This window comes from Salvia splendens, chromosome 4, assembly GCF_004379255.2.
Source record: "Salvia splendens isolate huo1 chromosome 4, SspV2, whole genome shotgun sequence".
In the NCBI taxonomy this organism is placed as follows: Eukaryota; Viridiplantae; Streptophyta; class Magnoliopsida; order Lamiales; family Lamiaceae; genus Salvia; species Salvia splendens.
Window position 1 is genome coordinate 12,471,779 of NC_056035.1, and position 142,875 is coordinate 12,614,653.

At 38.3% G+C, this 142,875-nt stretch overlaps 14 protein-coding genes, 2 long non-coding RNA genes and 1 pseudogene across 16 annotated transcripts; 7 read left to right on the forward strand and 10 right to left on the reverse strand.

The window, feature by feature from the left end:
* Positions 1-8,490: 8,490 nt before the first annotated feature.
* LOC121800670 lies at positions 8,491-9,156 on the forward strand. The gene is made up of 2 exons (XM_042200191.1): positions 8,491-8,593; positions 8,705-9,156. Exons 1-2 carry the CDS (start codon positions 8,491-8,493, stop codon positions 9,154-9,156), a joined length of 555 nt encoding a protein of 184 aa, XP_042056125.1.
* Positions 9,157-26,602: 17,446 nt separating this feature from the next.
* On the forward strand, positions 26,603-27,772 carry LOC121798372 (transcription factor MYB14-like). The gene is made up of 3 exons (XM_042197337.1): positions 26,603-26,870; positions 26,960-27,089; positions 27,217-27,772. The coding sequence occupies exons 1-3, from the start codon at positions 26,738-26,740 to the stop codon at positions 27,638-27,640; spliced, it is 687 nt and encodes a 228-aa protein (XP_042053271.1). The 5' UTR covers positions 26,603-26,737; the 3' UTR covers positions 27,641-27,772.
* A 734-nt stretch (positions 27,773-28,506) lies between these two features.
* Positions 28,507-33,129, forward strand: LOC121798625 (pre-mRNA-splicing factor SLU7-like). The gene is made up of 10 exons (XM_042197714.1): positions 28,507-28,667; positions 28,983-29,146; positions 29,255-29,367; positions 29,683-30,096; positions 30,279-30,414; positions 30,508-30,807; positions 31,367-31,583; positions 32,160-32,263; positions 32,388-32,456; positions 32,809-33,129. The coding sequence occupies exons 1-10, from the start codon at positions 28,652-28,654 to the stop codon at positions 32,884-32,886; spliced, it is 1,611 nt and encodes a 536-aa protein (XP_042053648.1). The 5' UTR covers positions 28,507-28,651; the 3' UTR covers positions 32,887-33,129.
* Positions 33,130-37,911: 4,782 nt separating this feature from the next.
* LOC121799524 lies at positions 37,912-38,902 on the reverse strand. The gene is made up of 2 exons (XM_042198920.1): positions 38,531-38,902; positions 37,912-38,457 (listed from the first exon to the last, which is right to left on the reverse strand). The coding sequence occupies exons 1-2, from the start codon at positions 38,659-38,661 to the stop codon at positions 38,127-38,129; spliced, it is 462 nt and encodes a 153-aa protein (XP_042054854.1). The 5' UTR covers positions 38,662-38,902; the 3' UTR covers positions 37,912-38,126.
* Positions 38,903-43,306: 4,404 nt separating this feature from the next.
* LOC121800671 lies at positions 43,307-44,890 on the reverse strand (annotated as a pseudogene).
* A 304-nt stretch (positions 44,891-45,194) lies between these two features.
* Positions 45,195-46,673, forward strand: LOC121800672. The gene has a single exon (XM_042200192.1). The coding sequence runs from the start codon at positions 45,195-45,197 to the stop codon at positions 46,671-46,673; it is 1,479 nt and encodes a 492-aa protein (XP_042056126.1).
* Positions 46,674-48,915: 2,242 nt separating this feature from the next.
* Positions 48,916-50,649, reverse strand: LOC121800673 (11S globulin seed storage protein 1-like). Its single transcript, XM_042200193.1, has 4 exons — positions 50,358-50,649; positions 50,030-50,286; positions 49,389-49,832; positions 48,916-49,314 (listed from the first exon to the last, which is right to left on the reverse strand). Exons 1-4 carry the CDS (start codon positions 50,647-50,649, stop codon positions 48,916-48,918), a joined length of 1,392 nt encoding a protein of 463 aa, XP_042056127.1.
* A 1,382-nt stretch (positions 50,650-52,031) lies between these two features.
* On the reverse strand, positions 52,032-53,667 carry LOC121800674 (11S globulin seed storage protein 1-like). Its single transcript, XM_042200194.1, has 4 exons — positions 53,370-53,667; positions 53,041-53,297; positions 52,537-52,962; positions 52,032-52,418 (listed from the first exon to the last, which is right to left on the reverse strand). The coding sequence occupies exons 1-4, from the start codon at positions 53,665-53,667 to the stop codon at positions 52,032-52,034; spliced, it is 1,368 nt and encodes a 455-aa protein (XP_042056128.1).
* Positions 53,668-54,248: 581 nt separating this feature from the next.
* Positions 54,249-65,170, reverse strand: LOC121798628 (structural maintenance of chromosomes protein 1-like). Its single transcript, XM_042197717.1, has 18 exons — positions 64,490-65,170; positions 63,556-63,792; positions 63,017-63,247; positions 61,651-61,889; positions 61,276-61,542; positions 60,913-61,183; positions 60,444-60,568; positions 59,851-59,960; positions 59,625-59,732; positions 59,396-59,535; positions 58,630-58,719; positions 58,325-58,533; positions 57,371-57,540; positions 56,937-57,046; positions 56,374-56,753; positions 55,470-55,748; positions 54,695-54,922; positions 54,249-54,608 (listed from the first exon to the last, which is right to left on the reverse strand). Exons 1-18 carry the CDS (start codon positions 64,925-64,927, stop codon positions 54,560-54,562), a joined length of 3,681 nt encoding a protein of 1,226 aa, XP_042053651.1. The 5' UTR covers positions 64,928-65,170; the 3' UTR covers positions 54,249-54,559.
* A 901-nt stretch (positions 65,171-66,071) lies between these two features.
* On the reverse strand, positions 66,072-68,558 carry LOC121798629 (pentatricopeptide repeat-containing protein At1g62260, mitochondrial). Its single transcript, XM_042197719.1, has one exon. The coding sequence runs from the start codon at positions 68,348-68,350 to the stop codon at positions 66,413-66,415; it is 1,938 nt and encodes a 645-aa protein (XP_042053653.1). The 5' UTR covers positions 68,351-68,558; the 3' UTR covers positions 66,072-66,412.
* Positions 68,559-77,190: 8,632 nt separating this feature from the next.
* LOC121801550 (protein LIGHT-DEPENDENT SHORT HYPOCOTYLS 3-like) lies at positions 77,191-78,401 on the forward strand. The gene has a single exon (XM_042201061.1). It carries the CDS (start codon positions 77,573-77,575, stop codon positions 78,074-78,076), a length of 504 nt encoding a protein of 167 aa, XP_042056995.1. The 5' UTR covers positions 77,191-77,572; the 3' UTR covers positions 78,077-78,401.
* A 3,051-nt stretch (positions 78,402-81,452) lies between these two features.
* On the forward strand, positions 81,453-82,307 carry LOC121801551. Its single transcript, XR_006050598.1, has 3 exons — positions 81,453-81,507; positions 81,704-81,855; positions 81,971-82,307. It is a non-coding gene; the product is annotated as an uncharacterized LOC121801551 (long non-coding RNA).
* Positions 82,308-89,939: 7,632 nt separating this feature from the next.
* Positions 89,940-91,724, reverse strand: LOC121797702 (glucan endo-1,3-beta-glucosidase 8-like). The gene is made up of 2 exons (XM_042196378.1): positions 91,293-91,724; positions 89,940-91,224 (listed from the first exon to the last, which is right to left on the reverse strand). Exons 1-2 carry the CDS (start codon positions 91,610-91,612, stop codon positions 90,084-90,086), a joined length of 1,461 nt encoding a protein of 486 aa, XP_042052312.1. The 5' UTR covers positions 91,613-91,724; the 3' UTR covers positions 89,940-90,083.
* Positions 91,725-93,458: 1,734 nt separating this feature from the next.
* Positions 93,459-96,432, reverse strand: LOC121797703 (NAC domain-containing protein 21/22-like). The gene is made up of 3 exons (XM_042196379.1): positions 96,080-96,432; positions 94,846-95,111; positions 93,459-94,170 (listed from the first exon to the last, which is right to left on the reverse strand). Exons 1-3 carry the CDS (start codon positions 96,246-96,248, stop codon positions 93,730-93,732), a joined length of 876 nt encoding a protein of 291 aa, XP_042052313.1. The 5' UTR covers positions 96,249-96,432; the 3' UTR covers positions 93,459-93,729.
* A 4,187-nt stretch (positions 96,433-100,619) lies between these two features.
* Positions 100,620-101,107, forward strand: LOC121800539. The gene is made up of 3 exons (XR_006050533.1): positions 100,620-100,645; positions 100,742-100,885; positions 101,036-101,107. It is a non-coding gene; the product is annotated as an uncharacterized LOC121800539 (long non-coding RNA).
* A 618-nt stretch (positions 101,108-101,725) lies between these two features.
* LOC121800675 (protein FAR1-RELATED SEQUENCE 5-like) lies at positions 101,726-104,605 on the reverse strand. Its single transcript, XM_042200195.1, has 4 exons — positions 104,581-104,605; positions 103,378-104,122; positions 102,396-103,249; positions 101,726-102,138 (listed from the first exon to the last, which is right to left on the reverse strand). Exons 1-4 carry the CDS (start codon positions 104,603-104,605, stop codon positions 101,726-101,728), a joined length of 2,037 nt encoding a protein of 678 aa, XP_042056129.1.
* A 36,405-nt stretch (positions 104,606-141,010) lies between these two features.
* On the reverse strand, positions 141,011-142,537 carry LOC121798507 (H/ACA ribonucleoprotein complex subunit 3-like protein). The gene is made up of 3 exons (XM_042197548.1): positions 142,373-142,537; positions 142,243-142,285; positions 141,011-141,299 (listed from the first exon to the last, which is right to left on the reverse strand). Exons 1-3 carry the CDS (start codon positions 142,424-142,426, stop codon positions 141,202-141,204), a joined length of 195 nt encoding a protein of 64 aa, XP_042053482.1. The 5' UTR covers positions 142,427-142,537; the 3' UTR covers positions 141,011-141,201.
* Positions 142,538-142,875: the final 338 nt, after the last annotated feature.

Sequence of the window (142,875 nt, forward strand, 5' to 3'; positions counted from 1 at the left end):
ACCTGGAGGCTATCTTTGCCTCCGTGGGACCCGTTTCACCCGCTTCGACTTACAACGGAGAGGGTGAGGCCGAGCCGCTGGAGCTGGAGGCCGAAGTCGAGCGGGCCGGGTATCCGGAGAAGGAAGCCGATCAGGAGGCGGAGGCGAGGCCGGCAGGATGCGAGGCCGAGGCTGAGGTAGCTCAGGAGAAAGAAGCTGAACCAGACCGAGGATCCGGAGACGAAGCTGGCGGAGTATGATTTCGTCTCCCTTCTCTTAGTCTAGTTTCTTCCTTGTGAAATGGCCTTGAAGCCCTCCTAGTGTAAAAAATTTTCCTTGTGAATGAAAAATTCTCTACACTTGTCTTCGTATAGCTTTTCGTACTCGCCTTTATTCCTGTTGTATTTTACTATCCGCTCGGTACAGCTGCCGAACTAATATAGCTGCTTTGTACTCAAAGGAGATGGAGATACTTCACTGGAAACGGCTGTACTCTTCGGCTTTAGACGAAGCTGAGAAAAGAGCTATAGCCGATCAGACGAAGAATGACGAGCTTCTGGCTCGTTTAGTGAAGCTGGAGGCCGATAATAAGGACTTAGAGTCCGATAAGAATGATCTGGAGGCCGAGCTGAATACGACCATTGCTGAGAGGACTGCGTACGAGGATTACATCCGTGTGCGCGGGGGAATGACCATATCAGATGTTCAGAGTCGAGTTGACGAACTGTGGGAGGAATATCATGTACTCCGGAGGAACAATGCGCTGGAGAGCTCGGCTTGCCAACAAGTCGTGAAATCATTGCGGCGCTGGGCTTCTCGGTACGACGTAGTTCTTTCCCGGCGTCCCTCAATTGAGAGATTCCTCAGGCATTTCCCGCCAACAGATGCTAGTACTCCAGATCAAGCCTCTGGTTCCCTTGTTCAAAATCCTACTCCCCGTCAACAACGAACTCCGGAACAGCCGGAAACGTCAAGACGAGAACGGGCTCAGGAGCAACCGGAATCGTCAAGACAGGGACGGACTGAAATTCGCCGAGGAGTTGTGACTATGAGCGAGCAAGATCAGCAGATGCTTATTGCAGAGACTCTTCATCGCCGAGGTGTTAGGACTTCTCGGGCTCGGGGAAGAGGCGTTGGGTCGAGGATAGCATCTCGTCGACCTGCTTATTCTTCATCTGCTCGGAACAACCGAACTCGGCTTCCAGAGGATTTTGCAGATAGGTGGCTTAACTTCAGCAACCCTGGACAGTAGAATAGTCCTTTGTAATAGCGTAACGCCATTTTGTAGGGTAGCGGAGTTGTATGCCGAACAAGATTTGAAAAATGAAATTTTGTTTTCGCTTCTAACACTGTATTTACAGCTTAGCGAAAAAATTTCATCGTACTTGTTCTCGGTCTTATGAAGTAAACTTCTTTGACCGGACTTGGTCCTTGGTCTTATGAAGTAAACTTCTTTGACCGGACATGGTCCTTGGTCTGATGAAATAAACATCTTTGACCGGACTCGTCTTTGGTCTGATGAAATAAACATCTTTGACCGGACTCGTCTTTGGTCTGATGAAATAAACATCTTTGACCGGACTCGTCTTTGGTCTGATGAAATAAACATCTTTGACCGGACTCGTCTTTGGTCTGATGAAATAAACATCTTTGACCGGACTCGTCTTTGGTCTGATGAAATAAACATCTTTGACCGGACTCGTCTTTGGTCTGATGAAATAAACATCTTTGACCGGACTCGTCTTTGGTCTGATGAAATAAACATCTTTGACCGGACTTGGTTTGTGTTCTAATTTGGCGATTTTTGTCGCCGGGATCGAACTTTCCCTTGTCCTAATTCGGCGAGTTTTATCGCGTGGATCGGACTTTCCCAGTTAACCGAAGTGGTCTTATGCAGTAAACCTCTTTGACTAGACATGGTCGTCCTCGGTCTTGTGAGGTAAACTTCTTTGACCGAACTTGGTCGTCCTAATTCGGCGAGGTTTATCGCGTGGATCGGACTTTCCCTTATTGCAGTTCGTTTCAGACGAAGTGCTTATTTCTTAAGCCGAATTGTGGTCTTGTATCTTCCTTAGAAGCTTGGACTTCACAATCGTTGGCTTATTGCAGTTCGTTTCAGACGAACTGCTTGTTTAAGCTGAATTGTGGTCTTGTATCCTCTTCAGAAGCTTTGACTCACAATCGTGGGCTTGTTGCAGCTCGTTTCAGACGAACTGCTTGTTTAAGCTAAATTGCGGTCTTGTATCCTCTTCAGAAGCTTTGACTCACAATCGTGGGCTTGTTGCAGCTCGTTTCAGACGAACTGCTTGTTTAAGCTGAATTGTGGTCTTGTATCCTCTTCAGAAGCTTTGACTCACAATCGTTGGCTTGTATATGTTCTAAGAAGGGGATCAGCCTTCGAAGAACAAGATACCTCAGTAACATTTGTAAGAGACGACACGCACAGAGACAGACAAAACACACAGACAAAACGCACAGAGACAAACAAAGACCAAGCAAACCAAAGAAAGCACATTGACCGAACAGGACTCAAGACTGACTGACCGGACTGTCTCTTACAAATGGAACTTTTTGAGGTTGGAAACGTACCATGTTCGTGGTACTTGTGCTCCTGACACGTGAGTCAATTTGTAAGACCCTTTGCCGAGGACTTCTGACACCCGATATGGACCTTCCCATGTGGGTTCGAGTTCGCCCAGCTTTTCTGCTCGGCTTACTTCGTTGTTTCTCAAGACGAGATCTCCCACTTGAAATTGCAGCTTCTTCACCCTTTGGTTGTAATACCGGCCTACTTGCTCCTTGTACTTGGCTGCTTTTATGCAGGCAAATTCTCTTCTTTCTTCGGCAAGATCTAGTTCGGCTCTCAGTCCGTCACCATTCATTTCTGAGGAGAAATTGAGTTCGGGGACTGGGTATGCCGATCTCAACCGGAATTACGGCTTCAGTGCCGTACACCATCGAGTTCGGCTCCGGTGTGACTTCGGTCATTTCGCCTGCCTCTGACTCCGGCTGCTGTGATTGCTATGCTTGATGGTGCCGAACTGATTGCTCGGCACTTTTAAGCGCAATCTGCGAACACACTTGCTCTTTTTCGATCACCTCGGATGACCGCTATCCCTCCTTTGGTGGGGAAGGTGTTCGGCGAGGAAGCCTCTGATCGCTATGATCGGGCTCCCTTTTGTCTTCTCTAGATGAGCTGTCTAAAGACCGTTTTCGACGGTCTGCCTCATCGGCACGAGAAAACTTGTCCGCAATGTCCCACATCTCTTGAGCTGTTTGCGGACTGCATTCCACGAGCTTTCTGTAGAGAGCTCCGGGCAGGATTCCATTTTGGAATGCCGAAATGACAAGTAGATCATTGAGATTATCTACTTGTAGGCATTCCTTATGGAATCTCGTCAGGAAGTCGCTGATCTTTTCGTCGCGACCTTGACGTATAGAAAGCAGCTGAGCCGAAGTGATCCGGGCTTCCGCTTTCTGAAAGAACCTCCTGTGGAAAGCATCCATTAGATCTCGGTAAGATCTAATGCTGCCTTGGGGGAGGCTATCGAACCACCTTCGCGCGTTCCCGATAAGCAGCTCGGGGAACAGCTTGCACATGTGGACCTCATTGAGACCCTGGTTCGCCATATTATACTGATAGCGTCCCAGGAAGTCATGAGGATCCACCAACCCGTCATAAGTCATTGACGGAGTTCGGTAGTTCTGTGGCAAGGAAGTTCGGGTGATATCGGCCGAGAACGGAGTCTTCAATGCTCCGTACATGGCGAACCCGACACCTCTTCGGTATGGAGGAGATGGAGTTCTCCCGTGATTCCGGTACCGAGGAGGAACAGGAACATGTCGGGGTTGAGGATTCTTCTTCCTGGAAGACACGGTACTACTGCGGTAGTGACTTTCATGTCTGGACGAGGAAGGAGAATCTACCGTTTTCGTCTTCGGCTGTTGGCTCTTTTGCAGGAAGGCTAAGAACTCATCCTGCTTCTCAGCCAAGAACAGCTTGACAGCCTCATTCAAATCAGGCTGCTGGGAAGACTCGGTGTGTGGACCTTTTGAGCGGCTTGTTCCTTCATCGTGAAAACTGGAAGTAGATGTCTCCCGAGGCTGTTTTCCGAACCTGCGGGCTGGACTAGCTTCCTCATGGTTTTCACGAACGGTATTACGGGTAGTGTGTGATCTGGTATGCATTTTTTTGGGGTGGAAAAAGGGTCAAAAATTCGCTTATCACAAATTTGGTTCTCTGTTTCCCACAGACGGCGCCAGTGATGGATCCGCGAATTTCTGATGTTAGTAAATGCTGGTAGAGAATACAAATCACGACACAGAGAATTTACGTGGTTCGATTTACTGAGGTAAATCTACGTCCACGGGAAGAAAAGAGGGCAGAGTTGTATTGCTTGATCTGTTTTCTACAGCTTACAATACAGACTTGCTATTTGATATTTTATCTCTAGAGAGCGAGAGAGTCCAACCCTATCTATCTGATCTAGGTTCTATTTATACAAAAGACCAAGATCGTGGCATGCAGCACCATTTACTAGGTAGTGGATGTCGTGGAGATCGTGGCCTAAGATCGTGGATGTAGCGTAGGTCATGGCCTACGATCGTGGCCTGAGTTGACACCACGTGGTAGTGGGTGTGTTGGAAGTTGTGGAAATCCTGCATGGGTCCACTAACTCCTTGTTCGGTCGAATACTGAGACCGAACTGCTTTGGTTGCCGATCTGAGAGTAGAGCTTGATGCCGACCTGAGAGCAGAGCTTGATTGGTTGGCTTTTACCGAGCTGTAGGCTGAGGCCGAACTCTTTGGTAATGCCGAACTCATACTCTTCCTTGGGCTTTGGGCTGATGGGCCGTTGGTTGCCGATCTGAGAGTAGAGCTTGATGCCGACCTGAGAGCAGAGCTTGATTGGTTGGCTTTTACCGAGCTGTAGGCTGAGGCCGAACTCTTTGGTAATGCCGAACTCATACTCTTCCTTGGGCTTTGGGCTGATGGGCCGTCATTGCTGTTGGGCTTGTTTAGTACGCACCCCATCAATCAAGTTTAGACATTCTTACCTATGTCTAATGTCTTCAAATCTCTTGCCCACATTCTGATGCAACCAACTCATCAGGCGTTTCGCTCGGAGAGAACCGAAAATTGGGGCACCAACCTGAAATCCAAGCTCTTACGCACCAGAAAATAAGTTTCTTCTCCATTTCCAAATTGAATACAAAGCCCTAGTTTTATGTCTAATATCTAAATCAACTACGCAATCACATAGAAGAGGCTATCCATATCTTTTCAAATTTTAGAGCATCTCCAGTAAGACTGGACGTCAAATAGCCCTCACATAGCCTTCACACTGCCACATCATCAGCACTATAATTCTCCTGCCACATCAGCTTGCCACATCAACTGGACATCAAATAGCCCTCACATAGCCTTCACACTACTTATCCACATCACTAATAACAATTATATAATTTAATTTACACTCGTATCAACATACGGAATTTAATTTACGAGACAAATACGGAAAATTCGAATAATAATATTAAAACTTAAAATATACATTAATTTTAAAAAAAGTACAATAATTTTAAAAAAATTACAAAAATTAAAAAGTACATTAATTTAAAAAAGTAAAACAAAATCACTCCTCGCCGCCGTCCTCGTCTCCGTCGTCGCCCAGCGCTTCTTCACCGTCGTCGCCGCCGCCTCCGCCGCCACCTACGCCGCGGCTATTCCCGCCGGTGTCCCTCCTCATCGCCTCCAATTCTTCACGCTGGCTCTGGAGCAATACACGAAGAAAATCCTTCACCTCGGGGTCCACCGCCGCTTGGAAGTCGGCTAAGGTCTTCACCATTTGAGCGCGCGTTTGTTGGCGCGCGAAGAATTTGAGCTCCTCGGTAGACCTGCCGAGGGGGGATGTCGAATGGACCCCCTGGGAACTCGGGGTGCCCCCCCTCGCAACCTGTTGCGCCCGCCTTTGGCCAACCGGGCGAGGTCGGCGACCGAACGAACGAGGAGTCGGGACCTCCTGGGCCGTCTCGGGGAGGTTTGTCGAACCACCGCTGCTGCCGCTATAATCTCCGGTATAGTTCAGTTTCTGCCTCTTCGGCCAGCCAGCGTCGACGCCTGCCCGGAATTTCTCCGACTCGTTGAGCACAACGTAGCAGTTCCAGTAGGTGAACTCATAGTACTTCTTCTGCGGATCGGGGTAGGCTCTCTCCGCAATCCTCCTGCAGTCTTCCTCTGTTTGGCCACTGGTCTGCATGCGGAGGGCGTTGGTGTACAAACCCGAAATTTTTTTTTTTAAAATCTGACGCCGGTTTGACGCCGAATAGGGGTCCTACAATGGCGCCGTGAGGTTCGGCGTCGGAACCGGCGTCATCGCGCGAATCGGCATGGCCACGCCGATTTTGACGCCGATTTCGCCGACGCCGGTTCCAATGGTTCGGCGTTAGAACCGGCGTCGGCGAAAAATCGGCGTCGCGATTTTGACGCCGGCATTGGAGATGCTCTTAGAACGGGCCACCCGTCCTGATAGCACACTTCAAGTTGAGAATTACTTAAAAATTTATTTGTACTTTATACCCAGAGATATTTAACAACAGTACACCCATTTTTATTGAAATAGTATGGAATAACATTTGAACTAATAGAAAATGGAGCAGTATATATTGGTACTAGTATTTAACCCCCCTCCCCCACCCCCATCAATTAATTATTCTTATAGCACAAATAAGTACATAAATTTATAAATGAAACACTTCAAAATTTTAAAATGCAAGTATACTTTCATATGGAAGTATTCTCTTTCTTATTATGTTCCCATAGTAGTATAGTTTTTTTTATCATGAAACAAAATATATTAATATAAATTCAATCATGCTTGAGTTGAGACTCTACTCTTCGGAGTTGTCGATTCAGGGCCTGTTCAGTGTTTCAGATATAGTGAGAAATGGGCTATTTTCCATACAAATATGGCCGTTCAGTGTTTAAGTAATATATATGGACAGCCCGATCCGAAATGGAAGGCCTGCACTATTCTTGCAGTTTTTTAGAGAAATCAATTCTGTCGAGTGAGACAAGAATTGATACATCCCACCCAGAAATGAGAGCACTTTTTCTTATTTGCCCCTCACATTTTCATTTCCCTCATTCTCTCTCTTCATTTCCCCCCTTCTCTCTCTTGGGTGGTCTCTTCAATTTTCACAGCTTCCTCCTCTTGCATCGGAAGCACAAGGCCATCTACTTCAACACAATTTACCGCAGAGAACCGCTTCACCACCTTCGTCAACGTTTAATAAACGGTAATAATTTGCTCCCTCCAAGGTAATGGTGTACATAAGGTGTTGGGTAAAAAATGGGTTCTGAGATCCACGATCTCGGTTCGTTTTTGCAGGGAAGACCCAATTGCGGAAAGGGAGGCCGATCTTCACGTCTGCAGGGTTTGGTGCAAAAGGGAGGCCGATAAGTTTAAAATTAATCAGGTAAATTATGTAATTGACGACCTCAATTGATATATGTTTTGGTCAAATCTGCAAATCTGAGTTTTATGAATATACATGGCTAGTCTGTGTTATGAAGTTTTCCCGTATTTAATTTGTTTGTTTTACCCACCACGATCGGGATAGAGCAATGTACTATTGTGCCTCACTGGCTTCTAGATAACATATGAATTATTGTATTTGTTGGGTATCATTTAGCACAACTGGAGGCTTGGGATTTGTTTTCCTATACAGGGTTGTAATTTAATCGATCGTATATAGATATAATTACAAACAATGCCGACGTCCAGTGCTGCTAAGTATGCATTCTTGATGATGATGATGATGGAAGACATTATGGTCGTTTACCGAGCAGAGACCACTCTACTTATACATAGGTATATGACCGCGCGCAGCGGATCGACCAAAAGGAGAATTTTAGACCACGCCAGACGTTTCAGTTTGCTAAAAAAAATTCCAGATCAGCTGAAACACCTAGATCGTCTAGTTAAACTTTCGAATGTAGATTGTATTGCTAATCTTCGTATGGACGTGAATACCTTCGGTAGACTTTGTCAAATTCTGTCACAAAGGGGTGGGCTGATAACTGGGAAGTCCCTACCCGTTGAGGAACAAGTAGCAATATTCCTCGGGGTTCTGGCACACCACAACAAAAATCGGGTAGTCAAATTCAGGTTTAGGCGATCAAGTGCAACTGTGTCATATTACATGCAAAAGGTACTTTGTGCCATTTTGAGCTTACATGATGAGCTGCTAAAGAAACCCACACCAGTAACAGCCGACTGCACAGATAACAGATGGAGGTGGTTCGAGGTAATGGAAATTATTAGTGTATTAATCTTCTCTATTTTGAAATCTAAGTCTTTGTTTTAATCAACTACTTGTTTCTCAGGGTTGCCTTGGTGCATTGGACGGGACACATATCGATGTGTTGGTCAGTAATGAGGACAAACCAAGATATCGGACGCGAAAAGGGCATATTGCTACAAATACCCTAGCTGTTTGTGACCGCCAAATGCAATTTGTGTATTTGTTACCGGGATGGGAAGGTTCAGCAGGCGACTCACGTGTTCTCAAAGACGCTGTTTCAGCAGAGAAAGGCTTCAAGGTCCTTCAAGGTCATGATTATATTCTTTTATTGAGCCATTCTCCACAAACATTTGCTCTACACTCACGTTTATTATTTTTAGGAGGTATTTAACAAACATTGTTGGTTTGGATGTTGGCAGGTTGTTATTACTTGTGTGATAATGGGTATGCTAATAGCAATGGTTTTCTGACGCCGTATAGGGGTGTCCGGTATCATCTCAAGGAATGGGGACCGGGCACAGATACTCCTCAAAACCCCAAGGAATTATTTAACATGCGACACACTAAGGCTCGTAACATAATTGAGCGTGCTTTTGCTGTCTTGAAAATGCGGTGGGGTATTCTTCGAAGTGCATCATACTACCCGATCCGCACTCAAATTTGGCTGATAATGGCATGCTTTTTACTGCACAACTTCATTCGTGGGGAAATGAGAACTGACCCAATTGAGGTCGAACTAGACGGTCAGCCCACGGCGCCAACCACTGAAGAAGAACATGTTGCACGGGAATATATTTACTATGTTGAGCCATCGCCTGAATGGACTCAGATGCGGGATGCCATAGCAATGAATATGTGGAATAACCGATAGAGAGTGTTGTTTGTTTTTGAATGTATTCTGCATGTTTGTGATCCACTATGTTAAACGTACCGAATTTGAAATTCTGACTGACTCTGTATTTTCTGATATGTATAGTGATTGAACTCGTGACACTACTCTGTGTTTGTTTATGCATTATTATTACTTATTAGTCAACCCATTTTTCAGCATCATGTATCATGCCGGTGAAACCCCTGAATGCTGCTGCGGGGAGGGTAAGATGGAGCTACTGAAAGCGGGGAAGAACGCAATAATGCTGGGAGGTGGTACTTAAAATGCCCCGCCAATGGGAAGCATCCGATGTCTTTCAAGTGGTATGATGAATACCTCTCTGAAAATGTGTGGCATAACAGCCAGGAAACAAGAAATGAAGGCCGAGATATTCGTCCGGCTACATTCAGGGACCACTCCAACTCGAATGGGACATGTGCGCATTGTTGTGCATCAAACTCAACCACCGAAATGAAGATTAATTTGTTGCTAGGTCTGCTAGGACTGATGTTGGTCGCCTTGTGTATCTTGATCGGGAAGTTGTTGTAATATGATATTCAACTGTTTGTTGTGGCTGAATTATTGGCTCCCTTTTGCGAACATAGAACAATTATGTAATTGAGTCTGTATGAATTACAATGTGTGTTACTTTTGTATATCATAAAATGATAGTTTAAGGGGATAAAATGATGGTTTTTGGATGATAAAATGATACTTTTGCATCATAAAATGATAGTTTGAGGGGATAAAATGATACTTATGTTTAATAATGATAGTTTTAGATTTTTTGGATGATACAATGATACTTTTGCATCATAAAATGATAGTTTGAGGGGATAAAATGATAGTTTTTGGATGATAAAATGATACTTTTGCATCATACAATGATAGTTTGAGGGGATAAAATGATAGTTTCAAATGATAAAATGATACTTTTGTTTTAAAATGATAGTTTTAGATTTTTTGAATGATAAAATGATACTTTTGCATCATAAAATGATAGTTTGAGGGGATAAAATGATAGTTTTTGGATGATAAAATGATACTTTTGTTTTAAAATGATAGTTTTAGATTTTTTGGATGATAAAATGATACTTTTGCATCATAAAATGATAGTTTGAGGGGATAAAATGATAGTTTTTGGATGATAAAATGATACTTTTGTTTTAATACATAAAATGATAGTTTTTGGATTATAAAATGATACTTTTGTTCTAAAATGATACTTTTATTAAACAAAAATGTCATTTTATACACCAAAAATACCTATAATTTTATCGGCTGAAAGTATAATTCTACCCGACAAAACTATCATTCTATCGGCTGAAAGTATCATTCTAACCGGCAAAACTATCATTTTAACAGTTTAATCACGTTAAAGTATCATTTTATCAGCTTATATGCAATTTCTTCAGCTAAACTATCATTTTTATAAGCTAACTGTCATTTTATCCGCTTAGATTATCATTTTATCAGGTAAAAGTATCATTTTATTAAACAAAAATGTCATTTTATACACCAAAAATACCTATCATTCTATTCTACCCGGCAAAACTATCATTCTATCAGCTGAAAGTATCATTCTACCCGGCAAAACTATCATTTTATCAGTTTTATGTCATTTTGTCACGTTAAAGTATCATTTTATCAGCTTATATGCAGTTTTATATGCAATTTTATCAGGTAAAATGATAATCTAAGCGGATAAAATGACAGTTAGCTTATAAAAATGATAGTTTAGCTGAAGAAATTGCATATAAGCTGATAAAATGATACTTTAACGTGACAAAATGACATAAAACTGTTAAAATGATAGTTTTGCCAGATAGAATGATACTTTCAGCCGATAGAATGATAAGTATTTTTGGTGTATAAAATGACATTTTTGTTTAATAAAATGATACTTTTACCTGATAAAATGATAATCTAAGCGGATAAAATGACAGTTAGCTTATAAAAATGATAGTTTAGCTGGAGAAATTGCATACAAGCTAATAAAATGATACTTTAACGTGACAAAATGACATAAAAATGATAAAATGATAGTTTTGCCGGATAGCATGATATTTTTAGCCGATAGAATGATAGTTTTGCCGGTTAGAATGATACTTTTAGCCGATAGAATGATAGGTATTTTTTGTGTATAAAATGACATTTTTGTCTAATAAAATGATACTTTTACCTTATAAAATGATAATCTAAGCGGATAAAATGACAGTTAGCTTATAAAAATGATAGTTTAGCTGAAGAAATTACATATAATCTGATAAAATGATACTTTAACGTGACAAAATAACATAAAAATGATAAAATGATAGTTTTGCCGGATAGAATGATATTTTTAGCCGATAGAATGATAGTTTTGCCGGTTAGAATGATACTTTTAGCCGATAGAATGATAGGTATTTTTCGTGTATAAAATGACATTTTTATCTAATAAAATGATACTTTTACCTTATAAAATGATAATCTAAGCGGATAAAATGACAGTAACCTTATAAAAATAATAGTTTAGCTGGATAAATTGCATATAAGCTAATAAAATGATACTTTAACGTGACAAAATGACATAAAAATGATAAAATGATAGTTTTGCCGGATAGAATGATACTTTTAGCCGATAGAATGATAGTTTTGCCGGTTAGAATGATACTTTTAGCCGATAGACTGATAGGTATTTTTCGTGTATAAAATGACATTTTTATCTAATAAAATGATACTTTTACCTTATAAAATGATAATCTAAGCGGATAAATGACAGTAACCTTATAAAAATGATAGTTTAGCTGAAGAAATTGCATATAATCTGATAAAATGATACTTTAACGTGACAAAATAACATAAAACTGATAAAATGATAGTTTTGCCCGATAGAATGATACTTTCAGCCGATAGAATGATAGTTTTGACGGGTAGAATGATACTTTCAGCCGATAGAATGATAGGTATTTTTGGTGTATAAAATTACATTTTTTTTAATAAAATGATACTTTTACCTGATAAAATGATAATCTAAGCGGATAAAATGATATTAAGCTTATAAAAATGATAGTTTACCTGGAGAAATTGCATATAAGCTGATAAAATGATACTTTAACGTGACAAAATGACATAAAAATGATAAAATGATAGTTTTGCCCGATAGAATGATACTTTCAGCCGATAGGATGATAGTTTTGCCGGGTAGAATGATACTTTCAGCCGATAGAATGATAGGTATTTTTGGTGTATAAAATGACATTTTTGTTTAATAAAATGATACTTTTTTCTCCGAGAATGTTTTATTTTGACTCTTTGACTTTGAAATGTTTTATTTTTTTTTTTTACAAAAATTGCTTATTTATGGTGGACTAGGCTAGTAGTGGTATGGTGAGAGTTATTTACTCTGCAGGCTGCACTGTGTGAATCATCACAAAAATTTGACTTGGTGTGACAACAAATGCAGAGTTTGGTTGTGGAGGTCTTGTAATCACATTAATGTCCAGTTGGAAAAGCTAAGCGGGGTAAGTAGAAAGCTTTCACAATATTTATTCACCAACCTCACACCACTCTATAATACCAGCTCCATTGTATACAATAATCACCTAAGCAAAAATCCTCACTCAACTACTCCGAGATGGATCTAAACTTACCGGGGCCAGCTGCGTTTTTGTACAAGGGAAAGTGGTCAGCCGAATGCGACACCACGCTGGTGAACTGCCTCGTCAAGCTCAAGTCAGAAACACAGTGGACTCTCAAACACTTCCCAAGTTGGTTTGTACTCACAGCCCAACGACAAATCAAGCAGTTTGAGGGTGTGTTCTTCTCTGAGTCTGAGCTTCATCAGCGTGTGGACCTCCTACACACCCGGTACAAGACCTTCAAGGCTATTGTAAATGAGAAAGGTGCGCACTGGGACCAGAAGAATAAGTACGTCCGTGCTTCGAATGATTTATGGCATATGATGATAAAGGTATGATTCTTTACAATGAAACTTGCAATGTAATGACAGGTCTCAGTACCTATGGTTATGTTTAATCCAGCTGATAAATTTTGTGCTCCCATATAACAGAAAAACAAGTTCGCTGGAGCATACTACTACCAGGATGAACCTATCTACCCCTCGCTTGTGTGTTTATTCGGGATGGACGACATCAAGGTGGAGGGGGAAGTGGAGGTCATTGAAATATCAGATAACACCATCAAAATCATCTCTGATGACACTTTGGCCATTGATATGGATGCCAACGACGAAGAGGTGAACTCTCCAGCCGTGTTCCGAAGGCCAAATGTGAAGCGCAAACTCTTCAATGAAGAGGAGATGCCTACCAATATGGAGTCTTCAACGGATTCTGCGGCATACTTCATTGATCTTGTGAATGCAGGCCAGTTGCCGACTCGTGTTGGAATGAGTCAAGCCACCCCCAAACCGACCACGTTTGGGGATCCCGACGTTGGTCCGTCAACCAAGTCCCCGCATATTAGTTCTTGCGCCTCCAACTCCCCTATTGGTTGGTGGCCCCAGAATCGCATTTGAAGACGCTGTAGTGTGTTGAAGGACATGCAATTCCAGAAATACTGATATCCATAGTAAGTTAGGGTCATATTTTGAAGTTCCATGTTGTTGACTCAAGTAATTGCTGTTTTTGAGTGTTGCTTCCTTCAGCTAGTTAAGATTGTAGGTGTGTGATCTAATGGCAATAGCTATGGAAGTATGCCAAACTTATTTCTCAAAGGTGTTGTACAAAACTTTGAAAGCACATTTGAGATTGATGTAAATTACTGCCATATGAACTCAACTAATCATCATGAATTGTGGCTGATGAAGCCACTTTGTTAATCATTTTGAACTACATCAACAACAACTAGTCCTACATATTGAACTATATGAAAAAGACATATAAGCTATACTTAAAATGCTTCATATTAATAGTACACACGACATTCTCATCAACAAAAAGATCACAATACCATGGACATGCAACCAATGGAACTAAGTACAAAACAGAGAGGCTATTTATATGCAGCCCATTTCGTCCAATTGGTGCAACAAATCTAATGAAGTACTTTAGCATCCACATATGGAAATGTTTACAATTCATTGCACCCTACAAACCTATTTAGATAATCTAATTACCATAAGTAACATCCATTGTAAGAGTAGGAGGGAAATGGGAGACTAATTCTCCTCGATCAGCATGAGCAGATACCCAAGTCGCGCCGACTAGGGCATACCGTTGAACACCTCAAGACGTTGTGGCTTGTCTCCTAAGATGTTGCAAAGCACGTACCTCTGAGCCAGGTTGAGACCTTCGACAGTGCATAATTTGTCAAACACGTCCTCTCTTGCTTTCATGCAGTCAAACTCATAACCGATCCTTTTCGAAATCATCTCCAATCTTGCATTAGTTTCCGCATGTAGGTGGCCGAGGTACTCCATCAAAGGGGCATCGCCCATATCTCGTTTGCGCTTCACGCTAGTGGTTTTGACAGAGGACATCTCCTTATCACTTTGCCTAGAAGCGGTGTCATTAACATCGGGTGTCTGCTCAAGCGGTGGAGATGTGTCAAACTCTATATCATCAAGTGAGGGGTGGTAGTCGTTATCGTACACCTGGCTCCCACCGGCCATTTGGGCGCGCACACGCTTGGCTGCCTTATCAAGTGTTTCAGCTCCCAGCCTGGATGCTCTATCCTTGCCGAAGATACACTTCCATGTCTCCCAATATGGCCAAGACTTGGTTCGCATAAATTTTGCGTCTGTGTCAGCCTACAAGGATTAGGCAAAACTTGTATAGAATGATTAATAACTAAATAAATCAATTTTAACCCAATGAAGACGACAAGAGTAATATCCGAATATTTACCGCAACGATCTGCTCCCACTGTTCGTCGGTGCAATGAATCTTATAATCACCATCTGCATTGAACCCAATTCCAGTGTGCCCTAGGATCGCTCTTAGGATTCCGTAGCTTTTTTTCCATGCCGAAATCTTAGATGTTATATGAGGGGTTCCCTTCAAGTCAGTATTGGGGAACTCGGCACGAAGGCTGTCCTCGATTTTGGTTAGATACCCTGATCGAAATCCGTTATCGGATTTCCATCCATCAGCAACCAAACCCAGCAATGTTGTTGCCAAAATCTCTTCCTCTCTTGCAACCCACATTCTCCGAGTGCGCTCACCCTTGCGGAACTTCCGATGAGGTGTCTGTCCTACACCTGAATGAATCAAAAACTATCAAACCATAAATTTTTAATGTACGACCATTCATAACTCAACACCACAGTGGAGGAATAACAAATACCTTCGCTTGCAGTTGCCCTAGCTTGCATATTAGAAGGACGATTCGACTCAAATATCCCACCCTACAACCGAACAATATACGGAGAATTGAGTCCTGAGTTATCTAAGCAAAAAAGGGGACTAAAGCTTCGGCCACAGCTTGCATTTCGCACATAACAAACTCAAATTAGGTAAACAGAATAAATGCATTACATCAAACACATCATATACATTACATCATAAACAACAAATTAGATGGGTCTAGTCCCTTTAGCTACAACTGATATTATTCCAGTCTCAACGACAGATATTCACTTGAACGAAACAATGCCAAATGATCTGAAAATGCACAAATTGATAGTGCGGAGACGCGTAAATTGCATACCTGCATGTCGATTGAACCTTAGATTGGGTGCTGTGAGTGTGGACGAAATGGAAGACTCCTGCTTCAGTTTATGTAGGCTCCAAAAAAATTAAAACCATTCAAATTGCCGCCCTCTTTTCTTCACGCCGCGAAAAAAATGGTTTGAGGGGCATTTCTGTCTTTCAGCATATTACTCTAAATTAATGCACACCCATTTCTAAAACATTGAACGGTGGGAGGGGTGTGTCATTTAGTGGCTGCAAGTGGGCCCAACCATCTCAATTCTAATCCATACCCATATCTTGAGAACCCACATCTACAGCACTGAACAGGCCCTCAACTGCAGAGATTCTGTAGTGTGTGTGAGAGAGAATAGGTATGATAAAACTGCATTGTATATTCAATTCATGACTACCTGCTTTTGGTTACAACAGTTTACACGCTTTATATACATCCATTTATCTCCTACTTAACAACTCAGCTGGTTGTTAACTTCTGCTAACTGCTTTTGGTTACAACCGACTTCATCTTCAGAGAGATAATCCCCTTTGATGTCTTCTCTCCTTCAGTGCCTTCTTAATCCACGAACCAAATATTCCTCCCCAAATAAACCTTGATCTCAAGGTTTTAAATTAGATAGATTATATCCATAAGATGTTGAAAAAATTCAGACTTGACAACATGAGAAAAGCATCAACACCAATGCCCATATACTTCAAGCTGTGCAGTGACCAGAAGGCCAAAACTGAGGAGGAAAGGAAAGAAATGGAGTTAATTCCCTACTCTAACATTATTGGGAGCCTGATGTATCTCACGTATGCACAAGACCAGATATAGCTCATGCTATCAGTACAACAAGTCGATATATGGCAGGATATGGGATGCAGCACTGGAATGCTTTAAAGTGGACTCTAAGATACCTTGGAGGAGCAGATAAACTAGCCATACTGTTCTCTGGTGGAGGAGAGATGGAAGGAGAGCCATTAATAGGTTATTGTGACTCTGATTATGCTGCAAACATTGATACAAGAAAGTCACAGACAGGTTATGTCTTTACTCTTTTTTATTTGCCATATGTTGGAAGTCGAGCTTACAAAGTGTGGTGGCACTAAGCACCACTGAAGCTGAGTATATGTCCCTCACTTCAGCAGTAAAGGAAAGTAAATGGCTGCTGGGCCTTGTAGCAGAATTCGGTGTTGAACAGAAGGGAGTGACAGTATACTGTGACAACAGTGGAGCTTTGTGTCTTGCTAAGCACCAAATGTTTCATGAACGTAGCAAACACATTGATGTGAGGCTACACTTCATTAGGGACGAGGTGGAAAGTGGCAGGGTGAGAGTGCTCAAGATTGACACTGCTCATAACCCTGCTGACATGCTAACAAAGCCACTGAATAAAGAAAAATTTGAGTATTGTTGCAGGTTGATAAGTTTGCATCAAATGAAGTTCTAAACATTGATTTGAACTTTGAAGCCAAGGTGGGGATTGTTGCGAGGATTGGCTATCACAAGCAATGAGGGTGCATGGAATCTTTGGAGGAATGCACAACACTCAATCAAGGCATTCAAGATTTGAAAAGCGGTTGGAGCTAACGACTACTAACCGTTTGAGTTCTTGGTTGTTTGTAGAAGTTTCAACCGTTTCTTGAGTGATTTCTTGTTCACTCATTCTTGTTAGTTGATAGTATACGCAGTAGTGAAGATACACAGTTTGTATGACTTCAAGTTTGTGATAACTCAATAAGATTTTTGCGAAAGTTCCTCACAAAATACTCTCCAAATATTTCTCTCTTATTCTCAATTCAAACTTAGCTCTTAAAGCCGTGTTGTTCGATCAAGTGTTTTCTACAAAGACATCTTCAGCGCCATCGGGTGTATCCCCAAGGCCAAGGCCATGATGCCACCAGCGAGGTGTACACGATCGCCCACTGATAGACGTGATTGGGTGGTTCACCATCCAGCTAATCGGGTTCTTCTTCATGACGGTGTTCATGTTCGCCCTCGCTATCCCCTACGACCATTGGACTCAGCTTGAGCACAGGATAGGGTTTGTGGTGATGTACTCGCTTACTTTCTTCTTCACCAACTTTGGGTCTAATGCCACCACCTTTGTAGTCCCAGCCGAGATCTTTCCAGCCAGGTTCCGATCTACCTGCCATGGGATCTCGGCTGCAGCCGGGAATTTGGGGCGATCATTGGGGCGTTTGGGTTTCAATTGTTAGAACAGAACCAAGACCCCAAGAAGGTTGATCCTGGCTATCGTCCGGTGAAAATTGGTTGATTTGTTTTGGGCGTAGTCAATTTTTGTGGGATGTTGTTTACTTTCTTGGGGCCCGAGGCCAAAGGCAGATCTTTGGAGGATATAAGCGGGGAAAATGAGGAATAATTATGTGGATTGATTTCATACCCATAAATTTAATTGAATGAGTTTTTGCCCTTTTTTTCTGGTAGGAAATTTAGTTCTTTGAACTAGGTTAGTGATGAGTGAGTGATGCTAAACGATTATGTGTCTCTGCCGGAATGATGAGTATTTATGTTTGTTGAATCAATTTTTTGATTTGGAATAATGGAGAAACCATGTATATAGTTGTCATGAATGGGACTATACAAATTCAAGATTTTAATTGCTCGTATCCTTTGTGCATTTGGGATATGAATACAATGTCGCACGGTTTTGATTACATGGAGCTCCATTTCAGTGTCAGCAACACTCTTTTGGGAGTAGCATGCAACAACATCGATCTTTGAACAATTGTCGGAAAACCTGATCAGCGTATGTTATTATTTTAATTTTTTTAAAAATCAATTTCTCACACGTACACGTACACGCACACTATAACTAATTTGGCTTGCGCGTGCTACTACTGAGATAATGACTGATTCAAATCATAAGTGGAATGCTAGATCGATTGATATAGACAGGACAAATAAGTAACAAGTTTTTCATAACAAACCCAACATAGAATGGAATCATAGCGGAGCAGAAATAGATAAATGAGTAAAACTAACCCAGAAATCAAGAAAATATTGCTCTTTCGGCACGTGACAAAATCAAAAGGGAATACTAATAATTGATTTGTTAATTACATACACAATTTAGAAGCTCACACGGTAGATTTTTTTTATATAGATATGTTATTTGTGTCCATAGATTTCTCATTTACAATTTTCATAGAAGATTGAATGTAATTTTCTTGTGTCTCTAGAAGATTGAATGAGATTCGATAATAATCACTTGTGTTTTTGTGCTGATTATTCTGAGAAATTTGATGACTGTTGATCGCGATTAGATGAAATATACTATGCTAGCGTATACAAGTTCAAAAACTAACAAATCACAGCAAAACTTTAATTTGTCTTGCCATCCATACGCGTGAAATAGAAAAGTAAATACTCATATGTGTCGTTGTCATTGTCAACGCATGATGCATTTTTTATCAAATGTGTGAGCGACTGAGACATGTATAGTCTTGGTCTGGTCTTGGTTTGAGGGAGGTTTAATGGGATGCAAACTATATCTCACATGAGAGAATATGAGTAAGAGTTGCAAGCATACATATGAGCTATCATCTCAGTTAGTATAAACTTTTTGGAGACTACTCCAAAACCAAAAACCGTGAGAATTTTGCTTAAATCGGACAATATCATATTAATGCATCCAATAGAAAATTATCGAAATTTAATATTGAAAAACTTAAACTAATAAATATTACCCCATACTATTTAATTAATAACTTAATAAGCAATCATAAAGACTTTTTCTTGATTCAAATAGTGAATGCCAATGCATTTACATATAAAGCCTTTTATTTTAATAATATATAAATAACTTATTTTAAATTACGGAGTCCTCGTAGAGTTTTTAATACACCCTCCGTATTAAAAAAATAGATTTGAAATGGCACGAGTTTTAATGCACAATTGGTAGAGTAAGTGAGAAAAATTGGTAAAATAAGAGAGATGAAAAGAAAAATGAGTAAAATAAGACAGAGGACTAGAAAAAATAGTGAAAGTAGAATTAGTAGATTGTCGGGTTCATGTCCTAAAATAGAAAGATTCAAAAAAATTTATTTTTAAGGAGCGGCCCAAAATGGAAATAGTTGTTATTTTAAGAGCATCCGCAATGGGCGAATGATAGGCCGTCCGATGCCTCGGGCGCGCCATCGTCCGCCCACTGTGGGTGCGCGGACGATGCTCAATGCATCGTCCGCGCCCTATAGATCGTCCGCGGACGATAGGGCATCGTCCGCCCATTGTGGGCGACGCGAACGATGGCACGGACGCTGCAACGCGTTTTCGCTTTTTTTCTTTGAATTTTTGTCTATTTAAACCTCGTTTGTCATTCTATTTTTCATACGAACATTTCTCTCATCTCTCACATTCCATACGAATATTTCGATAATCTCTCACAAACAAAAATGAACCACGACGACGACTGGAGTACCTCGAAGGGCGTTAGTTTGGGCCCGTAATCGTCGTCGTTGAGAATGTGTATTTTTTTAATTCGTATTGTAATGTATTAATTTTAAATGAAATGGAGGGTTTTTTTCCAATTTTTGTAGTTATTTAAATATTCAAATAAAAAAATGCTTAGGACGACTTTTAGGGTGCCCCACTGCAGGTGGAATGGTAGGATGATAAAATGCTGACGCGGCAGTGCATAGGGCGGGCTTTAGAGCGTCCCTTAGGGCGCTCCATTGTAAATACTCTAAAAAACGGAGGGAGTATCAATTAAGCTCCTATCTAATCCATTTAAAATAAAACTTATTTACATAAATATTTTTAAAAGAACTCTGAAATAAGTACTACTCCCGAATTTCCTCGAAGCCTGAACAAACCCATGCACAAGTTGCGTTAGATGACATATTTTCAAATATTCGAAGTTGACATGATTGAATTACGCCTATTTTATTGACCTGTGTGATTGCTCAATATTCTAAAAAGCTTGAGTAGCAAGCTCAGAGTTGGCTGGCTAGTGTCTAGTCTTTTATCAATTCCATAAATCGTTGAATCAAATTGGGTGTTCATCATTTGATTTTTCCTTTATATATATCCATATATAGCTACACATTGATTTTCTACTTATTTACTGTCTTAACTAAATTGAATTAAAACATTTGAAAATGGAGATTAAAAAATTGTGTTAAAAAATAGGAAAGAGAAATAAAGTAGGATATATAGATTTACAAACTTTTCAAAATAACACGGATGTACTGAAAATAAGCAATAGCGTTTACAGTTTTTTTATTTGTATCAATTCACAAGTCGATAGTGAAACCTCAAAATAGTATACTTTTCATTTGATTAATAGTATATAATAAGTGTTAAAAAACCTATTATGTAATTGATTAATGGTTCAAAACACTCTAGATATCTATTGTATTAAAAAATAAACCATGCAGCTCATAAAATTATGCGGTGAATTCATCGTTTCTATGAATAAATTGGTGGGTCAAACCGTCAAAGTTCTAATCTTATAAATACAGAAAAACTCATCAACACATCAAACATGGAGTATAATATTTCATCGGAACCTATTTTATATGAAAAATTTTATTTGTATTTATTTACTTAACCATATATATATTGGATTATATTAAGATGACAATCATTTTTAAAATGACATTATACCAGCAACGAGACCCCTTAAATTTAGGAGCAGATTTAATGTTAGTCTGCCATTGTTTGTCTATTTATCATAGATTGCTTGAGTATTTTTTATTTTGTATCATATATTGCTTGGAACCATATGACGGGTTTCTTGCATATGTATCGCAGATTGCTTCCCTACGTAACACAAACTGTTTCCTATGCATAACATATTGTTTATATTTATGTATCGCAAATTACTTGTCTTGGTTGTCATTTTAACTATGATATCACCATAGTGCACCCCTATATACATATTCACACATACTGAAACCTTTTTTACTCTTTTGCTTTTATAATAACTAGTATCACACTCGTGCTATGCACGGCCCATTTTATTTATATTAAATTATGAAATACTTTTATGAAATAAGAAACATTATATGGTTCTAAAATTATAAATGTGGAGTATTTAATAATATAAATATATACAATAATACATTTTACAAAAGTAATTAATTCTATTAAAACAAAGTTGTAATACACAATTTATGATAGTATATAATGATTTTTTTAGGACTTCTGATAGTATATAATGATTGTATTTATAAATGTGCACGTATAAATCTACTAGCACTAATTTCACTAAACCCTAAAAATCCAAACCTTGAAACCTAAATCCTAAACCCTTAACTTTAAAATATACTCATCTCAATTATCCAAGCCCCTTGGCCTAGCGGTAAAGGGATGTTCAATTTTACTTTGTTGATCACTTATTCTAGTTTGGGGGTTTTGGATCTATATTCGATATCGTACACTGGGTCGGCCTACTTGATAATCCTTACTGATAGTAGAGGTTTTTTTACCTGAATCTAAGTTGTAAATTTGTTTATATGCTCATATCAAGAAAGTGTTTTACAATAGGGCTATGTGAACGGTAAAAAAAAATGTTTGCTTGCATTCATCCAAGCATCTATTCACCCAATGGTATTATTTATTGGAGCCGAAGTAGTGTTTTGTTGAAACTATACTTGTATTCTATCTAATCAAATAATTGTGTTTCACAAGTGCAAGGAATGTAATAGAAGGAATGAAATACATATACGGAGGCTCAAAGAATGAAATGTAAAGCTCTCCAAAATGTAACTTTAAAAGATCGTCTTTAATATTACAAAAAAAAAAGATATTAAGATCTCTTTGCAAAAGCATTTCATCTTCTCTTCTAAAATCGTTTCACTACTCTCCATAGTTACGTGAACCCAAAAAATCTTTTCACCTTCGAAAACCTTTTCATTTCTACTTCCCCATATTATTACAATAATAAAAAAACTTAATATTATAGAGGTTTTGTAGTACTACTATTTAACTTCAAAGTTTAAATAGGTAATCAATTTATCTTCAAAATAAATTCGCTTCCACTTCTCCATTCAATATATTTTCAAAAACCTATTCATTTTACTTCTCATAATTATCACAAAAATAAATAAAACCTTTTTGCCACCTTAATTTTAATTTTTTTAAAAAAATCATAATGACGTTCTTTTTATTTCCCCAAAACTCCACTTTTATAACTCATAAAATTTTATATGAATATCATTATAAATAATTGAAATTTATATGGACTAATAATTTAGGTAGTATAATTTATATTACATAGTATATTTGATTGAATTAAAAAAAATTAATTATCGTCATTATTATTGTGAATTAAATATTACACAACATTATTATCTAATATTTAAAACTTTTGATACAATGGAAAAGACTCGATCATGCAAAAGTATTGAGTATATTGAGTGTAATGATCCATGATTTTACAATATTAGTAACTAAGATTTCATTCATTTATACTAAGACCGTTCACATCCCATGCCATAAACCCCCTCTCACACGTAACTTTACTTCATTTTGAGTCGTGCAATACCCACAATAATTCATACCCCACATCAAACACCAAAATTGTATCACAATTTAATTTAATTTTCTCAAATATCTTTGATTCATCTTCCAAAAAAAATTTCCCCATTCAATTCAAAAACCTCTTAGAATTTATTTATATATTAAATATAATATATATTCAATAAAAATTACATAGCTTGACAATTAAAGTGTAATCCACTAAATATACTACAATAAAATATGAGCAGCGCCTTTCGAGTCTCTTCATCTTCTTCGACTTCTCTTCTCTTCCAGGTGAGTTTCAAAGCTTTTCTTCTTCCCTTCTACCCAACGTTTCAATATCCAAAAAAGAATTGATCTTGAAGGTATGTAAACAGTACCAATCCATCTATCTCGTCTCCGGTTTTCTCACGATGGAGGACTCTATCACAATGGCAAGGAGAACTGCGACGAACTTTGTGGAGAGTGGGCAAGAAGTTGGAAGAAGCAGAGAAAATTAATGCCCTAAATGTGTGGAATAAGAAATGATTGATAATTTAGTGAGTTTTGTAACTGATAATGTATGAAAGGGCTGGTATATTATTTGTTGTTTATAAACGTGTTTCAGTAAGAATATTTAGAGTTGCTTCTACATGTTGGGTTTCAGTTTTTAATTATGCACAATAATAATGAGAATTCATGTTTTGTATGTATGACAGAATCCATTAAACAATGTTGAATGCATTGATAAAAATAATTTTAATAAAATTATAAATTTTCAACTAAAATGACATTTTCATAAATACCTCCAAAACTTCCCTTTTATATATGTATAGATAACAACTATTTTCACATGTCTTAATTACATTCATTAATTAGATCTTTTAATCTAATAATTATAAAATACTTCAATATTAGGATTTGATTATTTTATAAATACACCCATGTGATGAGAATGACAAATGTAGGAATGTAAATCGAGAATCATGTTCAACTCTTTGCTCATAAAATTTATTATGAATGCAAAACTTTTTACTAGTTAAATGCAGTATGTACATGGTTTGAATCTTACTAAGAGCAAAATTTAAAAATTTATTCGTTTGTGCTTTATAATTCGTTGATTTTGTGTACTTGTTCGTTGGATCCATGTGCTTGTTGTTCCATCTCATTTCTCGTTAAAAATCTAATCAATCCATACCATGTACTACTATGTACATATTAATGATCCTAATTAAATTGCTTTAAATTTTTTCTTATGAAAATAAAGTGATTGAGTAACAATTTCATTGTCAAATAATAATCCTCGAAACCATATGACTTATCTTTATATATCCACCGGTTTGACTTCTCTATATTTTTAAGTCTGTGGTTTGACTTTTCATTTCTCCATAGCTGCATCAGCTTGAAACTATCTAATCTAGCTACATCAGATGTCCAAAATATATTTTCAGGAAATAGTGAGTTTGTCCTATTGCTAATTAGATAAAGAGAAATATAAGTTTCTTTTGGAGTTTGTTGGTGTTGCGCTATCCACATTGCTGTCTAATTATAATATATCTATAGTTATTACTACGCCGAATTGATATTATTTAGTCAAAACCAAATGTTAGTTGGAACGAGTCCAAGATCAAAAGGGCTCGTCGACCCTTGTCAGCCAACTCACATGGTCTGTGTGGGTTGCAAAGTGGAAAACGATGTGCGTAAGGGCGTCCTTGTGGCTCGACTCCATGCGTACGCGCAGAATGAATGCAGAAATCCTACTTTTTGTGTGTTTTTTCTCACTCGAGTAAATACCGTTTTCTGTTTATTTTGGAAGATAGACTTTTGCTGGATTTTAGAATCCGCCTTGAGGAGAAATTGAACTCCTTTGTAAGTTTATCATTAAATTCAATATCTATGGATATGGTTGCTTTTTAATCAATGTATATTTAAGTGAGCAAAACTAGCTTGATGCTGTTAGGCTGTGAGGCTTTAATTTGTAGGTGATTGCCTTATGCAAGTTGTCAAAGGTTTCCTCCATCGTTTGATTGAGGTTTTTTTTTTTTTTTTTTTTGTCTTGAGGAGGTATTCTATTCACAGCATCTTTTGCCTTCGACCTGATCTTGTCTTTCATTTATCATTGCTTGTAAAAAAAATTTCCTTAGAAATGACTAGAAATATAAACCACACACTTAATTAATCATTTTGGCTAGTATTTTTACATGGGAATACACGAACTTTTCACTCAGTATTTGGAAAATGTGCGATAGGACATTAATATAAGATTATTTTGTAAACCTTGTAGACTTAGTTTTTATAAGTACAATTTTACTGAGTCATTTGAAATGAAAGCAAGTTGGGGTTAGCTTAATTAAATCTAAATATCTAATTAGCAACTTCGACTCATTCTAAACGGATTTAGTCATCCAAACTCGATTATTACGAAGTCAATCTGACAAAACCTAATTTTATTATTCAAAATATGGATCTAAGTATAAATAATGTTTATGTGCGCGTATTTATGTAAGCTATATCCGAAGTGTGTGCGCGTGCAACTTATGATACTAAATGACATTATTGCTACAATCAATCATTTGATTGGAAGCTGAAATTCTCAGCTTAATTAGCTTTCCTTTTTTCCATACCTTGGACAACCATGTACTCCTTCTATTAGTAAAAATAATTTTACTTTTCATTTTAGTGTTTCTATCAAAATTAGTCTCGTTTATATATATGGAAACTTTTCCACTTTTTTTGTCATTTTCTTTCTTATTTTATCTATTTTTTTTCATGCACTACTCGTTGCATATTAAAACGTATGTTGTCCACAACTAAGACTATTTTTCATCGGTGGATGTAAAAAATATTTACAATATAATCTAGCTAGAAGCTGGACAATTCCAAACACGAGCAACATTATGGTTAATTGCAGTCGACAAACTACTACCCTCAAACTATACAATAACACTTGCACTTTCCTAAAAAAAGGGAAGAAACGAAATTCAATAGAAACCAAAAAACTGAGATCGTGTAACATTCAATTTTGTTCGTTACAATATGTAGTCTGCAAATTAGCACCCTGCATGGTGATTTTTTTTAAAAACCCACACACATGCAATAACAATAAAATTGCCCCCACCGCCACCTAATAATAATAATACTCCATATATAATCATAACAATAATAATAAATCTGCAAGTAGGAAGGCCCCACGTGTTGTTTGACCATTCAAATAACATATCCGATGCGTAAATAAGTTGTGTTTCGTGGAAAGTGTGGCCATCGACTATTTCACCCTTGTTAGTGTCGTTACTACTAACGGGTCCACCATTTTCCCATAGTCCAACTATATAAATATCCATTGCTTTGCATATTATTTCTCCACCTCCATCATTCATCATCAGAGCATAAGTTCAACCCAAAACAGTTCCTTGCTAAAGAATAAAGATTAAAGAAGAAGAAAAAAATCCCAAGAAAAAAGAAACTATATACTTGATTCATCTCATCAATGGTGAGAGCTCCATGCTGCGAAAAAACGGGCCTGAAGAAGGGCCCGTGGACTGCGGAAGAAGATCTGATTCTAATCAACTTCATCACCCAAAATGGCCATCCCAATTGGCGGGCTCTTCCCAAACGGGCCGGTACGTCTATGACCCAATATTTTGCATTATTTTTCTTCTATACCAACATACGGGCTTTACTTACGGGCTTCATCGCTGTCCCTTTTCAGGATTGCTGAGGTGTGGTAAGAGCTGCCGTCTCCGGTGGATGAACTACCTGCGGCCCGATATTAGGAGAGGGAATTTTAGTCGAGAAGAAGAGGATACCATCATTCAATTGCATGTACAATTGGGAAACAAGTATGTACTATGAATTAACCAATACTTTTCTTTCAATTACTTTTGCTATAGGAGTACTATTTTTTTTTTTTTTAAATTCGAATAATTGCTTGAATGATACTCCTTTTTAAACCCTTGTTTTATTAAGGTGGTCTGTGATTGCATCGAGATTGCCGGGGCGGACAGACAACGAAATCAAGAATGTTTGGCACACGCACTTGAAGAAGCGTGCTGCCGGAAAAACGGAAATCAAGAATGGAGAAACTGATTACTCATCTGATTATTCCCGGAAAGTGGAGCTCAGATCGCCGGGGGACTCCCTCAGTGAGGTCTCATCCGTCGTCACCTCCGACGACGCTTTGATGTCGGATTTGTTGGACAAGTGGCCAGAGATGGGCGATAATTTCTGGTCGGAGATTTTTACGGCGGAGGAATGGAGTGGCAGTAGTGATTTCTCATCTGGCAACAGCGATCCACAGCCGCAATTTGCTGACCCGGAATTACATATGGAAGACAGCAGTTTTTGGCGGGACGTGTTTAATAGAGCTGAAGAAAACGTTATGTACATATAGATATAGTAGTACATAGAATCACTATAATGAATGACTTATTTAATTATTTATTTACAACGATGTTACAAATTTCATGCTTTGTGCATGGAGAAATTTAGTTCATTTTCAGACAAATTGCATGATTATTTAACCTACGAAAATTATTGATGATAAATATTCAGAAACTATCATTTTCAAATTAGTTAATAGAACTATGAATAGACAATCCATTTTATAGCTCTGCAGTATTGAATATTGATGTGAGTCGCATAATATATGGAGAGTACTATTATAGAATAACTTTGAAGTTGATCTATAGAAAATGAGATTTGACACCGTCCCTGAATTAGGAAGGATCATATATAGTACTCCTAGTTTTATACCTTCATATAAAATTCAAGTATAATACTAGGAGATTAAATAAAAATCAAGTATAAAGCTAAAAAAGTGTAGTAGTATCATATAAAATCCTTATTGGGCTATCAATTGGCCCTCCATACCTTCACAACCCAGAGGTCCTGTTGAATGAACTGGAGTGGCCATTTGAATTTTGAAAATTGAATTTCATAGACATTTTCATATATTATTATTGAGTCTCAAAATAACAAAGTAATTTAAATATATAATACTAGAAGATTAAATAAAAATCAAGTATAAAGCTAAAAAAATGCCAAACTATGTTAATATTAAATCCATACTCGGGTTTGTGATTGATTAATAACGCCCAAAATTCATGTAGTATGAATTATGGATGAATATACTTTTAAGTCTGATTTTTGGCTTGATATTTAATAATAGTAATATTAGTTTTAAATATATTTAATTTTTTTTAAAAGGACAATTCTAATTATTAAGTCGGTGGATAATGTCACGAAAAACGGAATTAATAGAATTGAGATTTGAGACCCCTGCTGTATACCCGCCTTTACCCTTTCCTTCTCTAAATTCCACAAATTCTCATTCATCCCCTTCCAAGTTCCTGCTAGGGTTCCACAATTCAATTAAGTTCGTTCCCAATTTGCTCTCTAAATCATGGCGACTGCGTCAGGTACATCCTGCGCTTTTTAATTTTAATTCATCACCATGTCGTAATTTTTCTCTGTATTACATCGATCGATTGTTCCCCCATCTTTGCTATTCGATTGTTTGTTTAGCCGGAAATAATTGACACGAACTCCATCGATTTTCCATGAGTGACCTGTGATGACGATCAAGTTCATACCTTTTGTTCTTCGAATGCTTGTTCCTTAATTATTTGGGCATCTAGATTTAGCCCATCTTTCCAGGATTACTCATCATTTTTTTTTTCAAATTTTTCCTATTGGATTTGTTGTTAATGTTGTTTTTGTTTTGGGGATCACAGTGGCCTTTAAATCAAGGGAGGATCACCGAAAGCAACTTGAACTAGAAGAGGCCCGTAAGGCTGGGCTCGCACCGGCTGAAGTGGATGAAGATGGAAAGGAAATCAATCCTCACATTCCACAGTATATGTCTTCTGCGCCTTGGTACCTCAATGCTGAGAGACCGGTACGTCCTGTGATCATGTGAAGTTGTCCTATTTTGTTGTACTCGGCAGAGTGGTTTCCTAGACTAGAGATATGGAGTGCTCATTGTTTAGCTTCTTTTTTTCTTCAGAGTTTGAAGCATCAAAGGAAGTGGAAATCTGATCCAAATTATACCAAGTCGTGGTATGACAGAGGTGCCAAGACTTTTCAAGCTGAAAAATTCAGGAAGGGTGCTTGTGAAAAGTAAGTGAAACGTAGTGTCCATTTGTATGCTCCGAGATGGTTACTGAAAAGATTGTAATAGTCGAAAAACTGGAATTCCATGTTGAACCTGCATTGTGTGTTCTTAGGTTTTTGTATGTCCACTTTTTAGTTACAAATACCACAATGTCATTTTAGACTTTGCCACTATAGATAGGAACGGAAACCATGGATTGCTGTTTTTATGATTGAATGGCGAACACCAAATAAGCATGTACAAGTTTAATTTTACTGGTGACTGTATTTTTAGATAAAATTTTATGTTATGCTGGTTCTGAGCTTTCATGCTTGCTGCAGCTGTGGGGCTTTGACACACGACAAGAAGGCTTGTGTGGAAAGACCACGGAAATTAGGAGCCAAATGGACAGGCAAGCATATTGCCCCAGATGAGAAGATAGAGACCTTTGAGCTTGATTATGATGGGAAGAGAGATCGATGGAATGGATATGATGCTGCATCTTATAAACATGTCATTCAGAGATATGAAGCCAAGGATGAAGCAAGAAGCAAATATTTGAAGGACGAACAGCTCAAGAAGTTGGAGGAGAAAAATAATAATCAAAACAAAGAAGATGGTGTTAGTGATGATGAGGATAATGAAGACAATCTAAAAGTTGATGAGGCCAAGGTTGATGAGAGCAAGCAAATGGACTTCGCAAAGGTTGAGAAGCGTGTGCGTACTACGGGTGGTGGTAGCACAGGAACTGTCAGGTATATATGTGTATTCTTTCTGTCCACCACCACCACATATATGCATCTACTCCGCAGAAACATATTTACTCTCACATTATTCTTGATGAGATGAAACTAGAATGTTGTTGGAAATAACTGTTTTCAAGCACTTTGAAGCTGAAATTGAAAATTATACCCTATTATCATTCTCTTGTTATCAGGAATTTACGTATTAGAGAGGATACTGCAAAATATCTTCTCAATCTTGATGTTAACTCTGCCCACTATGACCCCAAGACCCGTTCTATGCGTGAGGACCCTCTTCCAGACATGGATCCGAATGAGAAGTTCTATGCTGTAAGTTTACTTACCCGTGCTAGTTGTTATGGCTGCTATTGCTCTTGCATGATGATTCTTGCTTATACAATTTGCAACCTATGGAAATTATAGGGAGACAACCAGAATAGAGTTAGTGGTCAAGCTTTGGAGTTCAAACAGCTGAATGTTCATGCTTGGGAGGCATTTGACAAGGGTCATGATGTTCATATGCAAGCTGCTCCTTCACAAGCCGAGTTGCTTTATAAAAATTTCAAGATCAACAAGGAGAAGTTGAAGTCCCATACTAAAGACAAAATCATGGAAAAGTATGGTAATGCTGCTACTGGCGAAGTACTTCCACGAGAACTTTTACTGGGCCAAAGCGAGCGGGAGGTTGAATATGATCGTGCGGGTAGGATCATAAAAGGCCAGGTATGGACCAACTGTGCCTCTGTCTCCTTGATAAGATGTTGTTGACTTGTTGACATCTCTTTTCTACCTTAAATGCTTCCATGTCTGTGTAGTTTTCTCTAACATTCAGAAGTTGTAACTGCTTATGTCATGTGATGTTTTAATGCATAGTTATTTTTCCAAAATGTTGTGTTAGTCTAACAGTGTAATTTGCATATGTCTCACCGCTCTCAAAATGCTGCTGTTTCATTATATTCTTGGAATTATTTGTGAAATCTTTTTTTTACAGCAATGATGAACCAATGTGTGTTTTTCCCTTCATATTTCCTCCATGTGCTTTCGACTTGAATTTCATCTGGTAGTCATTATATGTTTGCTGAGTTCCACTTGGATTTTTATTTCATAGACACTTCTTATTGTGACTGCATATCGAGGGAGATAAAAGTGAATTGGGTAGTAGTATGAAATTTCTGTGTTTCCCCCATGCTTAGCCTGTAGAAAATTTTATGTGCACGTTGTTTACCGTCTTGGTATACATTTTGTGAGTGGAAATGACACGTTGATTGCATGATATTTGCAGGAGATGGCTCTTCCAAAGAGCAAGTATGAAGAAGATGTTTACATAAACAACCACACAACTGTTTGGGGTTCATGGTGGAAAGATCATCAATGGGGCTACAAATGTTGCCACCAGACAGTAAGGAACAGTTACTGTACTGGTGCTGCTGGTATTGAGGCTGCTGAAGCTTCAGCAGACCTTATGAAAGCTAATATAGCTCGTAAGGAGGCTACTGAAGGTAATAACTTCGATGTTAATTACTGCATTAAGCTATTTGAAAGTTGTCATAATCTGAGATGGAGTTACATATTTCACAACCTTGTAGTAACTCTTTTGAAGAAAATTTGTAGTTTTTTTCTTTACCCAAAACAATTAATGACTTTTTCAATATTCAATGTGATAGCCGCCTAAAATTTGTGCAAGCAAAATTGTTCACGTGGATTAGTTCTTTTCAAGTGTTCAAATGCACCCCCTATGCAACAATACTCTATTTGGTTTCCTACAAAAGTATACCACTTCCCGTTTTAGAACATGGCCCCACACTCTTCTCTATATTTCAACCTTATGAACACCTCTTATTTACCAAAAACAACATATTTACTACATAGAGGGACCCTTGGTAATTACCCTGTTTTCACTCAAAACATATACCAGCCATTTTCTCAAAACTAGGGAGTATTTCTCATTAAATCTATCTAACATACAGGAGAAAATGAGTTTTTACGAAGAAGTTAGCTAGTACACATGCTACTTTGTACATCTAGAATCATGTATATGGATTGCAGCGTGTCTGATAATTTATTTTTGAAAGCAGAAGCACCTGCAGCAGCCGAGGAGAAAAGAATTGCTACATGGGGATCAGAGGTACCTGACGATCTGGTTCTAGACCAGAAAAGACTTAGTGAGGCACTTCAGAAGGTGAACTTCTTTAATTCAATAATGTTTTGTAACAGTCCAGTTCTTGAATCATTTTCTGTTGTGCTCTTCTCCTAGTAGTAGCTTGTTATTTAATCGGTGGTTGAAACTTTTTTTCTTATGATAGGAGGATGAACGGAAGAGAGAGGAGAGGGATGAAAGGAAACGGAAATACAACGTGAAGTGGAACGATGAGGTACTTTGACACACATGCAATCAACTTTCTGTCAACTATAATAGTACTCCCTCCGTCCCATAAAAATATGTGCATTTTCCATTTTCCATTTTCCATTTTCGTCCGTCCCACAGAAATATGTGCATTACATTTTTGGAAAGTTATATCATTTAAATAATGCAGGTCCCACTATCCACTAACTCTACTTTAACCACCATTTTCCTCCTCTCTCTTACTTTACCATACCATTCTCATCCATCTCTCTTACTCTACCAATTTTGTCTTAATTCTCGTGCCACACCCAATGCCATATTTTTATGGGACGGAGGGAGTAATATACTTCTTCCGGTTTTGACCTTTATTCACCGTTCAGGTTACACCTGAAGATATGGAAGCTTTCAGGATGAAGAGGGTCCATCACGACGATCCAATGAAGGATTTCTTGAATTAATTGGTGTTTGAAGAACACAAATCCAAACTTGGTTGCAAGCTGCAGTTTAAGTTTTAGAGAGTGCTAAAAGTGTCTTTAGTTCTTCGTTGTTGTACTTGCCTAATCTCTTGCTTTATGTAAATCAAAATATTAACAGAGAGCTGCTGTTGTTGATCTGGAATAACTTGATGCAATTATGATACACGATGATGAACTCTGTTGTAATGCTTGCTTCAAAATATCAATGTTTCATGGTTGGATACATATTGTGGAGAATGTTAGTTACTATCTTTACACAGAATGATCTCGAGAATTTGGGTAGTGCAATACATAATTCTACAGATTTGATGTCTCATTTCCTGATGAAGAAAAACTGGGAAGAATTTATTTGCATTTCCTAGTTGACCTAAGATACAATGGAGGCTACAACCGCCGTGCCTGAATCTCTTGCTGTCGCATCTCAGCCCGAAATCGAGCTATAAACTCGTCAGCCCTAGCATCTATCCCATCCATTTGTGGTGAATTAAGCACCATGGACTCCCATACATCATCACCATCAGTTGATGTTTCTTCCTTACTGGATTCTGGCCTGAGCACCAAGGACTCCCACACATCATTACCATTAGTAGTTGTTTCTTCCTTACCGGATTCTGACTCGCCACAGTCGTCGTTGCTGGTTGTCCGATTGGGGTTCTGGCTTTTGTTCAAGCTGCTGGAGGATGAAGGCTTGGTTGTTTGTCCAGGTGAAACAACATGCTCACTAACTAGAGAAACAGGTTGCACGAAGAGGTGGTCGACGAAGACGGGGGGCGGCCGCCTCTGGGAGTAGCAATGATGGTTCTTGTGGTGTATGGCAGTGTGTTTCTTGAACTTCTTGGGCTGAATGGAAAGGGGTGGCAAGGAAAGTTTCTTGGATGTTTTGTAGGATCTGTGTTTCTGCTTCTTGTTCACCTTTGATCTGATGAGTTTGAGGGGCAGTTTGTTAGTTAAGACCTTCCACAACCTTCTGTGGGGCAGCAGCCTCTTCAAATTCAGACAAGACATAGCAGAGTATTTTAGCAGAAAAGAAGAAGCGAAGGAGAAAGAGGGTGCTGATCATATGGTGAGGGGAGATCTTATATTTATAATGTGTGTGTGTGTGTGAGTGTGAGAGAGAGAGAGAGAGAGAGAGAGAGGGGAATCAGCATAACTTTGGACTTAAACCTTACGCTAAATAGCTGTGTGTGTTTCTACATGAATGGGTAGAAGCATATGGGAAAGTATTAATTTGTAAATTAACTAAGTGATCACTTTATTTAGTTATATAGGAGATTCGAATATCCTTTTTGGAGAGTGGAGTCCACAAGGGTGGTACCTTACCCTAGAAGAAAAATGCTTCTGGAAAATCGAATCTCTGGTTTCATTTTATTACTATTACTATTACTATTACTATTACTATTACTATTACTATTATTATTATTATGCCTTTTACAAAGTTGAATATGATTCTTTCTTAGCTTACAACTTACGTGCGTTCACTCCATGGCCACAACTCAATCTACTCGCTAACATATTAATTAGGAAGGGATAAACATAATATATTCACTTCATATTAATCTCTTCAGTTCCAACGCATGCATTATGTAACTAACTGTTTTAGTCATATTTTGAAAGTTCAAAAAGGCTGAAATAAAAAAAAGTTGAGTAGTTTAGATTTTCAACTCAAATAGTGTCTAGAACACGTATTTCTTTTATTACGCGAATTGTTGTTAGAAGACTCGTACGTGGTGTCTTAATACTCGGTTTTAAGTTTTAACTATTAAATCCGGATCCTCGCTGATTCTTGAGATTTCATTTTTTCACAAAATGATTATTAGATGTTCTTTGTTCTATTTTATCTAATGGTCGATCTGAGATATTCAGAATAAAATGATCTTCCAAGATTTTGTGCCGGATTGCGAGCTTGAGAAGAAAAAATTGATTTGGCAACTAAGATTGTGGACAAGATAGCCTAGTTTTAGCGCGATGGCCATGTTAGCTTTTGGGTGTCCGTTAGTTGTCTTTTGTCGTGTCACTGAGGGAGTTTGTTAGTTTGAATTACCTTTGTATATTGTTTTGTTGTCATTTTATCTTGGACGTAAGGAGTATTTACTTGCTCTATTATTTAATTAGAATTGGGCGGTGTTCGGTTTCCTAAGTAAAATAATACTAAGATATAATCTAAGATTCAGTTGTGAGATTATTTTAGTCATATGGGGTTAGCTAAGACTAATTATCCCATGATTATTCATTTAGGAGGGAGTCTGTGAGTTTGAATCACATGAACCAAACACATTACATATTTAGTCCCGGGATACAATCATTGCAAACCGAACACCCCCTTAGTAGACTGAAAGTAGTTGATCAATATTAATTTGCTTTGATATTCTTCCCTTCAACAAATTAGTGTTTCTTTTAGTTTATTTCCTTTAATTTAATTTTTTCTTATGTTTTAAGATTTCTTTTGCCAAAATAAACGCCTCATTGTTGGACTAAAAAGGCACATTTGAAGATTAATATATTATGTGTTTTTGAGTTCTCTCTTGAATTTTCGATTAATTGAAACTTTTATCAAACTGATCAAACATGACTTATTTCACAATCGTTTGTAGTATCATTCATCTCAACTGCACGACTTATCCACAATTCCTTTATACTCGTTGTAGCGTCATCCATCTACAATTACAAAACTTCCGCCGTGTTCCAAGTCGATATATTAACGAGGATCATATCAAGAATTAATTTCTCCCAAACCAAATGCATTTAATTAATGAAGTGACTAATCCTATTTAATTAAGTTGTGTTGGCACAACTAATTAAATTAATTTATCCAAAACCAAACACATTTCTATTTACCTAAAGTAATTAATTGGCCTAATTTTAGTTAGTTAAGTCGATCCTATTAAATTAAGATTAACTAAATCAATTCAAAATTAAAAGTGCCGCTTTGTAGTATTCTTTCTCCCAAATAGTAGTAATATTTTACCGCTATGTTTATCCCACAACCAATATATATAAATAATAGTAGTAGAATGAATTGCAATTTCTCATAATTTCAGTATCTACAGTACACACCTAAATTTAGTGTAGTACACTGTAAAAAATTGCAAAATAAGTAGAAAAGGGATTTGGATTTGGATTTGGATTTGCAATATTATTAGCTGAGCTTTGTACAACAAAAATAAAATTTGCAATATGGACAGAGATGATTTTAGAGGCATGCACTCCCGCCACGTTATATTTTTCTCTTTTCTCGCAATGAACTCTCTCCTCACATTATCACATGAATTTGCACTATTCCTTCAATATTCCTATAGTAAATGCACAATTTCAATAAAAAAGACTCATAATTAATGTGATAGTATTATACATTCAAATAAGAATTATAATAATTGGAATTGAAAAATACAGTATATGAATAAAAAAGTACTCCACTTAATCTTGCAAGTCAATCTATAAGACTAAGTTTATCGGCGTGGGAGGGTCGACCTCCACGTCAGAAATTCAATTAAAAAAAAAATTAATTGACACAAGAGTCTCTCTCTCTCTTGGACCTAGGTCCGTTTCTCTCTTCCAACCGACCGAGAGGTCTCTCCACCTCTTTCACCCCTCAGCCAATGAGATTGTGCCAAATGGCACAATTTCATTGGCTGATATTATTATTTTTAATAATTAATATATTTTTAATATATTATATTAAAAAATTATAAAATTTATACCAAAATTCATAATTTTTCTTCCTCTATATATAGAGACCACATTTGCTATAGTTTTGCACAAAAAAAATATTATCTTTTCTCCTCCTATAATCCTTATTGTTTAGTAGAATTTCATATTTTCTAGTTTCCCTTGTTGCTAGCTATGGAGGATGATGAGGATATTATATTTTTAGTTTGTCCATTATTACGTTTTTCGATAAATTTATAATAATAAGTATTTGATGTAATAATAATAGTATTAAAAATAATATAAAAATAAATATATAATAGTGTGGTTGGGTGGTCATTGATAAACCATGAAAATATGTGTGGTTGGGTTGGGTGAATATTAATGATGTGGAAGATGATGTGGAGGAGATAAAAATGAATTAAATATTGAAAAAGTGGATGGTTGGGTTGGGTTGGAGGTTGCTGATAAACATGGTCTAACAGAACGGGTCTATGATGTATTAGAGCATCCACTACGCTGTCCCCCCATCGTTCCATAACCGTCCCTTAAACTACTATTTAAGCGCCCCACTGTACTTTATTCCTCCATCCCTTAACTAAGAGACGGAACCTGCAACACTTCGTCCCTTAAATTACTATTTATTCAATTTCATTTTTTATTTTTTTTCCAACCCAATTCAATTAAAACAAACACATTTTATTAAAAAACACACTTTATTTGAGAGGAAATTGAGATGATAGGAAAAATAGATGTGTAATTGTATGTAAAATGAGGATGAGTTTAGGAGTGTATAGAGTAAAAAAATTAATAAAAAAATTAAAAAAAAAAACAAAAAACGGTATTATTACAGTTAGAATTTTTTTCCATTTATTTTTATTTTTTTTAAAAAAAATCGAATTTTGTAAAAAAAAATATTTATTGCGTCAGCACGTGACGACGCCCACTCACGGGCCGGCGAGTGGGCGTCACGCATGACGCTGGGTCCCACGTCGCCTAGGCGCGTGGCGAGACGGCCCATCGCTTGTCTCAGCGACACAGGACGGGACGGCGAGCTGCAACGCGTTGCGCGACGAACCCGTCTCTCCAGAACGGGTCGCGGGATGCCGGCGCGACGCGTAGTGGATGCTCTTAGAAGTCGGGATGGAAAAAAAGAAGTGGCCCTAATCCTAATTCAACACAAATTTAATTAATCACGACTAGTAATTAAGCCCTAACGATAAGACTACGAAAAAATGCACACATTAAATTAATTTCCAATACAAATGAATGTTTCTTCCCCTTTCTTCTTTCATCTTTTCTTTCTATAGCAGCAGCGCCCACCTCCCCCAAACCCCTCCCTCGTCAGTAAAAAACTCAAGAAATACACAACTGTTTTCCTTGATGCATATGAAGAAACTATAATCCGATCTAAGCACTAAACATCTAGTAGGAGTAATATAAAACTAGTAGTTCTAAATCGCAATGGTAAAAAAGAAAAAAGAAAAAAGCAAATAATTGCAGATACCAGAATCCAAACCATCGCTTTCACCACATCCCAAAATCCCCACAAATTCTTTCCTATTGTTATAGAAATATCAAGCACAGTTGTGATTGGCCTGAAGAAACCTCTCCGCCAGAGCGGCGGCGGCGGCGTCTGAAACGAGGGCCTGAATGAGCAGCGTCTTGACCTCCCAGGCGGCGAAAGGATACCCTTTTCTAGCGTAGGAGTTGAGCAGCGCCGCCGTGGACTCCTTGAGCAGCCGCGCGAAGACATTCTGGGTATCATCAGGTTCGTCCCTGGCCGCCGCCTCCAGCAGCGTGAGGTCGGGCCGGAAACGCTCCAAGGCCTGCGACCCGAAAACGTTGGAGACCGTGGACCTGTGGGGAACCATCTTCGGCCACAACTCGCTCCTGCTGCTCCAATACCTGCAAATACACAAGGAATTTAATTAATTTCAAGATCCAAACTTTGTAGAGACAAGTGGGGTTGTTAATTTACTGAGGAGTGCATGTTCCTCTGGATCTTGTGTAGAGGAATCCGGGCCTGGGCTCATGAGCCGCCGCCATTGATGAAGCGGCGAGGAAAAAAAAGATGGATGTGAGAACAAGGATTGGATTGTTGACAGGCATTGCTACACTAAAGAATGTTAGATCTTTTTCATGGTTTTCCAGAGAAGTGGATTGTGCTTTCGGGTTATATGGAAATGGGGTATGTGTTGTGTAGCAGAGGAGAGGAGGGAGGAGTAGTTGTGCACTGCTTGTATTTGTCTATTTGGATCACTATTGTGTGTAGGAATAGAGAGAGAGACGGTCTGTCCGCCTGTCTTCTTCCTCGTGAGGCGTGAGTAGTGTGCTTTCAATACTTCTTGTTTTTTGTTGAGCTATTCCTATGGTGTATGGTTTTACGATTTTACCCAAATCTCAATACTCATTCACATTTTTTATATTTTATTATCTCTATCGCTTCAACTCATTTTATATCCATATTCTGATATTCATATGCTATTTTCGTACCACCGATATGCTATGTCATCATTTCCCTCTAACACTCTTATCTGTATTAATTATTAAACCACAATATCAATAATTTCATACTACTTATATCACAACTTAATTTTATTTTCTATTCCCTCATTCTCCATCTTTACTCCTCTTTTACCATTTTTGTCCATTCCTCCATTTATTGTCCACTCTCACTTTTTACTTATAGTATTTTATTATAAAATCAATATATAAACGTTGTATTCACCTTCCACTAACTTCCTGAACTCATTTTTCTTTATATTTTTTAAAACACGTACCCAACACAACATGGACTAAAAATGAGGGACGGAAGGAGTATTATTTTTCAGTTACTCCTATAATCCAGCTTATAAGATTTAAAACAAATAATACTACTCTAAATAAAAATTTACTCAACCATAAGCTTACATTTATGGTTAATTAAGTGTTTCTTATTAAGTGATTCTCATTATATTTAAAAGAATCATTTAATTAAAAAACAATCACAAGTTTATGACCTAAAAATAAAAGTGCAGAGTTCTATGCTACAAAGGGAGTATATGTATTGATAATGATAAACAAAGTAATAATGAATAATACTCGGAGTAATATTTATTTGTTAAAGTATCATAATGGAAAAATAGTACATATAATTACAGAATGATATCTAACATATAGTTATAACTTATAAGTGAATGACTTTGTCCCCATCGAAAGAAACTGCAAAACATTCAATAATGTGGATCTATAAAAAAGAATCATCTAATATCATCTCTTTCAATTTAAAGTTTCAAGTCAAACATTAAGTAAGTATTGGCATTATAAAAATTAAAAAGCTCTAACTTTATGTATGACCAATTGATTTTTGTAACTGAAATTTGATATTGAAAAATCAATTTTCAACGAGGGTGAAGCATCGACAAAGTATTCACTGAGGATGAAAAATCAATGTTTGAACCGTGAACACCTCTAGAACTACAAAGTTGAGCTATTCTAGAGTTAAAATTCGATTTAAATTTGGCACATGCAGTTTTTGAACCGCGACTTATTCTATAAATCAAAGCTGATGGAAATAGGTGGGTGCACGTGACTAAAGTTCAAATTTAGTGAAAAGCCGACGTTAATCAGTGTAGCAACGTGGAAGGCTACGTCTCATACAAGGGAAGGGAAGGGAAGGGATGCTATATTCCCTGTGGAATGTGGATTTTAAATAAACATGGAACTTAGGGCATCCGCAACGGGCGGACGATGGCACGCCCGATGACGCGCATCGTCCGCGCCATCCATTGTCCGCACCCATTGCGGGTGCGCGCCATAGGGCGCGGACGATAGTCGCGGCCTATACTTCGGTCGCGGAGGATAGCGCGGACGATGGCCATCGTCCGCCCCATTGTGGAGGTCGCGGACGATGACACGCGGTTTCGTTTTTTTATAAATACCGTTCATTTGTAACATTTCATTTCACTCGATATCATTTTCGAAACTTACATTTACATAATTACTACGAAATGGATTCAAGCCCCAATAGTCCTATGTTTAGCGCAGGGGCGCATTGGCCGGTTACAGAACCCGGCGATTATAGTTCGTTCGACACCAACACCCATTACGATCCCGATTTCAGTACGGAATCGTATGGGTTGTCTGACATGGAGCCGTCTCCGCACCGCCCAACCGCAGCGGCCGATCCCGACCCCGCCGCTTCCGCCCCAGCCAGAAAGAAGCGGAACCGGCAGCGGGCGCAGAAGTTGCCGCCTCCCGATGATTGCGATGAGTACGCCTCCGGCCGTGCGAACTACAAGACGACGAAACTCTCACTTTGGCCCGGTGTTGGGTAGATATATCGGAAGATCCGATATTCGCGAACAACCAGCGACAGATCGCGTACTGGGAACGCATCGCGGACCTCTACAATTCGGTCAAGCCGCCGACCGCGTACAAGCGCAAGCGTGAGCAACTCCGCAAGCACTGGGATCAAGTCAAGAAGCAAGTGAACTTGTACGCGGCGGAGTTCGAGAAGTTCGCGCGGTCACAGGGGAGCGGCGAGAGCTTGAGCGACGTGCGCGCTAAAGCGCTGTTGTCGTACCGATCGATGTACGGCGACTTCAAGCACGAGGCCATCTGGTCACTCTTGAGGGACAAGCAGAAGTTCCAAGGTGGAATTCTGCACACTGGTGCGCCGAAGAGGACGAAGACCACCGAAGCTGGTGATTACACGAGCAGCGGCAGCGGCAATCACCCGGTTGACCTCAACCGGACGTACGTGGATGAAGGGAGTTCCGGCACACTGGTGTCCTTCCGGCGTCCTCCCGGCGTCAAGGCTGCGAAGGCCAAGGGGAAGGCGACCGCGACCTCATCGTCGACCGCTGCAACCCAAGCTCCGGTCCAGGTAGAGCTCCCGACCCAGACGGCCACCGCGTTTGAGTCGTTAGCAACAGCGTCGATGGCAAGGACGATGTTGCAGACGCACATGGCCCTATAGAAGTGTACCGACCCCGACGAAGCGGAATATCTCTGGGCGTTACTCGATGAGCTGCGTCGGAAGTTGGGAATTGGTCCGACTTACTTTTTTTTTTTATTAGTTCAATGATGTAACTTTTTTTTATTAAAACTTCGCCGTTTGTTATTTAGACCGTTTTTTATTTACTTGTTATTTGAAAACAGTTAAATTAATTAAACAAAACAATAAAATGATGATGTGGCGCGTCATAGGGCGCACCTTAGGGCGCCCCACTGCAGGTGGGGAGATAGGAGGATAAAACTGCTGACGTGTCGCGCCATAGGGCGCCCCATTGCTAATGCTCTTACTGAAGTAGGTTGTGTCGAGCTGGAGGCCATGCACTTTGCATTACGGTCAACGTAAGCACTACCTATTAACTCACCAAATACGACTTCATCAAAATATATAGGACGTCAGTTAGCCAAATACTGTATTGTAAACACTCATACGCATGATTCAAGAAAAATAGCACCACGAACACGAATGCCTCCTTCACTTTTAAACCTCATGATTACGTATGTGAAGTTTAGACATTAAGAAATCCAAGCAGGTTGAGAACTACAAAGGTATCAGAAGAAGGGATATTATGATGACATCCCAGATTTGAAGTAAAGAATTATTATGGGCATAGCTAAATAGAAATATTCTTTGAATTGCAAGAAGCATCCACAGAAAAGATGAAGATAAGAAAAAATTTAACAGCAGGATTGCAGTAAATTTCATTTGGCACACCTAAAAGGTCTTATAAATGCAGAAATTTTTTACTTTCAATTTATATACCTGTGGATGGCAAAGAGCAAAGCAAGTGCCGCAACTGTCTTCTCACCACCAGATAGTTGTGACATATCCCTATATCGCTTTGTTGGTGGCATATCACTGTATTTTATGCCATAAAGGTATGGCTCATCGGGGTTCTCCAAGTTCAGATATGCTGTTCCACCCACCGCATGGGTGCTGCTCGCCCCACCCACTTTGTTGGTGTTGCTCTTTGTGAGTTCATTGTATATCTTGTCAATGTTATTTGAGATGTGATTAAAAGCAGCCATGAAGCATTCATGCCTGGATTCAACTTGAAAATCAGTGGTCATGACTTGAAAATCTAGGCAGATAACAATACAGATGGAGCTAAATCAAGAGCATGCTGATGATAGAGAATCAGTCTTAAGGCTAGGATTTAAAATAATATGGAGATAAAAGCAAAATCTAGAGCTGAGGTCAGGGACCAATGACATTCAAAACAAGCACTATAATAAGCAAAATATTGTTCTTCATTATCTTCGATGATTTAGAGAAAGACTACCAGTAATAGGCAGATAATTTCATAAATGAATAACTAAGAATAAACATGAAAGACAACCAAAACTATCCGATCTATATCTGTGTGTGTGTGAAAGAGAGTGCTTCGCTTCGTGGAACTTACTTTGAAGAATGTTACAACTATTTACTGTCAAGTCAAGTGGTATGATATCTCAATCCCAAAGGTAATTTACGACAATGAGGGCTGTACAAGTGATGCTACAAAACAGATTCAGTTATGGGAAAGCATGACAGTTTTAAGCCGGAAAATATGCTCAAAAAAACCAGTCCATATACAAATTAACGCTCATCTAACCCAGCAGCTAGCTTCAATTCAAATTTATATGGCCAGCAAATCTCGCATTTTGATGGGCAACCAACTACGGTTGAGGACAACACATACATACACTTGGTGGAACTACAGCTGCAGGGAATCCCTATGCTTCCATGATAGTTCCAAATGGAGCGCACCTATTACAATTAACTAGAATCTACCCTGCTATAACCACGTGACTTTTTAATGTTGTTCTTTTCCATAACCATGCTGATTTCATCTGCTTCATTCCATCTTTCAGCGTCAGCAAACATATTGTACAGCAAGACATAGCTCTCCGGTTCCAGCTTCATCAATGTTTGAGCTGCGATTCTTGCCAGCTCCACATTGTTGTGCATTCTGCAAGCACCCATAAGTGCCCCCCCACACAGCCTTGTCCGGCTCAACTGGCATGCTATTAATGATATCCATCGCCTCCTCAAGCTTCCCATGCCTACCAACCACATCCTCAAGAGACGAAAAATGTTCTACTCTTGGTTTAATTCCAAAATCTTCAACCATGGATTTGAAATCCGATCTGCCTTCTTCCACTAGACCACCGTGTGCACACGTGCTCAAAACTGAAATGAATGTGATATATGTTGGTTTCACTTTAAAGCACTTCATTGATTCAAAAAGTTCCAATGCCTCGCTAGCAAACCCATGTGATGCATACCCTCCAATCATAGCATTCCAAGAGATAACATTCATCTCATCGAATACTGTCCTGGCTTCGGATATAGCCCCACATTTCGCATACATGGTAATGAGAGAGTTATATAAAGGGTTATCGGGTATAACTATCTTTGTCACCAACTGATGAACTTGCGTGCCCGTAAGCTGGGCTGCACATTCAGCACAAATGCTAAGAAGGGAAGACAGAGTATGTCTGTCCGGTTTCTCTCCTTCCGCCTGCATACAAAGAAACAGTTCCACTGCTTCTTTGATGCCTCCATTCTTTTCATATCCAGCTATCATAGTATTCCAAGAAACTTGATTCTTCTGAGGCATTTTCTGGAAAAAATCAAGAGCATGTTTCATCTTTCCCGCCCGTGCATACCCTGAGATGATCGAGTTCCATGACAAAACATCAGGAGTTTTCATATCAACAAACAGTTTCGTAGCAGTTTCCATATCAGATGCATTAACGTAACCACTAATCATGGTGTTCCACGTGACAATATCCCGGCTCTCCATCTCATTAAACAAATCACTTGCAGAATCCATATCCCTAACTTTTACATAGGCCATGATCATTGAATTCCAAGAAACCACATTCCTCTCAAACCTTGATTTTCGCCCACTTCCATCATCACTGCAAAGGGGTATCTTATAAAAAAGCGCCGAGCATCCCTAACCCTTCCCTTCTGACCATATCCAGCAATCAACGTATTATAAGCATGGATTAAGTCATCCACCCCCTCTCCAAGTTCCCCGTATTCCAACAAAAGCGTCCCAGCCTCATCAAGCTTATCATTCTGAATCAGTCCAGACACCATTGCACTAAGCGAAGCAGAATCTCTCTCCGGCATTACTCTAAAAAGCTCACAAGCTGTCTTCACGCGACCATTATCCAAGAGCCCAGTGATAATCGCATTCCAAGTAACCACATTCTTCTCTGGCATAGCTTCGAACAGCGTGCAAGCATCATCCACTATTAGAGAAGAAGACTGCCATGCATCAACGTCGTCGACTTAGCTCGTGAAACTCGACTCATCACACGTGAAGGAAGCCGTTTATACAGCTGTCATTGAGCTGTAGTTAGTTGTTAGTTAGTTAGAGAGTTGAGTTATTTTGTTAGTTACATGAAGTTGTTATCGTGTGTTCTCGTTGCATCTACACCACCAACATCATAGTATATAAGGTGGTGTATCTGGTTGTACTTTCTCAATTCAATCAATAAGAAAACATATTCAAATTCTCCAAAATATCTTTCTCTCTTTCAAACGCAGCAATGCTGCACTTATAAGTTTGTTATGGTACCAGAGCTTATATCTTCCGCTACGTCTCTTTGATCTCTCTTATCATCTTGTTTTCTCAATTCAATCGATCAAAATGAATGGTCGCGGTGGTCGTGCTCAACCTCCACCAGCTGAAGACACCTCCAGTCCATATTCCCTTCATCCGAGCGACAATCCTGGTGTTGTTCTTGTTCCACAGCAGCTCATTGGCTCCAACTACACTACTTGGAGTCGATCATTCACAACTGCTCTGCTTGCTAAGAACAAGTTGGTTTTTGTTGATGGATCCATTCCCAGGCCTAGCAGAGAGGATCTTCTCTATCAACCGTGGATTCGCTGCAATAGCATGGTCATAGCTTGGCTTCGGAACTCGGTTTCTTCTCAAATATGCTCAAGCATCATGTACTTAGATGATGCCTATGAGATTTGGTCAGATCTTAAGGAGCGTTTCTCTCTTGGAGACTCAGCTCGATTATATCAATTGAGGCAGCAACTTATGTCTCTCTCACAAGGAAATTCTGATGTCAGCAGTTATTTCACGAATTTGAGGATCATTTGGGATGAATTCAAAAATTCTCAACCAATCTCGTGGTGCACTTGTGCTAGATGTACTTGTCACAATGCTTCACGTTGGTATCAACATCAGGAAAATGACTGCACTATGCAGTTTTTGATCGGTTTGAATCCTTCATTTTCACAGATTATATCTCATATTTTGTCTATAACTCCTTTGCCTTCACTTTCAAAGGTGTTTGCCTTGGTGATTCAAGAGGAAAGGCAGCGATATATTGAAGGAAATCAATCCACACCTCTAGTTCCTAGTGAGCAACCGTTTGCAAATGCTACTTCAAACTATGACAGAGGTTTGAGTAAGTTCCTATGCACTCATTGTGGAAGAACAAATCACAGTGTGGATATGTGCTTCTACTTGCACGGTTTTCCCCCTGGTTTTGGCCGAGGGAAGAGCAAACCATCAAGTGCAACTGGATCTGGAGGATCTGGTTTTTCAAAACCACAACAACACAGATCAGTGAATTTTGTTGAAGAAAGTTCATCTAGTTCAGATTTGAAGATGTCTCCTCTGACTGCTATGAATTTGCCTAGCATGGATCAATATCAACAACTTGTAAGTCTCTTGCAGAGCCAATTGCACACTCAAAGTCCTACTTCTACACCTGAGCCTCCAACACAGCCTCCTAATACCTTTTCTGGTACAATTTCCTTCTCCTCTACTATCAATTCTATTAAATCATCATGCTCTAGATCATCTACTTGGATTCTAGATACATGTGCTACTCATCATGTATTATATGATCAATCTCTTTTCTCATATGTATCTCCAATCTCTAATGCTTTTGTGAATCTACCAAATGGCCAAACAGCACCTGTCACACACATAGGTAATATCAAATTGACACCTCTTATTACCCTGTCCTCTGCTCTATATGTTCCTTCATTCTATTTCAATTTGATTAAGTGCACTCACCAAAAATTCCTCCTGTACTGTCTCCTTTACTCACAATCAGTTCCAAATCCAAGAAGCTTTACAAGGGACTCTGATTGGGAGGGGTAACCGTGTTGGAAACCTTTACATCTTTGAGCTTCCAGCTTCATCACCTGCTGTTGATCACAATCTGAAACACACTTCAAGTAACACTCTTGACAATTGTTCTTTTACTCATTTGGCTTCTGTAAATGCTGTAGTAAGCCTTGATATATGGCACCAACGTTTGGGCTATCCATCTCTGAATAAACACAAATTGATATCAGATAATTTGTCTCCAACAAACACTCATCTATCTACTTGTCAATCCACAGCTGGTAATCTGCTACGGCCTCGAGGATCATCGTGGGATTCTTTCCCTTGTAGCCGGTCGTATAGAACCCTTTCCAGGCAGCGAGGCAGTTCTTCCACTCCCAATGCATACAATCTATGTTGCCTAATATACCCGGGAACCCATGCTTCTCCCCGTGCATCTGCATAAGCTCCTGGCAGTCTTCGGGGGTAGGCTTCGAAGGTACTGATCACGGAATATTTCAACCACCCCCTGACAGAAATACTTCATACATTCAAGGGCAGTCGTCTCACCGATGTGGAGGTACTCGTCCCACATGTCTGCCGCGTCTCCATAGGCCAACTGCCTGATTGCCGCAGTGCACTTTTGAATAGGTGTGTGGCCGGGTCTGCCAGCCGCATCGTGCCTGAAGCGGAAACACATATATCGACGCTCCAAAGCGTCAACAATACGCATAAATAGGGCACTGCTCATCCTAAAACGCCGCCTGAAAAGGTTGACGTTGAACCGCGGCTCTGGTGCGAAGTAGTCTTCATATAGTCGCTGATGTGCAGCTACGTGATCCCGCTCAATCACTGCTCGGCAGTGGACAACGGGTCGAGGTCGAGATACCGCCAGCTGTAAGGCCCTTTGTATCAGTCGGTTTATCTCACGGGACGTATAGGTCTCCAACTCTTCGTTCATTCGCAGTTCGTACTCCTCAGCATCCCCACCACTATCACCACTACTACCACCCGCGCTACTCATTTCGCGTTGTTGCTCTTGTATAGAAATTAAGATAGAGAGAAAAATCGTTAAAACAAGTGGTGCGAATGAAAATGACGTGCAAATCGCATATATATAGTGTTTCGAAAATTAAATAAAAAATAAAAAATCGGTTGGCCGATAGCTCGCCGATCGGGAGCCTGCAATGGCGGCCAGCCGATCGGCGAGCGCATCGGCCAGCGCTCAGGAATCGGCGTGCGCTCGCCGATTTGGCGCTGGCCGATTGCAATGGTTCGGCGAGTGGACCGGCCAGGGCCGGGAATTGGCTAGCCCGTCCGCTTGCCGCCATTGTGGATGCTCTCATAGTTCATGGGAAAAACCGGAATTCGGGGAAAGTTTTCGGTTTTTAAGGCTAAAACCCCTATTAAAAATAATAAAGTTGGAAAAGTCAATTCCCTTAGTTTTTAGTTTTACTGTGACACGTTTAAACTTACTCCATCCGTAAATATATTGCAGTGACACGTTTTTAGTTTTACAAAAAATTTAAAAAGTGCCACTGAATTTAAGTTTATCAGTAACACTTATAAAAATTGTTTTCTACGGCTACATTGACATTACCATTTTTTATTCAAAACTCAAAAGTATGTATATTGAAAAGTGAAAAGGGTTTGTTTTGTTCAATCCTACTGCATTCATGAAAAGAGAAGAATATAATGAATTGACAATTACAGTTGTTATTGATCCGTGAAATAATAAAATGGGAAGCCTATTGTTAAGGATAGTGAATTACATCAAAGGCCAGCTTTGCAGTTCCACCCAAAGTGCGCAACCTCTCTATGAAATAATATTCCTTGATGCATTCTTTCCCTGGATGTTCATCCTCAACCACTACAGCGTCCATGAATCTTCCCATAGCAACGCTTATACTACTTCTTTTGTGTTGGCAGAAGGCATGCATCTACCATTACATGACAACATTCTTCTACATTAGGCTTCTGCATTTGCCTATGCCTATGCCTTTACCTATCCTATCTCATGATTTTTCACAATGTTGGAAATCTTTTCTTGATTCGGAATTTCGGGGTGTTCTCTGCATGGGAAAGGTATCCTCGGCTTGAGCTCCACTGCGCCTCTTCCTTCCCTCTTCTCATTAATATTTATAAATTTTTTATGTAACTGGAACTTTTTAAAAACTATAATTTTGTTGGGTAAACTTAAAAGCAGTTTAGAATGAGAATTTTGAGTTGTTATTGATATTTCATGTTCCAAAAAACATGACATGACTAGTCTCATTATTATTGAAATTAGAGTCCCCTAAATTGGAACCATCTTCAAGCTGGTTGAAGGCCTGCTGGAGCTGAAAAGAAGCGTCTCCCTCCTCGAATTCTTGAGGGTCTCTGCCTCCTCTCTCGATATCTGGTAGGCGTTGGCGACGACGTCCACAGGCAGTCCCCTGAGGGCAGAGGTGCGGCCGCTGAGTGTGTTAATCATGGCGTTAGCATTGGTCTGGAACTCCACCCACTCGCATCCCTGCTCGCCGGCTTGCTTCAACACCACGAAGTTCTGTGGCACCACCAACACCTGCCCTTCCCGGACCTGCCCCTCGAACACTGCCTGCCCCTTGTGGTTCACCACCTGAATGAACTTGTCACCACGGGTGATGTATAGAATGCTGTGGGCGTTCATCAACCAGTGTGGCGCCATTATTGCATTCTGGTTTATACACAATTTCAAATTTCATCATCACAATTCCCAATACATAATTGAGTAATTTGATAAAATGATACCCTGTGAAGAGAGCCCTTGGCGAAGCTGAGCTGGATGAACTGGAGGAGGGGAAGGGTGAATCTGTTGACGGTGGAGAAGCGGCCGGCCTGGGGGTTGTAGATGGCGGCGCGTGAGGGGCTGTCGACGTTGACCTTGTTCTTGGTGCTGCAAATGGTCTCGTCGATTCCGTTGCTCTCTGTCTCTCTCTCCCTCAATGGTGGCTTGATCACCTGCAGACCCTTGGCTACGATCACTATCATTCCTCTCTCGTCATTCTCGCTCTGAAGCTTCCTCGCTGTCTCCACCTCCACGTCGAACGCCTCCGCCAAGCTCTCCACGCTCATTCCCTTGAACACGTTGCCGAACTCGTGCTGTTTCTGTTCGTGGCGTCTCTCGCCGTGGAAACGGAGCTGCTCCTTCTGTTGCTCCTGTCCCCAGTTCGGGTTTCCGGCTAGGAAGAAAGACTGCACAAAGCCACCAACATAGTTAATATGTTAAGTGCAGAGAATAAAGTATGAAAGAAAGTTTTAATATGTTAAGTGCAGAGCATAAAGTATGAAAGAAAGTGAGTACTTTTCTAAAAACATAAATGAGTGTATTAGTATGTTGAAATGTCCTAAAAAGAAATATGACTCTATTAACATGGAATATGGAATATTACCCTAGGGTTCTGGTCGAGCTGGTTGGCATTGTTGGAGTTGTCTTGCAAAACAACGACGACGAGGTCTTGGTCGCCGTTGTTGTAGGCCCAGTGAGCATCTCCGGCTCTGATTGCGACCACATCGCCCTGTTTCAAGAAGCCGATCTGCTGATGACGATCACCGAATTTTTGGCTCCTCATCCCCTGCTCCGGGGATTGCTGTGGCGACTCGAAGGTTTCGGGGCACCCAGAGATCGCCACTCCATAAATACCACTACCTGAACATCCAATAACAAGATATTAATTATCATAAAAAATGATAAGTATGAAAAGGGAAAAGAGATGAAACCTTGAAGAACATAGACAAGCATGGGAGCATTGTGGTAGACAGGGAGAAGAAGGCCTCTGGTGCGGATGGTGTGGCGGTGCAGGGAGACGCCGGCGCACTGGAAGTCGTTGGCATTGTGATCCCAGAACTCGGAAACACCGCCTTCAGATTGGAGGCGGAAAGAGGGCTCCATGGCGTTGATCCTAGTGATATCGCACTCGCCCTGCTGCCAGCTTCCGCCTTTGTAGGCAGAGGCGGAGGCGGAGCTGAGGAGTAGAGCGAGGCTCAAGGCAGAGAGGAAGGTTGTGGCCATGGCTGCTTATTGCTTATGCTTATTCAGAGATGTGAATTTTGAGTGGGAAAAGCAAAGAGATTTATAGAGGGAAAAGAGAGAGGCGATCGATTGGTATTGACACATAAGGAGAGGGAGTTTGCCATTTTGCACTATGCATGTCTAACAGAGCTTTAATGCCTTCCACCTATGATTTTGTCTCAAGGCAGGTGGCTTTCTTTATCTCAGAATATTACAATTTTCATATGTTCGTTGTGCTTTTGAATAAATTGACATGTGAATTAATATTTGTCGAGAAATTTGAGTACTACGATCAATATTTCAAATGTTTTGGAGACATGAGGTGAAATGCAACTTTTTTTTAACAGATTCATGTGTATACATCAATATGTCAAATGTAGTGCCAATATTGTGGTTGGGAGATAAAGCTTATTTCAAATTTGATTTACCTTTAATCCATTCCCAGAAATTGATGTACTTATTTAGTTCTTATGTGTATGATACTGTGATTGAAAAATAAAAAAATGAACGCACACTACAACAATTTTGTCATGATATTTCATATTTTTTCACGTAAATAATCAATTTTGTCCCATCATTTCAGACGTTCACTCGAAAATATGTCATTGTTAGGTAATTACCATTTAATATCTATTGTTTTATTTTTGAAGATATAATAGCCTGCAAAAAATTATACGGTCAATTATCTATTGTTTTATTTTTGGAAATATAATAGTAGCATGCAATAAATTTCATTTACTCGATTTTATCCTATAAAAAGACATTATATCAGAACAATATCGTGCAACAAGATGTAAGCTTTTAAGAGTGCACGCAAAATGACAATGTTTAATTTTGTGCTTATATGATGGAGTATTTAATTTACATCATCTTTAATCGGCAAACCTAAAAATATAGAACTATTAATTTTTTTATTGGAGTCAGATTTTAAATTACATGTTAATTTAAAATTGATCAAATAATTAATTTACTAAATTTAACAAATTGTAGCCAGCTCAATTTGATGCTGCCATGGCTACTGAAATCATAGTTAATGCCGTAAAATTTGTCTAATTTTGTAACTATAGGAACTTACCGGTTTCTCTAAATGATGGCGGAATATTATTATTATTATGTCAAATTATTAATTAAATTAAAAACTGCAATTCAATTATTATTAGTTAATTTCATTTAAGTATCTAATACTCGGACCCAAACATTTTTATTGATATCTGACTGATATCATAATTTAGTGAGTTTCAGTTAGATTTAATTTGGGAAGCTGTGGCAGTAGTTAGAAAAGAAAAGATAGTAAATTGATGCAAAACTGAAACAGCGAGGGATATTTATAACGGTAATATCAACCGGCCATTATTATTCCCATACAGAGAAGAGAAACATATTTACTGTGTAGCATGAGACGACTTAGATCCGCTAAAGAAGAGAGTCTCCTGGCGCGAATACTTGATCCTCTCCGCCTCCTCTCTCGATACCTGGTACGCGTTGGCCACGACGTCCAGTGGCAGCCCCCTGATTGCTGAGGTGCGGCCACTGAGTGTGTTGATCATGGCGTTGGCGTTGGTCTGGAACTCCACCCACTCGCACCCCTCCTCGTTCGCCTGCTTCACCACCGCGAAGTTCTGAGGCACCACTAGCACTTGCCCTTCCTTCACCTGCCCGTCAAACACCGCCTGCCCCTTCTGGTTCACCACCTGAATTCGGTTCTCCCCTCGTGTGATGTACACTATGCTGTGTGCGTTTGTCAACCAGTGTGGCGCCATTATCGCATTCTGCAATTCATACGTTTGGTTAAAATGGTGGTAACTATATCAGTTTGCGTTAATATCAGTTGACATCACAAAACATATCAGCGAGCGAACTAAACCGAACCGATGTAGTGAGAGTTACCCTGTAAAGGACGGCCTTGGCGAAGCTGAGACGAAGGTAGTTAAGGAGAGGGAAGGTGAAGCTGTTGACGGTGGAGAGACGGCCGGCCTGGGGGTTGTAGATGTCGGCGCGTGAGGGGTTGTTGATGTTCTCTCTGATCTTGGCGCTGCAAACGGTCTCCTCAAGGCCGTTGTGGCGGAATGGAGGCTTGATGACCTGGAGCTCTTTCTCAACGATAACAATGGGGCCTCTCTCGTCGTTCTCGCTCTTGAGCTTCCTCGCTGTCTCCTCGTCCACGTCGAACGCCTCTGCCAAAATCTCCGTGCTTAGTCCCCTGAAAATGTTGCCCATCTCGTGCTGCTTCTCCTGTTGCCCGCGGCTGCCTCTGAATCGCTTCATCTGCTCCTGCTGCTGCGCAATCTCCGGGTTTCCGGCCAGCATGAACGACTGCATCCAACACACACTCGTTATTAGTAATATTACCACTACTCTTTTCCTTTTTTGCTGATTAATTGTTAATCCTACCCTGGGGTTCTGGTCTAGCTGGTTGGCGTTGTTGGAGTTGTCTTGCACAACTACGATGATCAGCTCTTCGTCGCCGTTGTTGTAAGTCCAGTGAGCATCTCCGGCTCTGATGGCGATGACATCACCCTGTTTCAAGTACTCGATTTGCTGGTGGCGATCGGTGAACTTTCCTCCCCTCACCTCTTTCTCTGGTTGCTGCTGCGGCGACTCAAACGTCTCCGGGCAGCCCGAAATCACCACTCCGAAAATACCCCTACCTGCAATGGCAATAAATAAATGTTACTCAATATAGTAGTACAGTAATAATTATAAGTAGAGGAGAAGCAGACCTTGAAGAACGTAGGCAAGGACTGGAGCATTGTGATATGCGGGGAGCATGAGCCCTCGGGTGCGGATGATGTGGCGGTGGAATGACACGCCGGCGCATTGAAAGTCCTCAGAGTTGTGGTCCCAGAACTCCGAGACACCGCCTTCCGATTCTACGCGGAAGGATGGTTCTTGGGCGTTGATCCTGGTGATATCGCACTCGCCCTTCTGCCAGCTTCCGCTGCCACTGCTGCTCTTGTAAGCAGAGGCCGAGCTAATGAGCAGAACAAGGCTGAGAGCTGAGAAGAAGGTTCTAGCCATGGCTGATTGTTGTGACTGAGGAGATGAATTTCCAGTAGAAAGGTGATAGGCAATTTATAGAGGAAAACAGGGTGTTTGGGATTGACACATAATCAGATGGAGTTTGCCATCTTGCAATGTGCATGTGTAGAGAGCTTTAATGGCTTCCACCTATGATTTTTTCTCTAGGCAGGTGGCTTTCTTTATCTGAGAATGTTTGAATTTTGAACCAGAGTTTCTGTTTGTTTGTGCATGGCTAAGTTAAGATCGATCATATAGAATAATTCCATCAATACCTAAGTTGGGAACAATATGGAGAACATTCAATGCCCTTAATAACTATTTAAATGTACTCATTGTGTATCAATACCTAAGATTATGAACCTTATGCGAAGCCATGTAAAACTGTTCAATTGGCTTCGTACATCACGAAATATTTAGTCGATACCCACCAAGATAAATAAAAGTGATTTTATTTGTATAGAAACGTTAGATACTTCGATTAGTATATTATATTGACGATGCGTCGTAATTTTGTGATTGTTATGCGCCAAATTGCTGTAATGAAAAATCAAAAATAAAAGGAAGGCACAACATATTGATTTTGTTATGAAGTTTGCAGTGATAATTGCTGTGACATTTAAATATTCTGCGCCTCACTTAAATTGAAAACCTGGACTGGGCGACAGGCAAGGAAAAACATCAACAGTACTAATATAGTACATTTCAACAGATCAAATTACGCGTTACAAACCTATTAAGCTAACTTGATAAAGGATAGCAGTGGTAAATGGCAGTTAACAATTACTAGTCTACGAGCATCCTGATCATGTACATATTCTCTCTTACATACGTCTTCGACATCGTGTAGACTTTATAAAGAGCTGCAGCCCGCAGCTGTGTCAAATTCCTCTCAAGATTCACGGTATTTGGTTAAATCAAACGTCAAGGTTTGTGAGCACCTACAAAATACGCATAAAGTTCAGAGTCTGCATATTGGGTAGGGGAAGTAGTAGTTCAACAATGCAAACAATGATAAATTTCTTACCCTCGCTCAGAATCACGATATACACCAACCAAGGCTTCAGCTTTATCGTAAAAATTATCCTTGAGAGATATCACAATGCTCTGGAAACTAGATCCAAAGTCAACATCACACTCTAATTTTGCTCCTCCACAAGATTTTGCTCGAATAAAGCTAGCAACCTTGGCGACATTCAAATTGTCTAATGCAGCATCCACTTCATCTAATATGAAAAACGGTGAAGGTTTGAAACTGCAAAATCCCAGGATTTGATTAGTGAGGAAATTCCTTCTTGTGAAATAATATCAGAACTCGAAACAGAGATAGATGATGGATAATCTCTGTATACAGCTACTTCATTGAGCAACATTGTTGAATAAATAGGACTATTTGTACCACTGATGATGTATTTGCATCGAAGTAACAGTAATAAATAAACTAAAGGTGATGAGCAAAGAATATTATATATAGTACGTCAACCATCATAACAACATATAAAGAAATTAAAAAGCATGATAATTCATGCACATTAAGTTATTAAGTTACAGCTACAAGCAGGTTGAGAACTGCAAAGGTATCAGAAGAAGAGATATTATGATGGAACAGAAAGTTACACCCCAGATTTGAAGTAAAGAATTATTATGGGCATAGCTAAATAGAAATATTCTTTGAATTGCAAGAAGCATCCACAGAAAAGATGAAGATAAGAAAAAATTAACAGCAGGATTGCAGTAAATTTCATTTGGCACACCTAAAAGGTCTTATAAATGCAGAAATTTTTTGCTTTCATTTTATATACCTGTGGATGGCAAAGAGCAAAGCAAGTGCCGCAACTGTCTTCTCACCACCAGATAGTTGTGACATATCCCTGTATCGCTTTGTTGGTGGCATAGCACTGTATTTTATGCCATAAAGGTATGGCTCATCGGGGTTCTCCAAGTTCAGATATGCTGTTCCACCCACCGCATGGGTGCTGCTCGCCCCACCCACCGCATGGGTGTTGCTCTTTGTGAGTTCATTGTATATCTTGTCAATGTTATTTGAGATGTGATTAAAAGCAGCCATGAAGCATTCATGCCTGGATTCAACTTGAAAATCAGTGGTCATGACTTGAAAAACTAGGTAGATAACAATACAGATGGAGCAAAATCAAGAGAATGCTGATGATAAGGCTAAGATTTAAATAATATGGAGATAAAAACAAAATCAAGAGCTGAGGACAGGGACCCATGATATGAAAAACAAGCACTATTATAAGCAAAACGTTGTTCTTCATTATCTTCTAGTATTATTTAGAAAAAGACAACCAGTTAAAGGCACATAATTTCATACATTAATATATACGGGGGCAGGTACCAGAGAAGGATGAACAAGAAAAGCACATGTTGTTATACTTTCTACAAATGATTTATAAGCTAAAAGGTAGAACCGAAACCCTATCACCTTGGTATTTTACTAATAAAGTGGAGTATAAATCAGCAGAGGTTCTGTTTGGAGTATATGGTACTGTGTCAATAACTATATCCAAATTGAGCTCAATGTAGGGAGGATACGAATTGAATATTGCTTCATACTAGAAAAAAGAGATCTGTAAAGACCTTTCTTCACCAATTAATAGAAACAAATTAGATCAAAAGCCAGTATCTGATTCAATAAAAAGATGTAGGCCAAAAGGTTATAGTACAAGCTATATTTTGCAGTACCTCATTTGCTTAACTTTGTTGTAATCAGAAGTTATTTTATTCTGCTCATCTCTGGCTGCTTCCCACTCTTTTGATGCAGCTCTTTCCTTCTCTAAGACAGCTTCATACTGATCTAGTGCCTTCAAATTTGGAGCAGTTTTTTCAATTTCAGAAATCAATGCAGCAATTTTCTGTGCAAAATCTGCTTCAATCTTCTCCCTTTCAGATGGTTTTGCCTTTTGCTGAAGCGATCTATTCAGTGTACTGAAATCAATTACAGGCCCTGGTCCTGATGACCCAGTATCCATAGGGTCAGAGATTATTGGAATGTCAATGTGCTCTAGTTCACACTTCTCCAGTATCTCTTGTTTACGCAAACTTAATTGATCTATCAGACTCTCCTGTGGTCACAAAGTAGGATAGACTTAATTTATTATTTTTTACTTGTAACTTGGAATATTTGAACATTGCAGCTGTTAGATTAACAATGTGTACTGAATCATACACGGCAAGAAGATACTGTTTCTGAAGAATATAAGCCATTAAAATAAATTTTAGACCACTTTTTCTTGAGATCAACTAACCTTAGACTTAATCTGACGATTATGCTTTGAAATGTTTGATGTAGCAGCAGAGATCTTTTTCTTCCATCCCTGAATATCCTTTTCGCACTCCTCTGCTTTTGAATTCAAACCTAAGATAGAGAGAAATGGGTATGGGGGATTTTCATGATAAGCAAAATAATTTTTTTGGATCCCAAGAGAAAAAAATGGTAACTGACGAAAGAGACTAGAGGCATAAAAAACATGAATAGGCACAAGACAACTGATATCTAGGAAAACTAGCAAAACAATAGAACTGAATAAAACACAGGATTCAAATCTGATTTCTACAGAATTGAAAACAAAAACTGCATCAACAAGCATAAAAGAAACAACACAGTTAAGCAAAACAGTAAGTACACAATACTAATAATAATGAGATTGATGCCATGATTAGAACAAAAGTCTTAAATTACCTTGCACTTGTTCATTTAAAACTTCGATCTCAGCATTTGCGGTCTCAGTTGCTGACTCCAGTTCCTTTTGCCTTTCCTTCACATCTCTCAACGAATTTTCTAAGTTGGCAATCGTTGATTCCAGCTTGGCAATACGCGAACCAACATCTCGTTTCTTCTCATACTCCAGTCTAGCCACATGGAGGGGAAATAACAATAAATTACAATGTTATATCTTATAAGATTGCACCATGCTTCAGAATCTTAGAGAACACTTCATGCATGCAATGCCATGTGATGCAACTTTTGGTTCTGAACTTTTGGTGCATAAATATGAAATTTGTGCATCAATATATCTTCATAAAACCTGTTTAGGCAAACACTGGTTTGAACATATTGGTGGTGCCATAGGCTTCTTTTTTCACTTAATTATTCCCAAGTCAATCTACAATCTTTCATTTATCCTGAAGAAACACACCAGATGATCATACTCCAGGTATGACAAGCTCTTCAATTAGTTCAAGATAAGATGGACTAGGCATTTCCATGCAAACACTCCCACCAATCCATGTAATGGAAACAGAGTAACAGTAGGGGTTGCAGTTCTGAGGAACCAAATGTCATCAGATAAAAATGTTATGGACCAATCTGCTGAAGCATACTAGATCTATAATAATTTTAGTATATTAACTGTGTATTCTCTTCTCTTAAGATAGGGAATTTAGATATCAAATTACCAATAATTGTTTATTAAAAGCTCTTCAAACAAACTTTATTGAGGGGTTCGAAAGTATAGAACATATAGACATATAGGTTCAAGAAACTTTCAAGAAGGAAAACAAAAGTAGGTAGATCAATGTATTAAATACTGCAGTTAAGGATACAACAAACTTTCAGAGGTAATCATCTGTAAATAAGATAGAATCAGAAGCAAAGAAAATGAAACAGCATGAAATTGATATACAGAGTTCATACTGATATTTTAACTTCGATTGCTGGCTATGCAAGTTGAATCTATCTGCAGCCATCTGCTCAATAGCCTTAAGATGGTTTTCTTCATATTCGCGTATGTTCTTAACACCAACAGACTCACTGAATTTCTTGTAGATAAGGTCAACAATATCATTGATCCTTTTCTCCAGCGATTGGATCTTTGATGCCCTGGTGGCAATAACTTTTTCCAACTGCAGAATTTAAATCAGAAGATTGAATTTCATAATTTTATATGCTTATGTACAGAAGATTGTAGAGCTTCATGAACAGGAATATATAATAAGAACCTTTTCGAGTTCAGGCCTGAAGCGCCCTATCTCATCTTCAATATTGCGTTTTTCCACCTTCAGTTTGTTTAGTTTGTCTTCGATACTTTTCTGCAGAAGATTGTCTTTTAAGTGAGATTATCATATGCCAATCACATGGAACATGATTAGATGTCACATTAAGCAATGTAAAATCAAAACCCATTTTGTTTAGACAAGTAATTATGCATACAATTTTATTACACGTGCAGATTAATAGAAGAAACTCTCTGCATATAAAAAATATGGAGTACTTCTTATTGTATATATCTCCATTATCAAATTTAAAAGAATTTCCATAGAGATCAAGCATCTAGTTGAACTTCAGCCCTAACTGTTTTTCTACAAAGACAAAAACCAGAGCAAGCCAGATTTCCAGTTTTAACAGTTTCTCATCTTTACAGTTTTATCTGGGAGTCGGGATATAAGTGGTTAACCTGATATCTGATGATGTATGACTATGTAGACCAACTTTTCAGTTTGAAGTAGGACACTAAATTCCAAGTTCAAGAAGGGCTCACTCAATGTGTGCGGACTATACTGTGATAGTCACTTGGAAAACAATCTTTTAAGTTGTTCCTATTATTTGTCTTAAATAGGAAATTTTTAAAGACTTCCAAACAAAAGAACGTGAATAACAACTGTAGTAATTACTGTCAGTAATTTAAAATAAGAAACGCTTTATGATAGTGAATTAATTAAAATAAATATACATGAAGGAAAGAAATGAGTAGAAAATTGGATAAACCTTCTCAATTTCTGTATACTGAATCTTCTTTTCAAGGCCACTAATCTTGCCTGATGCTTCAGATTCCTTTAGCTGCATCTCTCTTATTGACCCAAGCTTATCCAATTCAGACTCCAGGTCTTCTTTTTTCTTCTTAAGCCCTGAAAAGGGACAGTTTTTAGCCATAGTGCAATTGAACTAACAGATACAGAACAGAACAAGCAGTGTTCAGAGTCAAACTCCCACTGACCCTCAATTCTTTTGTCATCCCATTTATGTGAGCGTGCTTCCATTCCACCACTTGTGCCACCAGTCATTGTACCCGATTTGGTCAATAAGATCCCATTAGTAGTTACAACTGTAACCAAATAACAGGACAAAAATAAATCTCACCGACAACTGTAATTTAATACAGGAAAAAAAGAATATATTACATACGTCCACCAGCATATGGAGAGACCAGTCAACTATAATACCTTTATATCTTTGTCCACTCCAGCTCAGATGTTTAGCTTCATCAAGATCATCACAAACTAAGGTATTTCCAACAGAAAATATAATAGCTTTTTCCAGCACAGGATCGAATCTGTGACTGTAAAGGAATCAAACTTACAAGTAATACGAAAGAAAATGACCAATAATGAAGGGAGAGTTTTTTTTGGTTGATCCTATATCTCAATCAAGCCTGCTTCAATAATAAGAATAAGATTCTGGACTACTAGTTTGGGGTGGAAACCAAAAGCTTAAGTAAATAAGAATTGCTATTTCAAGTATCACAAACATTTATAGACTAAAACTGATGGGATTGAGATTACTTAAGAATAAGCAAACCTCTTGGGCACATGCATCAAATGTATATCCATTACCATAATATACCGAACTACTATCACTAGATAAAGAATGTGTATTATGCTATGTGTTATGCATTTGCAGCTAAAGAAATTTCTCGTGCAAGATTCCCTATAAGAAACATGAAAAAAGAATAATTTAATGAATTCATAATTACAGTTTCTAATTGATTTGTGAAATACTTCAAATAATCAAAGAGGAAGCCTATAGTTAAGGATACTGAATCACATCAAAGGCCAGCTTTGCAGTTCCACCCAAAGTGCGCAACCTCTCTATGACTGGTTTCACACGCACTGAAAGAAGAGGAATAAATGTCTGTGGTGGAAGCCTCTGTTCTTTCAGATACTGCAGGCAAGCAAAATAACAGGTCAAAAAGAAGTTACTTTTTCCAAACATAAATCTGAGGTCCAAGCAATGCAAGCAAAAAAAACTTCGGCTATAAATTGTATAGTAAGATCTCTAATAAGGTCTAAGAAGGAAGTGCTCAAATAAAGAAGCAATCTGTAAAAAATTAAATGGGTCAGCACAAAGCAGAAACAGCACTAGGTAGATTGGTTGGCATGTCGTAGAATGATAAGAATGAATAACAGAAGTAGGAAGTCAAGAAAACAAGAAAGTGGCACATAGATTTTCCTCACAAATTCATTCTTACTGGGCTAATACAACTTAAATATTCTTGATGGCACTACCTTGATGCATTCTTTCCCTGTATGTTCATCCTCAACCACTACAGCGTCCATGAATCTTCCCATAGCAACGGTAACTGCAAGGTTATACTTCTTTTGTGTTGGCCTACAAAGATCTGTCATGCGACCATGCACACCAGGAAAAAGGCGTTTAAGGGTTTCAACTGCCTCGGACATCCTGGCATCTCTATCATTTTCATGCCTGTCAGCTTTCAACTCCCGTAGCTGAAGATCTACATCATTTATCTTTGACTTCAGCATATCATGTTTGTGCCTGAAAAAGTTGAATGAGCAAGCAGGTAAGATTACTCAAAAAACATCATTCTCAGTGTGAGTAAAAGTAAGAGGATTAGGGTAAGGCCCGACTTAGAGTCTCCAAGCTTATCCTTCATCTCGCGTTGTTCTTTACGCACTCTGATAAGTTCTTCTTTGTGTTTCCCAACAGCATCAAGAATTTTCTTAAGCCTAGTTTGCATTTGTTTCTCTTGCAACTCCAGTTCCTCTTTTCGATTTTCCAATTGTTGAACATTCTCTTCCAAGTTCTTTTGTGCTTCCATATCAGCATTTTGTTGCCTGTCTAAAACCTCTTTTTCACCTTTTAACTTAGCAGTTTTCATCCCGGCCTCCTCTTTGCTGCAAAAGAATTACTGGATAAACACTTATTCTTTCTTTGATAAACCATGGATTAAACGGAGATATAAGTCATCAAAAGTTTGAGAAAAACAGAGTACATAAACTCACATCTGGTGATATGTCTCTAATTCACTGTCAACTAGCTGAAGCTTTCCACCGGCATCCTGGCTTTTCTCACGCAAATCTTCAAGTTGCCTTGTCACGTCTCTCAAGTCATTTTCAAGTTTCGCAATCTCCTGCACATGTCTCTTTTTCTCTTCTCTCCTCTTACTCAGTTCCTTATTAGTAGATTTTATCTTTGAGTTTATACGAGTTGTCTCCTCCTTTAACTTAACAAGCTCAGATTGCTGCAGCATCAAAATAAGATAAATGTCGTAAGTTGATATAGACCTTGATCAGTTACATAAACAAAACAAAGTATCTGCAACCAAGAGAAAACATGAAGTTAACAAAGAGAAGAATCTAAAGGAAATATATCTTTGGTAATGATATAGTAAGAGCAAACAAAAGGTATCAAGATAAGACAAAAACAGGCTCCTATTTCAAATCTAATCCTTGAGCATTTATAGAAAAGTTTTAGTTTCTAGATAAGACACAAACGAAGTCAAAGACATCAGAGCCACAATGAAGAAAGAAGTGGATACTCAAACAAAATCAAACTTTGATTCCCTGAAACAATTTGATACTGGAGCATTGGAACAAAGCTACAGGTTTTGGAAGGGCAAAAAAAGCAAACATAAAGGATTTATTCTTTTAATAAAAAAATATACAAAGGGGAGAGTAATCGCTAAGAATTGAAAAACACTCCAAAATAACTATACAACTCCAATCTCTGATTGCATTACATACAAAAATGAATTTGAACACGCTATGATTTGAGCCCTATCAAGCAACCATGAAAGTGACCCTATCCCACACTTCGTCCAAAGGTTCATCTCAATCATCATAGATGCTTCTACATCTTTCAAGCCACAGAAACTTAAATGAGGATGGACAAATCAACCCACAAAACATTATCCTTTTGTCTAATGAAGCTTTGGGATTCAAGAAACACATATAATGAACTGCTCTTGAAAAGCTACAGGCATTCTCATATTTTGAATTTGACCATAACATAGCACTAAAGAGATATGTGATTTATGAATGGAGCTTACAAGCGAAGCGATCAGATCATCAGCAGTATTTTACATCCTCAAAATGTTTCAATGCAATTCTGTTATATAGCCTCCATAATAGCGTAAGGAACAATCAAAACCATCGTTGGCAATCAGATGCTACTGAGATATTTTTTCCTCTAATAAATTCTTTCATAGACTATAACATTGCTTTAATGTATAAAGTCCTCCCACCGCTTCCTCCAGGACTTCTTTTTAAACCTACTTAGTAAGTAGACGTAACATTGCTGAAACTAAAACCTAAAATATGTGGATGAACAGAGTTAATAGTGTGCATTTGTCAGTAAAAAAACTCTTACTTTATCGAGTCTACTCTGTTTCTCTGCAATCTTCCTCCGGCGTAGTTGAATCTCTTTCATATATCCAGCTTGTTCTTTGCTCTTTTTCTTTGATTCAGCTTCATAAGTTTCCAATTCACACACAATTTCTTTCAGGCTATCCTCTTCGACAGAAAGGTCCTCATTAGCTTTTTCAATGTCATTCTCTATGTTGAATAGTTTCCAAAGGTAATTATCCTGCTTCAAAGATTTCTGCATGCAAGTTTCGGAAATCAGAGAAAATTCGCATAGGTAATGGAAAAAAGAACTGTTTAGTACTGTAATAAGAATTTTTTAGGTCAACAAAATTGAAGTCCGATAAGAACAAGAATCCGGAATCGCATAAAGAAAGTCTATAATGAAAGTTAGATCAATAGTTAATACTAATATATTTCAAGCTTCACTATTGCATAGATCATGATAAAGCTTGAAAATACAATTAAGCATCAGTATGCCATATATAACAAATTATGAGACACACGGTAAAAATACAAAATTCAAAATGTTAAAAGAATATGAACCAGTTGCTCTTGCAATTTGAGATGCCTTTCAGCCTCCTCCTTCTGCAGCTTCTTCTGCTTTTTCTCAGCTGAAATGGTTTTCTTCTTCTGATGAGCAAGGACAGCCTTTTCATCAGCTTCAGCCTTTTGCACTTCTAGTTCTTCATATGACCTTTTGTATTCTTCAGAGCCAGATATTTGTTCTAGTAAGGCTGTTAGCTCCTTAGGGTTCTTCGAAGCAATAGACTCCACATCTCCCTGAGTCATAAAAACATTTGACAATACTGTAGAAGAACATAACCAGATCCGTGACTAATCAGTTTGCAGAATTTTCAGTCTTTGTCTCACTTTAGGAATATTTTAGAATTTTTTCACCAACTTCCATTAGTAGGACTGTGCGAATAAATAAATTTATATAATCTCGCATGAAAAGATTCTAGAGATATGCATACGACCTTGCTGTAGTTGGAAGGAAATTTGTACAACAAAACAAAGAATAAAGTAAACAGCTCTATCCAAAAAAAAAAAAGTTGACATAGTCATGCATGTCAATTCAATTTACAAGAGGACATGAGTGAAAGAAAAGTGGTTTGAGGATTTGAAGAAGAACGAGAATCTTCTCTTAGTTATTTTCCACCCACTGTTTCTCCATTCGTCATTTTCAGTTATAAATTTCTAAAGTGTTTACAACAAACGCCTAAAGTAGCACACTCATCTTAAAACTTCCACCATCCTTAGATAACAACCCCCTTCATACTCCAACTCATTACTGAGCAATTCACTCCAACTCGTTTCTTCAAGCCTTTTCTTTCCCCATAGTAATACTAAGCATTCCTAAGTTCCGATCTCCGGAATTCCCTCTCACAACTACAGTTAGCTACTACTAATAAACTCTGCAACTGAACAACACTTGTAAAAATTAACCATAGATTGCCTATACAGAGCAAGTGATCACCTGAAAAACAAGGAAATTCCGAGCTTTAACAAGGATACCAAGAATTTTCAACTCCGCATTGTAATCGTCCCAGTTCACCATACGGTCATTAATCCTGTACTCGCTACTACCAGCAGGAGTGATTGACCGAGTGAACTCGATCTCCGACCCATCGGCACGCTGGTAAACGAGCATGACGAACGCCCTACGTCCCTTCTGCTGTTTCTCGCGGTCATCGAAAGCATAAATAAGGTCCCGCAGCTGAGCACCACGGAGCTGCCCTGTACGGACGCCCAGGACGAAGCTTATGGCGTCCATTAGATTCGACTTCCCGGAGCCATTAGGCCCGATTATAGCAGTGAAGTCATAGAACGGACCGATGACTTGGTGGCCTTTATAGGATTTGAAGTTCTCAAGCTCCAGCCGGATTATTTTGCCGGTGACTTTCATAGAAGGCATCGTTGAAAATTCCGGTGAAATGGAAGCCCTAGAATTGGAAAGTTTGGGGGTTTAGTTCGGAGCAAGAATTAGGGCTTTTATAGGGGAGAATTGCGGAAGGTGAGTATTTCCGACGACGACGGAGGTGGGATTTAGAGAGATGAAACTGATTTAGTGAGAGAGTGACGGATTCCCCCCATTCGCGAAGTGGAAGAAGCGCGAAAAGAAAGATAGAGAAATGCTATGACTATTCGGCGACAAATCACATTTTTATCGCCAAAAATAATTTTTGAAAAATCAAATTGCCTTCTCCCTCTGATTTAGTACCATTTGAAATTTTTAGATTTTTGGCACCAGTCTAAATAGATCTTTAAACCATGCATATGTGCAATCCCTTGTTTAGTTATACTTGCATGGATTCGAATTTTGAGATACCTTAGTATTATTGTTAATTCTAGATTAATTTATATATTATTGAAAAAAGATTGGTATTTGGTAGTATAGGTTTGCCTAAAAAATTTGATTCTACGAGTGTGATATCTTGCCTAAATTAAAAGTCTAATTTAAAAGACTAGTATAATGAGTTTTTGTAGATTCCATTGGGCATCAAACAATGGACAGATCGGGAATAGCCTCCCCCACCCGGAGGAAGTGGGACACCCCCGCACAGCCTCGATGTCTCGTACCCCCTCCTCAGCTCCTCTGCCTCGTCTTCTGCCGTGAGCTCACCTGGAAGCTTTCCTGCATTCTCCACTTCCACTGCAAAGTCGTGTCCCCGTTGGGTACCTTTCAGTTTTGTGTTGTTTCTGGCATTGTGGACTCGGCTGCCCATTGATCCTCTTCAAACCTCAAAGACATTATACAGATTTACACAAGACTACTTCTACAGTTCTACTCAACTCGGGAAAAGAAATCGAAACATAGGTAGTAATCTCAAATTAACTAAAAACTCCTAATGGTAATCTCTAAGACTCTATTAACAACAAGACTTTAAACTACGATAAACACATGAAAGACAACCAAAACTATCCTCAAATTAATGGTAATCTGCATCACTTCTTCGAAGAATGCCTCCGATCCATATCTGTGTGTGTGAGAGAGAGTGCTTCGCTTCGTGGAACTTACTTTGAAGAATGTTATATTTATTGTCAAGTGGTATGATATCTCAATCCCAAAGGTAACTTACAACAATGAGGCATGTACAGGTGATGGCTACCAAAACAGATTCAGTTTTGAGAAAGCATGGCAGTTTATAGCCAGAGAGATCTTTCAGAAAATTTGCTCAAAAAAAAACCAGTCAATAGACGAATTAACTCTCATCTAACCCAGCAGCTAACTGCAATTCATATTATATGGCCAGCAAATCTCGCATTTTGATTGGCAACCAACTACGGTTGAGGACAACACTTACATACCCCTTGTGGAACTACAGATGAAACGTAAATAAAATACCTGCACGGTCCCATGCTTCCATGACAGTGTCTAAATAGAGCACAACTATGGCGATTAACTAGAATCTACCCTGCTATAACCACGTGACTTTTTAATGTTGTTCTTTTCCATAACCATCCTGATTTCATCTGCTTCATTCCATCTTTCAGCATCAGCAAACATATTGTACAGCAAGACATAAGGGCCAGAGCTATGTGGCTCCAGCTTCATCAATGCTTGAGCTGCAATTCTTGCCAGCTCCACATTGTTATGCATTCTGCAAGCACCCATAAGTGCCCCCCAGACAGCCTTGTCCGGTTCAACTGGCATGCTATTAATGATATTCATTGCCTCCTCAAGCTTCCCATGCCTACCAACCACATCCACAAGAGACGAAAAATGTTCTACTCTTGGTTTAATTCCAAAATCTTCAACCATGGATTTGAAATACGATCTGCCTTCTTCCACTAGACCACCGTGTGCACACACGCTCAAAACTGAAATGAATGTGATATATGTTGGTTTCACTTTAAAGCACTTCATTGATTCAAAAAGTTCCAATGCCTCGCTAGCAAACCCATGTGATACATACCCTCCAATCATAGCATTCCAAGAGATAACATTCTTTTGAGATTTCATCTCATCGAATACTGTCCTGGCTTCGGATATAGCCCCACATTTCGCATACATGGTAATGAGCGAGTTATATAAAGGGTTATCGGGTATAACTATCTTTGTCACCAACTGATGAACTTGCATGCCTGTAAGCTGGGCAGCACATTCAGCACAAATGCTAAGAAGGGAAGACAGAGTATGTCTGTCCGGTTTCTCTCCTTCCGCCTGCATACAATGAAACAGTTCCACTGCTTCTTTGATGCCTCCATTATTTTCATATCCAGCTATCATAGTGTTCCAAGAAACTTGATTCTTCTGAGGCATTTTCTGGAAAAAATCAAGAGCAAGTTTCATTTTTCCCGCCCGTGCATACCCTGAGATGATCGAGTTCCATGACAAAACATCAGGAGTTTTCATATCAACGAACAGTTTCGTAGCAGTTTCCATATCAGATGCATTAACGTAACCACTAATCATGGTGTTCCATGTGACAATATCCCGGCTCTCCATCTCATTAAACAAATCACTTGCAGAATCCATATCCCTAACTTTTACATAGGCCATGATCATTGAATTCCAAGAAACCACATTCCTCTCAAACCTCGATTTTCGCCCACTTCCATCATCACTGCAAAGGGGTATCTTATCAAAAAGGCGCCGAGCATCCCTAACCCTTCCCTTCTGACCATATCCAGCAATCAACGTATTATAAGCATGGATTAAGTCATCCACCCCCTCTCCAAGTTCCCCGTATTCCAACAAAAGCGTCCCAGCCTCATCAAGCTTATCATTCTGAATCAGTCCAGACACCATTGCACTAAGCGAAGCAGAATCTCTCTCCGGCATTACTCTAAAAAGCTCACAAGCTGACTTCACACGACCATTATCCAAGAGCCCAGTGATAATCGCATTCCAAGTAACCACATTCTTCTCAGGCATAGCGTCGAACAGCGTAAAAGCATCATCCACCCTTCCATTCTTCGCATAGCCACTGATCATAGTGTTCCAGGAGACAACACTTCTCTCAGGCATTTCATCGAACAATTGCCTACCTTCCTCAACATACCTCCTCCCCCGACACGACATATAACCCGAAATCATCAAATTCCACGAAACCAAATCTCTCTCAGGCATTTCGTCGAACAGCCACCGCGCTTTCGCAATCTCGCGACGTTTGACGTAGCCGCTGAGCATTGAATTCCACGTGACGGTGTTCCGCTGCCACAAGCCATCGAAAAAAGCCCTGGCTTCATCGAGGCGGTCGCTTCGGATCAACGCAGTGATTTTTTTATTAGCATGAAGGATTTCCGGCGGGACGTGAGACCTAGTTATCAGAGTTGAAAATATCCGATTACCATGGAATTTAAATCTCCGACTGCTCAAGAGCCTCGGAAGCATCAGTCGCAGATGATAACTGGCAACAGTAGAGGCGGTGAGCAGCCGCGGCTGAGACGCCGGAGTAGCCAGTCGTTGTGATCCTTTATAACTTAAGGGACTGTTTGCTAATCCCGTTAAGATAGCGGGAGATCCAATAGAAACCTCGCTGCGTTGCCTTGATAGCAAATTAGCAATCCCGGATCAATGATTCAATATATACCATTACTCTTTTTTGAATGCCCAATACTTCAATGAAATTATATTTAAACTCTTGTTTACTAAATGATGTGAAAATTATATTCCTTCCGGAAAAGGAACAAAATGCATATGAATTATATTTTGCAAATAAAATTAATGCATTTTCTTAATCTGCAAAAGACTAATTATGTGAGTCGAAATAGTATTTTTTTATATAGGTGACACTAGTTCGGAGGTAGACAGATTAGGCTGTTTGGCACATTGTAAATGGTTGATTAAATAACACAACTTATTACTTATATGAAATTGCAGCTTTCTTAATATCAATTCTAAAACATTTGCAATTAGAGCATCTCCAATGATCGGCTAGCCGATTCCCGGCGCTGGCCGGTCGCTAGCCGAACCATTGTAGGCGGCGAGCGGTAAAACGGCTAGCCGATCGGCGAGCTCTAGCCGATTCGCTGTAGGCTCGGAATCGGCTAGCCGATTTTTTTTTTAATTATGTAATTTTTTTATAATTTACTTTTTTTAATTTAAATAAAATTATTGCATTTTCCCGTATCTGTGTCGTAAATTTAATTTCGTATTTGCGTGATTGTAATTTTTAATTTTGTAATTCCGTAATTCGTGTGTGGAAGAGGGTTTTTTAAATTATGTAATTTTTTTATAATTTACTTTTTTTAATTTAAATTAAATTATTGCATTTTCCTATATTTGTGTAGTAAATTTAATTCCGTATTTGCGTGATTGTAATTTTTAATTTTGTAATTCCGTAATTCGTGTGTGGAAGAGGGATTTTTTTTAATTATGTAATTTTTTATAATTTAATTTTTTAAATTTAAATAAAATTATTGCATTTTCCCGTATCTGTGTCGTAAATTTAATTCCGTATTTGCGTAATTGTAATTTTTAATTTTGTAATTCCGTAGTTCGTGTGTGGAAGAGGGGTTTTTTTAATTATGTAATTTTTTTAATGAACTTTTTTAATTTAAATGAAATTATTGAATTTTCCCGTATATGTGTGGTAAATTTAATTCTGTATTTTGTGTGATTGTTAATTATTTATTTTTAATAATTTTGTTTATTGTGGCTGGGCTATTGCTTGTCCAGTTGCTTGTCCTGATGATGTGGCAGGAGGAGTTTTAGTACTGATGATGTGGCAGGAGGAGTTTGTGGTTGGGCTATGACTGTGCTATTCTTATTGGAGATGCTTTTACTGCTTTTTTCCCAAATCTTTTGTCAAAATTTGGCCGATATCAGTATGTAGCTATGACTGTGCTATTCTTATTGGAGATGCTTTTACTGTTTTTTTCCCAAATCTTTTGTCAAAATTTGGCCGATATCAATATGTAGCTATGACTGTGCTATTCTTATTGGAGATGCTTTTACTGCTTTTTTCCCAAATCTTTTGTCAAAATTTGGCCGATATCAGTATGTACCATGCATTTCATCAAAGTTGGTGCAAATATTACAATCGGTTTATCGAATCATGACCGTGCAGCAGAAAAATATTCAAATTATGAGTTTATGGTATCTAATTATCTATATGATTAACTATATGTTTTTTAAAACATGAAAAATATGACTAGCTGATCAAGATTAACATTGGCACCCTTCCAATATGATCCCAATATGAGTATAAAATAATACACTAGTTAATTCATGTATAGTTACATAGCTAAAGAGCCATTTCATAGATAAAACGGGAATAAATTAAAAATGGACGAGGGTATATCTATAGTTCACTTAATTTGCCATTTGATATAAAGATACATGATTAATAGTATAAATATCACGCATCATGATTATGACAATCCATAACTAGAGAGAAAGATCTTATTAATTTCATTGGAAGATGACATATGTATATATCGCATTTGATCATTTGAAGTTTCATTATATACTATTGCATGGTTTACCTCATGTGTGATTATCCATATTCATAATGTGTATTCATAGGTATAGTTAATGTTCGAAGGTACATTTTGGTATAGATATGGATGGATCTAAATGGTAGAGTATCCTATGGTGCAATCAATATACCTATCGCCTATTGTGGCTCCAATGAAAATGATATTTACGGCTACTTAAATTTCATATCCCCTCCGTCCCATAATAGATGACACACTTGCATAATGACACGATATTTTATGATATGTTGTTTTATGTATTGAGTGGAGGGAGAAAATATTATATTTATATTAATGTGAGATATAACTTTTTTCTCCAAAAAAAATAATTGTGACATCTTTTGTGGGACAAACTAAAAAGGAAAATATGACATCTATTATAGGACCGAGTGAGTAGTACATTTCTTCATCCACAAAAGTATATATTGGGTTTTGGGAATGACAAAATGTTTATTGAAATTAATATTTTTATATACGATTTTTACAATGTTGCAATTACATTATCATATATCTTCCCCCTAAAATGATGTGGTTCTAGTGATGAAAAAAATGACATCTGGTAATTGCAAAATGACAAGGTGATTATTACAACATTTTAAAGGTTAGATGACAATTACAAGTTCAATGTAAACTTTGAATTATTAACAGCAATTAATTCTAGTATTTATTGCACTAGAACACATACGTAATGTAAAGATGCTGAGTAGTTATAAAGCCTAAAAATATTGAGCACCTATCAAGCCAATTTTTTGAGCCGTTTTTGTTAGTAAGAATGTTTAAGTCAATTTCAGCACAATCCCAATTATGATAGGATTCAAGGCTTATTTCCATTAAAAAATATATAGATATCATATTCCTCGTAATTGTAAAAAAAATTATAATGTAAGAATCTCTGCCGTAGCAGTCACATAATAACAAATCGGTAAAATCAGGTAATAGTATTAACGAAGACCATTTTCAATCATACATCAAATATTATTTTTGGTGCGGAAAACTTCTCAAATTATAATGTAAACTCAAACTTATTTTTACATTTTTCTATGAAAAAATACAAAATATGGAGCTACTGCAACAATTTAACCAGTATTTTATATTTAAATATTGTGTAAAATTTAATCAAAATGAGTTTGAATTTGATGTAAAGGATTGGAAAAGCCTAACAGAATTGATGCAATATCTAATGGCAATTAATACTTGTTCATGACATATGGCTTCGGGAGGGACATGATCATAGGAAGATGATTCTAAAATAAAATAAAAAATTGTTCTCTAATTTTGATATTCCATTTTTAGTGATACAATATTGTTAATAAAATAATACGAGTACCATGCATAATTAAATTGTGACCTGACCCACAAATTAAGTCAAGGTTGACGAATTGCTATGCTAGCTCATTTACTAGATGTCAATTGTATACTCGATCGCTTCGATATATGCTGCACATCTTACTTTAATTACTTTCATAACAATGTGTAATTATAATACAAAATCCACACTGTGTCTAAAACTATTGATCTTGAAATACCAAAAATTTCAGACTATTCATGATACACATATAAATTCAAAGAGTGAACTGCATTAAATGATTATAACTTTTGCACTTGTTGCACCATTAACCTCTAATAAAAAATTAGTATCGAGGGGCCTAACAAAGCATATAATCACAAATTAAGTATTTTCGGACGATAACACCCTCAAGCCCTAAAAGGGCATTTTTGTCAAACTGGTGACAATGATGACGCCGCCCCCTGCATCCAACCTGACATCAACATTAAATGATTTGACTTAAAGTTGGTTGTTTCCTTATTCAAGGAACAATGCAGCAGCAACCCTTCGTCTCCTCTTCGTCTCCTACACGCCACGCACATTAAGTAATACTTGCATTTTTATTTTGCCAAATTGAAAGTATTCCCTCCATTTTTCACTCTAGGTTTTTTCTCTCCACTTCACTCTACAGCACATGAACCCTAAATCGAGTTGCAGAGATGAACCACAAACCCCTAAATCGAGTTGCCAATCGAGTAGCCAAAATCGAGAAATCCATATGTTACATGATAGAAAAATCAACAGAAGCACACTAACTCAGAGATGACGATGCGTGGGTTGACGGTGGCGATGGGAGGGGTGACGGTGATGTAGGTAAAATGAGAAGCACACTAACTCTACAAATGAGAGAAATGAAGTGAATAGAGAGAGATAAAATAAATTCACAAAACTCATCACTGAGCATCATTGGAAATATGACCCTTAAATCCTGTATGATTAGACAAAAATCGCAGGTCTGTGAACCTGCAGAGTAGGTGTGCAGGCTTCAAGAAGAAGAAGACAAAAATACCCTTCAAGCCATTTGGGCATTTTCGTCCAAAAAATAGCTAAAAATACTTCATTTGTGATTATATATTTTGTTAGGCCTCTCTGACGCTTTTTTTTTTGTTAGAGGTCACTGGTGCAACAAGTGCAATAGTTAGGATCATTTGGTGCAGTTCACTCAAATGTTTGTTTGATTTGACAATTCCCCCTAACTTTTGAATTTTTCGCTAAATTAAAATCCTCAGATTTTGAGATGGCGTGAAAGTTGTAAATTGCATAGGCAATGTGAGATTTGAGGAAATGGCAATATGGATTTACTAAAAAAGTAGTGGCATGTGCTAGAATGCTTAAGAGACAAAGAGATTGATAAAATACTAGTTCACGATATGATTTTGTTGAATGAATTGATGATGATTTCAAGAAACAACACAATTCCGTCATCGCCCTTTCTCTCGAGAGAAAGGAGAAACAAGATGATGTTTTTTATTCCTAAAAGCAACAAAACACAGACATTTGACTCATAAAATTGTCATCTAGCCAATTTTGGACACTTCATTTCCATGCTAATGACATGTCAGTTAAAATATCCATGTAAGATGTAATGGATTAAATAAAATTCGTCATACTAAAATCATGACAGGGATTAAATAAAATTCGTCATACTAAAATCATGACAAATAAAAAATCATGTTGATAAGACTCATTTCATGCATTGGTTACGGGTTAAATTATGTAAATTTAGTGAACTAAAAAGTGTTTGTAAGTTCAGGTGCGTGTAAAATCTGCCGGACCCAGGAAGTGCATACAAATTACCCGAGGCAGAGAAAAATGAGGGAAATGAAGTGAAAAGCGCCAGCCATCTACCAGATCGAAGAAATGACAAAGACGCTGGCAGGAAGCAAAAGTGGAGCATAGAGCAAATTAAAAAAAAGATCAAGGGCATAAAGGACAAATCATGAAGAAGGAATGCCCTAGGGATCCGAGCCTCAACTATATAAAGGGACAACTCCTTTGAAGAGAGGGATTTTACACCAGCTCCACATACTCCTTAGTTTCATTTCTAGTTAGCTCACTTCACACGCACTTGGCACCGATGGGAAATTCTTGGCAGGCTTGGCGGTAGTTAGTTTCTGTGGTATAACACCGTCCTCATAGGGGCGAAGATACAATCATTTACTTTTCCGTTGTTTTATCTTTCGCCGTGAACTTCTTTGCCGGAAGCTCGGCGACTGCTTTTGTGTTTGAACCTTATTTTCCTGGTTATGGCAGTTTCTATTTTCTGTTTTACTTTGGTTTCTGATGTTTGATGTGGGTTTTACTGATTTTGGATGCTTTTCGCAATTGACTGTTGAATTGGAGTTGAGATTGGTTGAATCTGAGTTGGTTAGTTGTGGAATTGTTTGAATCAGAGTGGATGGATATGGATCTGGGTGTTGTTGAGTTTGAATCGGTTGGATCTGGAATGGATTGTGGTTTGGAGAGATGAATCTGATACGTACTTGTTGGATCTGCATGGCTATGTCTGTTGCTTTCGATTTACTCGACCTGGTAGCTTAGATGTGATAATTTTATGCTTAATCGTAATGTCTGAGATCTGATCCATGTTTACTCTGCTTTTGATGCTCTGTTTTGTTCATGTTCATGTTTATTTGCTGAAGAAGATGAAGATTGTTGGTAGTTAGACCCAGATCCGTTGTTTGTTTGCTTTTGTAGCTTTCTTTGTCGTAGTAGCTAAATCGGGAATCTGTCCCACTGCTTTCTCATGCTCTTTTGTCTAACCATTTTAGGAAACCTTTTTACTTGACCTAGTAGTTTGGTAAACTTCCCTTAGTTAATTTCAAATCGTTGAATCATGCATGTGTACGTGTTCCCATGTTCTTAGGTCTAGTACTTGAGTGCTTTTAATTCTCGTGACCCAGTAGTTTAAAATTCTCGACCAACTTGTTGCGTGGCAGTAGCCAACCCTCCAAAACCCCTCTAAATTCATGCGGACACATCCATCCTCGTGGGATCGATCATATACTTCACTATACTAGCCAATAGTGTAGTGGGTTGAGGTTTTGAAGCGGGAAAAGTGTGTGTCCAACGACCGAATTCTGAAGGTTCCACGATATCCTAGACCCTGTGATCTAGCGAATCCTTTGGACCCTGTGGGATTCTGATACATCAATTACCAAACTTCTTTTCTTCGTGACTTCAACTGTCATACCAAATTTTGCATTTACGTGCAGTTCATGAATAATGTAAAAGGATCGGGCATAGAGCATTTACCACCCTAGTCCTTTTCCCATGTCAGGACTCTTGCCACATCATCATTCTCTCTCTTTTTTTTCTGGCTCAGACCACAACTCCTACAATGTACACCATCTTCTAACGCCCGTCCCCATGCCACAATGTTTAACTTACACTATTAATTACACCTTACTTCTTAAATTGAAATACGAGACAATATATTACACAAACACACTTCATTAAAACATTAAAAATTACAAATATTTTAAAATTTAAAATTAAAAAGGATTTTTTTTAAAACCCTACCCACCCCGAAAACCACCCTCACCTCCCCATTCCAGCGCAGCCTCACTAGCCACATGGACATCGCGCGCGGCCATGTCTATCCTGACGCTTGTCACGACACCCTTCCAACAGCCCTTAGACCGCCCCCGCACCCGTCCTCGACCTCCACAATGGGGGAGTCGCGCGCCGCGCCCTTTCTGGAGCGGCACGACTTCCCACCTCATCTCCCATTGTAAGTGCTCAAAGTGTAAATAACCTCAAAATTTAGAAGAATGAAATGATATGCTACATATTATGAGGGGTCCTTACGCATCTGACTATTGGGTTACAAACCTATCCCACATCGGATGAGTGAGGGAAGTTGGAAGGTGTATATAATTCCTGTCCAACCCCAATTAGTTTGAGGCCTTTTGAGAGTGACCCAAAAATAAATCCGCGCGGGCTTGACCCAAAGCGGACAATATCAAACTAATGTTGCAGTCGATGATCCTAACAAGTGGTATCAGAGCCCAGGTGGCTATGGGTTGTGCCTGGATGAGCCCCGGTTAAGGTCGGGCCCTGAAGGACTCGGGTTAGAGTCGGGCCCAGGATGACCCAGGGGCCAGGGTTGGAACGACCCATGTTTGTGTCGACGGCGCTCCCGATGTGGTCTCGGTTTGAGGGGAGGTTTGTTGGGTTACAAACCTATCCCACATAAGTGAGGGAAGTTGGAAGGTGTATATAATTCATGTCCAACCCCAATTAGTTTGAGGCCTTTTGGGAGTGACCCAAAAACAAATCCGTGCGGGCTTGACCTAAAGCGGACAATATCAAACTAATGTTGCAGTCGACGATTCTTGTCCGCTTTGATACCACTTGTTAGGATCGTCGACTGCAACATTAGTTTGATATTGTCCGCTTTGGGTCAAGCCCGCACGGATTTGTTTTTGGATCACTCCCAAAAGGCCTCAAACTAATTGGGGTTGGACATGAATTATATACACCTTCCAACTTCCCTCACTCATCCGATGTGGGATAGGTTTGTAACCCAACAAACCTCCCCTCAAACTGAGACCACATCGGGAACGCAGTCGACACAAACATGGGTCGTTCCAACCCTGGCCCCTGGGTCATCATGGGCCCGACTCTAACCCGAGTCCTTTAGGGCCCGACCCTAACCGGGGCTCATCCAGGCACAACCCATAGCCACCTGGGCTCTGATACCACTTGTTAGGATCGTCGACTGCAACATTAGTTTGATATTGTCCGCTTTGGATCAAGCCCGCACGGATTTATTTTTGGGTCACTCCCAAAAGGCCTCAAACTAATTGGGGTTGGATAGAAATTATATACACCTTCCAACTTCCCTCACTCATCCGATGTGGGGCGGGTTTGTAACTCAACAAACCTCCCCTCAAACCGAGACCACATCGGGAACGCAGTTGACACGAACATGGGTCGTTCCAGCCCTGACCCCTGGGTCATCCTGGGCCCGACTCTAACCCGAGTCCTTCAGGGCCCGACCCTAACCGGGGCTTATCCAGGCACAACCCATAGCCACCTGGGTTCTGATACCACTTGTTAGGATCATCGACTGCAATATTAGTTTGATATTGTCCGCTTTGGGTCAAGCCCGCACGGATTTGTTTTTGGGTCACTCCCAAAAGGCCTCAAACTAATTAGGGTTGGACATGAATTATATACACCTTCCAACTTCTCTCACTCATCCGAGGTGGGATAGATTTGTAATCCAACACTGACTACCTCTCCTATCTTCGCTTCTCGTCTACTGCCTCCTCTCCCAAATTTTCACAACTCACTTTCTAGTCCTCACCAATTTATGAAGAAAATTAATTGGAGGTCAGCTATTTCTCATATTATTACAATTACGGAGTATTATATTATTGGGATACCCAAATATCTTTATCGACAAAACCTACCCCAAGCAAAGCAGTCATACGAGAATTCATTGTCTCCACTGTTTAGTATTTACCCAATCAAATGCTCTCTCTCTTCATCAACAAACACATCTTCTCTCACTAAAATAGCAATTTCCTGATATGTCATTCAAGAAACTCCACTATCGTCTTTCCGCTTTGTTTTTTTAAGTATTATCTGTACTTCCACTTTCATCACACCCTCTCCAATCATACATAGATTCACCTTAATTTCATGCTGCAAAAAAATATTCCGAGCCCCAATCTCTCCCTTTCCAAATATACAAAACCCTAACTAGCTACAACCTTCATTTTTAGCAACAATTAAAACCATTTCCTCTATTTCTGTTTTCCCCTTTTCTGACATACTATAAAATTCAGTGTCGCAGTTATGGATGTGGAATGCCCCAACTCGGACACCATCAACAACAATCCAAACTCGTCCTCATCCGCGGCGGCGGCGACGCTGAGCCGGTACGAGAACCAGAAGCGACGCGACTGGAACACCTTCGGGCAGTACCTAAAGAACCACCGGCCCCCGCTGTCTCTGAGCCGGTGCAGCGGGGCCCACGTGCTAGAGTTCCTCCGCTACCTCGACCAGTTCGGGAAGACGAAGGTGCACAATCCCATCTGCCCCTTCTTCGGCCACCCGGTCCCCCCCGCCCCCTGCCCCTGCCCGCTCCGCCAGGCCTGGGGCAGCCTCGACGCCCTCGTAGGCCGCCTCCGCGCTGCCTACGAGGAAAACGGCGGCAAGCCTGAGACCAACCCTTTCGGCGCCAGGGCCGTCCGCCTCTACCTGCGCGAGGTCCGCGATATGCAGTCCAAGGCAAGGGGAGTCAGCTACGAGAAGAAGAAGCGGAAGCGCCCCGTTCCGCCGCCGGCTGAAGCTTTATGATTGGTTAGTTAATTAGCATGGAATGCTCCTCCCCCTTCCTAGCTTCTTTTAGTTTGTTTCTTAATTTTCGAGAATATGATCAGCTACATCTTAATTTTAGAATTAATAGTAGTAGTAGTAGTAATCTTTAGTTAATGTTTAAGTTTGGATTATGGGGGTTGCTTATTTTGATTTGGGGGAAAGGAAAAAAAACTGTTGCAGTATGAAGTCCATAAACAGTTGCTGTCCGGAAAAAGGCTGTTGGAATAGTAGTAATATTATGATGTATCAAAAAATCTCATAAATTTCTGCGAATTCATAAACGCGTCAGATTTTCTTGTTGGGATTATTGGTAGCAATACGCACTCGCATTTCTGCGAATTTTAAGTCTGTGTTGAATTATTGTAGCTGGTCTACCACCGACGCCCGATTATAATTATACTACTACTATTCAGAATTTATTATATATCATGATTTTTTTATCTAATAATAGTAGTTCATTTAATTGGATGATAATTGAATCAAGCAAATCAACCCAATAGTAACAATCAATTACTATGAGATATATATGCACAAATTATATTATGTTTTTGTTCGGAAATATATTCTTGAATAGGAAACACTCTTCTTTCATCTACTCATCAATAAGTTAGTACAATATTCAAAACACAAACTGTGTATACAGCATATAGGCCAGACATCGATTGAAAAGTTGGTAACAATTAGTTGCCAAATATTTTGATCCACTTCATTACCCCTGAAAAACATACTAATATAACATCAATTTATCTGCGATGTAGTGTAGAGTAACAAGTCTCTCAAGTAAGAGCTTATAAAGTTTAAAAATAAAATAAATACAGTAGTAAACATAAAAAGTGAGTGATTCCGAAAATTTGTTAAACCTTAGTGCTGTCACTTCAAATGAAAATTGGCCGACAATTATGTTATAATTAGACAACAAATGCAATATTTTCGCTAATCATTTCTGGTCAAATGCTTTCACCCGGTATGACGCCGAAAAATACTGTTAAATTATCTTGATTATTGGATGATCAGGTCTAAATGATGCATACATGTCAATTTCCTAAGTAATCGAGCTAGTTTTGATCCATGCATGTGTAGTAGGAGTATACATTTAAAATATTTTGTGAAATATATATACAGTGGCCATTCCTTTACCATCAGTTTAATTTATTGTTAAGTGTATTTTAGTAGTAGTACTTGCTAAATATGACTAAATCAGAATATTTTATTTGGGGGAATGTCGAAATCCAATCCAATTCATATTATCAATGAATAGAATCGAAAATTTTGAAATTTAAATAATTACATTATGACAAAAAACATAGCTATACTGTACACACAATATTCCACATATATAATTAGTTTGATATAGTATATATATGAAGGAGTATTTCACTAGTATATGTGGTTCCATTTAACAGGGTTCATTTTTGTACAATGAATGAACCTTGCCGACAACTGGCATATGATTGGAAAGATTTGGAATGGAAAAAGTGGAAATCCTTAATTTCTTTTCTTGGAGTATCATATGGTTTACAATTTATGTATCACAACTCACCAGCTATATTTGTATATTAGTGGAGTAATATTTATTGGTCAAGATATGTAACTGATATCAACTATGTTCTAGATTTAATATTTTCTCACTTTATCGTAATGTGGGGTATGCCCGAAGACTTTAATTTAGAACGTGACGATAGATCAAAGATATCCATGGGTCAAAATTCCTCTGTGTGTAAACATGATGTTATGTTTTTTTTGTAATAGCTGCTGAGCCTGAGTCCACCTCAGTACACAATTTATCAAATCACTTTTATAAATCTTGCAGTCTAATTCATTCTGGCATAAACCACCAACCTCCAATATAATAACCAATTCAAAAATTTGAGATAATAATTAACAGCATAAGAAACAATTTGTAATCGGTCGACTAAAATACAAATGTTGTAATGTGAACGAAAACAAAAGCGTCAATTTTGAATCCTGGAAAACTACATGTCATTAGAATTAGGAAACTATGAATTTTGTAAATCTATAAAATAATTGCACCAATATTTATGTTTTTAGATGAAATAGAGAAACCTAAAATAGATTAATCGTTTACTGCTTTGTTCTTTTCAAAACTGTCTAGTTTAATTATAATTCCCAAATAGTTCATCCGTTTCAATAAAAATAAAAGTATTGGGATGACACAAGTTTAATGCATAATTGATAAAGTATAACGGTGTGTTTGAATTGAAGTTTATATTTCATTTAGATAAGAATAAAATCATTTTGTAGAAATGCTTTTCTTAATTTTTCATTTCTATTTGTGATGTTTGAATTGGTGTAATGTTATCTGTAGTCCTTAATATCACATGTTTGGTTTGTTATATAAAGTCACAATATAGTAGGAAATTCCAAAACTATTCTATGTATTTTTCTATATTTCCAAAGCTGAGTGCTATATTAGTAAATTTTACGTAATTTAAAATTGATATGGTATTGCCCATATTATTATCACTCAATTTTTTATGATAATAAAACACCCTTTTTTAGCATTAATTCAACGGGTCCTTGCCCATTGAACGAGCCACACAGAAAATTTAAACAACATATCAAACACTAGATTGAACCATTAAATGCACTTTAAATGCGCCTATCTCCCAATTCAAACGCACTCAAAGAGTAATAAAAAAATTTATTAGAGTATGTTGGTGGATAATTGGGCCCATCTCATATAGAGAAAGAAGTAACCAAAAATATAGGTGTACTATTTTAGTTGAATAGACCATTTTTTTTATAAAAAAAACTCTATTTTTATATGACGAATGAAGTATTAGGACTAGGGATGGGGCGTACAGTATACCGCACCGAGAATGTCATACCGCAAATTGCGGTATGAGAAAATGTCATACCTATACCTTACTGAATTTTTCAATGCGGTATACTGAAAATTCGGTATGATAAATGTAGGGTTAGGGATTTTAACTTTTTAAATATTTTTTATATAAATTATAGAAACAATTATATACCAATTTTTTTGGCAAATACTACTATATATGCGATATACTGTGGCATACCACGATATATGAAAATCTATACATTTACCGTACCGAAATATATCGGTAAGGTATCATACCGTACGGCAAATTCAGTATTTTCGGTATTTTTGAATACGGTAAGTGCGGTATTTCGATATTTGGGTATATTTACAATAGCCCTAATTAGGACTGTAGCAACCAACTGCAGTGCACTTAATTAAGAAAAACAAACTTAGGCGTGGTGGTATCACCAAACAGGATCCGAACATTGAGAAAGTTGGACCAAGAAAGGCCTAATTCTCGAGGGATCCTTACCATTGTGCTAAGCATAGGGCAGTTGGAACAAAACACTTATTTTGCGGTCAAGACAGTTGCTCGACGACAACAGGATCCAAATCGAATAGAGTAAGAGCTCGACCATGGCATTACAGAGAACTGATATGATTTGCATTGAAAACAGATATATTTTGCATTGTAAACAAATATGCTCAACTCAATTATGTCGATACTCGGTAGTGTAAAACATACTACCTTCCTTTTTTTTCATTCTGTTTCGAATTAATTCTCATATCATAGCAAACTTAAAGCCTCTTCATCTTAGGATTTGGTTGGTCTATGCTCAAGTATAAGAATCTTTTTCTGAGGCTGGGGTTGATTGACGATTCAAGCTTCCATAAAAAAGAGCTCACCATTCCCTCTAGATTGACATAGGCACTTCATCTTAGGAAGTAAAAGGTTCCATTCTCAACAAAGGTATACTTATATGCTTACTTGCTCTAAACTGTTATGCATAGAATTGGATATCTTGCTCATACTTGTCCTGTTTTTTGCTGAATAGTTTTTTAAGTTGTTTCTTCGAACATTGCAGGTTTTGGAGTGAGGGAGGTTTCATCACTGGCTCAGGAACAGATGGAGATGAATACAGTGGTTGCAGAAAATGCAGACCACATACATCCTACACATGATACAGCTGTGGAGGCTCTTTCCTCTCTCATTACTACCAAAAGGCGATGGGATGTGCGAACAATCAGTAATAAATAGAGAGGATGGAAATGTATGTAAAGGTAACACTTTGTACATTTTTTATTCGTTTTTCAAATTTGGTTTCAAATTGTCCATTAGCCTTCAACTCTTTTTGATGTATTGAAATTGAGTGAAGGATGATATGTCATCTTTCTTGTAATATTTGGATCTAAAAATTAGTATTTCCGTAAAACATCAGTCTACTAGCAGTTATTGTCCTAACAAGCTAAACAGAGACCTATGGATGACGAAGGAAACTTATGATATTGTAATTGTATAAGTTTGCATCTGATTGAAATCACTACTTTTCTGTTTCCTCATTCTCTTCTCTCTGGCTTCATAGGCCGGATATATCTGAAGAAAAGTTTTTCCACTACTTTTGGGAATGTTGGAACCAGCTATATAATTCTGAAAAGATGCAGATTCATGTGTTGTCGCGATTTTCTCCCCTGCTCAAGGCCAGCTATAGACTTCACCTTATAAGTGTTTGGGTGGATAGTATTTTTTTTGGAAGGCTCTTCACGTCAAATCCATCTACTATGCCATTCTAAATTTATGTGTTGTTTGTTTGTTGGCATATAGTATAAATTTGAAATTCTGGACTGATGAGACTAGAGAAATTTTGTTAACAGCAGTCACAGATGACTTGATTATGCCTCCATTTTTTCCAGTTTCTTACTGTATTGTGCCTTCAAAAGTTTTTCTTGTGAAAAGGTAACAAATCAATATCCAATTTCAACTTTCTCTTCCCTCCCTTTCTCCTTCATAAACACGCACAAAGATGAGACACACACATGACTACTCTATACCTATAGATTTTAAATCTGAAGACTTCTATAGTATCCAATGTATTGGGAGCATATATATACATACTTTAGATCTTAGAATTTACTGTTAAATAGGTGCATGTGCTTGTAGGTAGAACTTGAAAAATGCTGTAATCGTTCTATTTTAAATTTTTTTATACTGACATAGTCAACTACGTAAAACTTAACTGTACACTCTTGTATACATATAGTAAATTAGTTTCGTTTAGTTACTTTGATATCCTTTGGTGATAAATTTTGCAGATCAAGAATCCTGTTGTCTGTGGTGTAAGTCATCTGGGCATGGACAATATGGAAATGCTGGTTCAGCCTTATTCATTTCATATTCATTGTCCATCAGTTTTTCACACATAGCTATCAACTTATGTGTGTTCACAATGACTTGCAGGAGATATGCTGGAGCAGATTGCTTCTCACACAGCTGGAATCTTAAAGGTACAAATTTTTTCATTTCTGAACCTAAAATGATTGTGGTTTCTACTTTGTGAGTGATTATCTAAGTACTTCCAGTTTCAAGTTTATTCTGAAACGGATTGATGGATTCTCTGCTCCTTAAGCCTCGCGTTCCTGCATTCATGGTACCACAACTATCTGAAGCAATGGATGTTCTTCAAGAAAAGGAGAGAGATTTGATGGTATTTTAAACCTTTCTTCAATCTTGATTTATATGTTTATGGTAACCCCTAATATTTTATCATCATATGACATGTCATGTATTCTATGATAGTATTCCGTTGAGACTTATTTCTAAAGCTTATTTCCTTTTCCATGGTGCCAGTTGTACTTGTGCCGGATTATCTAATATGTTTCAAAATAGCAAATAGATGATGATGCATACCTGCGCTATTGCTTCTTGGGACAGATCACACGAGCAATTTTCCCATCACTTAGCTTTGTGCTTAAATACTTCAACCCATCACTTCAAGCAATAGTGTATGAACAAATCTTTCTAAGGCTGTCTGACTTGCTACAGGCCCCATTGGAAGTCGTTGCTCCTCTTCATCGTAGTAATTTAAAAGGGACAGAACTAAAGTGTTGGAAGAGTTGAGATTAAGGAGTTGCATGAAGAACATGCTGATCCTGACATGGATTCATGCAATGCTGGAAAAGAGAGTGCACTAGATTGCTTTGAGGATGAGAGCACGGGATCAAAGCCACTGCCAGCTAATGGATCAAGGGACCACATTTGTACATTCAAGGACGTGTTGATGAGAGGACTAAAGGAGAGAGACGTTAGTTAGGATTAGCGTTCTTAATAAGAGTTTAGTGGGTTAACCATAACAGAATATGGATTCTAGATTGTTCCATGTATATGTATAAATGTTGTTTTTGTAATCTTCATGAATTAATCAATGAAACATTATTGCTGGTTTTCTCTCATTCTATTTCCGGTTACATTTCATTCTACTTTCATCAACATGGTGTCGTGTTGTTCTTTTCATGGTATCAGAGCAGGATCATTTTGATCTTGTCTCTATACTCCTTTTTTTCTCCTTTTTGTTTCTTTCCAAGAAATGGCAAGCTCCAACTCTTCGTCTGGAGGTGTTGCTCAGAGTCAAGGGACTCAACCTTTTTATGCACAACTACCTCCGATATCAGTGAAGCTGACTTATGCAAATTTCCTGATGTGGCAACAACAAGTCGATGTCACAGCCTATGGATATGGGCTGGAAGGATACGTGAATGGTGATAAGAAACCTCCACCTCCGACAATAGTTATTGCAGAAGGAGAAGGAGGATCTATGATAAAAGAAGAGTTCATTTCATGGCAGAGGCAGGATAGGAGAGTGGCAGCGTGGCTGCTCTCTTCTCTCTCAGAAGGAGCCCTCGGTCTGGTTGTTGGGCTGAGATCTGCAAGGGACATCTGGAGTGCCCTTAAGACAAATTTTGCTAGCAGATCTACAGCAAAGATAATGCAATATCGGCTACAAATGCAAATTCTGAAGAATGACTCACTCACTATGAGTGAGTATGTTGGAAAAATGAGGAATTACTTTGATCTTCTTGGATCAGTTGGTTGCAGAATATCTGAAGATGAGCAAGTCATGCACATTCTTAGAGGTCTTGGTCAATAATATGACCCAGCAGTATGTGCAATTAGCTCGAGATCTTATTCATGGAGTTTGGGAGAGCCTTCCTACTCACTTTTGAATCAAGAATGGAGACTATGAGCTCTCATTCTTCCAGCACAGAAGGCTCACAACCTATTCTGAATTTGATGCAGCAATCAAGCCAGAAAAGGGACTTTGCTCCATACAACTCCAAGTTTGATTCAGGAGCTAGAAGAGGAGGATCAAGAAACCAGAGAGGAGGAAGAGGTGGAAGAGGTTTTGGCAAAGGAAACAACAAAGTGGTTTGTCAGTTGTGTGACAAGCTAGGACATACTGCAGCAAAATGTTGGGATAGGTTTGAGCAGAATTCTGCTCCTCCACAGGCACAATTCAGAGGAAGTGCACCAAATCAACAGCAAGGGTTCTTCAATCCATCAGCACATCTTGTCCAGACAGCTGCAGCAAGTCCTCTTCCATCCTCCACAGGCACAATTCAGAGGAAGTACACCCTCTGAGTTTGGTTTTGACTCAAATGCTTCAACTAGCTGGAATCCAGATTCTGGAGCTACTCATCATATTTCTGGAGATTTAAGCAACCTCAACATCAACTCAAAATATACTGGAGGTAAAAATCTTATGCTTGGAAATGGATCTGATGTTGCTATTTCTAATATTGGAGAATCAGTTTTGAAACCCCACTCTGCTAGTTTTTCCAGAAAACTCACTTTAAAAAACCTCTTACATGTTCCCAGCATAACCATAAATCTCCTCAGTGTGTCAAAATTTGCTAGAGATAACTCTGTCTTCTTTGAGTTTCATCCTGACTTTTGTTTTGTCAAGGATCTGGGAACCCGGGAAATCGTGCTCAAGGGAACTTTTGACAAGGGATTGTATCACTTCTTAGTTGACCATTCACCAATCAAGAGAAGCTCTAGCTCCCCCATTCACTCCTTCCCCATTCCATTCAATCAAGGTTGCCCAGCTATACACTCAGTCAGCTCAACCATTCCAGCAGCTAGTGCTAGTTCAAGTTATGATACTAGTCTTGATTTAGCCTTGTGGCGTAATAGACTAGGACATCATACTCTACAAATAGTCAAAAATGTTCTCTAAGAGCCGTAATATCCCTTTCAATTCAATGAATGATTCTCAACTTTGTCATTCATGTTGCATGTCTAAAGCTCATAGATTGCCTTACAATTCCTCTGAATCAATTGTCTCTTCCCCTCTTGAGCTAATACATAGTGATCTCTGGGGTCCGTCTCCAACTGTTTCAAGGAATGGTTACATATATTATGTCTCCTTTGTGGATCATTATTCAAGATTTACATGGATATATTTGTTGAAGAACAAGAGTGATGTTTCTGATGTACTTAAGCATTTTAAATCCTTGACACAAAATCTTTTTCAGACAAAGATTAAGTATTTTCAGTCTGATGGGGGGGTAGAGTTTAAAAGCTTAACCTCATTTTTTAAGGAGAATGGGATAACACATAGGATTTCTTGTCCCTACACTCCTCAACAGAATGGTTTGGCTGAAAGGAAGCACATGCATATAGTAGAAACTGGGCTTACCCTTTTAGCTCAATCTTTACTTCCAAACAAATTCTGGGATGATGCTTTTGTTTCAGCCGTGTTTCTGATCAACAGGATGCCCTCTAAAGTCATTGGTAATATGTCTCTCTTTCAAAAGTTGTATTCCAAGAAGCCTGATTATTCAGCTTTGAGAGTTTTTAAAAGCTTGTGTCTTCCTCTGGTCAGGCCATATAATAAAGATAAATTTGACAAGTCTGCGAAATCTGTATTTTTGGGTTATAGTGGTTCTCGTAAAGGATATAAGGCTCTTCTCCCGGATGGGAAGGTGATAGTCTCCAGAGATGTAATTTTTGATGAACAAGTTTTTCCTAATCCATCAATTTTCTCTTCTGGTGATACTCATGTTTCTACCTAGTCTCATGCTGTGTTAGTTCCACCAACACAACTTGTCTCCACTCCCATTGCTTTATCACCTTCTCCACTTTCATCACCTGCTCTTGTGAATTCCCTACTCATGCTTCTCATTCACATTCATCATATCATTCCTCGGACTCTTCACCTTCTCACATGAACACTCAACAACCACTCTCTGCTCCTCACTCAGTTTCTGGAGATCAGTCATCCACCTCAGTTCCAGATGCCACTCTTGCCGAGGAACCCCATGTTTCTGGTAAACATCACATGACCACAAGGTCCAAGTCTGGAATCTTCAAACCCAAACTTTACACTCTGATGGTTTCTTCACACCTCATTCCTAGATCAGCTCTTGAAGCATTACTCATACATGTTTGGAAGGCAGCCATGTTGGCTGAATTTATTGCACTCCTTAAGAATAAAACTTGGATTTTGACTACTCTACCACCTAGAAAGAATCTTATAGGGTGTACATGGATATTCAAACTGAAGTTTCATCTCTCTGGAGAGATTGCTAGGCATAAAGCCAGACTTGTAGATCAAGGCTTTTCACATCAACCGGGCTTTGACTTCAATGAGACTTTCAGTCCAGTAGTTAAGCTTGCAACTATCAGACTGATTCTCACTATAGCTGTGACTTTTGGCTGGGAAATCACACATCTTGATGTGGACAATGTCTTTCTCAATGGTGAGTTGAAAGATGATATCTATACGAAGCAACCTCTTGGTTTTGAACAGGGAGGTCCTCATCTGGTTTGTAAGTTGAATAAGGCCCTCTATGGGCTCAAGCAAGCTTCCAGAGCATGGTTCTTCGCCATTCATTCAGTGCTTCTGTCTCTTGGTTTCAAGCAGTCCAGGGCAGATGCCTCTATGTTCATCAGAAAAATAGGTTCTGAAGCCATTTATCTCCTAACCTATGTGGATGATATGATGATTACATGGAACTGTACTGCTACAATCAAGAGGGTGATTAGTCAGTTAAATGCTCAGTTTTCCCTTAAAGATCTTGGTGAGGTAAGTCTTTTTCTTGGAGTGGAGGTTGTCAAAACTGAACATGGACTTCATTTGTGTCGGTCAACATACATTAAAGATCTATTGAAGAAAGCTAAAATGACTGGTGCAAAGGGCTGTCCTACCCCTATGGTTTCTAGTTGTGAACTCAGTAAAAATATTGGAGAACCAGTCTATGATGCTAAGCTTTATAGGAGCATTGTGGGTGCTCTTCAATATGCGGTCATCACTAGGCCAGACATCAACTATGCTGTAAATAAAGTAAGTCAATACATGGCCTCACCCCTTAATACTCACTGGAGAGCAGTAAAACGGATCTTCAGATATCTGTCAGGGACTTTGGATTTTGGGATTCAAATTCATAAATCTAGTGGTGTTCTATCTGCCTTTTCTGACTCAGATTGGGCAGCAGATTTGGATTATCGAAGATCTACAACTGCTTTCTGTACCTATTTTGGTAGAAGCCTCATTTCTTGGTGTGTTAAGAAACAAACGGTTGTGGCTCGTTCTAGTACTGAGGCTGAGTACAGAAGTCTAGCTCATGCTGCAGCTGAAGTAACCTGGCTCAACTCTATACTTGGTGAGTTGAAAGTTCCAACTAAATCAGAACCTGTGATCTGGGTAGACAACATGAGTGCTATTGCCCTTGCTTCTAATCCCGTATTACATGCTAGAACCAAGCATATTGAGCTTGATGTCCATTTTGTCAGAGATAAGGTTCTGAACAGAGAACTTGAGCTTCGGCATGTTCCCACTCAGGATTAGGTAGCTGATACCTTCACAAAGCATCTTGGGCAGCAACCTTTCCTGAAGATGAGAAACAGACTTGGTGTAGTTTCCCTAGTCTCACTCAGGTTGAGGGGGGATGTTGGAAGAGTTGAGATTAAGGAGTTGCATGAAGAACATGCTGATGCTGACATGGATTCATGCAATGCTGGAAAAGAGAGTGCACGAGATTGCTTTGAGGATGAGAGCACGGGATCAAAGCCACTGCCAGCTAATGGATCAAGGGACCACATTTGTACATTCAAGGACGTGTTGATGAGAGGACTAAAGGAGAGAGACGTTAGTTAGGATTAGCGTTCTTAATGAGAGTTTATTGAGTTAACCATAACAGAATATGGATTCTAGATTGTTCCATGTATATGAATAAATGCTGTTTTTGTAATCTTCATGAATTAATCAATGAAACTGTATTGCTGGTTTTCTCTCATTCTATTTCCGGTTACATTTCATTCTACTTTCATCAACATGGTGTTGTGTTGTTCTTTTCACTAAGCTTGTCTGGTGATCACCAATTCACGAATGCTGGTCTTGCCATTGCACTTTTGTAAAACCAGGGAACTGGGAGAAATTTTTTACTTGAACGGAGCTCACACTCCCGAAGCATAGAGGCTTTCGCCAGGTGGATTTCAAGAGTCATCAAAGAGAAAACATCAATAGAAGTTTGGGGCAAAGGTAATGTTCAGGGAAAAACATTCAACAAGGTCAGATTTTCAGCTCTGTTCATGAAAGATCTTCCTCTTCTATTAGTATCATATCTCATTTGCAGTATTTTGAATTGCAGATTCTTCCGTTCAACTGTATGGATGTCAGAGATCCCCTAAGCCTTCTCCTGATACTTGTTGATACCTGTGCATCGTCGGGTATTTCCATTTGATTAGTATACATATGAACCTTTTGAAATAAGATTATCCACGACTTGTATTCAGGCACACATTTAGCGAAAGCCATTTTTGTTCCTGGCATCTCGACCTTCACGAAGGTGATTCTGCCTCCTCCGTCCTTCAGGGATACCTCCCAAGGATTTGTCTTGGCAGTTGAAGCTTCAAAGAGTGTGGGAAAACATCATTCACGGAAAAGGTAATTTTCATCTCTTCTCTTTTGCATTATTTGACTTTTCATTGAATATCTGTTTCTTCTTATAACAAGTTGTTGTTATACAACCTGCATTAAATTGGTTCTCACTTACATATATTTGAAGTTTCCCTTTTATTGCTATGAATATTTTTTCAAAAAAATTACATACATGTAATATGGTGATGTCATTCTACACATTGCATATGCGATGAAATAACAGACGAGACATGCAAAACTTCCATGCTATGTGTGATGCATATCAGTTCCAAAACAATGCCCCCAATAGTGAAACCAAAAATAGAGAGACAACACAATTAGGGCTGTGATGGTATCCTTTGGCCTTGGGGATTGGTCTAGAGTAATTTTCTTGCTGGCCTCGGACCACTTCTATAGGGAACATGCACTTGGACGTTGAAGGATTCTCGACCGTGATGAAGCTTAGGCCGTTAAAGTGGCAAGCACTCTCGTCTTGAAAGTTAAACTGGAAATACATGTTGAACGCGAAGGATATGATCTCGTTGGGACTGAGGTCGCCGCAAGAACTGCCCGGTGATACACTACTACAATCACTGTTCTTACAGGCGTGTTTGAGTTGCTGTTCCACCATAGGGTAGTCTGTCCGGTTCCCATTGAAGACGCACCAGCGCTCTGGCATCCTCATGATCCCCTTGGCCGATGATGGGTAAATATCCCGACCTAAACCCATCAGGTCGATCTTGAATTTAGGTTTCCCGTTGGAGTGGTAGATCCCCAAATGGCGCATGAAATTGTTGGGCATTTTATTTTCGTCGGTAAGTGCATGGACGTAAGTGTCGATGGGGGCCCCACGGCGGAGCGGGGTCCCCTTGTTGCTCGACACATATGGGAGTAGGCCTTTGAAGAATCGCTCCACGGTGGAGGCATTACCGCGGGTGTAGCCGTCGCTAGGCCAACCAACTTGGCCGACGATGGTCTTGACTTTGGTCGCATTGAGCTTGATGAGAGCCCAGACAAAGGCGTCGTGCATGAAGTCAAAGATGTTTGTGTAGACGGCCCCGTTCACGTCCTTGATGACTTGGGTCGACTCCCCCACGAAGGCGAAGCTCGGGTCCAACTTGTACTTCTCCAAATCGAGTGGCGGGATCATGTCCAACACAAATGGGGCGCTGTTCAGCTCGAGGAAGCGAATTGTCTCCTCCATCTCCGGCTTGATCTCGTCGAGGAACTCGGCCTCTGAAGGCTTCGTTATGTTGGGCTTCAACTCGTCGCTAGAATGCCCGAAGACCACCTTAATTTGACGCCCCCAGTCAGCGTCATTCAATGCCTTTTGTAAATTGTACATAACTTTCATATGTTGCTTCAGTCCAGCTTTGTTGTTCACCAATCCGAACACAAATGGATACACCCCAACGTATATCCGTCTGCATGCAAATAAAATAAATAAATAAATCTATGTTTTCCAGGTATACTAACTAACTAAATGCGTTACCTAACGCTGGAGACGTTGAAATAAGGCGATCTTCTCTGGACCCATTTCAGGCATTGGTTGTAGTCTTGGAGGACGGTTAAATCGTTGACGGTCAACGAGAGACCGATGCCACTACCGACGAAGGCCCGCAATAAATCCTCCATGGTGGTGTAGATTCGAGCCTCCTTCACCCCATTTTGCAACAACAAATCCACAACTTGTGACGGTACCAATCTTTGCGCACTCTCTCTTCCCCAGTTTACGCCTATTACGGCATCTACATCTGTCTTTGCCATCAAAATCATTAACAAATATAGAAAGGGGATCGTTTTGGAAGCCATTGAAATATCAAATTAGGCTTGCCGGAGATGATCTCTCCTTTACGAGCCTAATTTGTTTAGGAAGATTTTTTCACAAATAATCAAGTTTCTTTTCCCAGAAAAGAATGATGGGAATTGGGAATGGGAAAAGAAATATGAGACCTTGTTGATCTGTTTGCAAGATTATATATGTGAAAGTTTGATACTACCTTTTTTTTCGGTGGGAATATATTGTGAGGTGACTATTTGTCTTTATTTCAGCCTATTAGTGAGACCACCAGATAATATAATCTATACTAGTACTTTTAAGAAATAAGAAATTCTGAATCGATACTGCAAGATATAGACTTTGTTTAATCATAATAATTAAAGTAAATAGAGGGAGTATTTTTTTAGCTAACAGTGCATTTTACCCTTAAAACTACGAAAATGCGAATCATATAATGAAGACGATTGTAGTCAAATGTAAATTTAGTATTTTACTAATAATTGTTATAAATATAATCGAAAAAAGAAAATTTTCTGATGTGCATTAAAATAGGGGAAAAAACACTAAAAAATAATGAATTTGTAAAAAATAAAATTATGTAAACCCCATAATATGGTGGCTTTGTGCACAACACCCTTCTTGAGTACTGTTGATCGAGGATCCTGGTTCAATATAAGTTTATATATAAAATATTACTACTATAAACCAGTCAATCGACCTAAATTTCTACTCCTATATATTCAACTTTTCAAAAATTTAAAACTAAAAAAATAAAAAATTCTTATGAAGTTAATTAAGTCAATCGTTGTAATGTAAAGAAAAATGAGTCGTTATAGACTTATAGTGCGTGAGTTGGTCTAGTAGTAATACATGAGGCTAAAGGTTTTGAGTTTGAGTCTACTAATGTAACACGATCTTTTTGTTTATATTCATTTTTGGTTCATGATATAGCAGGTTCTGACGGCTGATGCATTTTAGCATTCTTCTTCTCATCATTTGACTTTTCTAAAGATTCGAGAAATTGAGTTTGTAATAGAAATAATTAACATCTTAATCAATAAAAATTAAGAATCTTAAAATTAAGTAAGGTACTATATAATTAAACTGAGAGAAATCTTATGATATTCTTTCCATAATTTTCTATGCAACATTAATCATGGAAACCTCGATGAAATTCAATGTACGTAAATTATAACAAATAAATCGAAGATTAATTATTTTTATAACAGAGTTATATTTTAAAATTAAATTTATAGATATTATTTATTTAATATTATATTTATATATTTATTGGAATGTATTCATATTCATATATTGGAGTGTAAAATAGTAATTTTATTCATAATAGGGACATAAAACTATAGCATAAAAAAATACAAAAGGAACATACATATAGGAAGCGTATAAATAGAAAAGTAAAAGAATGTTTACAAACTAAAAAAGGTAAACACAAAAAATAGGAAAAAAGGTAAATAAAGGGAATAAAACTGAAAACCTAAAAAAGGTAAACTCAAAGATGAAAAATAGAAAACTAAAAATAATTCTAAGAGAAAATCGAACATTATACATCAGAAGACATGAGACACACACCACCAACACCGTCAGTTGTTATAGCACCCGAATAATATTATATTATGAATATATAAAATAGTATGGATACAAGTTTAAATTGCTCAGAGCATAGCCTATTTCCCTATGTAGCTCCACCTAGATATTTGGAGCATCCGATACATAAAACTGGGAATTAAATAACAGACCTATAGAATTTTTAAGCAGTGTTCTTATTTTATATTACTATGAAATGGGAGCAACAGTAAGTTTTAAACAAGCAAGTACTCCCACTCATTAATTGAATCAATGGCAAATTCTGATAAACAATTGTACGAACAAAAGCCAGTGACAAATAACAAATTACAAATTCTGTTTAATTACAACCTAACAAATTCACTTCTTTTTTTCTAAAACACATACACATCTCACTCATATATATTTCCTCACCTAAACATCACATACTAACTACCACATAAATTCTTAATTACAAATCCATTAATGCCCCTTCTACATCTATTCCAATTCACTAGATGAATCAAGTATATAAATAAATGTTACATACATACATTCATACATATATACATACACACATAATAATTCATATAAAAACCGAGCTGCTGCCATTATCAAATCTAGCATCCTCCAGATAAGAGGCTACACCGTTCGAGTAGTCTATGCTCATATCGAACAAGAACCCATAGTCGCCCTCGCACTTGGTCTCGATCATTCTGTGATTAAGATTGGAGGCCAATGGATGAGCCGCAACATCCTTGTCATGCTCATCGGGGCACATATGCATATATTCTGAGTGGACGGGCGATAGGCCGAGGGAGGTGCTAGGGTTAAGGTTAAGGTTAGGGTTTTGGGGTTGATAGAAAGAGGTGATAATGTTTTGATGAGCATCATTATTGAGCAAGACATGTTCACTTGTTGGTGATGCAGCCAAATTAGGAGAAGTGTCACCAGCTGTAGAATTATCATACAAATTTTGTGGGTTGCTACTTGATTTATAAAATACTCTGCATAATACCCAGTCTTCCTGTGAATGATGACCACAAAATATCAATCGGTTAGCAATTTTGTTACACATAACTTAAATATGTGAAAGTTTTTTGGCAAAAAATAAGATAATCACATTTTTCTTAACCCGTGAAAGTGGACATAGAATATTTAAATACAAGTATTCGAGAAGCTTTGTGTAACGTGATATTTCTAGCATTAAATAATAGTAATAAATGAGTTACAAACAGTGTCCTGCGCTGTTTATTATTAAGACTAAAGTTAAACATGAAAATAAAATTGGGTGTAAATGTAATAATACTCCCTTAATATCGATTCAGATTCTATATCCCAAATTCCCAGTGGCTTCCACGATTCAAATTAAATACTATAATAAATATTTTTTTTTATCATAACAAGCATTTATAAAAATTGAAGCAATCGAAATTACCATAATTATAGAATAATCAATCGTAATACTGAAATGAAATTAAATGCTATTGGTAAATCCTAATTGATATTTGTAAAATCAAACAAAAACACATGCTAGCTAGAACTTTTTATTGAAGAAAATAATTAGAAAAACTATCATTGCGCGAGTGAAATACCAAAAAATGGGATAGAATATATCAAGTATAAAATAGAGGATCTCATATCAAAGTTAATTTTTTAGATAGAATAAAAAAGATAAAAACAAATTAAATTATATACTAACCTTAGGAGGCATATGAGGGTTCTCAAGGCGAAATTCATGCATGATCCATCCAGTTTTAACCCCATTGGGTGCCCTATTCTTGTAAAAAACTAGAGTTTTTCTCATCCCCACAATGTCCCGGCTGACCGGGTCGAGCACTGCCCGGTCCTTACCGGTGGCCTTCCAGTAGCCGGAGATCGTGGCCCGGTTGGTCCTATAGCCGGTTGCATATTTCCGATCACGGAAGCTAAAGAAGTACCACTCCTTCGAGTTCAATTTCGCCATATCTGGAAATTACCACATTGTTGAAAACTCAGAGCTTGCAAGAACATTTAAAATTAAATTTAAGTACAACACGTGCTAGTTATGTTTGGGACATGGAATTGGAAACCTAGTACACTGCATTAGCCTAATATATAATGATATATTGTTTCTTTTAATGTGATGAGCTAGAGTTATGAATCATCATATAATAGATTCTCAAGGCCAATACTCACATTTAATTAACAAATAAGTGTCGTTATCGACAGTTCTTGGCTTCTCCTACAAGCTCTATAATTCATGCTTAATCACAAACTTTATTAAAGTAAATTATTATGTATATACGTACGCATGTATGTCATGTCAATACGTATATGTATTTCTTTTCAAGTGTACGCAACTTATAACCGACATGATTTATTGCATCAGTAAAATAAAAATTTGTATTCCTAATATTATTTTGATAGTGACAGCCGAAAGGAATATTTAATTTCTTCACTAGCTTACCTTAAAGAAATGACAAAATTTTCGATTTATTTATTCTAATATAAAATATAAAAACCACTAAAAGAGTAACGAGAATCATCAAACTAGAGTGAAAGATCACCCCCGGCGTCTATGAACTTTTTTTTCTTGAAAAAGAGAATAGCCTTTAACAATTGATTAACTTGACGAAAATAGGAAAGCGATCAACTTTAAAACCATTGTTTAAAGTATTTAATCTTCAAATTCAATGAATATATCAATATAATAAATCTTTTGAACTACCAAAAATAAAAGAATTACAACTCGGAAGTTCCTGAAAAAAATTAATGATTCTCACATGCTCATAGATCCGGAAATAGGACTGCAAATTCTTTAGCAATAATTACTAAACAACAGTGTCCAATTGTTTGAGCTGCAATTGGTTACACTAAAAATTGACATAAAAACTGAGAAAAAATTCCAAAAAATGCCAAAAATAAATAAATAAATGAAGAAGTGATAGACATACCAGGTAGCTGCCATGGCTCACAAGTATGAAGATCGATTTCGACTAAAGTGCCCCTAAGAAGTTGTTCGTTTGCAATCTTTTTTTGAAGATAATGGCAAACCAGCTCTTCATCACTCGGATAAAACCTAAATCCTGGTGGCAATGAGTGCCCAATATCTCTCAGACCCATTCTAATTAGAGAGAGAAAGAAAGAGAGATAGAGCAATTAATTAAATGTGGTTTTGTGTGTTGTAGAAATATGGAGTATATTTATATATATGAATACAAAAAGGTTGATTCTTTGTCAAGGAAAAAGTAGGTTTTTCAGGGGAAAAAGGTCGAGCAAGCTTTTTCCGTTTTTCTAGAGAGCGGTGGAGACAAGGAGGTTGGCAATGTCACGCGTTTATATATATATATATATATATATAGAGGGTAGTGATAATATACAAACTCCCTAAGCTACAAACTATGCAAACTATAATCTCATCCGGTAAGTATATCAAATCGACGGTTCTAATTTATGGTCTGTAAAAATGTCAACAGAGCTTATAAAAGATGTCACTAAGGGTTATTTTTGGGACCAAAATTATAATCCGAAAACAGAAAATCCGATTAGATTAAGGAATCCCAATAATATCGGCTGTTAACCTCCCCTCTCATTTATCACGTCCTCCCCTCTCTGTACTCCACGCAGTTTCACCAATTAAGCCTGTTCAACGCACCTCTCCAATTTCCTCCATTGCAACGCTTCGTCTCTCTACTCCACGCAGTCGTCGTTTGCCAAGCTTCGTGCTGACATGAGTTCTGGGGTGCGAGCGGGTCAAGCGACTGGTGCTTCGGCCGGAGGTGAGGTTTCCATTGAAAACCCCAATTTTCAACAGCGGTGAAATTTTGAAGCAATTGGGTTTTTGTAGCTTTATTCAGTCAATTGAATGCGCCGCTCGTTTTATATAGATAAAAAATCGATATACGGAGCTATGTTGACATCCTGTCGTCGTAGGCTGTATGAATCGTGCTTGAATGTCAATGATAGACATTCAAGGCTATTTTTTAAGTGCAATTAACCACAGTAACCCCTTGTAATTGACATGCAGGGTCCATTTATGTTCATTCTATTGAGAAACAAAAAACCCCACACAGATTTTTGGGTTGTAGTTTGTTGTTTTGTTTGATTTTTAAAAAATCAACACGAATCACCCAGCAAACCACCGCCCTATTATGTTTTTCTTGTGTTACAGGGTTGGTTTTGAAATCACAATGCTGTGTAATTTTTCATATTATTTTGAATTTAATTGTTGCTGACATTGAACTTGTGGTGACATTGTTAGTAGCTGCTGTTGACACTAAAATTATGTATATTCTATGTTGTTGACACTGAAATTCTTTCAAGGTTCTCTGAAATTATGTCTGTTCTATGTTGGAGGCATTGAAATTCTTTCAATGTTGTTGACATTTACAGAATCTGCCTTTGACGTTGAAATTATATTTTGGTTGGCATTTAAATAATAGGCTGGTGACTATTTCACCTGGAATGTGAAGGTTGAATCATAAGGCAGGTTTTGATAATGATGCTTTATATTAATCTTCATTGCCTATATGATGAAATTAACGCTAACAGTACAGCTGTCCAATGAATCGAGGATGACATGGAATAGCTTACATTTCCCCTTACAATGAAATGTGATGTTGGTGACATTGCTAGTATATGCTGCTGACTTTGGAAATATTATGACATAAATCTTTTGTTTTGGTCATTGACTTAACTTATTGATGGTTGCAATGTAACATCGAGACGTCTAGCAAAAGGTAAAGCTGTAGCCGATGGTGAGACAAGTGGGAAGTGGAAATTTGTGGGGGGCGTCCCTGTACAAACCAAGAGACCTCAGTTAAGGATCAAGAGAACCACTCGTTTTTTTTGGCGCATTCTGAAGTCTATGAACGAAAGGCAGAAAAATGCTGTAAGACAGCTCGGCTTCGGAGGACTCCTCGATTTTGACGTTACCTCTGTTCCAGGAACCTTAGCGTATTGGCTTTTGGAGCATTTTGACCACGTACGGTGCAGTCTTTTGCTGCCCAATGACATTGAGTTAGTGGTTGAAACGAAAGACGTCGAACTTGTTTTTGGCTTCCCAAATGGGAGGATTAAAATTGATCGATGTGATCTAAACACTGGCTTCAAATACCTGGAAACTATTCCACTCGAAGAGGAGATTGATGTGCACGCGATGCAGACAAAGGTTCTAGAAACGAAGGTTCTACAAGAAACTGGGGGGGGGGGCGCAATGTTTAAGAAGATATTCTTACTGCTGATGGAGACTGCACTCATCGAGACCTCACCATGTGGTTATGTCAGACCTCGGATTGTTGATATTCTTGGTAATTTGCAAAAGATAAGGAAGCACGATTGGTGTAGGTACTTGCTCGACAATCTGTTGAGGACACGGGAGCTGTGGAAGAACAATAGGTCGAAAGTTTTCAGTGGCCCATTAGTCTTCTTAGTGGTATGGCCTTCATTTATCGCAGCAATGCCGTTTATTATTTGATGATTATTTGACATGGACTTGTGTGTGAATATAAATTTGTTGTTGTCGTGTCTGTAGCTGGATCTTAGAGCACTGCTTTTATTGAATTCGGTCTGTTGCTGACATTGTCTATATATTTTTATGTACTGTAGGCCTTCTACGTGGATCGAGTAGTGCACCGTAGGAGATGTGTCCAACGTGCGATTCCTAGGGTAAAGGGTTGGACAGCGGAATTGTTAAAAGAGAGAGAGGACGAGGAATTGAAGGAAGTAGATTTCGGCCGGGGACGTGTGGTTTCAAAGTATGACGAGAATGAATTAGGTAGTGTGGAGATGTCAACTGGAGTGGAGCATCCAGAAGCTGCTGAAGATGTTGTTGAAAACAGAGATGGTTCCGAAGAATGGGTGTATATCAGGGGTGTTTGGGGTGCAGTCAAACACATTGGTGATGGTTTGAAGCTGTTGGCCAAGGAATTGAACCAAGCTCCTCCAGACGTACGGAAAATGGACAGCTTTAGAATAACATGTGACACCCTTAGGAGGGCATTTAGGCTGGACGACAACGTCGTTGACCCTGCTGAGTCAATGACACAGACGCAATCTGCCCAAAGTACTTCAGTGGAAGACTGGTCAGCCCTAACATTTTTGTTGGACACTGCTGAAAAAATGGATATACTCGAAAACAAGGATGAATACCCAAGCTTCAGCCTCTGCTTTGATGCCAGCCAGGTTAAGTATATATTATACGTTCCTAGGTCAATAGGTCGTTGACATTCTTAACGGCATGGTGACATTTGGTATATTGTAGGATGGTGATGCTTGTCACCGTGATTCAGGACGTCGGGAGGGAACCGACAATCCAGCCAATGCTGAAGATTTTTTTTTGGTTTAAATTGATTGCTCACTCAATCATCCTAGCGTACTTTTCGTGAAGGCTGACGTATCGGAGAACGGCCTAAGGGAGCCATCTGACGAATTATTCAGTGGGGATGAAGGTGTTTCCCATGAAGGGGAAAGAGAGCCGGCTGCCAACTTAGGAGGAGACTGTGGGGATTTTATGAGTGGTAGTGACAATGGGAGAGAGCCTCTGACTGCTGTGAAAGCAGGAACGGTTGTGAACGAGGAGAATGCACTCGATGTGGTTAGGGCTATAGCGCGTGATGTTGATGAGGAGGTATGTAAAACAGCTGAACTTAGTAATGATTCATATATGTAGGGGGTGTTGACATTTGCTTTTGGATGTGGATGTTTGATGGTGTTGTTGACATTCAGCATAAGTTGTTGACATTGTACACTTTTCTGTTTTCCCAATGCAGCACGACGAAGTAGATATAGCCATCTGTTCTGCTGTGGAAGCAGTATATGTGCTAGGTGATGCCGCCTTTGAGACACAAACAGATACAAGGGGTGTTGACATGGGTAAATTTCCTGTTCGTGGGGATGCAGAGTCATCGTGAAGAGAGCACATTTGCTGACATACAACCTGCTCCAGTGAGGAAAATGAGATTGCCTACGGGGAGAAGAGAGGGATCGATGTCAACGCGCATCAGCCCTTTATGGACTAGATAAGAGAGGGACTGTTACCAATTCCTACTTGCAACTCCCTATATGTGGACGTAAGCCAAAAATTACATCATTATTGGCTTATTTTAACAAAAGTTGCTGACTTGAATAAGGTATGGTTGAAATGTAGGGATCATGTTGTCTACGATGATGATATGGTGGAACTTAGTAAAAGAAAATTCAGCACGTTGAAGCCCCATGAAGCTGTTGATGTTGGAGTTGTGGATGCTTGGGCATGGTATTTGAATCACATGGAAGAGGAAAAAACAACACAGATTACCAAGAGATTTTTTGCCACAACATCTCCAACAGTAAGTGTCCTGTTACTGCGATGTAATTTGTATTATTTTATGCCTAATGACATTGTGTCACGAGTGCAGACATTCAATGTGGTTGAAAGGAGAACTACTTGGTTAGAGTCTGAAGCTGTTCATTCGTTCTGTGAGGAGATGGATGGTCAATTCAACATGGATGAAAATTTTGATTTCACAAAATATGATATGGTAATCCTTCATTGATTAGAGTCTGAAGCTGTTCATTCGTTCTAAAAACAACGTCGTCGACATTCATTATTGAAGCAAGTGTATAATTATGTGCAGATATTTTTCCCAATCTTTTCAAATAGACAGTACTTTTTGGTGTGCTTTTCCTTTAAGACTGGTATTGCGGACGTGCTAGACATTGTCGTGCCTGAGAACGGTATTCCAGATGCGAGCAAATATGCGACAGACCTGGGTCTACTTGTAAGTACACAAGTTGACACTATATTGAATCCTTGATGTTTTAAATGACTCTTCATCGCCTATATAATGACATTTACGCTAACATTACAGCTAGCCAATAAATCAATGATGACATGATATAGCTTACATTTTCCCTTGCCTTGTATGCAGCGGAATTTTCTTGGCTACTATCTCGAGTCAAAAGGACTGAACGCAATGTGTGAGGTAATAATGAAAGAGCAGAATAATGTTACAAAACAGAATAACCTTGGTGTTGATAATGTTACAAAACAGAATAACCTTGGTGACATTTGTTAATGTTGCAGCTATAATTGGTCTACCTATTGACCTTCTGTCTTGAGGGGTTGAGAAAGGGAAAAAATCCCTCTTGAGAAAAAGGTTAGAGAAACAACATATTAAAATAATATGTTGACATTGCTGACATTTATTAACCCTATAGACATTTGAAGTTGTTGTAGACAGTGCTTCACTTGGTCACAGATATTGACATTCGGTGGAGGGTATGATTATAGGAAGAAAACCTTGAAGAATTTAATCCCAGGCAAACAACATAAGTCAAAAATATGTTGACATAGGGTGTTTACAAAAATTAAGAAAAACACGACATTGCATAAGTTGGTGATAGTGTAGAATTTTCTATTACTTTTCTTATACATTTTATCACAACTTGCTTTTAATTACTACTATCATACCAGCAGTACGATATACACTAGTAAACCACTGCCCACTGCATCATTTAAGTAGAAGATAACGTAAATGGGAAAAAACACAACCACGTCCAACTTAACTCTTTCACTGTAAGATGTTCTTTGCAAGAGTACGGAAAGTAAGTAAAAAATCCTACATTTTAGATTTTCCTTTCTCCCTACCACAATTCCTTGCATCGTGATGGCCCATTTCTCGACACTTTGCACATCGCCTCTTAGGTTTATTCTGTAGTATGATGGCCTTCTCAGTTGCTGACGCAATTCGCTTTCCAGAACTGCTGCCAGATCCCTTTGTACTCACTACATCGGGAGGGTGCACGTTAACAACACTCGGTCGAGATGCCCCGTACAGACCCTCAATCCTCTGTGCTTTATCCATGGAAGACCATGAAGGTACTGTACCCCCAAAGAGTTTTTGACTAAGTTCTTCCATTCCGTCGAATAATGCAACAATGTCATCGTCATTGCTTTGTGCTCGTTGGACTAAGCGAAAGTATAGTGAATGCAGTTTGGCTGTTACAACTCGCTTGCGATCAATTAGTGAAACTGCAGCAACATTATGTCAGTACTGTGTCAACATGGTGACATAATACAAAAGCAACTAATTGAAAAAAAAAATCAGGATAAATACAGACATTCGGATGACGATGCTTCCTCACTAGGATCGCAATGGATCGATTTCAAGAATGGCGTCTTCAGCCACCTTGTACCTATATACGTATCTGGTATTTCCTTCACGTCGTGGTTTTTGAACAACCAAAAAATGTGGCAACATAATATTCCACGCCGCAAAAATAACTTACAATCACAGTGGTACGATTCGGTGCCAACTTCGTGGCGGACAACAACTTTATTTCGAAGGCTGTCCGTTATTGTGTAAATCTCAGTATTATCTTCCATCTCGAAGTGAGTCATTCTGCAACGTTGATGAGCCTCGACGATCTCATTTTGAACTTGCTGAAAGATGCGATTTGTATAAATATATGCTGCGTGGTTCTCAAATAAGAGCTCCGTTGAGAGGAAGGGGACTTTTGTAGCATCAACGAAATCGAGCATTTCTGATAGGTTACGTTGAGCATCTAACGCGCTGTTGTAATGCATCACAAAGTCAGCAAGATTGAAGTGGGGTTTTGTGTACCTTTTGAAAAAGCTGTTCTCGGACTCAGAGAATGATGTTGTCTTCAACAGCGACCCCATTGGGAAATCCCTAAAATATGCTGGAATCCAATACTCTCGTTGTGTGAACATATTTGTGAACCAGGATTCATTTTGTAAACCATATTGGTCCATAATGGTCAGCCAAGTTTCTTCGAATTCCTCTGGCTCCAATAATTCAGACCATATACAAGAGTCCAAATCCTTCTTCAACTCTTCGTTGGCAAGTATTCTTTTGGGTACCTTTTCAGGAAGCTTCATCATGATGTGCCACATGCACCACCGATGCCTAGTACTAGTTAGCACACGTTCTATGGCAAGTTTCATCCCCCAATCCTGGTCAGTTATTATCAACTTGGGCGCGAACCCCATACATTCTACAAACTCACTAAGCAACCAAGAGAATGAGTCGGCTCCCTCATTTGAAACGAACCCGGCACCAAACGTAACAGGGCATCCGTGGTTGTCTTTTCCAGTGAATGGCCCAAACACCATGCAATACCTATTCAACGAGTATTGCAAGCATTGAGAGTGAGTAAAATGAAATCCAACAGCTCAACACATCACCTGAATTTAGAGCATTATAAACAAACAAAGAAAATGTCAGACACAATGTACACGTGCGATTACCTGTTTGTTGAGTACGTAGTATCAAAGGATACAATGTCACCGAACATCTTGTAGTTCTGTCGGGACACAGCGTCACACCAAAAAAGACTACTTAACTTTCCGTCACTACCTTGCTGGAATTTGTAATGGAAACCGTCACTGGTTTTCTTCTTCTCCTCCATTTGATTTAAAATCATCTGGACATCAGCGCCTTTCATTTCTTGCAATATGTCGCGTTTGCCGTTCCGTAAATCAGTAACAGTGCAACCCACAGCATCATAGCCACCTAGGAACTCTTTCAATAAATTGAAAGTCTGTGTAGGTCCAATGTTGGCTTTTATGCAGTCCTGCAGGAATTTATAATGGATATCCCCAAGGTTACGGTTGGATTTCATGTATCTGACGTGCTTTGTATCGACCATATCATGATTATGTTGGGCTACAAAGTTGCTGACAACGTATCGAGGACTGTCGGAATCGTTTATATACTTCATCGTAAGTTTCGCATTGCATTGACATCTGCTAGAATGGCGTCTACGTTTGGTAGAGCTACCGTCTTCGTCAGCATCCATTTTTTCACCTTGCCTGCTGCACACAATGGTCTGCCAGGTTTTGACACCATATGCGTATTTGTGTCCAAATCTTCGAGTATCAAACCGGCAGTATTTGGCATATGCTTCATAAAAGGAAATTCCATCTTCTACTGTTTGAAACACCTGACCAACGTACGGTTGCAGCTCGGGCCTGCAATCTGGAATAACTGCAGCTGCACACACGATAGAGAATCATCATCGAATAATGTCATAACTGAATGTCAACGGCCCAATTGGCAAAATATCGTCGCACACTATAGCAGACAAAACGCATTGCTGACAGCTAATGTATACAACATCAGAACAAGCATAAAAAATTAAATAAACTTACACAAAGTCTACGTTTCGAAAACACATTCAAACACATTTCGGAATATAACCTAATGACTATGCATAATATAATCTACATACGATGTCTTCTTTAGTCAAGAACAACAACTTCTATACTATATATTCAACAATTCTTAAACAAAAAAGTACAGAAAACTCAGCATCACCGAGAATGTCATCAAGGTTTGTCATCTCAGAATCTAACTGCAACTATACACCGATAGGGAAGCATCACCAAGAATGTCATCATGAAATGTCAGCGGCCATAGCTACAGATATAACATTGCGATAGAGAATCTACCTTGATCTATGTTAGACATTTCCATTTCAACACAAGCGAGGACGTTGCCCTTGGGCGGGAGAAGAACACTAAAACGCACGTCGAAGAAAATTTGGCTATGACTATCAACGGGAGATTGAAGTTAATATTGCAATGGTGAATAATTAATATATGAAATGATACTAATGGTAGTTTGGGAGAATGGAGATAAATTAGGGAGTCATCACAGTTACAAATAATTGAATATACCAGATTGGAGTAAAATAAGCGTGTATAAAATTGCTGATGCAAAAGGATTTCCATATACACCCCCGGTGCCATAAAATGAACTACCCGGTGACATTGACTTAGTAAACCCTTCCCAACCGCAGATTAGTATCAAAGATGGCGTGTGATTGCAGTTTGGAGTTTGTACGTAAGATGCGAGTTTGCATTTGATCACATCTCTCTCTCTCTCTATATATATATATATATATATATATATATATTCCTCTAGAGTCTCATTATTCACAAATCCACTCTTAAAGACCGAACCACCTAACCATACTAAATTAGGGTTTTTAGATCTAGTTTTTTATGGATGAGAGACACAAATTTATCAATTATTTTCGCCTTCATCACGAGCCTATTTTAATTCAACCGAAGGTAAATAAGTCATACTAACATGATACGAAGATTTAACTTCATTCCAGTAGGTTTTTACTTCATTCCAGTAGGTTTTTACTTCATTCCAGTAGGATTATTACTTCATTCCAGTACGTAAATGCGGTTTCGCCATCGCGTGCCGTTCTTTCTCTCTACAATATCTATCACCACGTCCACAACACTGATATGGTGTAATAAACACATGGAATGATGTAATAAATTATTGGAATGAAGTATGTGTAGAAGTATTTGAAGTCCTACTGGAATGAAGTAAAAATCTTATCCAATGAAGTAATAACGTTTTTGAATGAACTAATAAACGCACTTGAATAAATTGCATTTTTTATTGTAAATAAAGTAAAAACTCAGGTCAATGAATTCAAATTAAACATATGTTGAATCATTTCAAAACCTACTGGAAGAAAGTAAAAACATGTTGTAGTTTCAAGGTATTACGTACGGAATGAAGTAATAAACCTATACAATGAAGTAAAATGGGCTTGTAATGAAGACCGAAAAATTTACACAGCAGCACATCTCATAAAAAAAACTAGATCTAATGGCCCAGATTTGGTCTCTAGTTCGGTCTTTAAAATTGGTTCGACATTGATCACAACTCTATTCCTACATATATAGGGTTGTGTTAAAGATAGAACCATTCTTAAGTGTAGAACCTAGAACTCTACATATTTTATTCATTGGATGAGGAAAAAATGACGGTCAAGATTAAAAATCATACATATTAGACTATGTTTTCACGACATTCCGGACTCAACATGTGAAAAACTCACATGTTGATGGAAGAATGAATGAAACGAAGAAGAGTCCATGCATGCTTTATTTTTTCACTTCTCTGCATTCATCCATTAATAATAGTTTTGGTTGTAATGGGAAGTTGCTGTGCAAATCAACACCATTGGATTAAAAGATCTAACGACCTCCGTTTGGCATTTGTTCTACGTTTAAGAATGGTTCTATATATATAGAGTTGTGATCATATGATAACCCCTAAATCACGTAATAACCCTATAACCAAATCTAGACCACACGTTTTTAAAATCACCCGGTCTAGATTCAAACTTAGATTTACTTCATAAAAAAAAGGCGCCGGGGTAAATATGTCATTTCGCTCATTTAAATTTCTGAATTTCGCTCCATTCTTTCTCTCTTTCTCAGTTCGATTCTTTCCTATTCTCCGCGATTTGGTTTCAGATTTCCATAATCTCCAGATTTCCTTCCGATTATTTCCATAGACTCCAGATTTCCTTCCGATTATTTCCATAGAGATTTCCTTCCGATTATTTCAATAGACTCCAGATTTCCTTCCGATTTGGTTCATTATTCAATAATCTCCAGATTTTCATTGATTATCTGTTCAATAGCTGTTAGAATTTGCTTCGATGGAGAACGTAGCAAATAACGAAGGTAACAATCATTATCTATTATTTAGCTTATTGATTGTGTTCATATTTTATTTTATTGATTGTTTTGATTCATGAATTGAATTTGATTTTTGATGAATATTAACTGTCGATTGGTTTATGTTTCTGATGTACTGAAATTCTTATTTAATTAAATTATGTATTGCCGTTTTTGTGTTAAGATGATAGTTTTGGCTTATAAATTTTAGTTTTGCATCATAAAATGATAGTTTTGCCGGATACAATGATATTCTGAGTTGATAGTTTTTGGTTTATTGCATAGAATAATAGGTTTATTGCATAGAATGATAGTTTTGCAGGATAGAATGATACTCTGAGTTGATAAAATGATACTTTTGACTGACTGATAAAATGATATATGTTAGGTTTATTGCATAAAATGATAGTTTTGCCGGATAGAATGATACTCTGAGTTGATAAAATGATACTTTTGATTGACTGATAAAATGATATATGTTAGGTTAATTGCATAGAATGATAGTTTTTCCGGATAGAATGATATTCTGAGTTGATAAAATGATACTTTTAGCTTATAAATGTTAGGTTTACTGCATAAAGTGATAGTTTTGCCGGATAGAATGATACTTTCAGCCGATAGAATGATAGTTTTGCCGGGTAGAATGATACTTTCAGCCGATAGAATGATAGGTATTTTTGTTGTATAAAATGACATTTTTGTTTAATAAAATGATACTTTTACCTGATAAAATGATAATCTAAGCGGATAAAATGACAGCATCCTTATAAAAATGATAGTTTAGCTGAAGAAATTGCATATAAGCTGATAAAATGATACTTTAACGTGACAAAATGACATAAAACTGATAAAATGATAGTTTTGCCGGATAGAATGATACTTTCAGCCGATAGAATGATAGTTTTGCCGGGTAGAATACTTTCAGCCGATAGAATGATAGGTATTTTTAGTGTATAAAATGACATTTTTGTTTAATAAAATGATACTTTTACCTGATAAAATGATAATCTAAGCGGATAAAATGACAGTAACCTTATAAAAATGATAGTTTGGCTGAAGAAATTGCATATAAGCTGATAAAATGATACTCTAACGTGACAAAATGACATAAAACTGATAAAGTGATAGTTTTGCCGGATAGAATGATACTTTCAGCCGATAGAATGATAGTTTTGCCGGGTAGAATGATACTTTCAACCGATATAATGATAGGTATTTTTGTTGTATAAAATGACATTTTTGTTTAATAAAATGATACTTTTACCTGATAAAATGATAATCTAAGCTGATAAAATGAGAGTAACCTTATAAAAATGATAGTTTAGCTGAAGAAATTGCATATAAGCTGATAAAATGATACTTTAACGTGACAAAATGACATAAAACTGATAAAATGATAGTTTTGTCGGATAGAATGATACTTTCAGCCGATAGAATGATAGTTTTGCCGGGTAGAATGATACTTTCAGTCGATAGAATGATAGGTATTTTTTGTGTATAAAATGACATTTTTGTTTAATAAAATGATACTTTTATCTTATAAAATGATAATTTAAGCGGATAAAATGACAGTAACCTTATAAAAATGATAGTTTAGCTGAAGAAATTGCATATAAGCTGATAAAATGATACTTTAACGTGACAAAATGACATACAACTGATAAAATGATAGTTTTGCCGGATAGAATGATACTTTCAGCCGATAGAATGATAGTTTTGCCGGGTAGAATGATACTTTCAGCCGATAGAATGATAGGTATTTTTGGTGTATAAAATGACATTTTTGTTTAATAAAATGAGACTTTTACCTTATAAAATGATAATATAAGCGGATAAAATGACAGTAACCTTATAAAAATGATACTTTGAGTTGATAAAATGATACGTTTACTGCTTTGTGATAAAATGATAGGTTTATTTCATAGAATGATAGTTTTACCGGATTGAATGATACTCTGAGTTGATAAAATGATACTTTTGACTGACTGATAAAATGATATATGTTAGGTTTATTGCATAGAATGATAGTTTTGCCCGATAGAATGATACTCTGAGTTGATAAAATGATACTTTTGCCGATAGAATGATACTCTGAGTTGACAAAATGATAGTTTTGCCGGATAGAATGATACTCTGAGTTTATAAAATGATAAATGTTACTCGCAGAAGATAAAATCATATTTCTAAAGTATAAAATGATAAAATGATACTTGCAGCCGATAGAAATATATGAGGGCAAAATTGTCATTTCGTTTTCAAATTGGCGCGTCGATAGGAAACGTGAACTAGACGCTAAATTTGATTTCTTTGACACTCAAATCCTTTGAATCGCTTCCAAACACCCCGAATCGCTTCCAAACTCTTCGATCGCATTCAAACCGTAGTTTCTTCAGTTTCGAAGGTAAATCCATCCAAATTATGTGATGCGCCACATGGAGACTTACATGGGTGGTCCAGTTCGTAACTGGAATTCAGGTTTAGCGAAGAACGGGACAAAGGCTTTCATAAAACTTCGTGCCTAATATACTGAAGCATTGCTTGTTGGAGAAACTAACAAGAAGGCTTTTCAGACATTTTCAATGATACAACAGAAGTTTCAGAATGATAGGAAAAAAGGGGAAATCAATGTTGAAAAGATGATTAGAGAATTTGAACCCCGTAAAGATTGGTTGTAGTTGTAATAGTAACTTGTAAGACATTTTGTCACGTTAAAGTATCATTTTATCAGCTTATATGTCATTTCTTCAGCTTATATATCATTTTATAAGGTTACTGTCATTTTATCCGCTTAGAATATCATTTTATCAGTTAAAGTGTCAGCTTATATAGTTTCAGGGGCTAAAATAATTGTTGCACTTGATAAAATATCATTTTCAGGGGATAAAATGATAGTTCAGGGTATAAAATGATAGTTTCACAAGGTAAAATGATAGTTAGACTTGATAAAATTATAGCTGCACTTGATAAAATGTTAATTTTAGCTTATACATTTTAGGTTTACTGCTTAAAATGATAGTTTTGCTTCATAGAATGATATTCTGAGTTGATAAAATGATACTTTTGCAGATAGAATGATACTCTAAGTAGATAAAATGATACATTTGGCTTATAAATGTTAGGTTTAATGCATAAAATGATAGTTTTGCCTCATAGAATGATACTCTGAGTTGATAAAATGATACTTTTGCCGATAAAATGATAGTCTGAGATGATAAAATGATAGTTTTGCTTGATAGAATAATACTCTGAGTAGATAAAATGATACTTTTACCGGGTAGAATGATACTTTCAGCCGATAGAATGATAGGTATTTTTGGTGTATAAAATGACATTTTTGTTTAATAAAATGATACTTTTACTTGATAAAATGACAGTAACCTTATAAAAATGATACTCTGAGTTGATAAAATGATGCATTTACTGCTTTGTAGGTTTGTATATTATGTATTGTGCCGATTATATTACGTTTATTGCATAGAATGATAGTTTTGCCGATAGAATGATACTCAAAGTAGATAAAATGATACTTTTGGCTGATAAATGTTAAGTTTAATGCATAAAATGATAGTTTTGCCGCATAGAATGATACTCTGAGTTGATAAAATGATACTTTTGCCGATAAAATGATAGTCTGAGTTGATAAAATGATAGTTTTGCTTGATAGAATGATACTCTAAGTAGATAAAATGATACTTTTGGCGATAAAATGATAGTTTTGCCGGATAGAATGATACTTTCAGCCGATACAATGATAGTTTTGCCGGGTAGATTGATACTTTCAGCCGATAGAATGATAGGTATTTTTGGTGTATAAAATGACATTTGTTTTAATAAAATGATACTTTTACCTGATAAAATGATAATCTAAGCGGATAAAATGACAGTAAGCTTATAAAAATGATAGTTTAGCTGAAGAAATTGCATATAAGCTGATAAAATGATACTTTAACGTGACAAAATGACATAAAACTGATAAAATGATAGTTTTGCCGGATAGAATGATACTTTCAGCCGATAGAATGATAATTTTGCCGGGTAGAATGATACTTTTAGCGGATAGAATGATAGGTCTTTTTGGTGTATAAAATGACATTTTTGATTAGTAAAATGATACTTTTACCTGATAAAATGATAATCTAAGCGGATAAAATGACAGTTAGCTTATAAAAATGATAGTTTAGCTGAAGAAATTGCATATAAGCTGATAAAATGATACTTTAACGTGACAAAATGACATAAAACTGATAAAATGATAGTTTTGTCGGATAGAATGATACTTTCAGCCGATAGAATGATAGTTTTGCCGGGTAGAATGATACTTTCAGCCGATAGAATGATAGGTATTTTTGGTGTATAAAATGACATTTTTGTTTAATAAAATGATACTTTTACCTTATAAAATGATAATCTAAGCGGATAAAATGACAGTAACCTTATAAAAATGATAGTTTAGCTGAAGAAATTGCATATAAGCTGATAAAATGATACTTTAACGTGACAAAATGACATAAAACTGATAAAATGATAGTTTTGCCGGATAGAATGATACTTTCAGCCGATAGAATGATAGTTTTACCGGGTAGAATCATACTTTCAGCCGATAGAATGATATGTATTTTTGGTGTATAAAATGACCTTTTTCGCTTAATAAAATGATACTTTTACCTTATAAAATGATAATCTAAGCGGATAAAATGACAGTAATCTTATAAAAATGATACTATGAGTTGATAAAATGATACGTTTACTGCTTTGTGATAAAATGATAGGTTTATTTCATAGAATGATAGTTTTGCCGGATAGAATGATACTCTGAGTTGATAAAATGATACTTTTGACTGACTGATAAAATGATAAAATGATATATGTTAGGTTTATTGCATAGAATGATAGTTTTGCCCGATAGAATGATACTCTGAGTTGATAAAATGATACTTTTGACTGACTGATAAAATGAGCGAAATTCAGAAATTAAATGAGCGAAATTTGGATACGTAAATTTTATCATGAGAGAAATGACATATTTACCCCCGCGTTTTTTTTTATGAAGTAAATCTAAGTTTGAATCTAGACCGCGTGATTTTAAAAATGTGTGGTCCAGATTTAGTTATAGGGTTATTACGGAAATTGGGGTTATCATTATAATGCACCCCTATATATATATATAGAGAGAGAGAGAGAGAGAGAGTTGTGATCACATGATAACCCCTAAATCATGTAATAACCCTATAACCAAATCTGGACCACACATTTTTAAAATCACGCGGTCTAGATTCAAACTTAGATTTACTTCATAAAAAAAAGCGCGGGGGTAAATATGTCATTTTCCTCATTTAATTTCTGAATTTCGCCAAATATAACGTAAAATGATAAAATGATATATGTTAGGTTTATTGAATAGAATGATAGTTTTGCCGGATAGAATGATAGTTTTGCCGGATAGAATGATACTCTGAGTTGATAAAATGATACTTTTGACTGACTGATAAAATGATAAAATGATATATGTTAGGTTTATTGCATAGAATGATAGTTTTTCCGGATAGAATGATACTCTGAGTTGATAAAATGATACTTTTGACTGACTCATAAAATGATAAAATGATATATGTTAGGTTTATTGCATAGAATGATAGTTTTGCCGGATAGAATGATACTCTGAGTTGATAAAATGATAATTTTGACTGACTGATAAAATGAGCGAAATTCAGAAATTAAATGAGCGAAATTTGGATACGTAAATTTTATCATGAGCGAAATGACATATTTACCCCCGCGCTTTTTTTATGAAGTAAATCTAAGTTTGACCGCGTGATTTTAAAAATGTGTGGTCCAGATGTAGTTATAGGGTTATTACGAAAATTGGGGTTATCATTATAATGCACCCCTATATATATATATATATATATATAGGGTTTTGATCTATGCAAAACTAGATTTAAATACAGAAACGCAGAACAATATCATAATTAGGGCACTTTTAGGTCATAATTAGGTAATTTTTAGGTCATGCTAACAAAGCATGACCTAAAACGATCTTAGCATGACATTAAACCCAAATATTATAATATGACCTAAAATTGTTTAATTATGACCTTCCGTGTTTTTGGTTAATTATTGACCATTAGATCATCTAATCCTAGGGCCAAGATTTGGTCTGCATTTCTGGATTTAAACACATACTTATTTTGATCATCTTCCTATATATATATATATATATATATATATGGGTGTGTTAAGGTCATATTTTAGGAAATCAACTTTATTCTCATATTTTCACATACACACACCATTCACCCTAACACACAAACACACTCTCTCCCCTTCTCTCACGAAAGAGGATCACTAATTCCCCTCAATTTCGACATTTCTTCACATTTTGATGCTCAATAAATCGAAGTAAAATAGGCTTGTAGGAGAATCTATCTAACAATTATAAGATCTACACTAAATCGATTGAAATTTGTTCAGATGTTTTTATACTAAATCATCTCGCGAAACAAGCGGACAACATCATCTGAGCAGTGTATGCAACTGAAATCAATCGTCGGCGTGCCCAAATATCGTCTCTTTTCTCCATCGAGATCACGAGAAGCTGCGGATTTGGCTGAAAATCCTCTGTGAAGACGCTGAATTGATGAATTGATGATCTTTCGCATCATATCTTCTTATATCTACGGAAATGAGCAGTGCTGCAGATCTTTTAATTCTGCTCCTGTTTCAACTTCTGATTCCATGTCATTCGCCTAATTTTATTCAATCAGATTTCATGTTCTAATTTTGCGAACGGATTCATGAATTTAGATTCTATAGATTTAGCTTTGCAGCTGTGCAGTGGAAGAAGGATTTAGTTCACTGAGATGGAAATGTCCACTCCGCCGCCGCCGCAACGCCCGCGGAATCACTCTCGTCGCTCAGCAAATGCGACGAAGATTGCTTTTAATCGCCGGGGACTGGGCAATACGATCAGCGTCGAGGCCGGACATGAGTTCCCATGAATTGATGCTCTCGTATCGAGCATCAATTTTGTCGATATGTTATTCAAGAGAAATATTATAGGAATTGTTATAGGAATTTTATAGGAATTGATTTGATTGGGGAAATAGATGGTGATTGTTTATATTTCATCTCTATTATTTTCACTCCAAGTTTTCTTTCACTCAAAAGAAATTTGTGTATGGAGAATACAAAATCAGTGCTATTTTCTTATAGTGATCTATTTTGTTAACATCGGTGAAATAAATACATAGTTAGAGTGAAGTGTTTCACGGTTAGAGTGAAGTGTATGTGATATTTTCTTATAGTGATCTATTTTGTTAACATCAGTGAAGTAAGTACATGCTTAGAGTGATGTGTGGAACAGAGACTGATTGTGGAGTGGATGATGAGATGATTTGTGGTGTGATCCAAATTAAAGCAGTGGGAGCTTGTTTGTGTATAGTTTTCGATTGGGTAATTGGTAATTGTCTACTTCACTGTTGTTAACAAAATACATTACTATAACAAAAAATCAAAGAAACATCACTCTGACCCTAAAACACATCACTGTAACCATGTTTTTACTTCACTGGTGTTAACAAAATACATCACTATAGCAAAAAATCAAAGAAACATCACTATAACCCTAGAACACATCACTGTAACCATGTTTTTGCTTCACTAGTGTTAACAAAATACATCACTATAGCATAATATCAAAATACATCACTCTAACACTGGAACACATCACTATAACCATGTTTTTACTTCACTGATGTTAACAAAATACACCACTATAGCAAAAAATCAAAGAAACATCACCACAACCCTGAAACACATCATTATAATCATGTTTTTACTTTACTAATGTTAACAAAATACATCACTATAGCAAAATATCAAACATATATCACTCTAACCCTGGAACACATCACTATAACCATGTATTTACTTCACCGATGTTAACAAAATACATCACTATAGCAAAAAATCAAAGAAACATCACTCTAACCCTGGAACACATCACTATAACTATGTATTTACTTCACTGATGTTAATAAAATACATCACTATAACAAAAAAATCAAAGAAACATTATTCTAACCCTGGAACACATCACTATAACCATGTTTTTACTTCACTGATGTTAACAAAATACATCTCTAATTCTCTGCCACATGACTTTATTTTCTCCGCTAAACTCCTCAACTTGTTTGCAATTCCCTCAATTTAACGTACAACCTCATCTTTATCTATCTACCTACATCTGTTTTGCACCAAAAAGAATTCGATCGATGGAATCTATCCACCCACCGCTTTCCACCACCATTAAATCCCATTACCTTTTCCAATTAAAATTCTATACGAGTTTCCATTAATGTTTTCCACTTAAAACCTCTTCTCTCCAACTATGTTCAGCTCAGACGCCATTTCCAGAGACTTCCTCCACTCCAATCCCTCTCACACTACCAATTTCAAGCATGACTCCGATTTCTTCACAATCATGATCAACGTCAACACCAGCAGCAGAGCTCCGGATTAGCTCGATACCGGTCGACGCCGAGTTCCTTCCTCGCGGCGCTTCTCGATTCCAACACCGATAATAACACCAACAGCGGTGATGAATCAGACGCTTTCTTCTCCGCGCTCACGGAAGCGCCGCCGCGTGATCTCAACCCCAAGAGTAGTATGAAGCGGGAAGATGAGGGAATTTGCAGAAGAGATCGAGCTTAACTTTCAAATGAGATAAAAATTTACATAACATAATTTTTTCTGTGCAATGACCATTATACCCCCACCTTGTTATTGTGAAGTAAATTTGTGATAGATGGAACTAATTTCTCCTTTAAATTTGAAATCACATGTATTAATACTAGCCCTTGATTTTTTTGATCTTGTGGCTGTGATTAGTTCTCTAGTTTTGTGCTTAATGGGCACTTGCCCTATATCACTACTATATATATATATATATATATATATATATATATATAGGGAGATGATCAAAATAAAAATGCATTTAAATCCAGAAATACAGCCCAAATCTTGGCCCTAGGATTAGATGATCTAATGGTCAATAATTAACAAAAAACACGAAAGGTCATAATTAAGCAATTTTAGGTCATATTATAAATGTGGGTTTAATGTCATGCTAAGATCATTTTAGGTCATGCTTTGTTACCATGACCTAAAAATTAACTAACTATGACCTATAAGTGCCATAGGTATGATATTGTTCTGTGTTTCTGTATTTAAATCTAGTTTTGCATAGATCAAAACCCTATATATATATATATATATATATATAGGGAGATGATCAAAATAAGTATGTGTTTAAATCCAGAAATGCAGACCAAATCTTGGCCCTAGGATTAGATGATCTAATGGTCAATAATTAACAAAAAACACGGAAGGTCATAATTAAGCAATTTTAGGTCATATTATAATATTTGGGTTTAATGTCATGCTAAGATCGTTTTAGGTCATGCTTTGTTATCATGACCTAAAAATTACCTAATTATGACCTAAAAGTGACCTAATTATGATATTGTTCTGCGTTTCTGTATTTAAATCTAGTTTTGCATAGATCAAAACCCTATATATATATATATATATATATAGAGAGAGAGAGAGTAGTGATCCTAGGGCAAGAGCCCCTTAAACCTATAACTAGAGAACAAATCATAGCCACAAGATCAAGAAAATCAAGGGCTAGTATTAATACATGTATTTTTCTAATTTAAGGAGAAATTAGTTCCCTCAATCATAAATTTACTCAATAATAACAAGATGGGGGTATTATGGTAATTTTGTAAAAGCTTGATACCAAAATCAGGTTAGGTCGCCAAATTGATTTCATTTGAAAAACAACCGCGATTTCTTCTTCTCTCTTCTCCTCTTCTCTGTTTTGGAAAATTAAAACTCGCCGGAGGAGGTGGAGGGGAGCACGTTGTTGGGCGAAGGAATCGGACGATCCGTATCTGGATTTCTGGCAGTCGATGCTGCAGATGATTCCGGAGAAGGAGATTTACGCGAAAAAGGAGCTGAAACACCTCTTCAACTGCTTCCTGCACCTCAATTCCCCTTACTATCACGGCACCATTGTCCGCGCCTTCACCAACATCTGGAACGCCCTATATTCCCTCTCCGCCTAGTCTCTCTTACTTATGCATTCGTTTTTCACAGCCTTTTTGACATCATCACTTGTGCTCTATCAAATTGTAAATTGTTGCTGCCTTGTCAAAATTTCTGTGAAAATTGCTTAATGTAATTTCACTAACTATTAGTACTACTGTAATGGACGACTTGCCTCTTTATTTAATTCTACTTCTTCTTCTTTATTTAAGAGCTTCAATGGAATTGGAGTGAAAATTGAAATGGGAGTAATGATTTGAGATGGACTCCCAACAACAGTGATGCGTTTTGTAAACAACAGTGAAGTAAAATCATAATAAGAGTGATGTATTTTGTAAACATCAGTTAAGTAAAATCATAATAAGAGTGATGTGTTTTGTAAATAACAGTGAAGTAAAATCATGCTAAGAGTGATGTGTTTTGTAAACAAGAGTGAAGTAAAATCATGCTAAGAGTGATGTGTTTTGTAAACAAGAGTGAAATAAAATCATGCTAAGAGTGATGTGTTTTGTAAACAACAGTGAAGTAAAATCATGCTAAGAGCGATGTGTTTTGTAAACAACAGTGAAGTAAAATCATAATAAGAGTGATGTGTTTTGTAAATAACAGTGAAGTAAAATCATGCTAAGAGTGATGTGCTTTGTAAACAAGAGTGAAGTAAAATCATGCTAAGAGTGATGTGTTTTGTAAACAAGAGTGAAGTAAAATCATGCTAAGAGTGATGTGTTTTGTAAATAAGATTGAAGTAAAATCATGCTAAGAGTGATGTGTTTTGTAAACAACAGTGAAGTAAAATCATGCTAAGAGTGATGCTAAAAATGATTCATGCATGGTTCACATTTCCCAAAAAAAATCTACTCCTTTATGTTGGGCTGGAAATAGGCATTCCAATTCTAATACTTTCCATATGATTAGTCTCGTAAACAGACAAGCTACTCAAAAAGAAATCCAATTCATGATTAGGCAAATCAAACAGATCCGAACTCGAATCACTCTCCGCCCCATCCTCTTCTTCGCTCAAATTTTCAAATTCATCTTCTCAGAAACCCTCAATTTCTTCAAACTTTGCTTTAAACTCGTCCCTTTCATAGGCACAGAAACTGCTTGATGATGCTGATCAGATATTTGGATCTAGAATTCCTTGGTCTATTTTATATAATTAAACAAATAGGGGTTTCCCGACGACTCCACCTCCGTGCCGCCGCCGCCGTGTTCCTCACCTCTCTCGTCGCACTTGGTCGCAGATTTGGAAGGAGAAGGAAAGGAAACCGCTTAATTGATTTAAATCTCATAATGTAATTTCCAAAAATACCCTTGGTCTATTTTATATAATTAAAATAAATAATATTTGTTCCATTAAAATGTGTGGCTGAGATTTGTTCTCTAGTTATACACTTAAAATTAGTTATATCTTGATCACTAACCTATATATATATATATATATATATATATATATATATATATATATATATATATACATCTATATATATTATGTATGTATGTATGTTAATGTTATATTTGATGATGAATGAGAAATTAAATCCATGATAAGTTTTGAATTATTGTAGGGTTGATGCTTCTTTAAGTTAGTGCTATAAAGAAAACCAAACTCACAAGAAATTAGTGTTTATGTGGACATCAGGTTAGAGAATGCTTAACCAACTAATCTAGGATAATTCCAAATTATTTTAGCTAGATTTGCTACAGGATATAACAACCCCACTCCTCAACAACATTTAATGCTATATTAATATCCATATATATATTTCTAAATTAAATATTATAGAGGTAATTAAACTATACTTTTCCGTTGTATTGCAACTCTGCAAGGCTGCCGATAAATTTGGATTGAGGAATATTGTTGAGTTTGAGATTTGAAGAGTCATTTTTCATGTGACTCAATATAGGGTAGGTACTCCACATTTTTCATGAGTCATTTTTCATGTGACTCAATATAGGGTAGGTACTCCACATTTTTCATGAGTCATTTTTCATGTGACTCGATATAGGATAAATAAATCTTCTACTTCATTACGTCTATGAAAAGAGAGTAAAAAATTGATACTCACAATTAAATGAGGGACTCTATTGGATTTGCAAAAAAGCTTCAATAGTATGTCACTATGTTGCATTATATGAGTAAATGTAAGAAAATGATTTATCCCGTAACTTTTTTAAAATGTTTAATAAATTGTTCAACATATTTTGCCCTCATATAATACTTGGGAGGGGGCCTAGCTAGCACGCGTTATTTATATCACAACAACTTATTAAAAAAATGAAAATTCGATCATTTTAAATAAAAAAATAGTTGGTCATACTCCGCCGTTAAATATAGGATCTAATGGTCTCGATTCGGTGCAAGTCAGTATATTAATTAAAATATGCAAATTCGTTGCATGAATATTCTTATTTATTTTATTCGTAAAACGTAGTTTCAGTCATGGATGACACATAATTTAGTAAATTATGAGAAAAAAAGAGAGAAATTATACCTAATAAAATAGAAGAGATAAAATGTAAAAGTGATGATAAAATTTTCATAAATAAAGATAGAATTAATTTAAATGAATAAATCAAAAGAGAAATATAAGACTGACTGGTCACACATGATTTTTTTAATAGATAAATTAAGTAGGAGTATACTTTAACTTTTAAATAAATCAAAATTGTATATTAAGTTATTGTTATTATTGTTAAATAAATCTAGCATATTTTAAATTTTAACTTAAAAATTATTTTAAAAAATCCTTACGTGGGCAGCCAACATTATGTCACTCTATTTATATTATCCACAAGAGATTATCTTAATAATTTTATTACCATGTGAACCAGCTAATTTGATTAGTGGCATTTATATTTGTGAAATAAATATAATGATTGCATAAATGTATTCCTGGTACCAAATAATTGAGGATGAAGCGATGTGATGATGTAGAATGCTAATCATAGAAAGAAGAGAAGTCCATTTAAGCTAAAATCTCAATCTACATCACCTAAAGTGTGGGCCTCTGAATGTTTCTGATATGGAGTTTTCCAACAGTGATGACTCTCTCTCTCTCTCTCCCCCTCACTCAAACACACCATTTACACACTTGTATGAGCAATAATTTTGCTGAGACATCTATACTAGCTAGTTAATCCAGATCAGACTGAGAAATAATTAATGTACTAACTATAGTTATCTCATCTGATCTATAATTAATCAGCATATATATTCCTTAGTTAGTGTCAATGTTCACATTAAATCATTTTCATAGCCCTAATTAAGAAACTTAATACTTTTTCCTAATTTATTTTGGTTGAATAGACTGTTTTTACACCATATATGCGTATCCTAGAAACCTCAAGAAAAATGATTCTTCGATATCCAAGAAAAAATTATTCACACGGCCATTTCTTCATGGAGTATCATTTGTCTATGACTCGTGAATGTCCATTTATTCTGTCATACTATAATTAATTTGGTGATTATTTAATATAATGCACATGTCCCCAGAATTCCGTCGAAACTACGAACCAAGGCAATTATAAAATGAAAATTATTAATGATATAATTAATTTTGGAGTGTACAGGAAATATTAATAGTCAAAATAATTATGATTCAATTATACTCATGTCAATTAGTAGGTTACCATGAATTTGGCACAACTTCTTAATTATGTTGCTATTTTTTCATGAATATAATTATACATGTACGCCCTAGCTAAACATCATACTTGATGACTCGTACGTGGCCTATAGTTACTGTATAACTTAGATCTGCATGTGATGTGAAATGCTACACATCATCAATAATTTCATTCCAACATAAATAAGGTTAGGGCTTATTTTGTACCACTATATAAATTACAAAACACATTTCAGGCAACCCTTATCCAATCTGTTTATTGGGTAGCAAGGATCACATGCATTGCAAGAATGTATGTCTTTTTGCCAGTTTCGACCTACTACATGTAAAGTTGGGTGCAGACGCAAATCACTTTTGATGAATTAATTTGAACTAAATAAAATTAATCTATTTATATAAATTGGAAACTAGTTTAATTTTAGGTCTTAGCATGTGTGTGTTTGTTGGGGGAGCGGGCAAGGATATCAATCAAACTTAGAGCATTGGTAGCACCGTGCTCAACGCTGGAGCATGGGGCTGCAAAGCTGAGAGCATGTGAGCGTACACGCCTATGCATTCATGAGCGTGTCTGCCACCGCATGTCCGTTGGACAATGACAATGGGACAAATGGCATTTTCGGGCGTTTTCTAATATAAAAGGTTCAAATTTTATTAAAAAATTAAAATTTTCAACAACTAGGTTTTTGGTTGTAAATTGAACTTCCTATTAGGATAAGCCAAATGAAATTTAGACCATTGTTATAGATAGACTCAACATTTAAGGTTAAATTGCAAAAAGTCATCCCCAAAACTATAATTTCTCCTTTGCCAACTAATTCTCATTATTAATTTAAATTAATACAACTACAATTTTAGTTCTTATGGCCTTGTTTTAAATTTAATTTAAGAATTATATTGTTCAAAAATAATAATATAAGTTAAAACATAGAAAACGCTTTTATTTTTAAGAAAATATATAGAAACTGAACCAGAACTGTGGGTCTCTGAACCAAAACTAGTAGTTCACGACTCTGAACCGGAACTATGAAGCCCCTTATCGTTTGACTACGGTTCCAACATTTGTTAAACAGGTACCTGCGATTTTAGAACCATGATCACCTTATTTGTCTTCAAATGGTACGTCGATTATATACAATTCCACATATGTACAATAATGTGTGTGCCAAAGTAACAACTGAACGCACAACTATTATGCTTCGCGCTCAGCCGCTCACTACAAGATGGCTAACCCACAAGTCTAGAAATTCGACACCATCTACAACTAAGTCTGAGTCGCAATGGAAAAGCGAATAGAGTGAGACCAATTTGATCAAAGAAGCGCATAATCTCTATCAACAGGAGAACTTGTGGGCCTTGAAGTTCCTCGAGGCTTAGGAGCAGGTGAGCTACTACAAGACGTGGCAATGCATGCAGTGGAAAATTAGGCTCCATTTGGCAGAAGCAATCGAAGAGTGCCTTTGAAGCAGGATCAGGCGGTCCGAGTGAGGACATAATTACAATCATGGGTCCGAGTCAAAGCCGCTTAATGGGTGGGCCAAAATGCGGCCAAGCACAAGGGAAATGAGAAGCCAATGATCACATCTATTGTTGCGAAAGTCTATAAGATGAAATTGTGAGGGTAGATGGATCAAGCTGAGGTGAATGGATTGATCAAGCTGAAGTGCATGAATTGATCAAGCTGCGGCCAAAGAGCTCAATCGAGCTCAATCTTGTGCGAGGATGTTCAGGAGCCGTAGGATAAGAATTAGTTAAGGATGATAAAATCCTGACCGTTGATTAGGAGCTAGCCGTTGTATTCAAGTTGTATAAAGAGTTAGTTTGATAGCTCATTTTGTATTCCCAATTCTGCAGATCAATAAGAGTTTTTCCGTTTTCTCAAACCTTCTTCTACATCGAGTCACCTAGATTCTAACAATTGGCGTCGTCCGGTGGGAAGCAATCAACTGAAAATTTCTCTGATAATATTCCAGTTGGAATCGGATCCGCGACATAGAGATGTCATCAAGATTTGAAGCCGAAAAATTCACGGGCAAGAACAATTTTGCCTTGTGGATGATGAAGGTTCTTGCTATGCTCACGCAACAAGGTTTATCTTCGGCCCTGACGAAAGAGACGAAGGAAGGAAAGGAGGCAGGGGCCTCGGATGCAAAATCTACCCTCCAAGATAAGGAGATTGAAGCGAAAGCGTTCAGCACGATTGTTCTATGCCTCACAGATAAAGTTCTGAGGGAAATATCCAGAGAAACTACAGCGGCAGGTATCATGGCAAAACTTGAAGATTTATATCTTACAAAATCTTTGGCAAATAGGCTGCTAATGAAACAACGCCTATATTCATATAAGTTTGTGGAAGGAAAGGGGATTTTGGAGCAGTTAGAGGATTTCAATAAAACTGGAGACGATCTCGAGAACATTGATGTCTCTATTGGTGATGAAAACAAGGCCATATTGTTATTGAATGAGCTTCCTCATATTTACGATCAATTGTGCGATGCAATTCTGTATGGCCGTGAGAAAACCATTACACTTCTTGAAGTACAATCAACTTTGAGATCAAAGGAGTTGCAGAAGGGAGAAGTAAGATTTTCTGACTTGGTCTCAGAGAGTTTGAATATCAATAAGTTCAAGGGGAAGAAGTTCAAGAAATTCAATGAAACCTTCAAGAATCCTCAGAATGATCAGAAAGAAACTCGTTCTTGTCATTGGTGTAAAAAGTCTGGCCATTTGAAGAAGGATTGTTACGGTTGGAAGAAAAAGCAGCAAGAATTGGGTTGAAAGGTTGTGAATTCCACTCAAGCAGTGGAGGAAGATGACACTCCAGTGGCTTTGAATGTCATGGAACATATAGAGGCAGGCTCTTGGATCATGGATTATGGGTGCAGCTTCCACATGAGCCCTAATCTCCACTGGTTTGATGATTTGAAAGAAGTTACTGGATCTGTAATCCTAGGGAATAACCAGATATGTCAAGTAAAAGGCATATGGACAGTGAAGTTGAGATCTGAGAAAGGCCGAAGTATCATTCTGAATTCTGTCAGATATATTCCTGAAGTAAAAATGAATTTGGTGTCCCTGGGATCCTTGGAGAGTAAGGGATGTATGGTGGTGTCTGAGAATGGAGAAATGATAGTGAGCAAGGATGAGAAGGTGCTCATGAAGGCCAAAAGAAAGGGCAGTCTGTATTACATGACTGCAAATGTCATCATGTTGAATTCAAGTGAAGCTCATGTTATAATGTCCTATAGCCTGGGAGTTTGGCATGCAAGACTTGGTCACCCTGCCGTGGGTACAGTGAAAGAGTTGGCCAAGAAAGGGCTTGTGCAGTGCAAGGATTCTGAGACTGATCCAACATAATGTGAAGAGTGTATATTAGGCAAGGCCAAGAAGCTGCCCTATCCAAAGGCAGTGCACACTTCTTCAAAGCCCTTAGATTATGCCCATAGTGACTTATGGGGGCCAGCTCAAGAGAAATCCATAGGTGGAGGAAGATATTACATGAGCATCATTGATGACTTCTCAAGGAAAATCTGGATCAACATATTGAAAGAAAAGTCAGAGGCTCTGCTCAAGTTCAAAGAATGGTGCAAGGAAGTGGAGGCTGAAAAGGGATTGAAGGTGGGTTGTTTTAGAACTGATAATGGCTTGGAGTATGTGTCTGGGGAATTTGATGATTTCTGTAAAGCTAAAGGCATCAAAAGGCACAGAACAGTCCCCATGAATCTGTAGCAAAATGGAGTGGCAGAGAGGGCCAACCGCACTATTCTTGAAAGGGTGAGATGTATGTTGCTGGCAGCCGGTTTAGAGAAAAGATTCTGGGCTGAGGCAGCTTCCACCGCATTAAAGCTAATGAATATGTGTCCCTCATCAAGCATAGATGGTGACATTCCTGATGCTAGATGGTTTGGCAGACATGGAAATTATGAAAGCTTGAGTACCTTTGGTTGTAGAGTTTTTGCATATGTCAAGCAAGGGAAGTTGGAGCCTCGAGCTCTCAGATGCATCATGATAGGATATCAACCAGGTGTAAAGGGGTACAGGTTATGGTGTGTAGAACCTGGAAATGGAAAGATCATCATAAATAGATATGTCATTTTCTATGAGCATGAGTTGCCTTTTAAGAAGAAAACTGTTGTCTCTGAGATTGAGCATGAAAGAGTCCCTGAGATTGAAGTGGAGAAAGGGAGAACTCAAGCTGAGATTACTGATATTGTGCAATCTCCACAGCAAACACAGGCTCCCAGTCCAATTTTACAAAGCAGCTGGAAGCTGGCCAGAGATAGAGTTAAAAGAAATATAAAGCCTTCAACCAACTACTCTGATGCTGAGTTCTTATTCTTTTGTCTGATAGTAGCAGAGGATATAGAGTATTCAGAGCCTAGCACCTATGAGAAGGCAATGCAGAGTAAAGACTGGCAAAGTTGGATGTAAGCCATGGTGGATGAAATTGATTCACTACAAAAAAAATGGTACATGGGTGTTGGTGGATAGACCAGATGGAAGGAGGGTGATAAGTTGTAAGTGGGTCTTCAAGAAGAAGATAGAGGCTGCTGATGGAGATAAAGTAAGATACAAAGCCATGCTAGTGGCTAGAGGTTTCACACAGGAACATGGCATTGATTATGATGAAGTGTTTTCCCCTGTGGTGAAGCATACATCCATAAGTATTTTATTGGCAATTGTAGCAAGAAAAGACTGGGAACTTGAGCAACTAGAAGCCAAGACAGCCTTCTTGCATGGTGACTTAAAGGAAACCATATACATGGCTCAACCAAAGGGCTTTGTGAAATCTGGAGATGAAGAAAAGGTTTGTCTGTTAAAGAGAAGCATCTATGGCTTGAAGCAGGCTAGCCGTCAGTGGCATATGAAGTTCAATGCTCATATGGTCAGTAGTGGTTTTCTGAGGTCAGCTTATGATGAATGTGTTTACATAAAGGAAGCATGTGGAGCTATGGTTGCTTATCTACTCTTGTATGTAGATGACATGTTATTGGGTTGGGGCTGATCTAGAGGAGATTCAGAGAGTAAAAAATGATCTTCAATCTGCTTTTGAAATGAAAGATCTGGGACCAGCAAGGAGAATTCTTGGCATGTCCATAATAAGGGACAGAGAAAGCAGGCAAATCTGGTTAACTCATGCAGATTATGTGTCAAAGTTGATCAACAAATTCAAGATGAATAATGTGAAAGAGGTCTCAGTGCCAATGGGACAACACTACAAATTGACCATGGAACAAGTGCCAAAGTCTGAGGAAGAGAAGAAGGAGATGCAGAATATCCTTTATGCAAACATCATTGGGAGTTATATGAATGCAATGATTAGCACTCGGCCAGACATAGCATAAGTCATTTCTCTGACTAGCAGATACATGTCCAATTATGGAAATGAGCATTGGTCTGCTCTAAAGTGGCTGATAAGATACCTGAAAGGATCCACTGATGTTGGAATTATGTTTGATGGAGGAAATGTGATTGAGGGTAATGCATTAGTAGGTTGGAGTGACTCTGATTTTGCAGGCAATCTGGACACTAGAAGGTCTCAATCAGGTTATTTGTTCACCTTATATGGCTCTGTAATAAGCTGGAAGAGTAGCCTTCAAGGAGTGGTTGCTTTATCAACTACTGAAGCAGAATTCATGTCCTTGACAGCTGCTGTGAAAGAGGGTTGTTGGCTTAAGGGAATTCTGAGAGACTTCGGCATAGATCAGAGAACCATAAGCATTGGTTGTGACAACAACAGTGCATTATGCTTAGCAAAGCACCAAGTATATCATGAAAGAAGTAAGCACATTGATGTGCGGTTACATTTCATAAGAGAGAAGATTGAAGAGGGGGAAGTGAAACATTTCATAAGAGAGAAGAATGAAGATGGGGAAGTGAAAGTCTTCAAAGTTGATACTGCTGAGAATCCAGCAGACATGTTAACTAAGCCTCTTCCAAGATCAAAGTTGGACTTGTGTATGAAGTTAGTGGGTCTGAAAAGAGGACCATCAAGGTGGAGTTTGTGAGGATTGATGGATCAAGCTGAGGTGAATGGATTGATCAAGCTGAAGTGCATGAATTGATCAAGCTGCGGCCAAAGAGCTCAGTCTTGTGCGAGGATGTTCAGGAGCCGTAGGATAATAATTAGTTAAGGATGATATAATCCTGACCGTTGATTAGGAGCTAGCCGTTGTATTCAAGTTGTATAAAGAGTTAGTTTGATAGATCATTTTGTATTCCCAATTCTGCAGATCAATAAGAGTTTTTGTGTTTTCTCAAACCTTCTTCTACGTCGAGTCACCTAGATTCTAACAGAAATGACGGAGAAAATGTGATAACCCATTAGAACGGATTAATGGCGATGTACTACAACATCATGTGTAGAGACTTACTCCCTCCGTCGCACTCAAGATGTCCATATTTCCTTTTTAGTTTGTCCACTCAAGATGTCCATTTTTTATATTTAGAAATAAATCTCTCTCTCTCTTCTCTATCCTCATTAAAATATTCAACTACATTTTTCTCTTTATTTATTCCTCCTAACAATTTTTCCTAAAATCTCATGTTACTCAAGAATGTTGACATTTTGAGTGGGACGGAGCGAGTCCTTGTTAAATGAGAACGGGGAAGGAAAGGCAAAGCAACCCGGTTTGTGGACATACTCGTGGCCAAATTGGGACTCTTATAGATGTACTCCATTGTTTAATTTCAATTATATAGTACGGAGTAATTTTCTGTTTTAGATGAAAATTATAGTTCTTTTTATTCATTCATAAATTGATTGAATTTGATGTTATAATTTGAAAAACTTAAAAATGGGAAGGGAAAAAATTAAGTGAATAATGTAATGCTCAATATCTGCATTCTTAATATATACGTAGTTATAAATAGTAGTGAAAAGTACATGAATAATGCATTGTACTCAATAATGAATCATATTCATAAATTTCGATTGATCATGATTACCTTTTACTCTGGATATTGGATAGTACATCAATTAATGACAACATTATTATATTATATAATGATTAATGATCCTTAATTACTTTACTTTCTGACTTTTACAGTAGTATAGTATTTATTTATTTGATTATGGCCTCCAATAAAAATATTATTCCATGGCTAGATGTATACTACACCTAGTGGATTGTGTATGTGTGTGTTAGGTAGTATGTGTGAAATTAGTATGTATGTGTACGTGGGATGTTGGTGAAAGAGTGACGGCTTCTTATTCCTTGGCATCTTGAGATTGGAGCCAATAATTGTATGCTCCTTAGTCTATTTTCAGATTATTCACCTCCATAAGTCATGCCCACACTCACCATAATTAAAGGGACCCCTTCTCACTTGTCATTTTCACACTAAATAATTTCCTTTTAACCAATCACTAATGTATACATATATATCCCTTCATTTTTTTTCTTAATTATAAATTCCTATCCTTTTCATCGATTCACATCACTACGAGGTAGTATAAGACTCAGTTTATTAAACTTGCCAATTACTCAGACCTCAGTAATTAATATTATCAGAGTATCACAATAGAGATGTAAGGCACGTGTTAAGCATTAATTACTAATGAAACCCTCTTTTTGATTCATAACATTCGGAATCGGAATTGAATGTATGATTGAAATAAATAATTATATATTGATTCATTTGGTCGACAGAATGTTATTTTATTTGAATGTATGATTGAAATAAATAATTATATATGGATTCATTTGGTCGACAGAATGTTATTTTATTTCGTATGATTGATATTACATAATTATAAATACGTAATTATACATAAAGTTATTTGAAATAAAAAATACTTCTTTTTCATGTGAACATCATGAGTACAGTGCATTAATTAATGTATTATTATTAATTTAAGAGCATTGAAAAATATACAAATTTCGTCTCTAGAATTCGAAGCCAAAATCTGCATTCGTTTATTAAAAATATACATTCATTTAGATTTTTGACGTTCCAAGGAATAAAAAGTACTGAACATATTTCTATACAGGTATATACGTGTATTTTGCATATGATTTCACAAGTTTATAGGATATTATGTTGAATTAGATTTATATTCATGTTACATGAAGATGCAATAAAATACTGCACTCTCATCTTAGATATTCAGATCTGCAATGATCAATGTATTACTACAAGATTCCGAAAAGTAAGGACACTCATTCAATCAATATAGTAGTTTGGAGTATTGAGAAAAAAATTGTGAAACGGCCCGAAATTTGTGATTTTAATTAATTCGCCAGTTAAAACTTTGTTCTAAGGCCCTCAATGCTCAAAAATCGATTTTAGTTGTCAAATAAGCAATTCTCGTGTCAGCTACAACTTCTATAATAGGACTATCCACATTTCAGAGACAGCTCAATTTTATTATTATTTTTATTATTTTCCAATTTTATATATTTGTTTAACACAATAAACGGAAAAAATGCTTTAAAGTAAATAAATTACTTGAGAATTCAAAGATTAAAATTAATTGAAATTAAAAATTATTTTAATTAAATAATTTAAATTGCATAATTAAATACTAAAATTTGTCTGCTTTAAACTCCTAAATTAAACTTCAATTGTTATGTGCACCAATTTTTCGATCAAATCTTATTGAAGTTGGTTGTAAGCCTATTTTCTCATGGATGGGAATAGAGTTGGAACGGTACGGTATACCGTGCCGAAATTGCCATACCGCATACCGTACCGAAAAGTGCGGTATGACCAAAAACCTTACCTTTACCGTACCGCTTTTTTCGGTATACTGCATACTGGTATACCGAAAAGTCAGTATACCAAAATTTAGATATTGTTACCTTACCAACATTTCGGTATACCGTACCGTGATTTCGGTATACCACAATATGTTGTATGCCGAAATCACGGTACGATATACCGAATACCGCATGTCAAAACCTAACATTCATGCATTAAATAGCAAAAATATCATTTTAAACATCTAGGAAATATCCAAAGTGATTAAAATCCATCACAAAGCAAACATAGTTCATGACATTCAAAATCCATTCAATTATGTTTAATCAAATTATATAATAATATATTTTATAAATAATAAATATGTTAAATATGGTATATCTGCGGTATATACTGCCAATTACGGTATATACCGTATTTGCGGTATACCGTGTTATACCGGTATATACCGTAAATTACGGTATATACCGCAATTGCGGTATAACGCGGTATACCGCGGTATATACAAAATGCATACCTTTACCGTACCTAAAACTGTCGGTACGGTATGATACCGTACCGAAAAGTACGGTATACCAAAAATTCGGTATTTTCGATATTTTTTTGGTACGGTAAGTGCGGTATTTCGGTATATTTTTTCAGCCCTAGATGTGAACCTATAATTTTATCGGAATTGAGACCGTGCAACATGAGACGGACTGAGCTATTATGCACTAAGATACATGCATGTGATGTGATGATTGATACCACGTATGAATTATTTTTACTTATAATTGCCTAGACACCAAGAGTCCTCTAAGGTTGATGGTCGCATGCTAGCCCTTGTAGTTGTCTGTTTACGCATCTTTCCATATAGTCAGACAATTCTTCCATACCCAATACACACAATCGATGTTATTGAGCATATTGGCAAAGCCCTAAATCCTCTCGTTCAAATTCATCAAGAATTGGGCATCCGCAGTGGTTGGCCTTCTCTAATAAGAATCATGAAAGGCCTCCACGGCCACGAGAAAAAATCTCTTCACCAAATAGCGGTTGGTCGTGACTCCAACATGAAGTCATCTAATTGGTATGGCATCCTGTTACGGACGTTCTCCGTAACGGCTCCGAGATCTTCCTTCTCGATGGGTGGCGAGCAATTCCCACGACAACCTCGCGGAATTGCTCGTGAATTTGGCTGGATTTGTGGACGTCTTCCACGCAGCAGCAAAGAGAACGAAATAAATTACTTGCGGCACAAGATTTGTGTAGGGAAAATATTTCATTCATAAAATAATGTGTTGATGAAATACCCTATTTTATACTAGAAACCCTAGGGCGGTTCGACGTAACCTAATTCATCCGGGAAAGAACCGCAAAGAAAACCCGAACTGGGCTTATAAATCAGGCCCGACTCAACAGTAAGTAAACTAAAGTTTCCAAAAATAGTAAAACATAAAAGGAAGGAAATAATCAAAAAAGAACAAAGTGAATCGGCTAGTTCGTGAACTTGTTCGGCGCCTTGAGCTTGTCTCTCGGCCTCAAGGATCTTTTCGACACAACTAGTTCTTCACTTCGGTTACTCCCGCACTGCGGCGGGCTGCTCGGCTGCGTCGTGCTGCTCGGCTTCGGGAGCGCTGCGTCGTGCTGCTCGGCTGTCGTTGCCTCCAGCTCTGCATGCTCCAGCTCTGCATGCTCCAGCTCGGCATGCTCCAGCTCGGCATGCTCCAGCTCGGCATGCTCCAGCTCGGCCTGCCGCTCTGCCGTTGGTGGGGGTCCCGTATCAACCCCCCCTCCGTTACGAATCGCCTTGTCCTCAAGGCGAACCTCCGGGAATTGCCTCGCAATCGCCTCGATCGGTTCCCACGTTGGCGTGGATGCATCATCCTCCCACTGTACCAGGCACTGCTTTTCCGGTCGGCCCGCACGCCAGCTTACGCGCTCTTCCAACACGGCCACCGGCCGGACCACTGGCCTATCGCCAACAAACTCCGGCGGGAGTTTCACCCCGTCGACATCACCGTCTCCCGCCACAAACTCTCGTAATAAGCTAACGTGAAACACATTGTGGACTCTACTTCCCTCTGGGAGGCGCAATTTGTAGGCCACGGGCCCAATCCGCTCCAACACTTCGAAGGGGCCATAGAACCTCGGGGTCAGCTTAGCCGATAGCGGCTTCGCTATTGAATGCTGCCGATAAGGTTGCAGCTTTAGCCAGACGACATCCCCGACTTCAAACTCGACGTGGCGACGGTGTCGGTTCGCCACATCCGCCATCCGCTGTTGTGCTCGCAAAAGGTTACGCCGAAGGGTTACCAATAATTCCCCTCGCTGCCTGATAATATCTGCCACGTTGGGCGGCGTCTTCGCCGATGGCGGGGCCGCCACAAGCGAAGGAGGCTCTCTCCCGTACAAGGCACGATAAGGGGACGTGCCCAACGCGGAGTGGTGAAAACAATTGAGAGCTAGCTCCGCCCACGGGAGAAAAATTCGTCCATCTCGAGGGCTTATTCGATGCAAACGCGCGCAAATATTGCTCCAATCCCCGATTACGGACCTCCGTCTGTCCATCCGACTGCGGATGGTAAGCCGTAGAGAAGTGAAGTTTGGTTCCACTCAATCGCATCATTTCCTCCCAGGTTGCGTTTAGGAACACCGAATCTCTATCCGAGACCAATGTCTTAGGAAAACCATGGTGCCGAACCACCGTATTAACAAAAAGCTGCGCCACTCGAAGGGCGTCGAACTTGGTGGGGAGGGGGGCAAAATGAGCATACTTTGAAAGCCTGTCCACCACCACCATGATGACCGTGTAACCGCGTGATTGTGGGAGCCCGGTGATGAAGTCCATCGAGACATCCTCCCACACCTGCCAGGGGACCGGGAGCGGTTGCAATAACCCCGCCGGTTTCCGCGTCGAGTACTTTGTGGACTGACACACCACACATTTATTCACAAATGTCACCACGTCTTTGCGCATGTTTGGCCAATAAAAACCCGCCGCCAAAAGGCGGAACGTACGTTCGTGGCCAGGGTGACCCGCGGACGGCGAACAGTGGTGTTCCTGTAGTAATGCTTTCTTGGTACTGGACTCCGCGCTCACGAGCACCCTGCGATGATAATATATGAGGCCATCTGCCCACGTCAAATGTGCTGGGGCGTCACCAGACTGAATTTTAGACGCTAATTCAATCAAATCCGGTAGTGAAGCGGTGTCCTCCCGTAGCACCCGCATTACCTCCGGCACTGGTCGGTCCACGGATACGAGCAGCTGGTCGTCGGTCCCTGGCATGGGGTCGTCGGTCTGCACCCCTGACGCGTCGTGTTGACGGGATAAGGCGTCTGCTGCCTTATTTGTGATTCCACGTTTATATTCGATCACAAATTTGTATCCCATAAGCTTCCGGACATAAAGCTGTTGGTCCGGAGTCTGGACCACCTGTTGCAACAAGTCCTTTAGGCTCCTCTGATCCGTGCGAATAATGAACTCGCGCCCCAATAAATATTGACGCCACTTTTGCACGGCCTCCACAATAGCGTATAATTCCTTATGATACGTCGATGCTACCCTCCGACGAGGACCCAATTTCTTACTGAAGAACGCAATCGGGTGATTACGCTGCATTAGCACAGCCCCGATTCCCACATCGCAGGCGTCCGTTTCCACACAGAACTGCACGCTAAAATCTGGGAGCTGTAACACCGGGGCCGAAGTCATTGCTGACTTAAGCTCTGTAAAAGCGGCCTCGGCCTCAGTGGACCATACGAATGCCTCCTTTTTTAACAAATCGGTGAGGGGAGCCGCGATCGTGGCATAGTGCTTGACGAACCGACGATAGTAACCTGTCAGCCCCAAGAAACCCCTCAACTGCTTCACTGTATTCGGCCTCGGCCAGGCTGTCATTGCCTCCAATTTCGCGGGGTCCGCTTTGAGCTGGCCCCCGGAAAGTATGTGGCCCAAGTATTCGACTGTCATACTGCAAAAGGAACACTTCGAAAGCTTGACAAAGAATCGATTCTCGCTAAGCAGCTTTAGAACCGCTGATAAGTGTTGCCCGTGCGACTCGAGTGTTGGGCTGTAGATTAGAATGTCATCGAAGAAAACGATGACACATTGTCGGAGCAACGGCTGGAAAATAGCATTCATGGCCGCTTGAAAGGTGGAAGGCGCGTTCGTGAGGCCGAATGGCATCACGAGGAACTCAAAGTGGCCATCATGAGTACGGAAGGCGGTTTTGAATATGTCGGCCTCACTCATACGGATTTGATGGTATCCTGAACGAAGATCCAGCTTTGTAAAATACTTGGCCTTGCCCAATTCGTCAAATAATTCATCTGCGGTCGGAATTGGAAAGTGATCCGGAACAGTAGCTTTATTGAGGGCCCGGTAATCGATACAGAAACGGAAACTTCCGTCTTTCTTTCGGATGAGAAGCACGGGAGACGAAAAAGGGCTGTGGCTGTGCCGGATGATGCCTTGCTCCATCATATCGCGTACCTGTTTCTCGATTTCTGCCTTTTGAAAATATGGGTACCTATATGGTCTCACATTGACCGGCTTCGTGTTGGGCAGAAGATGAATCCGATGGTCAAAAACGCGCGGCGGGGGCATGCCGCGTGGCTGCTCAAAAACGGAACGGTGCTCATTCAACACCTCCACGATATCCCCTGGGAGGTCCGCGGGGAACTCCTCTTGCGTGCTGGGGTCGGCAGGGCCCACGTCACTGTGGAGAGGTACAATCTCATATAACTCGTGGCCGGCCCCCTGTGCCGTCAACATAGATAAGGAGTGTAAGGAAATCTGCTTAGGACTTGGCACCATGCCACGTAGGAACACCGCCTTTCCTTCTTGGGTAAACTCTAACGTCTTCTTGACAAAATCCGCAGAAACTTTCCCCAATGATTCTAACCACTTCATTCCCAAAATAACGTCCGGCCCATGGTGGGCGAGGATATGAAGATCCACCAAAAATAAGGTACCCTGCAGAGTCAATTTTGTAGAGCGGGCAATGTGGGTACAGAGTAGTGAAGCGCCGTTGCCGACTAGGACCCGGAATGGGCGAATCGGTGTCAACTCCAATTGGAGTCTCTCCGCAATCCGCGGATGGAGGAAGTCGAGAGTCGCTCCTGTGTCAATCAAAACTCGTACTGTAGTATCCCCCAACGTCCCCTGGACCATAAACGGTTTGGAGCTGCCCCGGCCATCCAAGGCGTGAAGGTGCGATAGGTCTGCTGTAATTAATTCCTCCCCGGGTACTTGGTCACCCGCATCTGCCTCTTGCGGGTCGTCCCCCTCGTCATCCATATAACAAAGCAACTTGACCTTACAAACGTGGCCTGCAACCCACCTTTCGGGGCAATGATAACAGAGACCTCGGCGTGCGCGCTCCGATTTTTCAGCATTCGACACCCGAACCGGGTATACCCGTGTCTTGTCCCCTTCTCGAACTAGCGAGTCCTGTTGGTGGGACCCGGCTGCTTGGGTCGCAACAGGGGCCGGAACGGCCCGCTGCTCCTTGCCAGGCCACGGACGGCGCTGGTATGATTGCGGCTGTTGCTGGCGTTCCTCGTGTGTTGCGGCCAAACGCAAGGCTAAAGCCATTGCCTCTGCCAACGACTCCGGGTACTGCAATTCTACTTTTTCTTGCAGAGGTTGTTTTAGTCCTTGAATAAAAATTGGAATCAAGGCTGATTCCGATAAATCAGTAACCCGATTAAGATATCGTTCGAACGTCGCGTGATAGTCAGCAACGGTAGTCGTCTGAACTAGCTTCGCGATCAACCCCGTGTAGTTCCTGAAGCTTTGGGGGTCAAATCGATGCCTGACGTCGGCCAAAAATTCTGGCCAAGTAACAACGCCATTCGTCTCCCGGTAATTAAATATCCACTCTGAAGCGGGCGGGTCGAAAAGCATTACTACATAATGCAAGCGCTCCGCCTCCGGAACTCGCTTGTGATCAAAATAGTATTGCACGCGAGAGATCCAATTTGGCGCGTCTGCCCCATTAAAGTGGGGCGCATCCATCTTTATGCCGGAAGAATAATCCGACCCCTGTCGGTTAAAACGTTCTCGACTTTGGGGCGGATCCCAGCAGGTTACCCCGCGCTCCTCGAACGTCTCATCATCCCAATCCTCGTGGCGTTGCGGTAGGTCCCAATTATCCCGACGGCGACCCGTTCTATTCCCCGCGTCGCCACGGTGCTGACCAGGGCGGCTTCCCCGGCCCGGGAGTAAGCCCTCCCCAAAACGATCCCCACGGCCACCCCGATAAGGGCGACCACGGCCCCGACCCAGATGACCGCTCCGACCATTCCCGCGGTACTCCTCCCACGCGTGGTCGGCGTCGTCCCAATCGGCCTCATGGCCCTCTGCCCGCGGCGGCGGGCGTCGCTCCACGCTATCGATCCGTCGATCCATCTTATCAAATCGTGCGTTCAACTGTGCAAACCCTAACGTGACCGGGTCGACGTGCGGCTGTCTCCCGTCGACGTCGCCAGGAATCCTCTGCCGCGTCGGGCCCAATTGCAGCCCCGACGAGGACTCTGCATGCGGAAATTCCGCCGTCATTGATTGCGTAACCAAGTAGATTTTGAGTTTTCGGGATGAAAGCACCAGATGTTACGGACGTTCTCCGTAACGGCTCCGAGATCTTCCTTCTCGATGGGTGGCGAGCAATTCCCACGACAACCTCGCGGAATTGCTCGTGAATTTGGCTGGATTTGTGGACGTCTTCCACGCAGCAGCAAAGAGAACGAAATAAATTACTTGCGGCACAAGATTTGTGTAGGGAAAATATTTCATTCATAAAATAATGTGTTGATGAAATACCCTATTTTATACTAGAAACCCTAGGGCGGTTCGACGTAACCTAATTCATCCGGGAAAGAACCGCAAAGAAAACCCGAACTGGGCTTATAAATCAGGCCCGACTCAACAGTAAGTAAACTAAAGTTTCCAAAAATAGTAAAACATAAAAGGAAGGAAATAATAAAAAAAGAACAAAGTGAATCGGCTAGTTCGTGAACTTGTTCGGCGCCTTGAGCTTGTCTCTCGGCCTCAAGGATCTTTTCGACACAACTAGTTCTTCACTTCGGTTACTCCCGCACTGCGGCGGGCTGCTCGGCTGCGTCGTGCTGCTCGGCTTCGGGAGCGCTGCGTCGTGCTGCTCGGCTGTCGTTGCCTCCAGCTCTGCATGCTCCAGCTCTGCATGCTCCAGCTCGGCATGCTCCAGCTCGGCATGCTCCAGCTCGGCCTGCCGCTCTGCCGTTGGTGGGGGTCCCGTATCACATCCTTACGCCAGCTACGTAATCGTTGTTGTGCACTTCTATAATGTCGAGAACCCATCGCGTCCAAAATATTTTGCGCGATACTAGAAATAATCATCTGTCCTTCAAATGTGTTCGCAATGCACAGACATAGATATGCATATAAATAAGTAGTACTATATGCTTAATCAACGAATATTACATGGCTCAGTTCATATGAAATAAATATCCATAGTATAATAAGTTCGTATTGAATACTAGTATATGATTTACGAAAGTGTAATCCAAATTTATATTGTAGTAGTATTATATTCTAATTAACAAGTCAAAAAAATTAATGAAATAATTTGATTGTTTTATTTGACTTATTTGCCCTTGATTATAGGTCCGTTGCCCCTATGTTCTAATGTTTTAAAAAAAATCGTCACTCGTTCGACAGTCATTTTTAAACCTTGAAATATTCAGTAACACTCATCTGAAAATTAAAATGCGTGGCAAGAACAATAATTAACTGGTTTGACAAATATTAATATTGTCGACGAATAGATTTTGTTCATGTATAGAGATTACACATCGCTAGAACATAGTTCGTGTGTCTATATTATGAGTAAACGTGACGTGACATGACATGACCTTCTATTTTATTTTTGTTCCCTATAACATCAAAATTTGACTGTACATGATATGGAGTGTAATATCACATTTAATTAAATACACCAATGAAAAAAATATCAAATCTTTTGCCAAGTCACCAAAATAATTCGTGGTGTCGCATATAGAATTGTGGGGGAAATTATTTAATAAATAAATAGATATGTTATCAAATTTAATTACTTTTTTGGTTACATTTGTTGGGTATTTTATAGTTAATTTTATGGTTACTCTTATCAGAGCCGGACTCTGATACCTTGGGATCGTCGATTGCAACCTTAGTTTGATATTGTCAGCTTTGGGTCAAACCCGCACGGATTTGTTTTTAGGTCACTCCCAAAAGGCATCGAATTAATTGGGATTGGACATGAATTATATACACCTTCCAACTTCCTTCACTCATCCAATGCGGGATGAGTTTGCACCCAACAAACCTCCCCTCAAACTGAGACCACATCGGGAACGCAGACGACACGGACATGGGTCATCCTGGGCCCGACTCTAACCCGAGTCTTTCAGGGCCAGACCCTAACCGGGGCTCTTCCAGGCACAACCCAAAGCCTCCTTGGCTCTGATACAACTCGTTGGGATCGTCAATTGCAACATTAGTTTGATATTGTCCCTGCATGGATTTGTTTTTCGGTCACTCCCAAAAGACCTCAAACTAATTAGGGTTGGACATGAATTATATACACCTTCCAACTTCCCTCACTCATCCGATGTGAGATGGGTTTGTACCCCAACAGACCTCTCCTCAAACGGAGACCACATCGGGAACGCAGTCGACACGAACATGGGTCGTTCCAGCCCTGGCCCCTAGGTCATCCTGGGCCCGACTCTAACTCTAAGTCCTTCAGGGCCCGACCATAACCGGGGCTCATCCAGGCACAACCCATAGCCACCTGGGCTCTGATACCACTTGTTAGGATCGTCGACTGCAACATTAGTTTGATATTGTCCGCTTTGGGTCAAGCCCGCACGGATTTATTTTTGGGTCACTCGCAAAAGGCCTCGAACTAATTGGGATTGGACATGAATTATATACACCTTCCAACTTCCCCCACTCATCTGATGTGGGATGGGTTTGCACCCAACAAACCTCCCCTCAAACCGAGACCACATCGGGAACGCAGTCGATACGAACATGGGTCGTTCCAGCCCTGGCCCCTAGGTTATCTTGGGCCCGACTCTAACCCGAGTCTTTCAGGGCTCGACCCTAACCGAGGCTCATCCAGGCACGACCTAAAGCCACCTTGGCGCTGATACCACTCGTTGGGATCGTCGACTGCAATATTAGTTTGATATTGTCCACTTTGGGTCAAGCCCGCACGGATTTATTTTTGGATCACTCTCAAAAAGCCTCAAACTAATTGGAATTGGACAAAAATTATATAAACCTTTCAACTTTCCTCACTCATCCGAGGTGGGATGAGTTTGTACCCAAAAACATTCACTATCTCAAGATTCCCCCATTGAAGTTCACAACTAGTAGCTTGCTTTCAGTATCAATCTTCTTATTCTTCTCATATTAATTATAAGGTTAATCATCTATAGATTCTTGATCCTTTTAATCGAAATAAAAACCAGATTTAACTAAATTTGATGTCCGTTGTCGATAAGATAAATTTTAACAAAATTGAGAGTCAGCAGCTTTTCAGATAAACTTCATTCTTTTTTGACAAAATTGTAAAGTTTTACATTTCTTTCTTATTCCCTTTCTATTGTCAAGCGGCGCTGTTACTTCTTGCTTACAACAAAGGCATACTTTTCCATGACTGATGTTATCAATTAGTTGACTCAATTCCTCACACATACTATTTATATAAACCTTTTTGTACAATTTCTATTATATAGCTTTTTATCTATAACATTTTTTTACTTTTAACTAGTACGGAGTATATATCCTAATGCTATTTTAGAGAGATAAATCAAATTAAACTGAATATTTTTATTTAACATATCCAATAACTACGCTAGCAGTAAGATTTCTTCTGAACTAATACTAACAGAGAGGATGCAAAGAAGCATATAGATTTTTCATTATCTAATTATTGGTAAGAGATCCAACATTTTTGCGACCATATTCTTTGTGATTTGATTGTATAAGATTTCATAAGTCAAGGTACAAAACAAAACTTTCTATGATGCATGCTTGCAATAGCTTCATGTAAGTTACAAATAATTTAACTAACCAAGTCCAGATAATCTTAAAATAGAGGAGTAGTAAGTACTAACTTATAAGGATTACATGAATAATCCATTCCCACATCTAAATTCTGCCCAACGTGCAAAGGGTAAGAAGTTGGAGCCCCACTTCCGTGTAATACTCATTTTAAATTCTAATCGATAATACTCATAATTTATTTACTTATTTACATATGTAATCTTTTGTCGTCACAAATAATCCACATATATTGGTTAAAAAGTTTGGTTTTGTATTTTAATTTATTCAAATTATTATTTCCATTTTTAATTTACAGTTTACAAAAAAAATCAAAGTTTAACTTGTTAGTTTATATATTTATTTAAAGTTATAGAAAAACGCTTAATATATAAATAGTCCTATTACTTACCAGTACTATATATTAATGTTCAGCACCAACGAACATGAACATGTTTTTACCATAGGATTTGAAAAAAAAAAATTATTGGACGAAATTCGTTCCCTGTGTTTATCAATGAAATGGACACAGCCGAAACAAATGGAATATGTATCATTATCTCAGTGTCATTATTTTTATGCAAATCTTTCAAAACAAATATGATGAGTCTAATGTTAGGTTGTGTCCAACCTAAAAAACTTCAAAATTGGGTTTTTCCAGATGTCATGTTTTTGTGGTGAAATAATGTATCATTGTATCCATTCAATACATTTTGCCTCGAAAACCTCCTATTACACTTAATTTTGATGTAATACACGACAATTTATTAGAAGATGATAAAATTTGTATGAAATCATTGAGTGTCTCCATTGAAATCAAAGAAGCAACCGATGTTCGTAAATCATTATAACAAAACACTCGACGTGACAAGACTCGTAAATCAGTGAACAGCTGATATTTCAAGAAAGTACATTTTTCATATTAATATTCCACCTTATATATGTTAAACTCTAGTTGATGGAAACCTTACATTTAAGAACAAATTACGTTTGAGAATTAAATTTACAAATACTGTTTCAGATAGTATTTCATACATTCCATATCGTTCTGAAGTTCAATTTGGTTCAGAATCTGTAAATTATAAATTGAGAGCTTTAAACTTACGTCTTCGCCAGGAAGGGATGAAATGTTTTTTTCAAGTAACTGTACAAATAAAATGGATTCTGTCATAATTAAAATTGTTAAAATGAAACAATCACCCTCAGCGTAAGAACACAACATACAGATACAATGGATTTCATTTTCATCCTAATTATAAAATTAAAAAAAAAATAAAAAAATCAAAAGTTATACTACTAATGTTTTGCCGAATCTGAAGGTTTCTTAAAATAAAATGTCTACTAAGATTCTAATTAGTGACGCACAAAAATAGTTTCGGCGAGAATAAAAAAAACGAAAGAACAAAACTTTCATAAAATATTTATGCATCTGTATTAATGATATCATAATCTAGTACATCACTCTCATGGAAGAGGTATGACGTCATATTCGGCTCTTTAAACTTAAAACTACACAATAATAGTAGAATATAAATTTATAGTGCCAGAGAAAGATAAATTGGTTTATTTGCAACAAAACGATTAATCTACGTTTCATTTAAGCTCGTCCAGATTCAATGTAATTTTAAAAAACCGAATCAAAATTAAACCTCAACTAAGACCAATCGACGTATAAAGAAAATTAGACAAAAGTTTTAATAGGGATATTGAAACATATAACGAAAGTAGATGACAAACATTTTTAACAAACAATCGTTGTGCTTGAGTATTGCATGTGAAAGCTAAAACCCAAATTCGCAGCACAAAAAACTTAAAAGCAGAGCTTAAAACAGAATTCCAGTGAAGATAGATATTCAAGGAAACGGGCTAACAAAAAGGCAATAATACGTGATCATAAGACTAAGACATTATTAATAAACTTGTTAAAAGGGAGTAATAAACATTAATTCAGTCATGATAATGTTACAGCCTACAAATATATGCCCATGTAGTAGACAGCAGCATACTTATCTCTGAGCATTTACCATATCTGCAAGCCTGCAACGGGGGATGGATCTCAACAAGGGAATGCTAGCGAACTCAGTACTTGGGAGGAGGGCCTTGGGTTGGGAGCAGACCAAAGCGCTTCTTCAGAAGAATTCTCTGCCTTGAGTATTTATCATCTGGGGAGAACCGGGCTGCATGCACAAAAAAGTGAGGAGATAAGTATCTAACACCAGAACATAAGCATCAGAAACTGCAGGTTTCATTTTGTAAATCTTACTGACATGCAATAGCATCGGATACGTTCTATATTATGACTTTGATTTTCAAAATATATGGTTTCCCAGTTCCTTTCCAAACTCAAGTTAAAAAACAGGTAAAATGGCCAAAAATCAGAGCCTACAACCATGAAACCAGAATTCCACCAAGAGATTCTGGCATACCATTAGATATAACATAAAGTGTTGTTCAGTTTCTATGATTCATTAGCATATGATTATACATCTATGATTATGTTGAGAGATTATTTTAGTTGGAGGGTTGGTCATTACTCCTTATCATATTATTATCCATCTAGGATTCAAAACATTATGGGGGTGTTCAGTTGCTAAGATTAACTCTCATGATTAAATATGTATCATGTTTGGTTAATAAGATTGAACCCTACAACTTAATCTTAGATGGATAGTCTCATAATAATTAGTCATGGCCTCCCCCTTCAACTAACATAATCACACAACTTAATCCTAAATGGATAGTCTCATGATATTAGTCATGGCAACCAAACGCCACCTATACATATTCAATCATGAAATATAATCTTACAAACCAAAGCTAGATGGGACTTAAAACAGTGAAGGGGTTTCAGGTTATAAACTTCGTATAATAGAATTCTTTGTCGTCAATGATTACTTATAACAAGGCATCCTATTAGACCAAATATGCTTTTAGGATATAAAAGAATTTCAACAATCTACTAGTATAATTTTTCTCACTCACAATACCAATAACATCACGGTAAAGAAAATAAATTAATCAATTGAGCCCCACTCCCATGTCTACTCACACACGAACCCAATGAGGAGAATAAAAGGATAAAATAGCGCACGCTATTAATTACAGAATCGGAAATATTACCAGGATGAGCCGATTCTGTAGCCAACCCTAGCGGTGACTCCTTCTGCACATAGAAAATCGCCAAAATTCGATTAATCACATATTAAATGAAAAGAAAATTGAATAGAAAACGAAGGGGGGAAAGGAGGACCTTGGTGGTGTAAACTTTGTCACCGTTATCGTTGATGTAAAATTGGAGATACATCTTCACCAACACTGAAAACCGCGTTAATCTGAAAAATATGTTGAAAACCGCGTTAATCTGAAAAATATGTTGATGTTCGGAGCTTCAGCTTCAACCCTTGAAATTGGCGGCTTTAGCAAAAGGGTTTCGCATTAAATAGGTATTAAATTCCTTTTTGGTTAGCGGGCCAACCGGCCCATTTGTGCAGTCCGTCCAACCAAATTAGCATTTTTGTTGGTCAATCTCTTATTATCGTTGCTATGTTTTTAAAATATAGAATTAAAACAATAATGTATTTTCCAATTAATGGAATACAATACATGCAGTGTATATGTCACAATTAATAATAAATACATTTATCTGTCATTACATTCATAAATATAGATGATTCAGAATACTCGAGACTATATAGTGTCTGCAACGCATTTCAGAAATGACCTAGTTTGTTACAAAATTGTTTTATTTTTCTG

Coding starts and splice junctions, on each gene's coding strand:
- LOC121800670 (XM_042200191.1), top strand. CDS start 8,491: ATGCAATTTGTGTATTTGTTACCGGGATGGGAAGGTTCAGCAGGCGAC. Junction 8,594..8,704: donor AGGCTTCAAGGTCCTTCAAG/GTCATGATTATA, acceptor GGATGTTGGCAG/GTTGTTATTACTTGTGTGAT.
- LOC121798372 (XM_042197337.1), top strand. CDS start 26,738: ATGGTGAGAGCTCCATGCTGCGAAAAAACGGGCCTGAAGAAGGGCCCG. Junction 26,871..26,959: donor GGCTCTTCCCAAACGGGCCG/GTACGTCTATGA, acceptor GTCCCTTTTCAG/GATTGCTGAGGTGTGGTAAG. Junction 27,090..27,216: donor CATGTACAATTGGGAAACAA/GTATGTACTATG, acceptor TGTTTTATTAAG/GTGGTCTGTGATTGCATCGA.
- LOC121798625 (XM_042197714.1), top strand. Junction 29,368..29,682: donor AGGAAGGGTGCTTGTGAAAA/GTAAGTGAAACG, acceptor TGCTTGCTGCAG/CTGTGGGGCTTTGACACACG. Junction 32,457..32,808: donor ACGTGAAGTGGAACGATGAG/GTACTTTGACAC, acceptor TTCACCGTTCAG/GTTACACCTGAAGATATGGA.
- LOC121799524 (XM_042198920.1), bottom strand. CDS start 38,661: ATGCCTGTCAACAATCCAATCCTTGTTCTCACATCCATCTTTTTTTTC. Junction 38,458..38,530: donor AGAGGAACATGCACTCCTCA/GTAAATTAACAA, acceptor GTGTATTTGCAG/GTATTGGAGCAGCAGGAGCG.
- LOC121800672 (XM_042200192.1), top strand. CDS start 45,195: ATGAATGGTCGCGGTGGTCGTGCTCAACCTCCACCAGCTGAAGACACC.
- LOC121800673 (XM_042200193.1), bottom strand. CDS start 50,649: ATGGCCACAACCTTCCTCTCTGCCTTGAGCCTCGCTCTACTCCTCAGC. Junction 49,833..50,029: donor AGCTCGACCAGAACCCTAGG/GTAATATTCCAT, acceptor GGCTTTGTGCAG/TCTTTCTTCCTAGCCGGAAA. Junction 49,315..49,388: donor CCAAGGGCTCTCTTCACAGG/GTATCATTTTAT, acceptor TGTATAAACCAG/AATGCAATAATGGCGCCACA.
- LOC121800674 (XM_042200194.1), bottom strand. CDS start 53,667: ATGGCTAGAACCTTCTTCTCAGCTCTCAGCCTTGTTCTGCTCATTAGC. Junction 53,298..53,369: donor CCTTGCCTACGTTCTTCAAG/GTCTGCTTCTCC, acceptor TTGCCATTGCAG/GTAGGGGTATTTTCGGAGTG. Junction 52,963..53,040: donor AGCTAGACCAGAACCCCAGG/GTAGGATTAACA, acceptor TGTTGGATGCAG/TCGTTCATGCTGGCCGGAAA.
- LOC121798628 (XM_042197717.1), bottom strand. CDS start 64,927: ATGCCTTCTATGAAAGTCACCGGCAAAATAATCCGGCTGGAGCTTGAG. Junction 60,569..60,912: donor CAGGGAAAGAATGCATCAAG/GTAGTGCCATCA, acceptor GCTTGCCTGCAG/TATCTGAAAGAACAGAGGCT. Junction 54,923..55,469: donor TTGCTCTTTGCCATCCACAG/GTATATAAAATG, acceptor GGGATTTTGCAG/TTTCAAACCTTCACCGTTTT.
- LOC121798629 (XM_042197719.1), bottom strand. CDS start 68,350: ATGCTTCCGAGGCTCTTGAGCAGTCGGAGATTTAAATTCCATGGTAAT.
- LOC121801550 (XM_042201061.1), top strand. CDS start 77,573: ATGGATGTGGAATGCCCCAACTCGGACACCATCAACAACAATCCAAAC.
- LOC121797702 (XM_042196378.1), bottom strand. CDS start 91,612: ATGGCTTCCAAAACGATCCCCTTTCTATATTTGTTAATGATTTTGATG. Junction 91,225..91,292: donor TTCAACGTCTCCAGCGTTAG/GTAACGCATTTA, acceptor ATTTGCATGCAG/ACGGATATACGTTGGGGTGT.
- LOC121797703 (XM_042196379.1), bottom strand. CDS start 96,248: ATGGGTCTGAGAGATATTGGGCACTCATTGCCACCAGGATTTAGGTTT. Junction 95,112..96,079: donor TGAGCCATGGCAGCTACCTG/GTATGTCTATCA, acceptor GGTAATTTCCAG/ATATGGCGAAATTGAACTCG. Junction 94,171..94,845: donor ACCCTCATATGCCTCCTAAG/GTTAGTATATAA, acceptor CATCATTCACAG/GAAGACTGGGTATTATGCAG.
- LOC121800675 (XM_042200195.1), bottom strand. CDS start 104,605: ATGGAAATGTCTAACATAGATCAAG. Junction 104,123..104,580: donor AATGTCTAACATAGATCAAG/GTAGATTCTCTA, acceptor TCGTGTGTGCAG/CTGCAGTTATTCCAGATTGC. Junction 102,139..102,395: donor CGAATCGTACCACTGTGATT/GTAAGTTATTTT, acceptor ATGTTGCTGCAG/TTTCACTAATTGATCGCAAG.
- LOC121798507 (XM_042197548.1), bottom strand. CDS start 142,426: ATGTATCTCCAATTTTACATCAACGATAACGGTGACAAAGTTTACACC. Junction 142,286..142,372: donor ACAAAGTTTACACCACCAAG/GTCCTCCTTTCC, acceptor TTCTATGTGCAG/AAGGAGTCACCGCTAGGGTT. Junction 141,300..142,242: donor TACAGAATCGGCTCATCCTG/GTAATATTTCCG, acceptor TTGTGCATGCAG/CCCGGTTCTCCCCAGATGAT.